Genomic DNA, 127189 nt, shown 5'->3' on the forward strand with positions numbered 1-127189 from the left:
ATGCATTAGTATGTAGATGTGTGTTTTTTTTGTTTTTTTTTTTTTTTTTGCTTAACTTGGCGCTTTAAACATGTTCGGGTGCATTTCCTTACAAATTCAATTTTGTGTAAACCAACGTTTGAGTGCAGCAGCGCAGCTTTTCACGTTTACTATGAGTGGAGTTGGCAAATATACGCGGAGCTGTGATTTTGTCACAGTGATTTAAAGTTGACAGTATCGCCTTGACTGACTGGTTATGGCAGCAACTGTCACTATATGGCAATTGTTAAACCTATAGTTCTTGTAACAACGTGATTTGTGACTTTAGTTTCCCAAGGCATAGCGATTTTTGTAAATCGCTGTGATTTTCCTATATCAAAACATCAATCTGATCTAAACCGCCCTTTACAAATATGCTTATTTATAATCACTACAATATGAATTAATGAGTCGGTGATTTTTGCTGTAATAAAGTAACAGTAATTGGCGCAGTCAGTAGAAGCAATGACGTTTGGTGGATAGACAGTTGAAGTTAAAGTTGACTAGAGATTAACCCTGCCACTTTCGTCGCTTAGGCTGAGATGAGCAGCAAAATTTTATGTTATCGAGCAAAGTGGCAAGGTTAAACTCTTGTCAACTTTAACTTGAGTTTGAACTTGTATTGAAAAACTGGTCACAAGTACCAGAAAACTTCGGCTTCGCCATATATTAGTACATCGTCGCTGCAAAAATCACGGATTCATTAAATTATAATATAATTGTTCTTCTGTGACGAGAGCTGTGATTGCGATTATTGATTAGCATGATTTTAAACTACGATTTAGATCTTTTGCACCAGTTAGTCACCGTCGCGTATACAAATCCTTTCAACTGAAGTCATAGTAAAAAATCACGTTCCTCAAAATTCAGAAATCTATCAACCCCTGATATATGTGCAATTACAAAACGATTAGTTTCTTAAGCATGTGTGTGTACATAGAAGTGTATGCTGTCGCTGTCGTTTACATTTTCAAGGATATGTGAAATAATTTATTTCATTCTTTATTTTGCTTTGGTAATGAAGACATTAAATGAGTCATGACTTGGCAAAATTAAAGGATATTTGGTGCAATTTTAGATCAATGGATGCCATGTAATAATTGTATATGAATGAAGTGTGCCTGCGCAGGGCCGTAGAGAGAAAATCCGGGCCCAAGAATAAATAATTTACGGGCCCGCTATAAAAAATCAACTAATACATTTTAGTAATTTGAATTAATGACGTCTCATTCATGAATCATTATTGATGGATTACATCAAAAAAAAGTTTGCCACATCAACTAAATGATTTTTGGACTAAGAGCTGAAAATAAAATTAACAGAGAATATTTACTATTGTTGTTGTTGTTGTTGTTGTTGTAGCGATAAGGTTGCTCCCCGAAGGCTTTGGGGAGTGTTATCGATGTGACGGTCCTTTGCCGGATACAGATCCGGTACGCTCCAGTACCATAGCACCATTAAGGCGCTAGCCCGACCATCTCTGGAACGATTTATGTGGCCACATTAAACCTTCAGGCCATTCCCCCTCCCCACCTCCAAGTTCCATGAGGAGCTTTGGGTCGCCACAGCCTCATCTGTTGGTGAAACAGGATTCGCCGCGGATAGGTGAGGTTGACAATTGGGTTTGGAGAAGCTATATATTGCGCTGGCAACCTGAAGGGTTGAGCTACACAGCCCCTGTGTATTTTAGTCGCCTCTTACGACAGGCATACCTACCGCGGGTATATTCTGATCCCCTAACCCGCTGGGGGAATATTTACTATTAATACTTTTTATTGTAACGTAGAAATAAAATTCTCTTTTAACAGCCACATATTGTTTAAAATCATATTTTCTAGTTATTTGGTAACATTTTAGTACATATCTGATAAATATAATCAGGGGCGGATCCAGCAAGATTTGGGAGGGGGCGATTTAAGTCAACCTTTTAAGTAAGATAAAGTGACCTTAAAATTTTTCATACAAACACACATACATATCTACACTCATCTACAAAAGTCATCGTCGTTCATATTTTTCCAGTTTTTACTAAGTTTTGCTTCGACCTTCATTATTGTCGATATTTTTATAAAAATATATATTATTATATAACACCAACAATCCAAATATACACTTAAGACTTTTTAGAAAATTCCGCGAATTTTCATGCAAATTTTTAGCTTTCAGTAAGAATTTTTAGAATTATCTCTCAGATGGGGTTTTGCATGAACGTTTGCGGGCAATCAAAGAGAGATTTTTTGAAATATATATGTACATACATACAGTGTTGCCCTTGTGTCTCTTTACGGAGATTTCATCCTTTTTAGAACATTTTGAGCCTTTGAAAACTATTTCAAATATTTTTAGAACTATTTTGGGGCTCAATATTTTACCCTGTCATAAACATCAAAATTAAAAATGCATTTGATATTTTAAGAAGTGTCTATAGAAATATGATTCAGAAATTATATCCTTTCGAATTTGTAAGAAACCCATAACTTAAAAATAAAGGTGCGTATTCAAAGTCGAAATATAGTTACCTATACTTCAAATTTGGTCACAGATTTTTTGACATATTGTCCATAGCAAATTATTTTAAAAAGCCTACCTACATAACATTGATTGTGAATATGACCATAGTTTTTTGGGTATTTGGATCCACCACTGAATATAATGATGATTATAAATTTGAATTATTAAATATAGAATGTTAGGATATTGTAACGAAATTGCTTGCAAATCCTCTTATTTGCAATCCTCTGCTAAGTTCGAATCACTAAACTGTTGAATAAATAACTCCAATATTGAATAATGGAAAAATGGCCTTTATTAAAGTACTTCACAATACACTTATACTTTGCTACTCGCTGGCTTAATAACCAAACTGATTGATAACTCAAATGAAACTCTACTATTGGCCGCCAGATTGCGTGCTTAATCAAACTGATTGATAGCTCAACTCAAACTGAATTACTTCTTACTCGCCTGCCCCGCTTTTATAGTTTACGCTGCATACTTCTAGGCTCTTCGATTTCCAGAAGTTACTAGTTAGTTCGGCTACAAAATCGCCAGCCACAACTACGTGCACAAATTATTGCTCTCTCTTGTGACAACTCAGATAAGATATATGCATGTGTTTGTGCATTGCCGCTCCGCTGCTCGTATACGTACATATGTGTAGACGCAATTATTTATTCGTTTATGTAGATACATAATGATTGAATTATTTATGTGAATGTTTGTAGTTTACAGTCTCTTGCAACTGAATTACTTCTTGCTCGCCTGCCCCGCTTTTATAGTTTACGCTGCATACTTCTAGGCTCTTCGATTTCCAGAAGTTACTAGTTAGTTCGGCTACAAAATCGCCAGCCACAACTACGTGCACAAATTATTGCTCTCTCTTGTGACAACTCAGATAAGATATATGCATGTGTTTGTGCATTGCCGCTCCGCTGCTCGTATACATACATATGTGTAGACGCAATTATTTATTCGTTTATGTAGATACATAAAGATTGAATTATTGATGTGAATGTTTGTAGTTTACAGTCTCTCACGCGCACATAGGCGTATAAGTAAATGCATCTGTGTGTGACATCTTTCGGCTGCCTTATATATGTGTATACATGATTTGATTATTGACGTAAATACTGCTTATCGTGGCCTTGTCATCGCCTTAGTGATGGTATAACTTAGTGATGTTAATATCCGTGACAATATCAATGAGTGGGTTTTCTTGTTTTTTTCGCTGCAAAATTGTTTATAATAATATCAAAATTTAACTGTCTTGCCAAAACGGATTCAACACAAAGCGTGGCAAGACCTGACACTCGCTCTTGAGATGAAGACGATCTATGAAAGTTTTTGATTCTTGTAAGGACACTGAAAGAACGTAGTGCAGAACAGTGACAGGTATAGTGCAATAGATGCGTAAAGAAACACAAATGTTGAGGAAAATTGTATACAGATTTTGAACATATATGGCTTTGTGAGGTGGGTTTTGTCGAAGGCAGAGATAAGCTCAGCCGCTCTAGGGTCAGGCGAAGGTCCCACTAACCTCTACCAATTAATAACACAATCAGTTGTTGTTTTGTTCCGAACACGCACACACACACGATGCGACTTTTGCCTGTCGATGCCGGCAGACTTTGATCCCAGAGAGAGAGAGAGAGAGAGAGATAAATAGGGAGATGCCACGGATGATAGCGCAGGAGCGGCGGAAATTTGACAGTACGGGTCGCGGTTCTCAGGGAACGGTGGTGATAATTCTCAAGTATCTTACCCCAGAGAGAGCTTACGGATTGGTTCAGGCGGGTTGCGGTGGTACTCCTATGGCTAACGATAGGCGGCGGCGGGCAGTATGGGCGCAGTTTCACCTAGGTGAAGTATATCTATTAGTAATACCCAACGTATAGATGTATTTGTGTACATGGGTGCTGGGTAGATTCAGTAATCCTCTCAGGGAGCCTCGGACAAGAGTCCTAGCGACCGTGAGCGGTGTAGTTAAGTCCACCGTTGCATTCGGCTCGGCACCCCAATCAAGGGGCGGGGGAGGGAGCTGCTCCTCGGCCACCCCGAGTGAACTGTCCGCGCCTCATGCCATCCCCATTTATTGCTGGGTAGACCCAGTACTCCTCTCAGAGTCTCTCGAAAAGAGTCCTAGCTACCATGAGTGGTGTAGTAAGGTGCACCGTTGCATATGGCTCTGCACTTCACCCAGGAAGCGTGGGAGCGAGATGATCCTCGGCAACCCTGGGTGAACTGCCCGCGACAAATGCCACCCATATTGATATGTATTGGGCCTAGCATGTCCCTCAAGTGGGGCCCAGGACTGTCCTGGACGCGCCTTGGGGGAACTACCCGTGCCCATCCGTCCTTCAAGGTAGAAGGGGAGCATATCCCCTCCTACCCCGTGGGACGTTGTGCAAAGGTTGGTTTCCCATAGGTGGGGGGAGGGAGATCCATGAGCCCGATGGGTTCGCTGAGAGTCTTCCCCGTCGACCTTGGGACCCCTTTGATACCTACCATTGTAAGTTGGCCTCAGCCTTACTTACCTAAGTGAAGTATGCAGTGAGTGATGGCGTTTGCCATTTCATACTTGGTAGCGTATAAAATTGTTAAGAATTCAGCTCATCAATAACTCCTCGTTATGATAGCGAATGAAAAATGCACGCCAGATAGTCAGTACCACACGTGCTGAGTATGTTTGGTTCTTCACTGTTGGTACTTGGCATACTATGTGCGGGTGGTTGTTCGCTGTGCAAGGCGATCGTAGGGTATGTATATTTTAATGGCATATTATGTGCGGACGGTTGTTCGCTGTTTGTACTTGGCATACCATGTGCGGGTGGTTGTTCGCTGTGCAAGGCGATCGTAGGGTATGTATATTTAATTGGCATATTATGTGCGGATGGTTGTTCGCTGTGCAGGGCTAACGTAGGGTATGTATATATTTAGTGTTAGGGTATATATATATTTAATGTTAGGGCTGTGAGTAGGTTATTGTGAAGTAGCATTTACGTTACAGTCCCCCTCCCACTTCAGGGAAAAAAGCTTTAGCATTCGGGAGTTTGTGGCCTTAAGGCCTGCACTGCCGTGGACCAAGTGGTCCCGGCATATTTTACCGCCTCGGAGGTGGCGCGGCCGACGTACGTGTGTGTGTTTGTTGTCCGGTATTTCCCTTTATTGATATAAGTATTTACTTATATATATTTTTTTTTTTCTTTTCTAAGCTTGTATATAAATCAGCATAAAAAATATTGTACATTGTATTATTTGTTTGGATATGAAAAAAAAAATCTTTTAGCTTAATACTAATTAATTGAAATTCATGTGTAAGTCTCCTTTTTTCCTTTTGTAGGAGTGTTTGTATAATGTTGAACGTTTTGTGTGAAAGGTATTTTGCAGTAAAAAAAATGGGTATATATTTGAACAATATATATTTTTTCTTAGTTTTAGAGGTAAATTTTTATGATATTGTAACGATTTGACTTGCAAATCCTCTTATTTGCAATCCTCTGCTAAGTTCGAATCACTAAACTGTTGAATAAATAACTCCAATATTGGATAATGGAAAAATGGCCTTTATTAAAGTTCTTCACAATAACACTTATACTTTGCTACTCGCTGGCTTAATAACCAAACTGATTGATAACTCAAATTAAACTCTACTATTGGCCGCCAGATCGCGTGCTTAATCAATAACTGATTGATTGCTCAACTCAAACTGAATTACTTCTTACTCGCCTGCCCCGCTTTTATAGTTTACGCTGCATACTTCTAGGCTCTTCGATTTCCAGAACTTACTAGCATTGTCCATGAGCTCTCAAACTTCTCAGCTATATGCATGTGTTTGCGCATTGACTCTCCGCTGCTCGTATTCGTACATGGTACATATGTGTAGACGCAATTATTTATTCGTTTATGTAGATACATAAAGATTGAATTATTGATGTGAATGTTTGTAGTTTACAGTCTCTCACGCGCACATAGGCGTATAAGTAAATGCATCTGTGTGTGACATCTTTCGGCTGCCTTATATATGTGTATACATGATTTGATTATTGACGTAAATACTGCTTATCGTGGCCTTGGCATCGACTTAGTGATGTTAATATCCGTGACAATATATATGTAACCTACAACCATTCATCAAAAAAAAAAATGTTCATCTTATATTTACAATTGTTAATAAAAAAGATTTGTTACAATGATTTGCTCAAGCTAACAATAAAGTCGCAACGGCATATTATGCGGTTTGAGGAATGGTGTGTATTACTAAGAAAATAGATCTCTTTCTCCACGTGTGGTTTTTTTTGGTAGTAACAATTCATATGACAGTATATTTTTTATTCTTACTAGTAGCGTGTATAAAAACATTTTTTATCTGTGTGCATGACTTTGTATAAATAAAAAAGAAATTTAACTCCTTTGTTTTCTAAGGTTGCATGGATTTTTGTTTTTTATTGAATGCTTCGGAGCCTAAGATTACGGTGGTGCCCAGGTTAATCCTTATATTTCATTATTCTCTTGTGCCCCGCGATCTTAACTAAAGCGTGGTCCACGTCCATCTGCGTGCAGTACACATGCTGTTTGCCATATCGAAAGTGCCATTGGGGCGTATTCTTCTTTGGTCGCTTCACGCGGTCTAATTTTTTGAATGTTTTCTCTTTTTGATTTTCGCTTATCTTTACCGGTGCCTCTGCTTCGGTGGGTCGAGCTGTTTCGTCTTCTACCTTTTTACGGTAGACTTTCAGTTGACTTGCGATTTCATTTTGCCTTGACGTAGGCACTGAGCGCTATGCGTAGCTCAGCGACAGTGCTGCCGTTAACGAATATCCGGTATCTCTTGCACTCCTCTATGAGTCTCTCTTTCTTCAGCGAATATATCCAGTTCAAGCTGTCGGTATTCAATAGGTTGGTGTTGTCCTCTGACTGTAGTTGCGTGTTCGGTGGCCCATCTCCCGGCGGGCTGGTGCTTGTTGTTGCTTTTACACTTTCCTCTCCGGAGATGGGTCCCTGCTCGGGCGCCATTTTTGAGGTGGGTTTTGTCGAAAGCTGAGGTAAGCTCAGCCGCTCCAGGGTCCGAAGGTCCTACTAACCTCTACCAATTAATAACACAATTAGTTGTTGTTTGGCTACGAACCAGCATACACACACGATGCGGCTTTTGCCTGTCGATGCCGGCAGCCTTTGATTCGAGAGAGTGGGAGAGAGACAGATGCCACGGATAATAGAGCAGGAGCGGCGGAAATATGACAGTACGGGTCGTGTATCTTACTCCCAGAGAAAGCTTACGGATTGGTTCAGGCGGGTTGCGGTGGTACTCCTATGGCTAACGATTGGCGGCGGTGGGCAGGAAGGGCGCAGTTTGACCTAGGTGGAGTATAGTGCATTTATAACATTTAGCAATTCCAATGGTGACCTTATCAAAATTTGCTTCGTAAATGAGCTTCAAGGGAACTATTTCGCATTCTAAGCTTTGAGAAACGTCTGACTTGTATTTTTCTGCAAATTTTGCTGCGCTCGCCCGAACCGTAGTTTCATCCAGGTCTTCAAATTGCCACAAAAAGGAAAACATCTCGTTCAAATTTATCATAGCTGCAAATCGGTCAGTAATGCCAGTGATTACCGGATCAACGATCACCAAGAATGAATTGTTTTTAAAATAAGACTCTGGATCATCCGTAATTATCTCATTTCCATTATCTTCAAACCGTCTTTTTGTGCAACTCCGAAGAAAGTAATTGCAGCCGTACCAAAGAGGATAGATTTAATAAGAACCGTCACTCGTTATTTTTTAGGCTTTTACTCGATGTAAACTGTGAGGTAGTCGCTACTTTTTTTTTTGAGCTAGATGTTTATAAATGTCTTCTATAAATTTTCATGGTGAATTTGTGTTTATTTTTCCGACTGTATTTAATTAATTATTTAATTCTCTTTTCAAAAATCACGTTTGCATAAAGTGTCAACACCGCATGAATAAATGGGAGGCAATTCCAAAAATGTCCCTCATAAAATAAAAGTAGCGACTACCTCACAGTTTACATCGAGTAAATGCCTAAAAAATAACGAGTGGCGGTTCTTATTATATCTATCCTCTTTGGTTCTGCGGCATCAACACCACATTGTTTGCACAAGGCGAGTAATCAGCATTCGAGTTTTTGTCGAGAATGTGACCAGCGTTGACAGATTGACGACGCCGTCGTCATTTTGACGATTTTCAACTAGAATGACGCTTGGGCGATTATGTAATGAAAAATGATGATTTACGACTGCTTCTAACATTTCCGAACATGAAAAAGTCAAATTTAAACAAGATTGCGTTATTTTTATAGTGAACTGTATGATCAAATTAAAAAGCGTTTTGATTTTAACAATGTTGTACTACAGAACTTAAATTTCATGGATCCCAAAGAAGTTGTTCTTTGCATCTGGTCTTACAACATTCTTCACACACAATAGATCAGAAATTGTTCAGGATGTTGATAGCGAGTATAGGTAATTGAAGTTTTTAGAATTTAAGACATATTTTGAAGACATTTCTAAGGTTCCCCCAGAAGTTTTTGGAAAACTATTTCTACCATGGTATAAATATTACCAGGTAAAACCATTTACTCCTTTTGGCGGCCATAATGGTTTTTTGATTTTTACAAAAATTTTAAATTCACTCTCTTACACTTTGTGGAAATGCCAAACAATCATGATGCCAAACCAAATAAAACGCAAAAAAAATTGTTGGTTTGACATTTTCATTTTTTTTGTTATGCCAAAAAAATAAAATGCTTATGAAATAAGTGAAAAAATATTTTGAAAAGTTTTGAAATCGGTTTTTATGTATATGGCAAAAAATGAGTTACCAATATAAAAGATACCTCAACGCTATTTTTGCAAAGAGATAAAAGAAAATTCCTTACTTCTTAACCTCTTCTAATTAAGAAGCGAATGTTGGAGACCACCCCTATTGATTTTTCATTCATCCTTCTTCACTTGGTTGATACCCTTAAATGTGCAGGAACTTCACTTTATAAGAGATCATCAGTCTCAAGTGTCCTCGCTACTGCGGACAAAAATGATCTTGGAGATATTCTTTGGTTTATTTTGGTCCTTTTCCTCGCGGTTGGAAGATACATTTTTTAATTGGCGCTTAACCGTTTAGGAGATGCTGGTCGTTGCATAACAAGTCACTCCAGCTAACATTGTTTTGCGATAACTGACGCCAACAGGGGCCACCAAGAGAGATCAAAGTCTTCTCCCACCTATTTCTCCGAACCCAGTAACTTGCCCACTGCTCTTCGCAGCTTAGCTAAACATCATCGTCCAGTTGGAGTATTATAGTTAGTGGAGGCTGAATTTACCGGCAGAACGGTCAAAGTCTGCCGCCGTGGTGTAGATCTAGTTTGTTGGCCTATCCATCAAAAATATTTAAGAAAATTTGTATAATTGGTATTGATTGTCCCTCGGCATTTCCTTGGCACCAAAAGTTCGTCCGAATTAGCAGATAAAGTTTTGGGTCGGCACAAAACATGTTCGTAGAAAAACGAATACACGATAATTAGCCTTCGAATTGAATGGAAAGCTAGGCCTTCTTAATCTCCTCAGATATATATCACACCACATTGTTATTATTAGTAGATATGTATCCCTTCCGTACACCTTGGCGGTAAGTCGGGTTTTTATTCTCGTCGCGCAGACGCTGATACATTTCTAAACAATTTGTTGAAGAAAATTCCTCAGAAGAGGATCATGGCCTGATGCGTCCTTTTGCGGGAAACCACAATACAATTCTTGAATTGGAAATTCTGGAATGCGGTTGACCGTTGATACTTCTTATTTTCTGGTTATTTCCACCAATAAAAAATTCGGTTTTGGATAAAATATCATAATATTAATGTTAGAACGCAAAAATATATGGTAATTCTAAACGACAGCATGACACTGGTAATACGCGTCCATAAATACCGAGAGAGGTGTCAAAAGACTCGTATTGACCTCGACAACAATAATCTGAAGGCGGAAAATAAAAATTTTAGATCGTTCAAAAGATATTAACGAAAAACCGAAAAATGACCCCGGAGTGCTCCGAAACCGAGGGCGGGATCCATAGTATTTTAGCGCAGAACACCTTTCTGCATTGGCGGCCTTTGGTCGCGCTTATAAAAAATTACCTTGGATGGGTCCAACACCGGTTTGGAGACCAAAACTATATCCGCGGAAAACACTTATGTTCACATTTTTTTTGTGGGTACCATAAAATCATCAAAATTACAACAACCACATGAAAATTTTCAAAATTTCTTTTGCAAATATCTCTTGGCAGACCCAAAATTTTTTATCTCCGCTTTCGGATTCGCGATCCTGGATCCAAAAGGCGTCTTTTGATACCCCTCTTGATATTTTTGGACGTGTATTGAGAGTGTCATGCTGTCGTATAGAATTACCAAATATATTGCAGTTTGTAATATTTTTGTTATAAAAACAACACCAAGATAAAAAAATAAAATGTGAGAGCAGTGAGAATTTTAAAATTTTTTTAAACGTCATTTCGGCTCACCAGTTTTACCTTGTAATATTTATACCCATGATGTAATAACGACAAGGTTGTCTATGTAGTGACAGCTCATTTTGAAAGCTCGAATGAGGAGAGAAAAGGGAAGGACCGAAGAAGCCGCTTTGTGAAACAGTATTAAATCGAGTACTTTTTTATAGCAAAGCACTTAATCCAAAATAGTAACGAAACTAACATCTTGTCATCTATAATATAAAAATAAGTCCGGTTTTCCTTCCTGACGCTATAACTCCAGAACGTACGAGCAGATTTCCACGGTTTTGCATTCGTTGGAAAGGTCTCGGGCTCCGTGAGGTTTATAGCAAAGAAAATTCAGGATCGACGCACAGGGTCTGGATATATACGCCATAACGTGGACCCGGGTACCCTTAGAATGTATTTGTAGACTATGGATATCAAATGAAAGCTGTTGATGAGTGTTTTAGTAGAGGGTAATTTTCATACCCCTGAGTGACTAGGGTTTCGAGATATAGGCCAAAACGTGGGCCCATGAACGCCTAGATAGTGTTTTTACATTATGGATATCAAATTGAAGCTTTTGATGTGTGCTTTAGTACAGAGTAAATTTTATGCCGCTGGGTGACTAGAGTCTCGAAATATAGACCAAAACATGGACCCGGATACCCCTAGGATGAGTGTGTATTATGGATATCAAATGAAAGCTGTTGCTGAGAGCTTTAAAGTAGCAAAACTGATAAATATGCATGCGAAGCCGAAATAAAGACATGAATTAATATTACCCACATACCTATTTACATACGTCCAATTGGATTTGCCTGAAATTTGGTATATAAGTTTGCCTATATTTGTATTTACGATGCTGTTTTCCGGGAAGTAGACCAGAGACGGACTGGGACTGAGACTCGGAATGGGACAGGAACAAAATACATCCTCTGGGACTGGCAATAAGATATGAAGAAGAATGAGAAAAACTTGAGAGAGGAGAAAAGAGAGGAGAAGGAGACTGAGAAAGAGATATAATGAGACGCAGATGAAGATAGATGAAGCGAAAAATACGGAGGGAGGAGCGAATACAAAGATTAGGAAAGAGTGTAGAGGGGCGAGGGCAGAGTTAGATGGAAAAAGCTTATTAAAATGTATGCAGATAGACCAAATTTAAGGCAGAACAACGTCTGCCAGGTCTGCTAGTTTGTTTATAAAAATAAAAAGTGAATATAGGTCACTGCGACTGCCGCCATATATAGGCTTGTTTACCATAACGAAATTGTCGAAGCCGTTGATGTAGTTTAGGAACAATTTTTTTTACTTAACGGATTGGTTCTCGCGATAAATGAAGACAATACGAAGTTACTGGCTGTCACCCAAGAAAGAATCGGCCCATCTGCACCTTGACAGCCACGTCACTGTTGACGGGTATAATTTCGACACTGTAAAGGATTTCGTCTATTTTGAAACCAGCATTAACAGAAAAAACAATGTGAGATTAGAAATCAATCGGAAAATGCCTTAGGCAAACAAGTGCTACTTTGAACTGAGTAGGCTACTGAAAAGTAAAGTCCCATCCCGACGAACAAAAATCACTCTGTACAAGTCACTCATCATGCCTGTCATGCTCTATGGCTCGGGAATCATTGACGGTGTCGAGAGAGCTCTTGGAGTGTTGAGAGAAGTTTTCCGGAAGATTTATGGTCGGGCACGTGATGCCGACGGCGAGTATCGAAAGGTCCAGCGGGTTAGGGGGTTAGATTATACGCGCGGTACGTATGCCTGTCGTATGAGGCGACTAAGATACCAAATAGATTCAAGGGGTTGTGTAGCGCAACCCTTTCAAGGGGTTGCCAGCGTAATATATAGGTTCTCCAAACCCAATTGTCAACCTCACCTATACGTGGCGAATCCTATTTCATTAACAGCCGAGGGTCTGGCGACCCCGAACTCCTCATAGATCTAGGAGGTGGGATGGCGGAATAGCCTAGAAGGTCCCATGTGGTCATAACAAATCGTTCCCGAGGTGGTACCGGAACGTACCGGATCTGCATCCGGCAAAGGACCATCAACTCGATAACACTCCCCAAGGTCTTCGGGGAGTGTCCTTATCGCTACAACAACATCGAAAGAGGTATAGTGATGACCTGTATGAGCTTTAACACTTTTTCATGCAGAGCGAGTTTTGAGCTGCATAGGCAAATGCTACATAAAAACACATTTATACTGAATTAAAGTATTATTAAAGGATAATATGGAAGCAGTGTGCATGAAAGAAATTGTTCTGGTGCAGATAGTGTGATTCATGGCTATATTTGAATGTTTTGCTATAATGAGGTGAAATGTGTACATTGTTCTTAAATGTTGTGTTCATCTGCGCCGCTAAACATCAGACATATGAAACAACTCTGCCAGATCGACCATGTCGCGACACGCGGAAGGCACATGCTTTAATTCTTTTTGATATGCGCAGGATTCGAGAATCAATATCAAAACAGGTCCCTATCTCAACATAGCCAATGTTAGCCCTTGCTATTGAGCTGCGAAACGTGCATCCTGAAACAGCAGTTAAGCAGAAACATAAAATAGTTAAAACATGTATTAGAATTATTATTAAAAAACATCTTGCCATTATTTTCGACGGAAATATTAAAATTCAAACAATTTCGTTTAATATAAAATGTTTTATATAAAAAATTTTACGCATTTGAGTTATAGAAAAGTTAACTCAAAATAGAATTGGAGAAAAAAGTGATGTCTTTGCATACTTTTCCAGGAAAATTGATTTGAATGGTTTTTACTACAATTTTTCCTCTGAATGAAAAAGTAGTTTCGCAAAGAGGCAAATTGAGTTTCAGAGTGGGAGTTCAAGATGGCGGATTAGAAAGAGAAGCTGCCAACGTCAGTCACCTTGTAATTGCATCATGATTTATACCATGATTTATTCTACCAAAAGAGCTGACTCTACATACGCTGCATTCGTTGCATATGTAATGTGCTTGTCATACTCATCAGCGAATGTAGAACGAATTTTTCTAAAATAAATTTAAACAAAATAAAAATCAGAAACCGTCTGGAAACTGATACATTAAAAGGAATATTGCTGGCTCAAGATTACAATTTTTGTTGTTATATCGGCCTACTGACTTGTAAGATCGCTTGTTCGAATCGTGCTTAAGGCCTAACAATATGTATTTTATCTTATTATTGTTATGATAAATTTTTTCTTAAATGAAAAAAATTTTAAAATTAAATTAGAATAGAAGAAAGAAATTAAAAGATGATAAAAAAATTTTAAGGACTACCGTTATATAAATCGACCAAAAAATAGAAGGCAATTTTTGCTTTAATACAGGAATATTCTTATTGAATTTTGACTAAACAACTTTAGCAATAACTCTTGTAAAACAATTTTGGGATTTAAAATTATAAAGGTAGAGCGCAATCTTTCAATTTAAGCCAAACGATGTACTAGGGATTAACTAATTGATTATTTAAACTTTAAACACGCCCTCTATCTTAATAATTTTAAATCCCAAAATTCTTTTACAAGAGCTATTGTCAAAGTTTTTTAGTAAAAATTCAACAAGACTATGCATGTATTAAAGGAAAAATTGCTTTCTATTTTTGGTCCATTTATATAAAGGTAGTCCTTAAAATTTTTTTATCATCTTTTTATTTTCAATTTTTTAGTACTGCCTATAAAAAGGCAATTCCAACTTTGATTAGGAATTTAAGTAATTCCTAAGTGAAAATTCTTATCTTTATTTATTGTAGTTATCTCAATTAGCGGAACTTTGTTTTCTATAAATTGTATTGTCACCGGGTCTCGAACTATGTGCTAAGTTACAAGTCTCTAGGTAACCGGGAAGTTAGTTAAAAATGGACTGAAAGATTCCCAAATTAAAATTTATTTTGCTAATATCTCGATCCATGCGCCACCTAGCGGAATATTTTTGATAAAATATTGCATTGTCACCGGGTTCTGACTTACGACTCAAGTTTCATATCTCCATCTCACCGGGAAGTTACTCAAAAATCGATTGCAAGATTCCCCCCGTTTTTCAAGGATTTGTAGTTATCTCACTTAGCGCGCCACCTAGCGGAATTTTGTTTTCTGTAAATTGTATTGTCACCAGGTCTCGGACTGTGTGCGAAGTTACAAGTATCTAGGTGACCGGGAAATTTGTTAAAAATGGATTGAAAGATTCCTAAATTAAAATTTATTTTGCTAATATCTCGATCCATGCGCCACCTAGCGGAATTTTTTTGATAAAATATTGCATTGTCACCGGGTTCTGACTTACGGCTCAAGTTTCATATCTCCAGCTCACCGGAAAGTTACTCAAAAATCGATTTCTAGATTCCCCTCGTTTTTCAAGGATTTGTAGTTATCTCACTTAGCGTGCCACCTAGCGGAATTTTGTTTTCTGTAAATTGTATTGTCACCGGGTCTCGAACTGTGTGCTGAGTTACAAGTCTCTAGGTAACCGGGAAGTTAGTTAAAAATGGATTGAAAGATTCCCAAATTAAAATTTATTTTCCTATTATCTCGATCCATGCGCCACCTAGCGGATTTTTCTTTTTTTTCGATAAAATATTGCATTGTCACCGGGTTCTGACTTACGGCTCAAGTTTCATATCTCCAACTTACCGGGAAGTTACTCATAAATCGATTGCAAGATTCCCCCCGTTTTTCAAGGATTTGCAGTTATCTCACTTAGCGCGCCACCTAGCGGAATTTTGTTTTCTGTAAATTGTATTGTCACCAGGTCTCGAACTGTGTGCGAAGTTACAAGTATCTAGGTAACCGGGAAATTTGTTAACAATGGATTGAAAGATTCCCAAATTAAAATTTATTTTGCTAATATCTCGATCCATGCGCCACCTAGCGAAATTTTTTTGATAAAATATTGCATTGTCACCGGGTTCTGACTTACGGCTCAAGTTTCATATCTCCAGCTCACCGGAAAGTTACTCAAAAATCGATTTCTAGATTCCCCTCGTTTTTCAAGGATTTGCAGTTATCTCACTTAGCGTGCCACCTAGCGGAATTTTGTTGTCTGTAAATTGTATTGTCACCGGGTCTCGAACTGTGTGCTGAGTTACAAGTCTCTAGGTAACTGGGAAGTTAGTTAAAAATGGATTGAAAGATTCCCAAATTAAAATTTATTTTCCTATTATCTCGATCCATGCGCCACCTAGCGGATTTTTTTTTTTTTTGATAAAATATTGCATTGTCACCGGGTTCTGACTCACGGCCCAAATTTCAGGTCTCTAGCTCACCAGGAAGTTACTCAAAAATCGATTGCAAAATTCCCCTCGTTTTTCAAGGATTTGTAGTTATCTCACTTAGCGAGCAACCTAGAGGAATTTTGTTTTCTGTATATTGTATTGTCACCAAGCCTGGAACTGTGTGCCAAGTTTCAAGTCTCTAGGTCGCCAGGAAGTTAGTTAAAAATGGATGGAAAAATTCCCAAATCAAAACTAATTTTCTTAGTATATCCATGCGCGACCTAGCGAATTTTTTTTGAACAAATATTGCATTGTCACCGGGTTCTGACTCACGGCCCAAGTTTCAGGTCTCTAGCTCACCAGGAAGTTACTTAAAAATCGATCGCAAGATTCCCTGCGGTTTCCAGGGATTTTCGTTTATCTCGATCCGTCTGCCACCTGGCGGCATTTTGTTTTCCACGAATTGTAGTGCCATCGACTCGCAAACTATGTGCTAAGTTTGAAGTCTCTATATCACCGAGAAGTTAGTTAAAAGTCGATCGCAAAATTTCCATTTTAAAATTAATTTTCTGTATATCTCGGTCCGTGCGCCACCTAGCGAATTTTTTTTTTTTTTTCACTTTCATTGTAATGTCTCCCAGATCTGAACTATGTTCTAAGTATCAAGTGCCTAACTCGACGGGAAGTTACCGAAAAAGAGTTTTCCGTGGGTCAAAAATTCGTATGGAAATGAAGGGACAAACATGAAAGTGACTTAAAATAGAGGTAATAAAAAAATTTATCATAACAATAATAAGACAAAATTGTTATTGTTAGGCCTGGAGCTCAAGATTATTTAAAATTAAATAACTTTTCCTGTCATAATATTGAACCGCAAATAAATATGCTAAAAAAATTAACGCGAAAATTTTTAACTAAGAAATGGAATAGACTGAAAATAAGTACCTTTTACATGTATTACAAAATTTATCTTTTAAGACGTTTTTGTCATTTATATGTGGCAACAAGAAATAACAACCAAAAACAATTTTCAGAAAAGCGCTTTTAAAGATAATATTGTTGAATGAAACCGGCGATCTCGTCGTACGGCACCTGGTAATAACCCAATTTCGTCCTAAATCGACTTTGGTTGAAACAAATATATATGGTAACGCTGAATGAGACGTGCTCCGTTGTAAGCTCCTTTCATATTGGCGCCGTTCTCGTACCCTTGTGTACGACAATCTTTCAATGGGATTTCATGTTTACCTAGAGTATGGCAAATTATATCAGCGATTTCCTGACCAATTTTTTGGTTACAATTAGAGTTTACGATTTCTCGAACTTGTTCGAAACGAGATTTTTCGCGAGTCTCGTCTTCTCGCGAGATTCTCGAATCTCGAAGTATGTACTCGTAGGCTCGCGAGTTTCTTGACATTCAATTTAATCGATTAATTGGCTGTTTTATATAAAGCTTTCTTTTGGAGCACAAGCGAAAATGTCCACAAAACCACAAGTAAAAAACACCGCAATGTATAGAATACTGCCAATGCAGCGACTGAATTTAAAGTCGAGAAGCTCGCGAGACTCATTAAAAAAATAAAATATTGTGAACAAAATTATATGTATAATAAATATGTTTTTTAAGTTAAGTGTCATTGGAAAGCAATAACATCAAGTAAGAAGTCACAAGTAAAAGAAAACAAGTGTGTAAATACTGTCCATACAGCGATTAAGTTTATGTCGAGAAACTCGCGAGATTTATGAGTACTTCGAGACACGAGAATCTCGCGAAAAGTCGAGTTTCCGATTTCTCGGGTCTCAAAAATCTCGCTTGTATTCGAAAAGAAATCGTAAGCTCTAGTTACAATCCACGAAAGCCAAAAACCGTTCTTGAATTGTAAAATTTGTTGCTTTCGAACTGAAATGGAGGTAGCGCAAAATAAGCGTAGTCTGTTCAACGTGACTAGCATCAGGCGTAGCATCAACGATATTAGCAAAATACTTGGCTTTCTTGCGTTGATCTAATATAGTTTTCCTCACGTGTTTTGCACAAATTTATAAACAGCGTTTTGAGCCAGCTGCCAAATGAAATATTTTTTCTTAAATTTTAAGGAAAAGGACTTTTCAGAATGTTTTTCACACTTCACTATAATATTAAAACGAAATGCAGATATTCGTTGCTTTTCAAATGCGGCTTAAAAATTGCACATGGAACAACTAAAGCCTCTCCTAAATTTAGAAAAATGTCTTAGTACCTCTAAATCGCGGGCCCCCTCAGAAACCCCGGGCCCGGAGTGAATCCCCCATTCCCCCTCCCCTCTCGTCGGGCCTGAGCCTGCGTATTACGAAAACGAAAATAGCCTTAAGGAAAACCTTCCGCTGAGCATTGGCGAGACTAGACTAAGGCCTCTACAAGTAGATCAATGCAGGATAACCACCTGTCTCGCCCAACACAGTATAGTCCTTCTCTTCCTCTGCTACCAATTGTTAGGACGATAGGAGTACTTTCTGGGCTGGAGCGTCTTCGTAAATTTACATAACCTTTTGCTACAGTATGTTAGTATGCGTAAGGCCCATCCAGCTGATCATCAAACGTCTCTCGATGCGCTCAAATAGCATGACGGTATGGAGCCATTATATTTTCTCTAGGCACTTGCCGTGATCCCGAGCCATTGTTCAGAACATGATTGAAAAGAGACTTTTATAACCATAACTTTTGTTCTTCAGATAGGACTTTGTATTTTCAACTGGCTACTCAGTCAAAAGTATAATTTGCTGTCAAGAGTGACTCTCTGCTTAGTTTCTAGGCTGATATTATTTTCACTGTAAATGTTGTCTCCCATAAATACGAAGTCTGTCATACTTTTCGCGGCGTAGAAATATGCTTTAGCGTATTGTGAAGATCTGGTCGATGGTATATTAAGCAGGTTTGAAGGCACAATGATAAGATTCAATCAGTTAGTCGACTTTGATCCTCTGCCTAACGGACAATTAACTAAATAGAACCCCTCGACGTGGTTTACGTGATCGCCTTGGTTTTATGTTGGGCAGAGCACATTTAAATTGCAATCTGCTGACATATGCCTATTCGAAAATATTTTACATAGTAGTGCATTTACCAGCTCTTCGCCTCCCTGATTGGACATCGTACTTTATTACTTTAGTCCAAGTCGAATGGCGGAACGACATTCCTCATCGTTGTTTTTTGAGCCGGCGAAAAAGCCATATTGCCAACTTCTGGACGGCTAACTTTCCTTGGACCAATGCGCACACTTTCTTTGCTGCACGAATCGCATGTCTGTCGATGTTTTCTCATAACAGGAGTGCTTATATACGTCGGCGATATCATCTTTTGATACTGATCGCGGCGAGACGCTCGTTCATAGCCGAAAACGACAGTATATGCTGGCCAAGTCTCTTTCCCACCACAAACCCAACACCGATGCTCCCCATTGCGCTTGCCTCCTCATGGCCAATGTGGTAGACGTCGCCTTACGAATGACGGTAAAGACAGCCCTTGCCTTCACGACAACATCAATCATTAGAGAGAATTTTCTCATGTCTCAAAGATTCTTTGGTTGATTAAATAGAGCAGAAAAATTTCTTTCAACATTTTCCTTCTGCTCTTCGAAAAGTACTTGCGTGCCTTTATCCTCTAAACCATCTATGGTCACAAAAAGGATCAGACTAGCATCCTTTCCATGCTATTCAGTTGCATACCCGAAAACTGCCGTTACCGCTTAGTGTTTGATTCCGTGACAGGCAAAACAAGAGTGGGGTGCCTCCTTGCTACACACCTCTTCATACTTATTAAAAATAAAATTCTGAACAAACACTCACCGCACTTTCCCAATGGAATTGTCTGGAATTAGCATCCAACAATCCCATATCAAGTCCCTAATCTCGTCCAATAGAATGTCACTGTGATATTTAGCAAAGGACAATAACGAAGCCAACTCCAAATTGCGGATTTTGTGGCGGAGTACTGTTGCACAAAGTTCTGACTTCGTCGCTTCCTACTCCTGTATCCAGAGCGGAAGATAGTAAATTCTCAACCGAAGAGTGGCTTGTATGTCTCGGCCTGCCTCCTCATTTTCCTTTATATATTTTGTGGTTTGTATTTCCCTTCTGGGATTTTTTAGAAGCACTGTGGAAAGAATTGGTCAGTAATCCTCACAGCCAGCACGTCTGTTGCCCGATCATCGGATTAGGTGTGTTAAGTAACCACCCGCTGACCATTCAACGGCAATATCAACTAAAATGTTTTGTAATGTGACTGTGCAAAAATTAGGTTGATACCATGTTTTTAAAAAGGTTTCCAAGGACATAAAGATAATTCACTTTATATTAATATTGTGACGAATATTAGTGACACTAAGTGATACTCATGATGAGCTGTACGAGATATACGCTGGCATCAACATAGTCCACCGAATTAAAACGCAGCGGCTGCGCTGGCTAGGCCATGTTATGCGAATGAAAGATGATGCTCCGGCCAAGAAAGTGTTTCTATCGGAACCCGCCTGTGGAAGCAGAGGTAGAGGGCGGCCCCACTCCATTGGAAGGACCAGGTGGAAAACGATTTAAACTCCCTTGGTGTGACCAATTGGCGCCGGTTGGCGGAACGAAGGAGCAACTGGCGTGCCTTGTTGGACGGCCATAACCGTTTAGACGGTTAAGCGCCAATTAAGTAAGTAAGTGATACTCACATCACTAGTCTGATGCTAAGTAAATGAAGCCACAACACAACAACAATAAAACAGGCAGTCACTTGTATCTAAATAAACGAATCAATCATTATGTCTACACATATGTACGTACACGCAGCGGAGAGAAAACGCACAAACACATGCATATATCTTATCTGAGATGCGTAAGTACACTCACACATGCACGCGCATATGAGAGCTTTAAACGTAGTTATAGTTGGTAATTTTATAGCTGCTAAAGAGCATTTGAAACAATAAACAGAGGTATTCTAATAAAAAAGCTGTATATGTATGGAATAAGAGGAAAAGAGCTACTTTGGTTTAAGGACTACCTTACAAATCGTAGACAGCAAACAAAAATAAAATCCTCAAAATCAAGTTTTTCAAATGTGAATACAGGGGTGCCCCAAGGATCTCTTCTGGGAGCAATTCTGTTTATAATTTACATAAATGATATAGAAAAAGTGATATCAAAATCCAAAGTGGTAATGTATGCAGACGATACATTAGTATATACAGAAGCAGAAACAGTGGAAGAATGTAAACGAAAGTTAGAATGTGATATAGATGAAATTATGAAATGGCTTAAAATGAATAGGCTCAAATTGAATGAACCGAAAACAAAAGTAATGGTGATGAATACAAATAGCGAAATAAATTTAGTGATAAATAATACTAGTATTGAGCAAGTAACCAATATGAAATACTTAGGTGTAATAATAGACAATCAGCTCAAATTAAACAATCACGTGGACTATTTGTGTAAAAAAGCTGCAAAAAAAATGTACTTCTTTAGAAGAATACGAAATAAATTAGACACTTTAACAGCAATAAAAATATACAATACAATCATAAAGCCACATTTTGAATACTGTTCCACAATTCTGTACACATCTTGTAACCAATCGCAAATAGGAAGAATACAGAAATTACAAAACAAATGTATGAGATCAATAATAAAATGCCACAAATACACCCCAATAAGTCACATGCTTGAAACATTGAAATGGCTAAATATTGAGCAAAAACTGATGCTCAATACACTAATAATGATTTTTAAAATTAAACAGAACAGGGCGCCGATGTATTTAACAAATTGCATTCAGTATGTTAGAGATACACACCAATATGCTGTGCGGAATGCGAATGACTTTCGACTAGGATTACAGCGGACTACTGCCGCCCAAAACACATTATTATATAAGGGCCTTAACATCTTTAACTCGTTACCTGATTATATCAAAGGAGAGAATAATATTGTTACGAATTTACTTGCAAATCCTTTTATTTGCAACCCTCTGCTAAGTTCGTATCGCTAAACTGTTGAATAAATAACTCCAATATTGAATAATTGAAAAGTGGCCTTTATTACAGTACTTCACAATAACACTTATACTTTGCAACGAATAGCAAGCTTAATAACCAAACTGATTGATAGCTCAAATGAAACTCTACTATTCAAAATAATTCTGCTATAGCTCGCTAGATAGCGCTTAATCGAAATCTCAAATCAAACTGAATTACTTCTTACTCGCCTGCCCCGCTTTTATAGTTTACGCTGCATACTTCTAGGCTCTTCGATTTCCAGAACTTACTAGTTAGTTTCGGCTACAAAATCGCCAGCCACAACTACGTGCACAAATTATTGCTCTCTCTTGTGACAACTCAGATAAGATATATGCATGTGTTTGTGCATTGCCGCTCCGCTGCTCGTATACGTACATATGTGTAGACGCAATTATTTATTCGTTTATGTAGATATATAATGATTGAATTATTGATGTGAATGTTTGTAGTTTACAGTCTCTCGCGCATACATAGGCGTATAAGTAAATGCATCTGTGTGTGACATCTTTCGGCTGCCTTATATATGTGTATACATGATTTTTTTATTGACGTAAATACTGCTTATCGTGGCCTTAGCATCGCCTTAGTGATGGTATAACTTAGTGATGTTAATATCCGTGACACTGCCCTCCACCTAAGTCTGATCGTCCCGATCAGACAAATCTCTCGATCTAAACGCTGCTAGCATCACCAAATGTACCACTCTTCTACTCCGTGGTTTCTCAATGCTTTGTATGCGGTAGATGATATCACTGATCTTCTTCACAACCTTGTACGGGCCTTCCCAACTGCACTGAAATTTGGATGGAACACCTTTCCGCCGGTGAGGGTTGTATAACAGTACCAAATCTCCCTCCCGGAAACCTTCCGAATTATTTTCCTTGTCGTACCTGTGTTTCATCTTACTACTCATTATCCTGGATCGTTCCCTCGCACTCTGTTGCTTGGCCAATGAAGAACTACTTCGCAGAGCTTGCGCTGGACGGATTTGCTTTGCATAATCAGTATCGTTCCGACGCTTCACAACAGAAGTGTGCCTTGGCTTGAAACCACCCTTGCATTCTTTCTTCGTTTTAGTACGTCCGTTAGGGCTTTTCAATGCCAGTGTTTCTCTCACAGGTACCTTCGGTTTTGATTTGTTTGGCCCATTTGTTCCATCAACCTTTACCTTTGAATTTCGTGGCCTTCGTCGAGTCTTCTCCACCAGTACCCGATTACTGCTGAACCCTTTTTCCAAACTAAAGTTAAGTGGCACATCTTGGTTCTCATAACGCATCGCCCTTCTCTGCATATCGATCTTGATGTCATGGTCAACCAAGAAATCCACTCCCAATATAACTTCATCAACAATCTCCGCCACAACAAATTTGTGTAGAACCATGACCTTCCTATACAATACTTCACATATCACTTCTCCCTGAACTTGGTTATACTCGGCAGTGACCGTACGCAACTTTGCTCCTGGTAACGGTTTTACTCTCCTGTTGACCAAGTCAGGTCGGATCAAGGAATGAGATGCGCCCGTATCTACAGTCAGTACTCGTTGTTTGCCATCCACATTCCCTCTGACGGTAAGACTGCTCGATTTTCTACCAATTTGCGACACAGATAAAACAGGGCATTCAATAGCTGGATCTAGCTCTCTACCTCTTACTCGCTCTTGCTCATCTCCTCCAGCTTTGCGTTTACGCCCACCCACATTGTTGGAACTATTAAGGCCAAGATCGCCATGACGTGCAATGTGACCGGACTTCCCGCATTTGAAGCATTTGATAACTTTTTCACTCCGCTTTTGCGATCCTTTCAGCGTCTATCCACTCTGGCCTTTCTACTTCCACACGGCGTGCTTTGAAAACTGGCTTACACAGAAGCGACGCTGTTTCCTGAATCAGGGCTTGTGACACCGTTTCTGCGAATGTTGGCTTTGGGTTTGCGTATGTAGCCCGCTTCGTTTCCACATCTCGTATGCCATTTATGAAGCTCTGGATATTTACCCTTTCAGTGTATTCCACGGGTGCGTCCGAATTCGCTAAATGTGCTAGCCTTTCAATATCCGACGCAAACTCTTGCAATGTTTCACCAGGCCTCTGGAAGCGGTTCAGCAACTCCATTTGGTATATCTGTCTCCTATGCTCAGTTCCGTATCGCCTCTCTAGAGCGCCCATCAATGCTCCATAACAGTTCCGTTCACTCTCTGGAATGGTTTGTAAAATCTCAGCTGCAGGCCCTTTCAACGCCATGAACAGTGCAGCAACTTTATCTTCCACATTCCAGTTGTTGATTGCTGCGGTCTTCTCAAACTGTAGCTTGAAGACCTGGAAAGGAACAGAACCGTCAAAAGATGGAGTTTTTACCTTCGTATTACTCGCTGAAGCAGCCGGCCGATTAAGTTGCAATTCCTGTATACGACCTCTCAAAGCATCCACCTCTGCCTCAAATTTTTCTTCAAACTGCGTTATTTTCTCGTCTATACGCGCTTCGAGTTTCGAGTTTCCATCTTTGATGTAATCTATGTCGACATTTCTGATATACGTGTCTCATGTGATTCCAGCTGGGATGCCATATATGTCTTCTGCTCTTCCAGTTGAGATGACATTTGCGATGACATTTCGGATATACGTGTTTCTTGTGCTTCAATCTTTGATGTTATACGTGTCTCTTGGGATTCCATCTGTGATGATAGTTGAGATGTTATTTCTGTCTTTTGTGATTCCAGTTGGGATGCCAATTGTGACGACATGTTGGTAGATATTTGTGATGACATTTCGGACATTTGTGCCGATATTGCAGCCAACATCATGTTCAGGTCTGTGTTCGCCATTGTCTGCGGTGTTTCATTTTTCTCTTCAATTTTTGCTGTTGTCTCGTCCTCATCAGGATAAAAGACATACTCGTCCACATCAATTCCTTCTGCTTCCATCGCCTCTCGTAGCCGTGCCTGAAGTTCGAGTTTAACGCCGCTTGTATCAATCCACGGCTCTCCAACTCCTTCTTTAGTTGCTGGATCTTCAATTCACTGAACTTTGCTATGTCCTTGTTGTCCTCTGAAATTCATTCAACAATTCCTCTTCTGACTGCGGATGCCCTCCGCACCGCGAATGAAAAGATAGGAGCAGTGAAGGATTGGCCAAGACCACAGAATCTGCTGAATTGAAAAGTTTCCTTGGGCTGTGCACATATTACCGGCGATTTGTACCACATTTTGCCAGCGTAGCCCATAGCCTCCACGAGCTAACAAGAAAAATTAAAGCTTTTGAATGGAAGAAGGAGCAAGAAGTAGCTTTCCAAACATTGAAAGAGCGTTTGTGCACTGTCCCAATGTTGGCATATCCGACTCCAGGAGCAACGTTTATTCCAGATACAGATGCGAGCGGATATGCTGTAGGAGGCGTTTTGTCACAACTGGTCGATGGACAGGAAAATGTAGTTGCATATTACAGCCGTTCAATTGGAAAACCAGAAAGGAACTACTGCGTTACACGGAGAGAGCTGTTGGCATTGGTAGAGTGCATTAAACATTTTCACAAATACCTCTACGACCAGCGATTCCGCGTCAGGGCAGATCACGCAGCGTTGAAATGGCTTCTGCAGTTCCGTAATCCAGAAGGACAATTGGCACGGTGGATCGAGCGGCTACAAAGCTATGACTTTTCCATTGAGCATCGGAAAGGTAGTACCCATAGGAATGCCGATGCAAAGTCACGAAGAACATGTAGTTTGGAATGCAAGCACTGTTCAAAGGCCGAGGCTAAAGTAGACATTATAGATGTTCGGCTAATGACTATAATGTGTGCGGATGAATGGGACAAGAAACAACTAAGGAAGTGTCAGCTAGAAGATACAGATCTGTCACATGTTATGCAAGGGCTCGAACGAAACGAAATACCAAATAGAGAGGAGATGTCAGCAGAGAGTCCCATTGCGAAGTCATATTGGGCACAGTGGGTCAGTTTAGAATTGATATCCGGTTGCTTGCATCGAGTATGGGAGAGTGAGGATGGTCAATGCAAGAAGAAACTGATAGTTGTTCCCAGAAAGAGGATTCCTGACGTGTTCAGCGAGCTGCATAATGGTCCAAGCGGGGTCATCTTGGAATCACGAAGACGCTCGAGAAGGTTAAACAGAGATTCTATTGGGTTGGTTGCCGTCAGTCGGTCACTGAGTGGATTGCGAACTGCGAGGTTTGCAGTAGAGCGAAAGGGCCCAAAACCCGAAGTCATGGCCAGATGAAGCAATATAACTCAGGTGCGCCATTTGAAAGGATAGCTATTGATGTCACAGGTCCATTTCCTACTAGCAACTGCGGAAACAAATATGTACTGGTAGTTATGGATTATTTCAGCAAATGGCCAGAGGTATACCCAGTCCCAAATCAAGAAGCGGAGACAGTAGCAGAAGTGTTTATAAACAATTGGGTTGCAAGGTATGGTGTACCAATTGAGTTACATTCTGACCAAGGCAGGAATTTCGAATCAGCTGTGTTCCAGGAAATGTGTAAATCACTGGGCATTCGAAAAACACGGACAACTGCATTGCATCCTCAGTCCGATGATATGGTGGAACGATTCAATAGAACATTGGAGGAGCACTTAAGGAAAGTAGTGGACAAGTTCCATAAAGAGTGGGATACCCGCATACGATTATTCTTGATGGCTTACCGATCAGCAGTGCATGCGAATACGGGCCAAACCCCTGCAAAAGTAATTTTTGGCAATGACCTTAGACTGCCAGCTGATTTGAAGTTTGGGATAGATACCGATTCGGAGAGAAATGTCAAGAAATCCACTGGTGATTTGGAAGAAGAGCTGAGAGAAATACGCGATCTGATAAGGCAACGAACAGAGATTATGAGTGACAAGATGAAAGCCAGATACGATAAGCACTTAATTCGGAAGGTTTTCAGGAAGGAGATTTGGTGCTGTTATACAACCCACAACGAAAAATAGGTTTGTCCCCGAAATTGCAGTGTAACTGAGAAGGCCCATACAAAGTTGTAAAATGGATCAACGATGTAGTGTACCGCATACAAACCATCGGCAAACCACGAACCAAACTGAAAGTGGTTCATTTGGAAAGGCTGGCAGCGTTTAGATCGAGAGATTTGTCTCATCGGGACTATCAGACTTAGGTGGAGGGCAGTGTGACGAATATTAATATTAGTGACACTAAGTGATACTCACATCACTAGTCTGATGCTAAGTAAATGAAGCCACAACAACAATAAAGCAGGCAGTCGCTTGTATCTACGTAAACGAATCAATCGTTATGTCTACACACATGTACGTACACGCAGCGGAGAGAAAACGCACAAACACATGCATATATCTTATCTAAGATGCGTAAGTACACTCACACATGCACGCGCATATGAGAGCTTTAAACATAGTTATAATTGGTATTATAGCTGCTAACTAACTAGTAAATTCTAGAATACAACCGCCTAGCAATATGTCAACGAGGAAACAAAACACTATAAAACAATTGAGGCACGAGAATCAGTTTAATTTAAGCAAGCTATTGGTTGTGAAGTATCAGTGTTATTGTGAAGTACTTTAATGAAGGCCATTTTGCATTATTAAATATTAGGGGGACTCATGATAGCATATAAACTTATAAGGTGTAAAATTATATCCATTTACACACGCTGTTATATGAACGCACCTAGTAATACTCTTGATAAACTTGATTGTTTATCAGCTGTATTATTGCCGAACAACATTTTTTGACTGTTATACAAATTAAAAAATGCCAAGACTAAGTGAAAAATCAAAACTAAAACGCCTTTACTTGCTGATGTTGGAGATTTTTGATGAAAATGCCTGCTGTAATGTCTGCAAGGTTGCATTCCTTTGAGTTTACCGCGTTTACACCAGGCATGCTTAACGAACGAAACGATATCATTTCGTTACGATAATCAACGCTAATAAACGAAACGAAGTCACTTCGTTCCGTTTATTAGCGTTGATTATCGTAACGAAATGATATCGTTTCGTTCATTAAGCATGCCTGGTTTACACAATGAAATGTGCGCGTAAATTTATACAAATTGTGTAAATGATTTTTCATACAAAATTTGACAGCTCGTGCGTAAACTAGATAAATTTATACGTTTACACACTTTATAAGGCATTTATACGGTTACATGAGTCCCCCTATTGGAGTTATTTATTCAACAGTTTAGTGATACGAACGTTAGTAGAAGGTTGCGAATTAGGGGAACTGCAGTAAATTCGTTACAATATTTTCTAGCAATGGCATTGATCTGTCACATCACATCAGTTCAAGGATATATAAAACAAAAAATAAAACGAACAAGTTCGACTGCTAACTGCAAAAATAAATATTTTCATCTAAATAAGTGGAATGAAAAAAAGAGCTGATGAGGATAGGAGGCGTGAGTGAAACTTGTATACCTCTATCAACTAATTTTGGCACGGTTTCAAGTACAATAAAATGTGCTTTTAACTTTTCCTTTTGCAAGCTATTCTGAGAAAGCGAACTATTTGGAACCAAAGTCAATAGGTTACAATTGCTACTACTTAGAATAATAAAATGGAATACGCGATAACCTCCGAAGAGACCGTTATGAAGAAGTAATTCAAGCTGTTGCATGAAGTGTCACTAAGTATTGAATGCGGATAAATACCAAAGGAACAAGGGTAAGTCCTTTATTCGGACGGAAGGCGCCCCTTGAACGAATAGAGAAAGGGAACTACCCTGACAAAATCATGAGGTATAAAAACAGTCTTAGAGCCCAATAACCATTTAAAAAGAACCACGCTCCCACCCAGAATTTATGGACCCCCAAAAACGCATAAAGAGGGAACACCGCTCAGACCTATATGCTCAGCAAAGAATTCACAAACAAACCTCAGAAATTATTTACGGAAATATTACGTTTTTGTATTGAAAGAAAGTCGATATTTTAAATTTAATAACAATGTATATATCCAATTGGAGGGAATGCCGATGGGATCTCCAGCGTCATCAGTAATTGCGGACATTGTTATGGAAGAATTATTGAATAAAGCAATCGAAACTCTATGAATCAAACCACGCGTACTCACAAAATATGTTGATGATACTTTTGCCATTATACGAGAAGATGAAGTACAAAACACATTAAATGCACTCAACTCATTAGAAACATTAAATTCATAACAGAATTGGAAAACGAAGACAAATTACCGTGCCGTCCAGACGAGAAAACTAAATTAAATTAAGGTGGTATTAGAAACCAACGGCGTCAGGACGAATCATCAATTTCCACTCGAAACATCCAAAAACTATGATGATGAATACAGCAACGGGCTGTATAAGACGTATGTTGGAAATATCGGACAAAAGTTACCACAAAGAGACAGATACTGAAATAATATACTTATTAAAACAAAAAGACTTCCCAGAGAAAATTATTAAAACTTTAATCCGAAGAGCAAAGTCTAAAAGCAATCAAGAGAAACAAGAAAAATCCCTCATCTATAAATTAGTTACTTATGTCCCGCAGTTGTCAGAACGATTAACGAGGTCAGACTTCTACAATAAGAAACAAATAAAAATTGCGCCAAAAACCGGCAAATACCTTGAAGAATATTTTTAACAGGACAAAAGATAAAATACATACAATGGAAAAAAGCAATGTTGTTTACGGATCAATTGCAACGGAAATAAACACGAACCATGCAATAAAATATACGTAGGAACCACTAAATCGAAACTTAAAACCAGAATCTCACAACATAAATCAGATTTCAAAACATGTAATCAGTCAACAAACCAAAAAACAACACTTATGGCACACTGTGCAGCAAGTGGTCACTCTCCCAATTCTGAAAAAGCATCTATTTTACAACAACAAAAGAAGTATTCGAAGCGCTTCCCAAGGCAAGTCGGTTCTATGTACCGGTGCGACTCGGGATTTTCCCCGACCAAGGACTGTCATTTCAGTGTAACCCCATTTAATTTGTTGCATCTCTCCCACAAATTGTCATCCTCCCAGCAGCTCCTTGCAGCGGGACTGCTCCATAATCTCTTGCTCCGGGAAGGTATCGAACCCAATCCGGGCCCGTCTCCTTGCCCCGGTCCTGAGAAATGGTTTTGCTGCATCTGCCGGAAAAGAATCTTTTTAGGACGGTCATACTCTCGTCAGTGTGTCTCGTGTAAGGGATGGTTTCATCGGACAGGTTGTTTTGGGCTAGATCACAAAACCAGACGTCCATATAACTTCTATAAATCTTTTGTGGCTCCTTGCTGTTTACGCCCTAGGGCGTCCCGTAGTCTACGCCTTAGCGCCCCCCCCCCCCCCCCCCACTACCTGCCACAGCCCCGCTGCTCAGCAAGCCACAACAAGTACCCGCTGCTGCACGCGCCCCACGGCGGCACCAACTCATACGGCCGCTCCCACTCATACCTACAATCTCCGTAGTAGATTTGGGAGCAATGCCGAGCATCAGCCCGTGCTCCCGTCTTCTCCCTCCCTCTTTTCCGGCAGCAATTTTGTAGGTCAGGGTAACAGACTCTTAGTCCCTACCTCCCTTTGCACCGTTTGCCAGCACAGAATATAAATTAGAGTTGGGTTGTTTCGTTTCGAACTTGTTCAATTGACCATGTCTCTCAACTGAACAGGTTAACTAGATCTTCGATTTCGGTTCTATTTGTTCTTTTAGTTCGTTTTATCTAATGTTATTCTTTCTCTCTTCTCGTTCGCGCACATTGTAAATTCTTACATACATATGTATGTACGTAGAATTTCACAATGAACACTTACACTAAAGATATGTATGTATGTGTGGCACTGCTACAAAAAGATATGTGTGGACTATTTATGAAAAACATCTTTTGTAAGAAACTAATTATTACATTTATTAAACTTGAAAATTTCATATTTACAATTTGTGTCTGTACTCTTTCACCTTCCTGGATCTTCCAAATTTTGTAACTTTTTTTGAAGTTAATTATACATATGTATATATATTAACTTATTTATTCATAACACATTTCAATATACCTACACAAATCATTGCTGCATACACACCCCCGTCAAATGTGATCGAAGAGTAAAGATGTTGCAGGCGCAAACTTCGGTGGAAAGCAGCTAACAAAATCCTAGTAGGTCACTTCCACCACACCAAAAACTTTAACACAAATTTTAACATAATTTAAGCACAGATACACACTGACTGGAGTTTTAGAGAGTAAAAGTTAAAATTCTGAACACATAAGCTAATTCTGAACACATAAATAACAAATACAGACAGTGGTAGTTAAAAAATTCTGCTGTGGTAAGTGGTGAATCTGACCTACTAGAGGTTTTGTGAAGCTTGCTTCCCTGCAACATCTTTACTCTTCAATCAATCTTTGCCGCCATCTAAACATGTTGACTTTTTTCTTCGTGGGTGTGAGCAGCAGTGACAAAATTTGCTTGAAAAAAAAGGAACAGATGAACAAAATGAACAACTTGTTCGTTCATCAGAAAAAGAACGAAAGAACCCAATCTGTGAAATGAGCGAAAAAGCACAACTCTAATATATATTGTCACGAATATTAGCATCACTAAGCTATACCATCACTAGGGCGATGCTCAGGCCATGCTAAGCGATATTTACGTCAATAATCAAATAATGTATACACATATATAAGGCAGCCGAGAGATGTCACACACAGATGCATTTACTTATACGCCTATGTGTGCGCGAGAGACTGTAAACTACAAACATTCACATCAATAATTCAATCATTATGTATCTACATAAACGAATAAATAATTGCGTCTACACATATGTACCATGTACGAATACGAGCAGCGGAGAGTCAATGCACTAATACATGCATATATCTGAGAAGTTTGAGAGCTACTGGACTAGTAGATTCTGGAAGCGCCTAAAAGATGTATAAAATTGTGCAATTTTAGTTATAGCTGAGAGCTCATGGACAATGCTAGTAGATTCTAGAAAAATGCGAACGAGGAAACCAAAGAGTATAAAAGGCAACAGATGTAGAGGCGCTGTAATTCAGTTTGAGTTGAGCTATCAATCAGTTTGATTAAGCACGCGATCTGGCGGCCAATAGTAGAGTTTCATTTGAGTTATCAATCAGTTTGGTTATTAAGCCAGCGAGTAGCAAAGTATAAGTGTTATTGTGAAGTACTTTAATAAAGGCCATTTTTTTCCATTATTCAATATTGGAGTTATTTATTCAACAGTTTAGCGATACGAACCTAGCAAAAGGGCAAATAAGAGGATTTGCAAGTAAAATCGTTACAATTGGTGTCAGAAGAGGAATTGCTGAATAAATTCCGAAGATTGAGAATACAACTTGGACATGGCAAAGTTGAGTGAATTGAGGATCCAGCAACTGAAAAAGTAGTTGGAGAACCGTGGATTGAATACAACCGGCAATAAGATCGAACTTCAAGCACGGCTACGAGAGGTAATGGAGTCGCAAGGAATTGATGTGGACGAGTATGTCTTTAATCCTGACGGGGACGAGACAACAACAAAAATTGAAGAGAAAAACGAAACATCGCATACAGTTACGAGCACAGACTTGAACATGATTTTGGCTGCCATATCTGCACAAACATCGACAGTAACATCAATGTCGTCGCAAATGTCATCTCAACTGGAAGAACAGAAGACACATATTTCAGAAATGTCGTCAGAAATTACATCGAAGATTGAAGCACAAGAAACGCGTATGTCAGAAATGTCGACACAGATAACATCCAAGATGGAAACACAGCTCGAAGAACAGAAGACACATGTGGCATCCCAACTGGAATCGCAGGAGACACGCATAACATCAAAGATGGAAGAACAAGAGGAGCGCTTATCATTGCAGGTGGCACAAATGTCTTCACAGTTAGAAGCACAGGAAGCAAGGGTAACATCAAAGCTGGAAGCGCAGGATGCAAAAATCGCTCAATTTCAGGCAGAAGTCGATGATTTGAAGGGTCGTATGGAGCAGTTACAATTAAATCGGCCATCAGTTTCAGCAAGTAATCCAAAGGTAAAAACACCATCCTTTGACGGTTCTGTTCCTTTCCAGGTCTTTAAGCTACAGTTTGAGAAGACCGCAGCAGTGAACAACTGGAATGTGGAAGATAAAGTTGCCGCACTCTTCGTGGCATTGAAAGGACCAGCTGCCGAAATCTTACAGGCTATTCCAGAGTACGAACGGAACAGTTATGACGCATTGATGGCTACTGTAGAACGGCGATACGGAAGCGAACACAGGAAACAGATATTTCAAATAGCATTGCAAAACCGTTACCAAAAAGCAAACGAGACGTTACAGAAGTTTGCTTCGGATGTTGAAAGATTGGCTCATCTTGCAAATGCGGACGCACCCGTGGAATACACAGAAAGGGTAAAGATTCAGAGCTTTATTAACGGCATACGGGACGTCGAAACGAAGCGAGCCACATACGCGAACCCAAAGTCAACATTTGCTGAAACGGTATCCCATGCACTGACTCAGGAAACAGCGTCACTTTTGAGTAAGCCCGCATACAAAGCTCATCGCGTGGAAGTGGAAAGGCCCGATTGGGTAGACACAATTTTGGAAGCACTGAAGGGATTACAACAAAATAATGCCGGAGTTACGAAGTGTTTTAAGTGCGGTAACCCAAGTCACATTGCACGTCATTGCAGAACCGGTCATAGTAGTTCCAACTTGGCTGGTCGTAAACGCAAAGCTGGAGGAGATAAACAAGAGCGAGTCAAATGTAAAAATCGAAGACTTGCCCCAGCTATGGAATGTCGTGTGATACCTATCTCGCAAACTGGAAGGAAATCGAGCAGTCTTACCGTCGAAGGAAATGTGGATGGCAAGGAGCGTGTACTGACTGTAGATACGGGCGCATCTCATTCATTGATCCGATCTGATTTGGTCAACAGGAAAGTAAAGCCATTACCTGGAGCAAGATCGCGTATGGTTACTGGCGAGTATGACCAAGTCCAGGGAGAAGTGGTATGTGAAGTCTTAATTGGGGAGGTCATGGTTCTACACAAATTCGTTGTGGCGGAGATCGTTGATGAAGTCATATTGGGAGTGGACTTCTTGGTTGACCATGACGTCAGGATCGATATGCGGAGAAAAATTATGCGCTATAAGAACCAGGACATACCACTTAACTCTAGTTTGGAAAAATGGTTCAGCAGTAATCGGGTACTGGTGGAAAAGACTCGACAAAGACCACGAAAGTCAAAGGCAAAGGTTGATAGATCGAATGGGCCAAATAAATCAAAATCAAAAGTACCTGCGAGAGAAACACTGGCATTGACAAAACCTAAAAGACGCAGGAAAACGAAGCAACGAATTTCCGAGAAAGAATGCGAGGGTAGTTTCAAGCCGGAGCGCACTACTGTTGTGAAATGTGGGAACGATACCGATTATGCAAAGCAAATCCGTCCAGCGCAAGCTCTACGAAGTGGTTCATTGACCAAACAACAGAGTGTGAAGGAACGGCCCAGGGTAATGAGTAGTAAGATGAAACACTGGCATGACAAGAACTTTAATTCGGAAGGTTTCTTGGCGGGAGATTTGGTACTGTTAAACAACCCTCACCGGCGGAAAGGATCGAGAGATTTGTCTGATCGGGACGATCAGACTTAGGTGGAGGGCAGTGTCACGGATATTAGCATCACTAAGCTATACCATCACTAGGGCGATGCTCAGGCCATGCTAAGCGATATTTACGTCAATAATCAAATCATGTATACACATATATAAGGCAGCCGAGAGATGTCACACACAGATGCATTTACTTATACGCCTATGTGTGCGCGACTGTAAACTATAAACATTCACATCAATAATTCAATCATTATGTATCTACATAAACGAATAAATAATTGCGTCTACACATATGTACCATGTACGAATACGAGCAGCGGAGAGTCAATGCACTAACACATGCATATATCTGAGAAGTTTGAGAGCTACAGGACTAGTAGATTCTGGAAGCGCCTAAAAGATGTATAAAATTGTGCAATTTTAGTTATAGCTGAGAGCTCATGGACAATGCTAGTAGATTCTAGAAAAATGCGAACGAGGAAACCAAAGAGTATAAAAGGCAACAGATGTAGAGGCGCTGTAATTCAGTTTGAGTTGAGCTATCAATCAGTTTGATCAAGCACGCGATCTGGCGGCCAATAGTAGAGTTTCATTTGAGTTATCAATCAGTTTGGTTATTAAGCCAGCGAGTAGCAAAGTATAAGTGTTATTGTGAAGTACTTTAATAAATGCCATTTTTCCATTATTCAATATTGGAGTTATTTATTCAACAGTTTAGCGATACGAACCTAGCAAAAGGGCAAATAAGAGGATTTGCAAGTAAAATCGTTACAATATGTTTGCGACATCCGCCCAATGCAGCTCCTGCTTTGGACGGTGCCACTTTCCTAGATGTTCTGGTTTCCGCGACGGCAACGCCCCGACGGGTTTCATTGCGCCATGTTGCCAGGCCGCATACCCAAATACACCGGGTACCTCAATGCTTATCCAAGGACGTCCAGTTCCAGAGCCACAACAGCAGTTGCGTCCTAGCCTTCAACAACACAGGCGTAGTCCCCCGTCACTTACTCCCAGAGTGACGACGTCTCGCCCTTGCACTTCAGAATTCTGCAGTTAAACTGTAATGGATAAACTGGGAAGATCACGGAGATAGTCGATTTCATGAAGCGGCACAACATCCGCATTGCTGCGATTCAAGAGACTAAACTCACAGCAAAATTTGCTCTGCAGACCTGTTCTTGGTATAATGTGCTCAGAAAAGATCACGAGAGCGGAAATGGAGGCGGCCTCGCGTTTATCATACATCACTCTATACAATACCATACATTTGATCCTGACATCGGCCGCAGGGACAGTGTCTTAGAACGTCAAAGCCTATCTGTTCGGTCAGGCGATGCAAACCTTTAAATCATCAACATCTACATCCCTCCTGCCACCTGTTGCCGTAGTGGATACCACCCTAATATCAGCGCCTTACTCACTGGCAACAATCGCATTATCTTAGGCGATTTCAATGCCCATCACGTTATATGACATTCAAACTTGCGGGCGGACAGTAGAGGTGAGATGTTCAGATAGAAGAAGCGGCGTTCTGCACAATAAACGCCCCCACACGTATGGTAGGAAACTGTCACAGTTCGCCGGATATATCAATAGTGAGCGCAGGACTCGTAAACTGTGTTAACTGGCAGCCGATGGTAACATTAGCATCTGACCACCTGCCTATACTTATTTCGCTCGAGCGTACCGCCGACTACATCGTCACAGAAAAACGAACTTTCATAAACTTTAAAAAAGGAAAGTGGGACGAATACAAATCCTTTACAGACAGCCGCTTTGCTGCCCTCCATATCCCGACTGATGCCCGCTAAGGTGAGCGTGCTTTCCGCAAGGTCATTGAATCCGCCTCGGCTCGCTTTATTCCCGCCGGTAGAATTCCAAAATTCGGGCTCATTTTCCGGCGGAGACAATACATTTAGCGAGAGAACGTGACTTTATAAGACAGCTCAATCCCTGCGACCCCCAAATAAAGTATATAAACCAACGCATCAGATTGCCTGTGGGTGAACACAAGCGGGCGAAATGGCAGGAGCACCTAAGCGGTTGTAGAGAGGTTGTACCGGTGTAGGTAAACTTTGGTCCACCGTGAAGTCCCTATCGAATCCGTCTAAGCACAATGACAAAGTTTCCATCGTCTTTGGCGATAAAGTGCTGTCAGATGCGAAAAAATGCGCGAGTGCTTTCTGTCGACAATGTATAATGCATTCTACGGTCGACAAAGATAGACGGAGGGCCCACAGACACGCACATAAACATCGGTTATGCTAAACCATCCAAAGCAGCCTGGGGAAAAGGATTTCAAATATTGTCCTCAACCTGTCTCTTTCCACCTTTGTCATTCCCGAAAAATGGAAAATGGCCAGGTTGGTCCCGCTACTAAAGCTCGGGAAACCAGCTAACATAGGAGAGTCATATCGCCCAATATCTCTCCTATCGCCAGTAGCCAAGACGCGTGAAGCCATTTTGCTCCCCTACTTCAAAACAAATTTGCAGCTAGCCTGTCATCAGCATGGCTTCAGAAAACTCCATAGCACCACCACCGCGCTAAATGCCATTAGCACCCAGATAAATTGCGGTTTAAATCAAAAACCTCACCATAGAACAGTACTCGTTGTGCTAGACCTATCAAAAGTTTTGATACGGTCAACCGTGGCACATTAATGCAAGACCTTGGAGGGTCTACCCTTCCCCCATGTCTTAAAAGGTGGACCGCAAATTATCTAGGTGGTCGGCAGGCATCGGTGCAATTTAGAGACGAAACATCAAAACCAAGAAGAATTAAACAAGGGGTGCCACAGGGTGGTGTCCTATCCCCACTTTTGTTTAATTTCTACATATCTAAGCTACCTTCGCCACCAGAAGGAGTTACTATCGTTTCCTACGCCGATGACTGCACAATAATGGCCACAGGCCCAGGCCCACAGATCGATGAGCTTTCGAACAGAATAAACGGCTACCTCCCTGATCTCTCCAGTTTTTCCGCCTCGCGAAACCTGGCATTATCACCGACAAAATCCTCCGCGACCTTATTTACAGCATGGACGTCCCAAATGTCGATCATATTGAACATCCACGTCGATGGCACTACGCTACCGACTGTCCTACACCCCAAAATCTTGGGTGTAACGTTTGATCATGATCTACATTTTGGTGAGCATGCAGCCGCAATTGTACCGAAAATCCAGAGCCGTAATAAAATCCTCAAATCCCTTGCTGGCAGTACTTGGGGAAAAGACAAAGAAACGCTCATTACCACATACAAAGCAAGTGGTCAGCCGATTACATGCTACACGTCCCCAATATGGCCGTCAAGCCTAAAAACTACTCACTGGAAGAGCTACAGGCCTGCCAAAATACTGCTCTCAGAACCGCCACGGGCTGTCTTCTTATGTCCCCAGAATACCATCTACATAATGAGGGAGAGAAATGAGATGCTAACCAAACAGTTCCTGTTGAATACCCAGAAACCTGGGCATCCCAACAGGCATCTAGTTGATGAGCCAACATCGCCTAGGGGCTTCAGGAGTCACCTCGGTAAGCATTATGAGGAAATACGGCACCTGAGAACTCAGCCGTATGAAGCCAAAAAACACAAACAGGTTGCCCGGTGAATCCAGTACTCAAAGAACAGTACCCAAAACTTGCGGAAGAGGAACGAATACTCCCCAGGGAAACGCGAGTCACTCTAGCTCAACTTCGTTCTGGATACTGTAACAGGCTAAACTCTTACCTATCCAGAATCAACCCCGACATACAAAATGTATGCCCCGCTTGCAATGTGTCCCCACATGACACCAACCATCTCGTTAATTATAATGTGGAACCAACGCCTCTAACACCCCTTTCATTATGGTCCACCCCTGTTGAAACAGCAAGTTTCCTTGGACTCTCGTTAGAGGATATTGATGACAATTTGTGATCGGTCGCACCTATTAGGTGGGGCGAAGCACTGCTACAAAAACAACAACAACAAAAATTCTGAACACATTAGCTGAATAAAAAGTGTACAAATAATTATTAAATAACAAATACAGACAGTGGTAGTTAACAAATTCTGCTGTGGAAAGTGGTGAATGTGACCTACTAGAGGTTTTGTGAAGCTTGCTTCCCTGCAACATCTTTACTCTTCAATCAATCTTTGCCCCCATCTAAACATATTTACTTTTTTCGTGGGTGTGAGCAGCAGTGAACAAATTTGCTTGAAAAAAAAGGAACAGATGAACAAAATGAACACCTTGTTCGTTCATCAGAAAAAGAACGAAAGAACCCAATCTCTGAAATGAACGAAAAAGCAGAACTCTAATATATATGGTTGCGACATCCGCCCAATGCAGCTCCTGCCTTGGACGGTGCCACTTTCCTAGATATTCTGGTCTCCGCGACGGCAACCCCCCCCCCCCCCCCCCCCGGGTTTCATTGTGCCATGTTGCCAGGCCGCATACCCAAATACACCGGGTACCCCAATACTTATCCAAGGGCGTCCAGTCCCAGGGCCACAACAGCAGTTGCGTCCTAGCCTTCAACAACACAGGCGTAGTCACCCGTCACTTACTCCCAGAGTGACGACGTCTTCCCTCTTGCACTTCAGAATTCTGCAGTTAAACTGTAATGGATAAACTGGGAAGATCACGGAGATAGTCGATTTCATGAAGCGGCACAACATCCGCATTGCTGCGATTCAAGAGACTAAACTCACAGCAAAATTTGCTCTGCAGACCTGTTCTTGGTATAATGTGCACAGAAAATATCGCGAGAGCGGCCTCGCGTTTATCATACATCACTCTCTGCAATACCATACATTTGATCCTGACATCGGCCGCAGGGACAGTGTCTTAGAACGTCAAGGCCTATCTGACCAGTCAGGCGATGCAAACCTAGAAATCATCAACATCTACATCCCTCCTGCCACCTGTTGCCGTAGTGGATACCGCCCTAATACCAGCGCCTTACTCGCTGGCAACAATCGCATTATCTTAGGCGATTTCAATGCCCATCACGTTCTATGGCATTCAAACTTGCGGGCGGACAGTAGAGGTGAGATGTTCAAATAGAAGAAGCGACGTTCTGCACAATAAACGGAGACGCCCCCACACGTATGGTAGGAAACTGTCACAGTTCGCCGGATATATCAATCGTGAGCGCAGGACTCGTAAACTGCGTTAACTGGCAGCCGATGTTAACATTAGCATCTGACCACCTGCTTATACTTATTTCGCTTGAGCGTACCGCCGACTTCATCATCACAGAAAAACGAACTTTCATAAACTTTAAAAAAGGAAAGTGGGACGAATACAAATCCTTTACAGACAGCCGCTTTGCTGCCCTCCCTATCCCGACTGATGCCCGCTAAGGTGAGCGTGCTTTCCGCAAGGTCATTGAATCCGCCTCGGCTCGCTTTATTCCCGCCGGTAGAATTCCCAAAATTCGGGTCCACTTTCCGGCGGAGGCAATAAATTTAGCGAGAGACCATGACTTTATAAGACAGCTCGATCCCGGCGACCCCCAAATAAAGTATATAAACCAACGCATCAGATTGCTTGTGGATGAACACAAGCGGGCGAAATGGGAGGAGCACCTAAGCGGTTGTAGAGAGGTTGTACCGGTGTAGGTAAACTTTGGTCCACCGTGAAGTCCCTATCGAATCCGTCTAAACACAATGACAAAGTTTCCATCGTCTTTGGCGATAAAGTGCTGTCAGATGCGAAAAAATGCGCGAGCGCTTTCTGTCGACAATATATAATGCATTCTACGGTCGACAAAGATAGGCGGAGGGCCCACAGACACGCACATAAACATAAATCACCGCCAAAGAGGTTGAGGATGCCATCGGTTATGCTAAACCATCCAAAGCAGTGGGCCCAGACGCCATAGCCATGCCGATGATTAAAAGCCTGGGGAAAGAGGGTTTAAAATATTTAGCACATGTCTTCAATCTGTTTCTTTCCACCTTTGTCATTCCCGAAAAATGGAAAATGGCCAGGTTGGTCCCGCTACTAAAGCAAAGCCCGGGAAACCAGCTAACATAGGAGTCATATCGCCCAATATCTCTCCTATCGCCAGTAGCCAAGACGCTTGAAGCCATTTTGCTCCCCTACTTCAAAGCAAATTTGCAGCTAGCCTGTCATCAGCATGGCTTCAGAAAACTCCATAGCACCACCGCCGCGCTAAATGCCATTAGCACCCAGATAAATTGCGGTTCAAATCAAAACCCTCACCGTAGAACAGTACTCGTTGTGCTAGACCTAACAAAAGCTTTTGATAGGGTCAACCATGGCACGTTAATGCAAGACCTTGGAGAGTCTACCCTTCCCTCATGTCTTAAAAGGTGGACCACAAATTATCTAGGTGGTCGGCAGGCATCGGTGCAATTTAGAGACGAAACATCAAAACCAAGAAGAATTAAACAAGGGGTGCCACAGGGTGGTGTCCTATCCCCACTTTTGTTTAATTTCTACATATCTAAGCTACCTTCGCCACCGGAAGGAGTTACTATCGTTTCCTACGCCGATGACTGCACAATAATGGCCACAGGCCCAGGCCCACAGATCGATGAGCTTTGCAACAGAATAAACGGCTGCCTCCCTGATCTCTCCAGTTTTTCCGCCTCGCGAAACCTGGCATTATCACCGACAAAATCCTCCGCGACCTTATTTACAACATGGACGTCCCAAATGTCGATCATTTGAACATCCACGTCGATGGCACTACGCTACCGACTGTCCTACACCCCAAAATCTTGGGTGTAACGTTTGATCAGGATCTACATTTTGGTGAGCATGCAGCCGCAATTGTACCGAAAATACAGAGCCATAATAAAATCCTCAAATCCCTTGCTGGCAGTACTTGGGGAAAAGACAAAGAAACGCTCATTACCACATACAAAGCAAGTGGTCAGCGTTTACATGCTACGCGTCCCCTATATGGTCGCCAAGCCTAAAAACTACTCACTGGAAGAGCTACAGGCCTGCCAAAATACTGCGCTCAGAACCACCACGGGCTGTCTTCTTATGTCCCCAGAATACCATCTACATAATGAGGCGAGAATACCCCCATCAGGGAGAGAAATGAGATGCTAACCAAACAGTTCCTGTTGAATACCCAGAAACCTGGGCATCCCAACAGGCATCTAATTGATGAGCCAACACCGCCTAGGGGCTTAAGGAGTCACCTCCGTAAGCATTATGAGGAAATACGGCACCTGAGAACTCAGCCGTATGAAGCCAAAAACACAAACAGGTCCTCAGTGAACTCCACAAACAGGCGTCGGGCCTTTATGTCAGGAATTGCCCGGTGAATCTAGTACTCAAAGAACAGTACCCAAAACTTGCGGAAGAGGAATGCATACTCCCCTGGGAAACGCGAGTCACTCTAGCTCAACTTCGTTCAGGATACTGTAACAGGCTAAACTCTTACCTATCCAGAATCAACCCCGACATACAACCATCTCTTTAATTGTAATGTGGAACCAACGCCTCTAACACACCTTTCATTATGGTTGTTGAAACAGCAAGTTTCCTTGGACTCCCGTTAGAGGATATTGATGACAATTTGTGATCGGTCGCACCTATTAGGTGGGGCGAAGCACTGCTACAAAAACAACAACAACGTATTCTAAGCGCTTCACTTTGGAAGATTTACATATTGTTACGAATATTAGCAAAACTAAGGAGTGCTGCCATCTCTAAGCCGATGCTAAGCAGTGTCGTGACTTCACATCCATAGATCAATCATTATGTATCTACATAAACGAAACAATAATTGCGTCTACACATATGTACCATGTACGTATACGAGCAGCGGAGAGTCAATGCACAAACACATGCATATATCTGAGATATTCCTATAAGTATGCAATGAGAAAAACTATACAATTGTGCAATTGTAGTTACAGCTGAGAAGTTTGAGAGCTGCTGGACTAGTAGATTCTGGAAGCGCCTAGAAGATGCGAAGGTTGAAATCAAAGAGTATAAAAGTCGGCAATTGTAGAGGCGCTGGAATTCAGTTTGATTTGAGTTGTCAAGCAGTTTCGACTAAGACGCTATCTAGCGAGCACGAGCAGTATTATTTTGAATAGTAGAGTTTCATTTGAGATATCAATCAGTTTGGTTATTAAGCAAGCTATTCGTTGCACAGTTTGAGTGTTATTGTGAAGTACTTTAATAAAGGCCATTTTGCATTATTACAAATTGGAGTTATTTATTCAACAGTTTAGTGATTCGAACTTAGCAGAGGATTGCAAATAAGAGGATTTGCAAGTAAATTCGTTACAATGGGTGTCAGAAGAGGAATTGTTGAATAAATTCCAGAGGACAACAAGGACATAGCAAAGTTCAGTGAATTGAAGATCCAGCAACTGAAAAAGGAGTTGGAGAACCGTGGATTAAATACAACCGGCAATAAGATCGAACTTCAAGCACGGCTACGAGAGGTAATGGAGTCGCAAGGAATTGATGTGGACGGGTTTGTCTTTTATCCTGATGGGGACGAGACAACAACAAAATTGAAGAGAAAAACGAAACATCGCAGACAGTTACGAGCACAGACTTGAACATGATTTTGGCTGCAATATCTGCACAAACATCGACAGTAACACCAATGTCGTCGCAAATGTCAGAAATGTCGACACAGATTACATCCAAGATGGAAACACAGCTCGAAGAACAGAAGACATATATGGCATCCCAACTGGAATCACAGGAGACACGGATTTTAGAAATGTCGTCACAAATGTCATCTCAACTGGAATCGCAGGAGACACGCATAACATCACAGATGGAATCGCAAGAAACACGCATAACATCTAAGATTGAAGCACAGGAGACGCGTATTTCCGAAATGTCGGCACAAATTTCAGCACAGATATCATCTCAGATATCCACACAACTAGAAGAGCAGGAAGTCCGTATATCATCGAAACTGGAAGCGCATATGGAAGAAAAACTAACCCAGTTTCATGAAGGCTTCAGGGGTCGACAGGATAAAATAGAGGCAGAGATGGATGCTTTGAAAGATAGGATCCAGGAATTACAATTAAATCGCCCAGCTGTTTCAGCGAGTAATCCAAAGGTAAAAACACCATCCTTTGACGGTTCTGTGCCTTTCCAGGTCTTTAAGCTACAGTTTGAGAAGACCGCGGCAGTGAACAACTGGAATGCGGAAGATAAAGTTGCCGCACTCTTCGTGGCATTGAAAGGACCAGCTGCCGAAATCTTACAGACTATTCCAGAGTACGAACGGAACAGTTATGACGCATTGATGGCTACTGTAGAACGGCGATATGGAAGCGAGCGTAGAAAACAGATATTCCAAATTGAGTTGCAAACCGCTACCAAAAAGCAAATGAGACATTGCAGGAGTTTGCTTCAGATATTGAAAGATTAGCTCATCTTGCAAATGCGGACGCACCCGTGGAATACACTGAAAGGGTAAAAATCCAGAGCTTCATAAATGGCATACGGGATGTGTAAACGAAGCGGGCTACATATGCGAATCCAAAACTAACATTTGCTGAAACGGTATCCCACGCACTGACTCAGGAAACAGCGTCACTTTTGAGTAAGCCCGCAAACAAAGCTCATCGCGTGGAAGTGGAAGGGCCAGACTGGGTAGACACAATTTTGGAAGCATTGAAGGATACGCAGCAAAAGAATAATGATGCAGTCAAATGCTTTAAGTGTGGAAAGCCAGGGCATATTGCGCGTTATTGCAACATCAACCCTAACAGTTCCACTAATGTGGGTGGTCGTAAACGCAGAGCAGAAGGAGATGAGCAAATCTCCAAGACCACTCAATCGTTAAACTAAATCGAGTCAGCCGCAAGGGGCGGCAGCTGGCTCCCGCAATTGAATGCCCCATAATCTCTATTCGCAGATTGGAAGAAGATCGAACAATCTTACTGTTGGAGGACATGTGGATGGAAAGGAACGTTTACTGACTGTAGATACCGGTGCATCCCATTCCATCATTCGATCAGATTTAGTCAACAAAAAGATAATACCATTGCTTGGAGCAAGATTACGTACAGCCACGGGAGAGGACACCCAGGTAATTGGAGAAGTAGAATGTGAAGTAGCAATTGGGCAACAGGTTCTTAATCAACCAAGGCATCAAAATCGATATGCAAAGCAAGACTATGCGATATAAGAACATGGATGTGCCACTTAATTTCGGCTAAGAGAGAGGCTACAGCAGTAAACGAGTGCTGGTAGAAGAGAGTTAGCAAATACCACCAAAATCAGAAGCAGTCATCTGGGCAAAGGTTGATGGAGATTGTGGGACAAAAAAATTGTGGGTTGTCGAAGCAGCAAACAAATCAGCACCGAACATACTTGTAGGAAAAACCCTGGCTATGACAAAACACGATGGACGTATTCCGGTAAGAGTACTCAATGAGTTCAAGTCACCACTCAAACTGACCAAAGGAGCTATTTTGGGAAGATGCCAAGAGGCTGAAGTAACTGTGAACAGCTCCAGGAACACGTTTCATCTAGTAATACTGATCTTTCAAATGACATCACGGCATGGACGGAGGGGCTAGAGGAAGATTATCATAGTAAGGCAAAGCAACTGCTCCTAAAGTAAGCAAACATATTTGACCAGGATGGTTCCAAACCAGGCCGCACCAATGTTGTGAAACATCATATTGACACTGGAGATGCGAGGCCGATCCGTCAAGCTCCACGTAGTGTTCCACTGGCGAAGCGGGAAGTTGTGAGTCAAATCATACAAGAAATGAGCGACAGCGGCGTGATCGAACCATCAGCTAGTCCATGGAGCTCACCGGTAGTACTTGTAAAAAAGAAGGATGGAAAAATGAGGTTTTGCGTGGACTACAGGAAGTTGAATGACGTTACGAAAAAGGATAGCTACCCATTGCCAAGAATTGACGACACTCTGGACTAGCTATCTGGTACGGAATGGTTTTCCACACTGGACTTGAAAAGCGGCTACTGGAAAACATGCTTGGTGTACCTGGACGACATCATCGTATTGGGCAAGAATTTTAATGAACATCTTAAGAACTTTGAGGAAGTTTTCCAAAGAATAGCTGGCGCTGGTCTGAAGTTAAGTCCCAAAAAGTGTGCGCTGTTTAAAAAGGAAGTAAATTATTTAGGTCACAAGGTAACGACAGAGGGCATCTGCACTGCGAACGAAAAGATAGAGGCTGTAAAGGATTGGCCAAGACCACAGAACCTACATGAATTAAGAAGTTTCCTTGGGCTGTGCACATATTACCGCCGATTTGTACCAAATTTTTCCAGCGTAGCCCATAGCCTCCATGAGCTTACAAGAAAAAATAAAGCTTTTGAATGGAAGAAGGAGCAAGAAGTGGCTTTCCAAACATTGAAGGAGCGTTTGTGTACTGCCCCAATGTTAGCATATCCGATTCCAGGAGCAACATTTATTCTAGATACAGATGCGAGTGGATATGCTATAGGAGGCATTTTATCACAACTGGTCGATGGACAGGAGAAGGTAGTTGCATATTACAGCCGTTCGATTGGAAAACCAGAGAGGATCTACTGCGTTACGCGGAGAGAGCTTTTGGCATTGGTAGAGTGCATTAAACATTTTCACAAATACCTCTACGGCCAGCGATTCCGTGTTAGGACAGATCACGCAGCTTTAAAATGGCTTCTGCAGTTCCGTAATCCGGAAGGACAATTGGCACGGTGGATCGAGCGACTACAGAGCTATGACTTTTCCATTGAGCATCGAAAAGGTAGTACCCATGGAAATGCCGATGCAATGTCACGAAGACCATGTAGTTTGGAATGCAAGCACTGTTCAAAGGCCGAGGCTAAAGAAGACATTATAGATGTCCGGCTAATGACTATAACGTATACGGATGAATGGGACAAGGAACAACTAAGAAAGTGTCAGCTAGAAGATACAGATCTGTCACATGTTATGCAAGGGCTCGAACGAAACGAAAGACCAAGCAGAGAGTCCCATTGCGAAGTCATATTGGGTACAGTGGAACAGTTTAGAATTGATATCCGGTTGCTTGCATAGAGTATGGGAGAGTGAGGATGGGCAATGCAAGAAGAAGCTGATAGTTGTTCCCAGAAAGAGGATTCCTGACGTGTTCAGCGAGCTGCACAATGGTCCAAGTGGAGGTCATCTTGGAATCACGAAGACACTCGAGAAAATTAAGCAGAGATTCTATTGGGTTGGTTGCCGTCAGTCGGTCACCCGAGTGGATTGCCAACTGCGAGGTATGCAACGGAGCGAAAGGGCCCAAAACCCGAAGTCATGGCCAGATGAAGCAGTATATTTCAGGTGCACCATTTGAAAGGATCGCCATGGATGTCGCAGGTCCATTTCCTACTAGCAACCGCGGAAACAAATACGTACTGGTGGTTATGGATTATTTCAGTAAATGGCCAGAGGTATACCCAATACCAAACCAAGAAGCAGAAACAGTAGCAGAAGTGGTTAAAAACGAATGGGTTGCAAGGTATGGTGTACCAATGGAGTTATATTCTGACCAAGGCAGGAATTTTGAATCAACTGTGTTCCAAGAAATGTGCAAGAAGTTGGGCATTCGTAAAACACGGACAACTGCATTGCATCCTCTGTCCGAAGGTATGGTGGAACGTTTCAATAGAACATCGGAGGAGCATTTAAGGAAAGTAGTAGACAAGTACCATAAGGACTGGGATACACACATATCATTATTCTTGATGGCTTACCGATCAGCAGTGCATGAGACAACGGACCAAACCCCTGCAAAAGTAATTTTTGGCAATGACCTTAGACTGCCAGCTGATTTGAAGTTTGGGATAGATGCCAATGCGGAGAGAAATGTCAAGAAATCCACTAGTGATTTGGAAGAAGAGCTAAGAGAAATACATGATCTGGTAAGGCAACGAACAAAGATTATGAGTGACAAGAGGAAAGCCAGATACGATAAAGCAATTAATTCAGAAGGTTTTCAGGAAGGAGATTTGGTGCTGTTATACAACCCACAACGTAAAAACGTTTGTCCCCGAAATTGCAGTGTAATTGGGAAGGCCCATACAAAGTTGTAAAACGGATCAACGATGTAGTGTACCGCATACAAACCATCGGTAAACCACGAACCAAAATGAAAGTGGTCCATTTGGAAAGGCTGGCAACGTTTAGATCGGGAGATTTGTGTAATCGGGACGATCAGACTTAGGCGGAGGGCAGTGTTACGAATATTAGCAAAACTAAGGAGTGCTGCCATCTCTAAGCCGATGGTAAGCAGTGACGTGAATTCACATCCATAGATCAATCATTATGTATCTACATAAACGAAACAATAATTGCGTCTACACATATGTACCATGTACGTATACGAGCAGCGGAGAGTCAATGCACAAACACATGCATATATCTGAGATACTCCTATAAGTATGCAATGAGAAAAACTATAAAATTGTGCAATTGTAGTTACAGCTGAGAAGTTTGAGAGCTGCTGGACTAGTAGATTCTGGAAGCGCCTAGAAGATGCGATGGTTGAAATCAAAGAGTATAAAAGGCGGCAATTGTAGAGGCGCTGGGATTCAGTTTGATTTGAGTTGTCAAGCAGTTTCGACTAAGACGCTATCTAGCGAGCAAGAGCAGTATTATTTTGAATAGTAGAGTTTCATTTAAGATATCAATCAGTTTGGTTATTAAGCAAGCTATTCGTTGCACAGTTTGAGTGTTATTGTGAAGTACTTTAATAAAGGTCATTTTGCATTATTACAAATTGGAGTTATTTATTCAACAGTTTAGTGATTCGAACTTAGCAGAGGATTGCAAATAAGAGGATTTGCAAGTAAATTCTTAATTAACTACTTAATTGGCGCTTAACCGTCTAAACGGTTATGGCCGTCCAACAAGGCGCGCCAGTCGCTCGTTACAATATAATAAACACTCCAAACATAAGGCAAACGGACACAGAGAACATTGCACATATATACAGACATTTACTAACGAACAAACAGACAAAGCACAGCTCCACGTCAAAGCGTACGGACGTGTAAATTTATGTAGGTTTATGATTGTTTTTTAAATCTGAAAAATTATTGTAATTTCAAATTTGTTTATTATAATTTTTTAGTTACCCCTGAAGCCGGTTACCGCAGAGTAGCCGAAATATATTGGTAAAAGATTTTAAACCTGTGTTTTATTGACCTCGAGCCAGCCAACGAACAAATATAAAAAAGAAGACTTAAAATTCTAGGTGAAGCCTTAATGCCAACCTGCAAGATCTGCCTTCATAGTAAATCACGCCCGACGTGTGACGCCAGAAAGCAGTGTCCCCTTACTGTGTGTAAGACTAGTAGGTAATCTTATAAATTTTGCAGCCCCGCTCTTCGATCCACGCCTTCACTGCATGAATGATAATATGCATCTTATGTCTCCCTTTAATTCCTCCTAACGCGGATTGGGACGTCGACCGTATATTCACCCCTAAAACTTCAATTACTTAAGTACCACGACATTTGTCATAAAATTGCTTTCCTTTGTCTCATGTGAGAGTTTGATTTTATTCCACTTCTGAAGTTAAGGTCTTTCTATTCCCCACATGCAAAATCAAAACTAGCAACTTCGTGCTATACACTGCAATAAAAGCTTACGACACATCCGTGCTGGATAACAAGTCCGAAACATCCACAAATGAAAAACATTTAAAAGCGGCAGCAAGCAGTTTAGAGGAGGCACATTAGCAGGAGGATCTATATGGTGAGGGATTTACAGAGCATGGGACCCGGTTGGATCCCCGGCTGGAGTCTTAAGCTGAGGGTGAAAGAACACGAACACAGAGCGTTCATATCAGTTTCTTCCTGCAAACCGCTTTTCACAAATTGGCTGCCTGTAAGTGATTCGACTGTAATCACGCATATCGTGGACGTCAAGTATTGGCCTTTTATAGAAGAAGCTTTTGTAAACCTATCTAGGGATGCAAACGATACATCGATGTTTTTAAAACATCGATAGTATCGGATGAAAATCCGATGTTTAACATCGATGTTTCAAAATTACTCAATATCGAAAAATTGTCGATACATCGATGTTAACTTTGACCATGTTTCGAACATCCACATCTCGCACTTTTATGTATAAGGCCCGATATGTGGCCTTCTTAATGAATTTCAGCATCATCACTCATATAAAAAAAATAGTATTCATTTGCATTAATTAAATGAATTTATTCGAATGTTTTTTTTTATATAATTTTCATATCTCACTAGCGTACATACTGCAGAATTATTTATGTCATTTAGATAATAATATTAATGTAGATTAAAAATACTTATGTTAAACATATTTCGTATGTAGTAATTAATTGTATAGCGATATTTCATTATATGTTTATTTTTTTTCGTTTTTATTTGATATTTATTTGAGACCTAATATAAGAATTATTTATAAATAATCAATTATTTATAGAGTATCTACGCATTTGTATGGTGTTACATGAATAATGGAATACACCAAAAGCAACATCATAATATCGCCATTGAAAGGCGAACATAAAAACAACGAAATCTCTATTGTGTTTATGCTTTTACATATATGGTAAAATTTGTAAGCATTGTTCATGTGTATTGAAATGATGCTTGCAATTCATGTATTTTGCTTGCACTCAAACAAAACTTAAATAAAATTTTTAATTAAAATTAAAAGTTGTTTAGGTTAAATAAAAGTTAAATCCGAGTTTATGAACAATAAATATCTGTGTTGTATGTTTGTATTAGAGCTCTTGGTAATCGACTATTCCAATGATCGATAAGTCGACTAGCAAAAGTTGTCTTGTAAAATAATCGATTATCACCACTACCTTCGATTAATGCGGATATTTTTTTTTTAATTTTGAAATGAGCTCTGCGATTGTAGAGCTTCTATGTGCGCACAGAGACCGAGTTAAGTTCAGGTACACACGCTCTTCCGCCAATGAAGCTGTGCTTTCTTCATTCAAATTAATAAAAAGTTATATTTTTTAATCAGTAATTGAAATGCTCAATATTAGCTAATATATTTATATAATTAAATGAAATTACTTATTTAAACTCAACAATGATAATAACAAAAACAATAAACTGAATGATTTTGTATCAAAAAAGTTTTGGTGCAGATTTTAAAGTAAATTTTAATAAAGAAATTAGATTCATTCAGGGAAAAGGCTTTGTGTCCAAATTTAATTGCTAACTGGAAACAATTTTTAATATTTATTTTTAAATTACAAAAACTTGAATTTATCAAACCCTCAGTATTCGAAAGATAGTCGATCGCATGCTATGATGAAATCGAATATCAGCTAATTGAAAAGTTACTACTCGACTATTCGATTAGCCGAATAATTGATTGTAAACAAGAGCCCTAGTTTGTATGTTTGTATGCATAAGGTAAAACCCCATAACTAATAATATTAAAAAAATACTTAACTCTAATTCGAAAATTATATATGTGTTTTTTAAAATTATATCATTCATGCGAATATGCACAGCTACCCAGTACGATCCCCTACACACTAATTTCCACACAGATAACGCGTTCTTTCAGATTTCTTAGTCTACCACGCAATGCATTTAACTCCACGTTTTAGGTAAACTAAATTGCCCTAAGCGCTTATGTTCATCCACAGCCCGAACAGCAAAATAATAGCGTTGCCCCTCTTGGAATTGTGTCAATGTGACAGCCATTGGTAATAACATTGCCTTAACATCGCCAACATGACGCCATGAATCTACCGCTGGTGGACCTAAAGTCTCTTGGTATGCATAAATTTGATAGGTCACACATTCTGCATAACGTTCCATTGAATCCTCCATAGTCCATGAGATGACAATACCATTTTCAAGGTTACTAATACGTATTGTGGGCCTAGGTGGTGGTAATTTCCAACCGGGGCTAAATGGTTGTGGAGGTGTATTTGGCAATGGTGCAGGATGATTGTATTTACGTACTGGCGGAGTTGACTGCATACTCGTTGAACTGATATGCACACGCGTAATGCTGGTGCCAGGAGGTGTAGAGATATTTGACATAAGTGCACTGTTGCTGGTTTTTTGTACTGTAAAGAAACATAAATCAGTGTTGTTAAAAAAAGCATTTAAAAGAATTAAAAGTTTAGAAGCGAAGCGCCGTAGTTGGCTTTTGCTTATAAGCACACACAGGAAAAATATTCCCCGCTTTACAAATATGAATGTATCACGCACATCTTTTGCACATCAGGCTCTAGCGACCCAAAGTTCCTTACTGGAACAGGGGATGGGATGACCTGAATGATATAAAACCCTTCCCGAGATGGTCAGGCTAATAGCTTAGTGGTGCTAGTTTCCGGAACGGACCAAATCCTTTGGAAAGTGCCCTTATCGCTACACGAAGAAGAACTAGAATACACTCATCTTAGCCATGGCGGGAAAGCTTAGCCGAACTCCATAGTCCCCAGGATATGTGCTTAAGCAATTTAGGTGCTTGCGCCTACACCCTTTTACCTAAAAAAAAAAGGTGATGGGATGTCGGTCATCAACAAGTACCCACATCACTTATCCAAGGTGGTATGCCGAACGTATCAATTGGAATATTTGCAGTCTGATGGCATATTTCCGGTTCCTGACTGCTTCGGAAAGTTACGATGGCTGTTGTTGTTGTTGTTGTTGTAGCAATGTTTCGCCCCACCTAATAGCTGCGACCGATCACAAATTGTCATCAATATCCTCTAACGGGAGTCCAAGGAAACTTGCTGTTTCGACAGGGGTGGACCATAATGAAAGGGGTGTTAGAGGCGTTGGTTCCACATTACAATTAAAGAGATGGTTGGTGTCATGTGGGGACACATTGCAAGCGGGGCATACATTTTGTATGTCGGGGTTGATTCTGGATATGTAAGAGTTTAACCTGTTACAGTATCCAGAACGAAGTTGAGCCAGAGTGACTCGCGTTTCCCTGGGGAGTATGCGTTCCTCTTTCGCAAGTTTTGGGTACTGTTCCCCGAGTACTGGATTCACCGGGCAATTCCCTGCATAAAGGTCCGACGCCTGTATGTGGAGTTCACCAAGGACCTGCTTGTGTTTTTTTGCTTCATACGGCTGAGTTCTCAGGTGCCGTATTTCCTCAAAATGCTTACGGAGATGACTCCTTAAAGCCCTAGGCGGTGGCGGCTCATTAATCAGATGTCTGTGGGGATGCCCAGGTTTCTGGGTATTCAACAGGAACTGTTTGGTTAGCATCTCATTTCTCTCTCTGATGGGGAGTATTCTCTCCTCATTATGTAGATGGTGTTCTGGGGATATAAGAAGACAGCCCGTGGCGGTTCTGAGCGCAGTATTTTGGCAGGCCTGTAGCTCTTCCAGTGAGTAGTTTTTAGGCTTGGCGACCATATAGGGGACGCGTAGCATGTAATCGCTGACCACTTGCTTTGTATGTGGTAATGAGCGTTTCTTTGTCTTTTCCCCAAGTACTGCCAGCAAGGGGTTTGAGGATTTTATTACGGCTCTGGATTTTCGGAACAATTGCGGCTCACCAAAATGTAGATCCTGATCAAACGTCACACCCAAGATTTTGGGATGTAGGACAGTCGGTAGCGTAGTGCCATCGACGTGGATGTTCAAAATGGTCGACATTTGGGACGTCCAAGTTGTAAATAGGGTCGCGGAGGATTTTGTCGGTCATAATGCCAGGTTTCGCGAGGCGAAATCAGGGAGGTAGCCGTTTATTCTGTTGCAAAGCTCATCGATCTTCGGGCCCGGGCCTGTGGCCATTATTGTGCAGTCATCGGCATAAGAAACGATAGTAACTCCTTCTGGTGGCGAAGGTTGTTGTTGTTGTTGTTGTTGTTGTAGTGATAAGGTTACTCCCCGAAGGCTTTGGGGAGTGTTATCGATGTGATGGTCCTTTCCGGATACAGATCCGGTACGCTCCGGTAACACAGCACCATTAAGGTGCTAGCCCGACCATATCGGGAACGATTTATATGGCCACATTAAACCTTCAGGCCATCCCTCCCTCCCCACCCCCAAGTTCCATGAGGAGCTTGGGGTCGCCAGAGCCTCGTCTGTTAGTGAAACGGGATTCGCCGCGGATAGGTAAGGTTGACAATTGGGTTTGGAGAAGCTATATATTGCGCTGGCAACCTGAAGGGTTGCGCTACACAGCCCCTTGAATCTGGTATTTTAGTCGCCTCTTACGACAGGCATACCTACCGCGGTTATATTCTGACCCCCTAACCCGCTGGGGTGGCGAAGGTAGTTTTGATATGTAAAAATTAAGGGCTTTGATATTTCGTTTCTGAATTGCACCGATGCCTGCCGACCACCCAGATAATTTGCGGTCCACCTTTTAAGACATGGGGGAAGGGTAGACCCTTCCAAGTCTTGCAGTAACGTGCCATGGTTGACGGTATCAAAAGCTTTCGATAGGTTTAGCGCTACGAGTACTGTTCTATCGTGGGGCTTCTGATTTAAACCACAGTTTTTCTGGGTGCTAATGGCATTTAGCGCGGTGGTGGTGCTATGGAGTTTTCTAAAGCCATGCTGATGACAGGCTAGCTGAAGACATGCGCTAAGTATTTGAAACCCTCTTTCCCTAGGCCTTTAAGCATCGACATGGCTATGCCGTCTGGGCCCACTGCTTTGGATGGTTTAGCGTGACCAATGGCATCTCCAACCTCTCTGGCGGTGATGGTAATTGGTGACGCGCTGAATTTATGTTTATGTGCGTGTCTGTTGGCCCTCCGTCTATCTTTGTCGACCGTAGAATGCATTACATATTGGCGGCAGAAAGCGCTCGCGCATTTTTTCGAATCCGATAGCACTTTATCGCCGAAGGCGATGTGAACTTTGTCATTGTGCTCAGACGGATTCGATAGGGACTTTACGGTGGACCAAAGTTTACCCACACCGGCAAAGAGGTTACAACCCCTTCCCTCATGCGATCTTTTCTGTGGACATTATACCCAGAACAGGTTTGCAGTGCAGATCTTGCTGTGAGTTTAGTCTCTTGAATCGCAGCAATGCGGATGTTGTGCCATAGATCGTGATGGGCATTAAAGTCGCCTAAGATAATGCGATTGCTGCCAGTGAGTTAGGCGCTAATATTAGGGCGGTATTCACTGGGGCAACAGGTGGCAGGAGGGATGTAGATGTTGATGATTTCTAGGTTTGCATCGCCTGACCGGACACATAGGCCTTGACGTTCTAAGATATTGTCCCTGCGGTCGATGCCAGGATCAAATATATGATATTGCACAGAGTGGTGTATGATAAACGCGAGGCCACCTCCATTTCCGCTCTCGCGATCTTTTCTTTATACCCAGAACAGGTCTGCAATGCAGATCTTGCTGTGAGTTTAGTCTCTTGAATCGCAGCAATGCGGATGTTGTGGCGCTTCATGTAGTCGACTATCTCCGTGATCTTCCCAGTTAATCCATTACAGTTTAACTGCAGAATTCTGAAGTGCATAGGGGGAGACGTCGTCACTTTACGATGGCTCTTCTCCTTTGCTGGGCAAGTCCGATAAGGGAAGACGACCCAAACGAGAGGGAAAGTAAGGGCTCGACATGGGCCGTCTGAGACAATGGGAGAAGGTGCAAGGTTGTTCGCTGAGAAGAACTTCGACACGAGCAATTCTCGATACCATAATCGAGCGCTGATAACGGAAAAGCTCTGGACAAAAGGAAGACCCTTCAGAGGCAGAAGATAGAGGGCAAAGGACGCAGCCCCCCGTTTATGGGAGTGTTGCGGATACGAACAGCCCTCTTCCGGATAGTAATCCGGTACGGCCCCGTACTAGCATTTTCTGATACTAGTCCTCTTGAGTGCCCATATTCCTACAACAAAACAACAGCTTCTGGAACGATTTTTTTGCCGCGAGTATTCTTCATCCCCATAACTTTCTGAGGTCGAATGAGCTCGTGTCCTGCGCTGGCCAAATTATTGCTAAAGCCCTACTCCTTTATAAGAGATTTTAATTTGGTCGAACCAGCTTCTGGTAACACTATCGACCAATTCAACCTATGTGAGGTTCTTACAGATCAGCCAGTATTAACAACGTCCTACCCCATCCCCTTGTACCTTCGTTAAGCAGCTTTACAAAAAAAATTCTAAATTTCAAAAGCTCACCTGCTCCTGGATGTGTTTGCCTGTGCATACCCATTGGCGTTCGTACATTTGTCTGTTGGCTGATGGGCATACGTGTTAGTGGCGGCACATTACGTACTGTGTGCACTGCTTGCGTGTTGCTGTTCAGACTACGCTGGCGTACTTGTTGTTGTGGCGGTGGTGTTGGCGTTGGTGCAGCAGTAGATACATCATCCTCATCTGTTAGATCAATAACAGCTTTCTCTTTCGGTTTAGCTGATGCAATAGTCACAGTTCCAACTGGAGGTGAAGCTTGGTTCAATTGAGTCATATAATGATCTACAGATGTGTTGGGCGATGCATTATTTGGTGACTCTTGAGGACGACGGTATTGTGTTGATTGTGAGGGTAAGGTGCCGACATTTTTCGGAGACAACTTACGTCTGTAATGAGACACATTTTTGATAGTTAATTATTTAATGTAAGACATTTTGCTGATGTAAATAAACAAATCTAGTTGATATTTGCAAGATATATGAAATATATTTTAGTAAACTCAACAATGAGCTGGAAGTAATTCGTTATTGTTTCTGTTGGAAGCAGCCAGCCCCTCGTTTGCTATTAGGTTGGAGGAGTAATAAATTGCCCTACACAACCCCTTCCCAGAACATAGCCTCTACTCCGGCAGCATGAAGACCCCGTAAAACTTTAGCCAGAGAATAGAGGGAGATCCGCAATAAGAACATAATACCGAAATCTTCGTACTGGAGACTCGGTAAAAACATCGTATTTGAGGCCGTGGTTAAGTGAGCTGTGTACTCCGGTAGAAATCTCTGATGTGGACGGTATATATTTTGGTCCTTATGCAATGCCGAGATGATTTGGTCGCACATGGAGTGAGGAAAGCCTATGGATGGTGTCGAAAGTAAGTAAAATTAGAAATAAGGAGATGGCTAATTCATTGAGGTCAATGGCGATGGAAAAGTTAGCTGGCAACAAAGGTGAAACACTCAAGGCAAATGCATTGGGTTCTGTAGCGCAACCCTTACAAGAGTTTGCCACCACTTCTGCAATTCAATTATCAACCTCACCTACTTTTGAGGAATGCCGTTTATTTAGCAGGCGGGGTTCTGGTGACTCCAACGGTGACCTATAAGGTTAAATTAGGTAATACCATTTCGTTGCCGGATGATGCGTCCGGCTATCACCGTAATGGTGCTATTTCTGGAGCGTCCCGGAATACCTGGCTAAGGACACTCAGCATTAACATCCCTGAAACCCTCGAGAGTTCTCCTTATCGCTACAAGAAGAAGAAGGTGCATGTCACAGCACCATGCCAACATACATGCAGGAAAGGTAGATCCACTTATAAACTGATATGGCAAAAATAGTTGCGTTAAACTATTAAATAAAAAAGAAAAAAGAATACTCACAATCCTATATTTTGAGCTTGTTGTCGTGCATATTGTTGTTGTTGTTGTTGTGCAATTTGATGTTGCAGAGGCAAATTATTGGCCCGCTGTTGCTCGCTATTTATGAAGCGTTGTTGTCCAGGACGTTGCTGTGGTTGCTGTGGTTGTTGCGGTTGCTGTTGCGCTAATGCAACACCCTTATTTAATACGCGTGGCAAATTGTTTGATGGCTGAGATGCTGCAGTAACTCCTGTCGGCGAACTCTGTGTTATAGCTGAAGGTATTGGACCACTAACTCCACCAGCCGCACTCGCAGCATTACCTCCACCCGCTGCAGCAGTACCACCAGCACCTAGGCGATATGTCGATGTACCAGACATTGACGGCGTCGACGACATATGATTGGTGCTGTTATCAGTTGTTACTGGACGTTGTGGTGTTACCTTTTGTACACAACCACGACGAGCATTCATTGCCGCAGCGACCGCAGCTGTAGCTAAACCAGAATTAGCAGGACGTTGTACCGTTTCGGTAGTGACGGTAGTGTTGCTGGTATTTAGTTGTCGTGGTGGTGGTGATGGTGGTGGCATTTGACTGCTGCTGTTGCGTTGTGGTGATGTGGTCGATTGTGCATGACTCGAGGAGAGACTGACCACAGATGAACCGTCAGCGCCACGCTTACTCGGTACATAAACTTGTAGGCCAACAGCGCGTGTAATCTTAACGGGCATAATAAATTGTGAATTCTTAGTTTCTATATCTTTTAAAACACGCGTGTGCACCATTTCCAAATCTCGAAATTGTTTAGTAATTTCGGCAATTTTTGCACGATGCGCTGTTATTTGCTTTTCTTGTTTATCGATTAGTTCGCGCATTTCAGCAAATTCACTTTTGTGTACAATCGCTTCGACGACCTTTTGCAATACCAACTCTTCTAAATCATCTTTGGTGAGTTTATTGAAATTCTTGCGAAAACGTTTAAAGAAATCTAAAGTGAGCGTGGGTGGTGTTGAGGTTTGGAATTTGGGAGCTGGATACAATGGTATTGGAATGTCTGAAGCGACTGCGCGCAAATGCGGCAAAACTTTGGCGAAATCAATTTTTTCCAAATCAGTTTCTTGCTTGGTTTCAGGGTTTGCTTTGAGCTTTGTAGCCGCTGTAGTTTCCAATTTTTTTGCTTGAATGTCTGTACTCACTGACTTTTCGTCTGCTTTAACAGCAACGTTTTCAAGAACTTTTACATCCTCCTCCTTCTTTGTTGCTGTCTCCACTATGGCGGCGCTTGCGGTATCTTCTATTTTCGACTTTTTGTTAGCCACTTCTGTTACGCTATCATCTTTCGACACTTCCTGTTCAGTCGCGCTCAATTCTATTGATTCATGTGAACGTTTAACAGCGCTATTCAGCGGTACGTCTCTCATTTTTTTATCCTCTTTAACGGCCTCATTACTATCATCTGTAATTTTTATTACATCAAACACATCCGTTGTTGTAGTCTCCTTTAGCGCTGTCTCGCCTGATTTATTACTACAGCGTGATTCTTCTTCATCGATTTTCATGAGACTATCATCAATTTCAACACTCAAACGTGGACGTTTGGCAGGTGGTGCTGACGCCTCCTTCTCATCTCCAGTTGCAGCTGTATGACTATCTTCCTCTTCTACCAATTCTATAGCGCTTGCAGTTTCTGTATCATCTCCGTCGTCTGCATCCACATCCGCATCATCAACATCATCAGCATCTGGCTCATCAATCGCTTCACCATCCTCCTCGCCAGCAATACTCTCTGCAGGTGTTTTCTCAAGAGCTTGTGTCTCTTGTAATAAACTACTGCTACTACTGCAATTACTATTTGTTTCGGCATCGTTTGCCTCGAATGTTTTAGATTTTGTTTCATCATCTTTGTGTCCGGCAGCCATCGCCGTTTTGTTTTCAAATTTGTCACAAGCATTATCAGAGTTATCAAATTGTAACTTGGTCTGTCCCGCTTTATTTTGCTCATCTGTTGCGGCGCTTTCTTTATGTTGCAAGAGATCACGTGTTGCTTCACAACTGTCTTTAGTTTCTTTTGATTTCCCATCATTAATTGAAGTTTCTATTTTACTGCCTATTGCTGTATTGGCTTTCTCTATTGAATCTTTACTTTTTTGCCCAGGCAGCTTGGAAGATTCTTGCTCTTCATCATCGTCAGATAGCAGTACAACATCATCGCTATCAGCGCGATTATCTCCAGTATCCGTAGTAACTTCCGTTTTGGTTTTAGTTTTCTGTTCGTCGCTATCAAGCAATGGTGCAGTCTTTGCTGACTCATTTAATGCAGCTTCTTTCTTAGCTTCACTGCTTTTTTCGTCTTTATTTTCCTTCTCACTATTTTCTTTGTCTTCTGTTTTGGCGACAAAGAACACGACATCGTCATCAGAGTCAGCAACCTCTTCTGTTTTACCCTTATCAACATCATCTCCTTTTTCTTGCAGTGCTTCAGTCTTTTTTGGTTCAAAAGTAATCTCCGTAGATGGCTTCGCTGAACACTCGGTTTCATTTCCAATTGCTTTATCTGAATTTCTTGTTAAATCCTCCTCCATTGCGTTTAACTTGTGTAAACTATATGTTCGATCTTCTGCACTCGTTTCATTTTCGATATTGCTCACCTCATTTACTTCATCTATCCCAGCACCTTGCGCATTTGCTTCTGCAGCTGCTTTTTTTTTCTTTTCTTCATTCTCTTCAAACTCAATATTTTGTTCTTGCTCTCTCGGTGTATCTACAATGTGATTTTCGCTGCTTTCTATTATATTTTCTTTAAGAGCTTCATCCTCAATCGGTTCCGTTTTTTCTCCTTCAACTCCAGTTTTAATTGCAGCCGCTTCTATGATCTCCTCTTCTGCGTCCTCGGGCGCCTGTTCGCCGTCTTTTTCTGTTTCATCAGCTTGCAGCGCTGAGCACTCCTTTGTATCTTTCGCTTTTCTTTCATCTTCAACATCATCGTCATTATGCACAACTTTTTGCTCTCCAGAATTCGTACTCTTTACATCGGCAATCTCTTCACATTTTTCTTTCTCAGTTTCTTCTATGGCTGCAAGACAATCTTTTTCACTTTCTTCGTCTTCCATTAATTCAGCTCTTTTATCGCTATTAATTTGATCCTTTCCATCAATTTGCTGATCCTCAGCCATTTCTGTATCATCGAAACTCTCTTTATCTTCAACGTTTTCAATATTTTCTGCACTTTTTATATCCTTCGCCTTTTCTATATCCTCTGCGTTTTCGATATCCTCCGCATTTTCTATATCCTTTGCGTTTTCGATATCCTCCGTATTTTCTATATCTTCCGCATTTTTGATATCCTCCGCGTTTTCGATATCCTCCGTATTTTCTATATCTTCCGCATTTTTGATATCCTCCGCGTTTTCGATATCCTCCGCATTTTCCTTATCCTTAGCATTTTCTATATCCTGTGCATTTTCCATACCCTCCGCGTTTTCGATACCCTCCGCATCTTCTATAACTTCATCATTTTCCATGTCTTCATCACTTTCTATATCTTCAGCGCCCTCTATTTTCTGAAAGCTGACACATTCCTTTTTCTCGCCATTTAGTTTTTCGGCGGGTATACTTTCTAATTCTACTTCATGCGCTGGTTTTGTTTCATCATTTAGTGTTTTACTGCCGCCAGCTGATTCATCTTTGTCAGATGAGGTCTCAATACAATCTTCAAGATCATTTATTTTTGAAATAAGTTTATCAAGATCATCGCCGGGATTGTGTAGACTAGACGACGCTGTTGTTACACTGCTCTCAGCGGTTTTACCGTCAATTACATCAACAGCTTTGGGCACCACTTCGGCTAGAAGCTCGTCAACAACATTTGCACCGCTTTCCTCATCTTCGGCTAATAATACATCTTCTAAGTCAGGATTTACTGCATCATTCAAATCGATTAGCTCATCGAGATCTAAACCATCTCCAGCATCGGTGAAACCATTTGAAACATCATTGAGCAGGCCATTTGGTGGCAAATCTGACAATGAAATAAGAAATGAATATTATTACTCTTTTGGTGGTGAAGCCTTAAGCCTTTAATTGATAGAGTCGGGTCTTCAGCAGCCAATAGTTTAAATCTACCAAGAGACAATTCTACTCACCATTTTTACTCAGCAAATCATTTTTAAGTTTATTTGCTCCTTCTAATTCGGACATAATATCCATGTTATCGGGCTTGCCATTGCTTGTGGTTGCCGACAATGAATTGAAATCTGTGGGTGTATTCTGTTTAACTTCCATCATGTTTGGGTGTGCTTTCGAAACTAGTTTACTGTGTGATCGGCATTAAAACTGCAAAAAAAATCGAAAAAAATTGTGTGGTATTACTAGTATTAAAGCAACAATAGTATTGACTTAAAATAAAGAAGTATTTTAATTTGATAAATGAAAATTAAAAAAAAAAATAGCTCGGAAAACTAGAATTTGATACGCGAATAATCCAGACGCTCGTAGAAGCAGACTGGTAAGGCAACTCTAGCACACGGCAGATATAATCGGCGTCAAACCAACACATGATCGGTTTGATCAGTAAGTACAGTTATGTATGAATTTTTACCAGGTATTATTGTTAGGGTTGAATAACAAACATTAGTTATTTCATTGCGTTACGCTGCATCTGACACTATAGGTTTCCAGCTAAGCCGCAGAAATAACCTGTGCAATGAGAAATTTCGGGCTGCCTAGGAAAAAAGGGCGCTGTGTGAGCGCGCGGTATATTGTAGCGTTATCGTGACACAAGAAATGGGCGTTCCATAAAGTGATCCCACAAACAGCGCCAATTACCACGGAATCAGTCTATCTTAGCACGCGTTGGAGTTTCTATCTATCGTACTGTGCTAAACACTACAGTCCAAAGTTAACGAACGGAGTGAATCTTATCAGCGCGGCATCATCATCTTTAATATCATTCGCTGCACTGTCTTCATATTTGCGTGAAGCTCATACAGGTCATCATTAAACCTTCTCACGGACGGGACCCACAGTAGCGTTTTGTCGCTCTCAAAAAAAAAAAAAAAAAAAAAGCAAAGAGAACTGTGAAGTTAACTATTATTTTAACACATTTTGGGTATGACTCCGAAAGTTTACTGGGGTGTTCTGCCTAACAGTATTTCCCTTACAATAATGTTTGTTTATCTACCAACACAACTTTTCTCCTTTAGAACACTCCTCCACGTGTGTTTTGATATACAACATACAGATGTCAATCATCTTTTTTTCTTTTTTTTGTACAATAGATCCTGAGCCAGATAAATATTTTTCATTTGAATCCAACAACAACGATTTGAGCCAGATAAATCCAGATAGGAATCTCGTTCAATTTGTGAGCCAGATAATTTGTTTATTTCTTATCTATAGTTTAGCAAAACTGACTTTAATAAACCTCCTTTTTCAAAAATAGATATCGCTGCTTGGTCCTTAGCCGTATGTGTAAAAAGAAACATAACGGCGACATCTGCCTCTCACAGCGCTCACTGGATGATGGCTGTTGACCTGGATATACTTAAATCTGATTTGTATAAAGTAATTTGCTAGATTTGTGATATACAAAGTAACACGATAGTCACTGAGATAGAATTGACTGGAAAGCAGTTGAATGAGTGGAATGACGAACAGTACGAAGAACTGAGTTGCATTGCATCAATATGCCTTCTATCTTTGTATCTATATTATAGATAACATAAAAATAAACTAACTAAATAATTAATTATAATCAAACATTTTCTCTTAATTACTGCAAATGATATACTCTAAAATTAGCAAGGTTAATATCGGTTTAAATATTTAACTTGAATTTTCTAAAAGATGTTCGTTATATGGCCATTGGCGCTGTTTGTGTGCATGTGCTAATTTTGAGCGATCATTGAATTTGCTGCGTGAAAACCTAATGCGGCAGTTACTCACGAACGTACGTACCAAAAACGTGTCAGCTGACACGACCTATCTTATGAGTGTGCAATGTAAACGAAAACTCACCGACGTACAACGCCCGTACGTACGTAGCCCGGAACGTAGAAATCAAAACAATTTTGATTTTTTCCGTAAGAACGTGTCAGCTGATCGCTCTCTCACTAGACATAGTTGCCTAGTAAATTTGTATACGCTAATTTTTGACCGTTTGCAATTTTATGCAAAAACGCCTAATTAAAGTTTGAAAAATTGTGAAAATAATTCGAAATAATTATGTAAAAGTGCTGATTATAAATATTTAATCTATTTATACTTATTTAATATGTATTCCGGCCTTTTACAATATCAAAAATTAAATTGGAAAAAGTTGATGTTTCCATAAGCATACATGCAAAATGGTCAATGGCAACAGTGCTTATCTGTAAACAATACACACACAAATATGTTATGTACATGTACACAGACGCACACATTGGATTCCTACGGGCTTGAGAGTTCGGTCAAACGTGCTTCGTACGACAAACGTCCTTACGTACGGCACACGTCGGTGGGTAACTGCCGCATAACTCGATTTCCAATTTTTGTTCTGCGTGATATTTCAGTTTGACGTTTGCACAGATGCTTTACATTGTCGCAACGTATCCTTATTTCGGTTGGGGCAAAAACACGTCGGTTGTTTGCGTGCGCTTAAAAACGCAGTGCGGTTTTATTAGGTTGGCTTGTAAGTGCAACCAAGTAAGGGAGGTAAGCTGTCAAAAATTTTCCACAAAAACCCAAATCAACGGAGCCACTCTGTGGACCGGAAATTGATCTAGATAGATATCATTACTTGAGTGCACCGCTGAGTATTTTGGATCCACTCAACGTGTTTATTCGGCTATCTGACAGTTCTTTGGCACACTAAAGGGTTGGTTATGAGCACAATTTTTCATCTTAATATTTTAGTGAAGTGTGAAAAATAGTTTAAAAAGTACTTTTCTTAGAATTTAAGAATCGGTAATTATTTCGTTTATCAACTCGCCGTTCATAGAACAAATTTTTTGTCACTCAACTGTCGGAAACTTTTTTAAAACGTATCAACAAAAATAGTGTTCGCTGAAAGCCAATGAGACTAAATTAAAATTATTTGAAAACTAGTAAGGAAGTCGGGTGAAGCCGAAGATTACATATCCAGCTGTACACTTGAAATGCTGTTGTTGTTTATTTTGTGTGCTTAATAGGCTGCGCAATAATACATATACATACATATGGTTCCATTCTGAACTAATATTCGTTCAGGAGGAGCAAAAAGGATACAGAGGCTAACACCAATGACCTTGGACGGGTAATAATGTAGTTTTCCTTCAGATATGGGGATTTCCATGGCTCCCGAAACATTGAAAATTGCTTAGACAAAAAAGGGGCGGTGCCACACCCATTTTGAAAAATTTTAGTGTTTTCCAATTTAATGTTACAATTCTATTTAGAAAGTAAAATTCTATTGATACAAAGCCCTTTTCGCTAAGATGTAATCCTTTATATAAAAGTGGGCGTTGTCTTTAACCGATCGCGTCAATTTTTTCTAGAAATATTTCCTGCTATAGGGAAAATTTGTGTACTCAATTTTATTACGATCCGTTAATTTTTCTTCGAGTTATGGCTCCCGAAACATAGAAAATTGCTTATTCATAAAAGGGACGGTGCCACGCCCATTTTTTTTTTTTTTTTAATTTGAAGTTTTTCCTATTTATTGTTATAAATCCACTTGGGAAATGAAATACCATATATATGGCTCTTTTTTGCAAAGATATAGCGTATTTTATTCGTCCACGACCCTTTTAAAAATCTTTTATATAAAAGTAGGGGTGGTCCTTAACCGATTTCGTTAATTTTTCTTCAAAGCATTCCTTATAATAAAGGCAACCTCTTTGCCGAAATTTGTTACGATAGGTTTAACGATTTTTGATTTCTGATTAATAATATTTGTAAAATTGATTTTATCACAAAAAAAAAATGTTTTCAAATTTTTATCAAGAGTTTCAATATCAGTCCACACGTCAAATTTCAACATTCTAGGTGTATTATTTACTAAATAATCAGCTTTTTTGTGTTTTCCAAATGTTATATATATAAAAAGTGGGCGTGGTTATCATCCGATTTCGTGTATTTTCAATACCAATCTATTCTGGGTCCAGATAAGCTCGTGTACCATATTTGGTGAAGATATTTCAATATTTACTCAAGTTGTCGTGTTAACGAACAGACGGACGGACGGACGGACATGGTTCAATCAAATTTTTTTTCGATACGGATGATTTTGATATATGCAAGTCTATATCTATCTCGATTCCTTTATACCTGTACAACCAACCGTTATCCAATCAAAGTTACAATACCCTGTGTACAAGTACAGCTGGGTATAAAAATAGCATACCAACAAAAGCAATACGCGTTACCTACTTTAGGAATAAAATGAAAAAAGAACTGAATAAGGCGAAGAACAAAATTAAATTAACAAAGGAGAAAGACTAATAGAGAAAATAAAACAATAAAATTGCATCAAACATGTGAAGCGGCTAACGGAAACGGATCAACGTGAACAAGAGCAAAAAAGAGAGAAAACAAAGCCAATGTGCGCAATAAAAGAGCACAAAAGAGAAATGAGCAAAATAGATAGTATTTTGAAACATCATAAAAAACAATGAAATGTCAAAAATGCAAACAATGAATAAAAAGAAAAGATCTGAAAATATATAAAAAAAATTTAAATAATCAAAGATTTTTTGAACTTACAATTTCGCTTAAGCCTTCGCTTGCGGGTTCAAAACTATCAGCAATGTTGGTGTGAATACCGAACGCTCTATTACAATACAAAAATATATACACACACACCCCTTATAAAACAACCAACACAAATATGGTACAGCAACGAAAATGAAACGAAAACACAACCGGCCAATTTCAAGTGAGGCAAAGAACTAAAAATGTAGCAAGCAGTAAATTTTTAACAGACTGGCTGTTGTCGGCTGTCGCCGATGATTAAACTCGATTGCTCGTTTATAAAAGTTTCTCGTATAACGATGTCGATTTTTCCTGGAAACATAATACGAAGTAATTTTGGATTACGTATGGTTCTAGAAATTGGACTAATATATCGACTATAACCTTTTACTAGCCGTTCGTATCTCAGATATGAAATAAGTAATTAGGTCAGGGCATATGTAAGACTATGTTATGTTGCACACGAGTATGTGGAACGTATGTGGATTGTGTGCGTACGTGCAAATTAATGAATGGCTTTATCCGCAAGCAAGTCGTTTGACAAGTTTTGAGGAGAACTATTACGTTGAGAGTATATGGGTACATATTTACATACATACGTATTTACATGTACTTATGTAAAACATATGTATTTCAACATATATATAATGTCAATAAAAAAAAATATTTTTTTAACAAAATATTACTTTTCCTAAATAAAAGACCTGAAAAGTTTATTTTTTTAAAATAAGAAATACAAATAGTAAATAAATAAAAAACTAATAAAAAGTATAAAAAGTACATATAATGAGTATAGTAACTAATAATAAAAATATATATATATAATATAAGGGAAAAAAATTAGAAAAAAAATGTTGTTAAAAAAATTATAAAATAAAAAAATTACAAAAAAATAAAACAAAATTATAATAAATTAAAAAAAAAACAAGAGGAAAACCTTTTCTATTTCGTTTAATTAGTTTTTGTATTTTTTTTTTTTTTTTATATTCTGTTTTTATAATTTTTTAATTTATTTCTATTTTATTTTTAAATAATTTTTTAGTATATTTTTTTTTTTAATTATTTTTTTTAATATATTTTTTTTAATATATCTTTTCAACATTTTTATTTCAAACCTTTTTATGTATAATTTTAAATTTTTTATTTTATACCACAGCAGTTTCGGACAGCAACTTTATGCTGATCTTCCCCGCAGGTATGGATCGGTTTGGTTTCTTGCGACAGCCAAGCGGTTTCAAATCGCTTAGCTCTTACTCATTCAATTGTGAACTAACACTAAACTTACGCCGATGCCTTCAAGAGGTGACCTAACAGGACCGTGTACACTTCACTTGGGTCCCGGGACACAGGGAAAGTATTGCAGACGAACTTTCTGTGCAGGCCTGGACAAAGTATGTTTTTTCTGACGAAGAACGCTAATGCTAAAAAAGTCAAGCCAAAGGATACATGGCTAAAAACTCCAAAGTGTCTGAGTTCTAACCAAATTTGGGAAAAATGGGATCATAAGAGATCCCAGACGAACTTTATGTGCAGGTCACGACAAAGTAGATTCTTCCTTACAAAGAACGCCAACCGCTAATACTAAACGTCAAGCCAACGATAGATGACTACAAACCCAGTGTCGGACTTCTAATCAAATTTGGCAAAACTGGGATCTTAATAGATCCCGGTACGTTTGCCCTGAGTAGGGATAAAATGTCCACCCTAGTTGGAGTACAAGGCTGTAGAATTGTAAAAATGACGAAGAGTATGAAAAGGTGCATCATCTAAAATGCAACTCTCTGGCGCCTAGTGGTGCCAGACAGCGGTGCCAAGGAGCTCACTTTCTGGATAATCTACGCCAGGTCGTGGATTGCGACATCAAATAATCAGTTACTAGATATGGTTTGAAGACGAAAGGTGTCCTTGTAGTGTTACAACGGGCCTCCTGACATTGACCTATGTATGCTCTCGTAAATATCCAACGAAAAATTACTATGAAAATAATGGAAGAAAGTATATACCGGAACATACAAATTTATCAGAATCGGAATCGATCAATCGGAAGTTTCGACGTATCAAATGAAAAGTGAAGTCCACTCTCGACGAACAAAAATCACACTCAATTAATGCGGCAGTTACCCACCGACGTGTGCCTTACGTAAGGACGTTTGTCGTACGAAGCACGTTTGACCGAACTCTCAAGCCCGTAGGAATCAATGTGTGCGTCTGTGTACATGTACATAACATATTTGTGTGTGTATTGTTTACAGATAAGCACTGTTGCCATTGACCATTTTGCATGTATGCTTATGGAAACATCAACTTTTTCCAATTTAATTTTTGATATTGTAAAAGGCCGGAATACATATTAAATAAGTATAAATAGATTAAATATTTATAATCAGCACTTTTACATAATTATTTCGAATTATTTCCACAATTTTTCAAACTTTAATTAGGCGTTTTTGCATAAAATTGCAAACGGTCAAAAATTAGCGCACAAAAGTTTACTAGGCAACTCTGTCTAGTGAGAGAGCGATCAGCTGACACGTTCTTACGGAAAAAATCAAAATTGTTTTGATTTCTACGTTCCGGGCTACGTACGTACGGGCGTTGCACGTCGGTAAGTTTTCGTTTACATTGCACACTCATAAGATAGGTCGTGTCAGCTGACACGTTTTTTCTACGTACGTTCGTGGGTAACTGCCGCATAAGGTTGACTATGGCATGGTACTTACTTACTTAATTGGCGCTTAACCATTTAAACCATATATCAGGACGGGTACGATAAGTGACTTGTAGAGTATGATTTTCGTTTGCCGAGAGAGGACTTTACTTTTCAATTGCCTACCTAGTTCAAAGTAGCATTTATTGGCAAGAGTGATTCTTCGCCGGATTTCAGAGCTGATTTTGAAGTCTTGATGCTGGTTCCCAAATAAACGAAGTCTTTTACTATTTCGAAATTATGGCTGCCAACAGTAGCGTGGTTACCAAGGCGCATATGCGCTGACTTTTTGCTCGATGACAGCAGGTACTTCGTTTTGTCCTCATTCACCATCAAACCCATGTTTACCGCTTTTTTTCAGTTTGGAGTAAGCAGAACTAACAGCTCGGGTGTTTAGGCCGATGATATCAATGTCACCAGCATACGCCAGTAATTGCACACTTTTATAGAATATTATTCCAGAGCGGTTAAGTTCTACAGCTAGTATAATTTTCTCCAGCATCAAATTAAAGAAATCGCACGATAGGGGGTCACCCTGTCTGAAACCTCATTTAGTTTCGAACGGCTCGAAGAGGTCCTTCCCAATTCTGACTGAGCTGATAGTGTTGCTCAACGTCATTTTGCACAGCCGTATAAGTTCTGCGGGGAAACCAAATTCAGACATAGGGGCATATAGGCAGCTCCTTTACAGCTGTCGAAGGTGGCTTTAAAATCGACGAAGAGGTGATGTGTGTCGATTATTTTTTCGCGGTTTTTTTTTTCTCAAGATTTGGCGCATTGTGAAAATCTGCTCGATGGTAGATTTACCAGGTCTGAAGCCGCACTGATAGGGTCCAATCAGTTGATTCACGGTGGACTCCAATCTTTCGCACAATACACTTGACAGGACCTTATATGCGATATTAAGAAGGCTGATTCCGCGATACTTGGTGAAGTTTGCAGTATCCCCCTTCTTGTGGACTGGACAAAGAACACTTATGATTCCAATCGTCGGGCATGCACTCGTCCGCCCATATTTTGCGAAGAAGCTGATACATGCCCCTTACCAACTCCTCGCCGCCGTATTTGAATAGCTCCGCAGGCATTCCATCAGCGTCCGCGGCCTTGTTGTTTTTCAATCTGGTTATTGTTTTTGTTCCAAGGTCCTTTCAAGTGTATTGTGCGAAAGATTGAAGCCCACCGTGAACCGGCTGATTGGACCTTATCAGTGCGGCTTCAGACCTGGTAAATCTACCATCGACCAGATTTTCACAATGCGCCAAATCTTGGAAAAAAACCGTGAAAAGAGAATCGACACACATCACCCCTTCGTCGACTTTAAAGCCGCCTTCGACAGCACGAAAAGGAGCTGCCTATATGCCGCTATGTCTGAATGTGGTTTCCCCGCAAAACTTATACGGCTGTGCAAAATGACGTTGAGCAACACCATCAGCTTAGTTAGAATTGGGAAGGACCTCTCCGAGCCGCTCGAAACTAAACGAGGTTTCAGACAGGGTGACCCCCTATCGTGCGATTTCTTTAATTTGATGCTGGAGAAAATTATACTAGCTGCAGAACTTAACCGCTCTGGAATAATATTCTATAAAAGCGTGCAATTACTGGCGTATGCTGGTGATATCATCGGCTTAAACACCCGCGCTGTTAGTTCTGCTTACTCCAAACTGGAAAAAAAGCGGTAAAGTTGGGTTTGATGGTGAATGAGGACAAAACGAAGTACCTGCTGTCATCGAGCAAAGAGTCAGCGCATACGCGCCTTGGCAACCACGCTACTGTTGGCAGCCATAATTTCGAAATAGTAAGACTTCGTTTATTTGGGGACCAGCATCAACGCTAGCAACAACATCAGCACTGAAATCCAGCGAAGAATCAATCTTGCCAATAAATGCTACTTTGGACTAGGTAGGCAATTGAAAAGTAAAGTCCTCTCTCGGCTAACGAAAATCATGGCGATGGCGAGTACCGAAGAAGATTTAATGATGAGCTGTACGAGCTATACGCAGACGCCAATTAAGTAAGTAAGTAAGTATTGCTTTTCTTACTTCGTCATAATCAGGTGGGGTGAAATTTATTCCATCATCATCTCTGTGTGGTAAATCATTGTCTCCATTTAGCAGAGCAGAGAAGTGTTCCCTCCTTGATCTAAGTACTCTCTGGACATCAGTTACAAGGCCGTTTTCGTTCTTTCAGGAGTTTGCCCCGGTCTTAAAACCTTCAGTCTGTCGCCGAATTTTATGGTAAAATTTTCGGGCGTTATTCCTGGTCGCTAGTAGCTCAAGCTCCTCGCACTCACGCCGTTCTGCCTCTGCTTTTTTCTTCCTGAAAAGGCACCGTCTTTTCTTTCGGTTGCAACGCGGCTTTCTTCATCGTACTAGTTGTTTTTCCGTGGCCGCCGGTAACCAATTTTTTCCTCGGCGGCAGTACGAAGTGTTTTGGAGATATGCTCCACTGCTCCTGTATTCCTTCAGGCTGAATTTTGCTCTCAGAGAGCAGGTGTGAAAGTCGAGTTGCGAAATCGTTGGCAGTCTGTTGCGATTGCAGCCTTTCGACGTCTAGCTTTCCTTGTGTTTTTTGTTCCTTGGTTTTAGCCGCGCTGAGGCGGGTGCGTATTTTGGCTGCGACGAGATAATGGTCCGAGTAGATGTTAAGTCCTCGGATCGTGCCCACATCTAAAACATTAGAGGCATGCCGTCCGTCTATTACAACGTGATCGATCTGATTGTATTTCGATCAGGGGAAAGCCATGTAGGTTGATGTATATTTTTATGCATGAACCTCGTGCTGGATATGACCAAGTTTCGAGCACCGGCAAAGTCAGTCAGCCTCAACCATTTGGAGAAGTTTCATTGTGTAAGCTGAACTTTCCGACTGAAGGGCCAAAAACAACTTCTTTTCCCACCCTGTCGTTAAAGTCGCCAAGCACGACTTTGATATCATGGCGGAGGCAGCGCTCGTATGTGTGTTCTAATTGTTCGTAAAAAGCGTCTTTCACCTCATCGTCTTTCTCCTCTGTCTGCGCATGGGCGCAGATGAATGATATATTAAAAAATTTTGCTTTTATGCGAATAGCGGCGAGACCACAGGCGTGAACGTCAATACTTTTGCGACAAAGTCTCTCTCCCACCACGAATCCGACGCCGAAATTGCGGTTATTTGTATGGCCACTCCAATAGATGTCACAATTTTTAATCTTCTTTCTTCCTTGCTTCGTACAACGCATTTCTTGATTGGCGGTGATGTCAGATTTTGCTTTGCTGAGGACATCCACCAGCCGGGCATCTGCACCAATCCCATTCAGGGAGCGGACATTCCAGGTGGATGCCCTCAATTCATTGTCCTTCAAACGTTTGCCATGGTCGTCATCAATAGAGAGTGTTCTTTTTATCCGAGGCTTGTTGTTGCTTTTCATTGGAGTATGGTTTGACGTGGCGGGTCCCAAGCCCAGCGCACAACCCGCTCAGCTGGGGTGAAAATATTACTTTCACGTTTATATAGCGAGCCGCTTGCTCCCAGACCAAAGTGAACAGACGCTGCCGATGGAAGATCCCCCGGCTAGCTCTCAAACCGATTATGTCAGAGTGACCTAGCCAGATTGTCGCCGTCTCACATTAGCTCACCACTAAACGGATGTTTAGTGGCTACCCAGAGGATACTTGGCCGCAAGCGACCGGAAGTAGTGAGCTGCTTGAACCGCATGCAAAAGAATCGCACTGGCCATTCCCAGGTGATTGGCGGTCAGAAGCTTTCCCACTTTCGTGGACTTCTACACACGGCTCCCCCTCCCAGCTGTTTTATATGGATATGAATATGCCAAGTTTGCCATACCCTTAAGCCTCTCATCAAACTGCGGTCCTAATAAATATTATGGGTATCTATGTACATTTTTTTCGGAACTAATTAATAATTTCGTTTTGAAAATGAGAATTCAATTATCTCTACACCTCTTTTCCACATAAAGATGAGACGGTCCATGCAGTTTTCCATGGGTCAACTAGCTACATCATCAAAGGTAACAGTGGATGCGGACGCTCTGGCCCCTATTTGACAGCGAAAATAGTTTCCAATAATGCGCTTGCGTCCTTTCGACGTGTTTTGTACAAGTATGCATATTTCATATGAATTGTCAAAGTGAATGCGTATCGCAACGAATAGCACGACTTCGATCTGGCATAGCCTTCGCTATAGCTTTTAGCTCAGTTCACGAAGAAAACGCTTTTCTATTCTACTTAAACTTGGTTATGTAGGTAACTTGAGACCTCGCAATCATAGCCGGTATCTATTGGCTTGTTCACTAAATGAAAATGGTATTTGCATTTTTTTTTTTTTTTGCAGGACATTTTCAGTCATCTCTTCAACGATTGTACTCCGTTCGATATGGCTACGTCAGTGGACGGAGCAAGTAGATGCCATATGATGTTGCAAGTAATTTCCCACCTAATTATATCAGATTTTTTCGGTATAGATTCCAATGCCTGCAACGCAATCCGACTATGGGAAGCATAATAACGGTGTAGATATACTGTATTTTTGCTTAGCGTAGACCTAGAAAAGACTGCATGCATACAGAGGAGTCTTATTCTTCTCCTGCCATTTAATTATTGTACTTCTTTTGTATTTAGTTAATATTGTATTTTTATACCTTTCATGAAAATGAAATGGTATATTAATTTCACGAATCTCAAAATTGTAAGTCCTTAAAGGAAAAGAGATAGACCTATCAATAACAATACCGAAATGATCAGGATGAAGAACAGAGTTGATTTAGCCATGTCCGTCTGTCCGTCTGTATGTTTGCATGCAATATAGTCCCTCAATTTTTGAGATACATATATTGATAAAAATTTTGTGCGCGTTATATTTAGATGTCCGATTGGTATCGGAACCGGCCGGATCGGACTACTATAGCATATATACCCATTACAACCGATTTTTGAGCATTTTTGTCATATCTTGTTCAATTTATCAGATTGAAGCTTCAAACTTCACCATATACTTTCTTATATTGCACATATTGTCTGAGAAAGTGGATGAGATCGGTCGTATGTATAGCACATATCCCCCACAACCGATTGTTCAGATAAGCTTTTCGTAATTACTGGCCCATTTTAAAAGCTAGAGGCTTCAAATTTCACCGAATGCTCACGTATAGAGCTTTCATTGTTGTCTGAAAAAATTGTATAGATCGGTGGTATATATAGTATATATCTCATACAACAGATTGTTCAGAAAAGAAACTTTTCGTAATCACTGCCCCATTTTAACAGTTAGAACCTTCAAATTTCACCATATGCATTCGTATATAGCAGATATTGTTCTCTGAAAAATTCGACGAAATCGGTCGTATATATAGCATATATCCCCTTACAACCGAAGCTTCATCAAATGCTTACATATATAGCATATATTGTTGCCTGAAAAAATCATAGAAATCGGTGGTATATATATTATATACCCCATATAAACTGTCATTTGAAGCTTTGAATCCTCACACAAACTACCTAGCTATTTTTATACTCAGTTGAGCAGAGCTCACAGAGTATATTAAGTTTGATTGGATAACGGTTGGTTGTACAGGTATAAAGGAATCGAGATAGATATAGACTTCCATATATCAAAATCATCAGGATCGAAAAAAAATTTGATTGAGCCATGTCCGTCCGTCCGTCCGTTAACACGATAACTTGAGTAAATTTTGAGATATCTTGATGAAATTTGGTATGTAGATTCCTGAGCATTCATCTCAGATCGCAATTTAAAATGAACGATATCGGACTATAACCACGCCCACTTTTTCGATATCGAAAATTTCGAAAAACCGAAAAAGTGCAATAATTCATTACCAAAGACAGGTAAAGCGATGAAACGTGGTATGTGCGTTGAACTTATGACGCAGAATAGAAAATTAATAAAATTTTGGACAATGGGCGTGGCACCGCCCACTTTTAAAAGAAGGTAATTTAAACCTTTTGCAAGCTGTAATTTGGCAGTCGTTGAAGATATTATGATGAAATTGGGCAGGAACGTTACTCCTATTACTATATGTACGCTTAATAAAAATTAGCAAAAACGGAGAAGGACCACGCCCAGTTTTAAAAAAAAATTTTTTTTAAAGTAAAATTTTTACAAAAAATTTAATATCTTTACAGTATATAAGTAAAATATGTCAAAATTCAACTCCAGTAATGATATGGTGCAACAAAATACAAAAATAAAAGAAAATTTCAAAATGGGCGTAGCTCCGCCCTTTTTCAGTTAATTTGTCTAGGATACTTTTAATGCCATAAGTCGAACAAAAATTTACCAATCCTTTTGAAATTTGATAGGGGCATAGATTTTATGACGCTATTTTATGTGAAAATGGGCAAAGTCGGCTGAAGCCACGCCCAGTTTTTATACACAGTCGTCCGTCTGTCCTTCCGCATGGCGGTTAACACGATAACTTGAGCAAAAATCGAGATATCTTTACTGAACTTAGTTCACGTACTTATCTGAACTCACTTTATCTTGGTATAAAAAATGAACGAAATCCGACTATGACCACGCCCACTTTTTCGATATCGAAAATTACGAAAAATGCCATAATTCTATACCAAATACGAAAAAAGAGATGAAACATGGTAATTGGATTGGTTTATTGACGCGAAATATAACTTTAGAAAAACTCTGTAAAATGGTTGTGACACATACCATATTAAGTAGAAGAAAATGAAAAAGTTCTGCAGGGCGAAATAAAAAACCCTTGAAATCTTGGCAGGTATTACATACATAAATAAATTAGCGGATGTCCTGGGTCATCCTGGTCCACATTTTGGTCGATATCTGAAAAACGCCTTCACATATACAACTACCACCACTCCCTTTTAAAACTTTCATTAATACCTTTAATTTGATACTAATATCGTACAAACAGGTTCTAGAGTCACCCCTGGTCCACCTTTATGGCGATATCTCGAAAAGGCGACCACCTGTACAACTACCACCACTCCCTTTTAAAACCCTCATTAATACTTTTAATTTGATACCCATATCGTACAAACAAATTCTAGGGTCACCCCTGGTCCACCTTTATGGCGATTTCTCGAAACGGCGTCCACCTATGGAACTAAAGATTACTCCCTTTTAAAATACTCATTAACACCTTTCATTTGATACCCATATCGTACAGACAAATTCTAGAGTCAACCCTGATCCACCTTTATGGCGATATCCCTAAATGGCGTCCACCTATAGAACTATGGCCCACTCCGTCATAAAATACTCTTTAATGCCTTTCATTTGATACACATGTTATACAAACACATTCCAGGGTTACCCTCGGTTCATTTTCCTACATGGTTATTTTCCCTTATGTTGTCACCATAGCTCTCAACTGAGTATGTAATGTTCGGTTACACCCGAACTTAACCTTCCTTACTTGTTATTTTTTATTTATCTTAAAAATCGCTTATCGGTATGTAAATCTGTTCAATATATATTTCATATCTTATACAGCCGATTATTTGGATATTACGAATTGGATAAGATTACTGTTCAGCCCCATTCATGGAAGGTATGAAGTCTTGGGCATAGCCGAGGATAGTTCCGTCCTTACTTGTTATAACTTCCTTTAATCATAATTTCTTGAAGAAAACTGTAAGTTCTGTTCAATTAACAATCTAATTATTTTGTTTACAATATTGAACTTTAGGCCTGATATTTAAAATATTTCAAGCAAATTTTTAGTGTTGCGGTTATACATTTCTTTAGTTTTTACAATTTTAATGGAAATATGTAAAGTAGTAGTAGTAGTAGTTTGTTTTATTAAACAGAATCTTTTTACAAAGTTGATTACAATATAAAATTTTATTTTATAACTAAACTTTGGCGTAGTGCCGTCAGTTTATAAGTACTTGTAGTAAGTTTTTCTGTACATTATATAATAAAACTAGCAGACCCGGCAGACGTTGTTCTGCCCTAAATTTGGTCTATATGCATACATTTTAATAAGCTTTTTCCGTCTAACCCTGCCCTCCCCCTCTACACTTTTTCCTTATCTTTGTATTCACTCCGCCCTCCCTATTTTTCGCTTCATCGATCTCCATCTTGGTCTCATTCTATCTCTTTCTCAGACTCCTCTCTTTTCTCTTCTCTAAAGTTTTTCTAATTCTTCTTCATCTCTTATTGCCAGACCTATTTTGTTCCAGTCCCATTCCGAGTCTCAGTCCCAGTCTGTCCCAGTCCTAGTCCTAATCCCAGTCCCATTCCGTCTCTGGTCTACTTCCCGGAAAAAAGCATCGTAAATACTAATATAAGCAAATTTATATACCTAATTTCAGGCAAATCGAATAGGACGCATGTAAATAGGTATGTGGGTATTATTAATTCATGTATATATTTCGGCTTTGCATGCATACTTATCAGTTTTGCCAGGTTGATGCGACTAACGGGCCGATTCTGAGCGTTACCGGTAAAATAGTACCCAGAACATTATGTAACCGAAAATCGTTACCAGTTCTTTTATTCGCGATTCTGGCCAAAGTGGTAACGCTGTCATCATCGAAAAAATCACCAAATGTCTGTGGTGAAATTTAAAAGTTGGTTGTCTTCGCTTTACCCATGGTGGAACGATACAAAGTGGCAGCATGCCACAGCTGAATATAAACTTTTTTATTTGATTTGATAAATCAACATCCGGCGCAGTACGATTTTGACATTCGTCCATCGAATTTACAAAAACAAAGTACATGGAATTTTTATTTATGTTTGTAGGTATGTCACCATGCTGCCACCTTGTATGGTTCCGCCATGGCTTTACCGAAAATGTGTCACTCGTAGATACGAGGCAACGAATAAACGAGACGATGTGTATATACGTACATGCATGCATAAGATTTTATATAGCTATATTGTAATTTATTCTGTGAAAGTACATAATGTAAACAAATATATGATATATAGCAAGAGGCAACACTTTTTTACTATTATCTTTACTTATTTGCGCTTACAATTCTTTTTTTTCAGTTTTGCCTTTTTCTAAACAACAGCTGTTGTGTGGTTATTTCGATGTAACCACCTACTTTTCTGGGTAAAAAATTATCCGGCTACTTTCGCGGATAGAATACTAAAAGGGTGTAGAAGTTTCCACATGATTTCGTTACCGTGGTGAAGAATGTTGTTACCACACTAGAATCGGGGCGTTAATCGAATATCACAATGAAAATTACTTTAAAGCTCTCAGCAACAGCTTTCATTTGATATCCATAATACACACACATTCTAGGCGTATTCGGGTCCATGTTTTGGCCTATATCTCGAGACCCTAGTCACCCAGCGGTGTAAAACTTACTCTGTACTAAAGCACACATCAACCGTCTCAATTTTATACCCGTAATGTAAAAACACATTCTAGGTGTATCCGGGTCCATGTTTCGGCCTATATCTCGAGACCCTAATCACACAGTGGTGTAAAACTTACTCTGTACTAAAGCATACATCAACAGCTTCAATTTGATACCCATAATGTAAAAACATATTCTAGGTGTATTTAGGTCCACTTTTTGGCCTATATCTCGAAACTCTATGTAACCCATAATGTAAAAACACATCCTAGTGTTACCCTAGTCACCAATAGGTATGAAAACTACCCTGTACTAAAGCACTCATCAACAGCTTCAATTTGATACCCATAATGTAAAAACACTATCTAGGCGTTCACGGGCCCACGTTTTGGCCTATATCTCGAGACCCTAGTCACCCAGGGGTATGAAATTTACCCTCTACTAAAGCACTCATCAACAGCTTTCATCTTACATCCATATTCTATAAACACATTCTAGAGGTACTCGTGTCCACGTTTTGGCCTATATCTCGAGACCCTAGTCACCCAAAGGGTATGAAAATTACCCTCTACTAAAGCACTCATCAACAGCTTTCATTCGATATCCATATTCTATAAACACATTATAGTGGTACCTGGGTCCACGTTTTGGCCTATATCTCGAGACCCTGTGCGTAGATCGCAACCAAACCTATGTGCAATCCACCGCGTGAGGTATACGCAACTTATGTGAAAGTTTGAACAAAATCGACCGGATAGTTTTTGATTCTATAAGCCTCACACAAACGGGCATTCATTTTTATATATCTATAAAAAAAATCATAACTCAAGAATGTCTAAACCGATTTGGGATTTCAAAATCAACTAACCATCATCTCTCCTTCCTGTATCTTTCCTAAAAATTTCATGGCAATCTTTCTATCCGTTCTCGAGTTATGGAGTGACAATCAAAATGTACACTTCTTTTTATATATATAAGATATTTCTTAAATATAAGTTTCAAAATTCCTCTTCTAAAATTTGCTTCCTATATTTTAACGCTGATTAAATGTACTGATTCAATGTGATCCAGTTTTTAACATTTAGGTATTCATTAATCTCTTGGTGTGTTAATACACTTCTTTTTAAAAATAATATTCTATATTGCATAAGTACGGGACAACTACCCAGAAAGTGTAAAACGTTTTCTTCGTTTCCTGAGTTGCAAATTGGACAGCGATTATCTGGCTGCTCAAGATGAGGTTCATAATTTAGTTTCAATAGTTCTCTTAGGCGAAACAAATTGCTGATCGCATATATGCTAAATTCATCTCTAAAATAATTAAGCTCACAAAGATTATGTTCGAGGACGGGGTAAGTTCGTCTTACTTCGCTAGCTTAGCTTTTAACAGAAAATGTTCCCTTTTCACTGCATCTACTTTAGCTAATATATTGCGGTGCCAAAGTGTTATCATTTATTAGAATTGGTTCACCGTACTCATTGGCAAGCGCATCCCACTTTTGGAAACATTGACTACACTTCACAGGATCATTTCTGTAGTCAGTCTTCATTTACTTTCATTACAAAATGAAATATGTAAATTTAAGTTAAACTAAAATTATTCACTTTTTTAGTTCACTTTGAATTTTCTAAATTCGTTCTTTTTTATTATTTACAAGCTGGCCCCGGCAAACTTCGTTTTGCCCAAAATATATTGTTTTAGTGAATTAATTTCGAGACTTCGGTTTTAACGAATTAATTTCGAGACTTCGGTTGTACAACGACATCTGTAATTCGGTAATCGAAAGTTGCTCCTAGCAAAGAGAGTAGATTAATAAGAGGGACCAGTGTAGTGTCGTTCATTCGCCACAAACTGCTTTTTACTATAATAAATACCCGAAATTTTTGTTGAATTAATTTTTTTTTAGTATGAATTAATAGACTAAGTGAAAACATTTATTTGAAACAATTTTTTAGATTTAATTTATTTAATAATTTGGGAAAAATTTAAACAAAGTGACATCAGGACGGACAAAGCGCCAGCTGTTTCCATTATACCTTGTTAATCTCTTCAATGCCTTTTCTCCCGGGATTAGGATTTGAACCAGCACTCCTACGATTGAAGTGTAACGAACGCATTCCGCCACGTCATACCTTTTTTAGTTTTTTGCCTTTTTTGCTTCAGTTTTTTTCAATTTTGTTTACATTCTCCGCCCTATTTTTTTAATCCTTGGTATTTTATCGTTTACTTAAATTTTCAGCTTTTTATTTTTTTCTTAATTAGAATTTTTTTTAACTTATTACGTTTTTTGTTGTTTTTCTGAGGCGCCAATTTTTGCAGTGATTTCCGGACTGGATTTTTTTTTGTGGTGTTATTAATTCCCGATATTACGGATGAAAAAAATCCAAAATACTGCCGTTAAATTTTTTGCAATTTAAACTTATTTTAGGATTTTTGTTTATCATTTCTCAATCATTTTTTCAATTTTTTCAACTACCATTGGTTTAAAGATTATTTTCTTATTTTTTTTATAAGACTAACTATTCATGCGCAAATTTGTACACTGATTTGTTTAGATCCTACATTTACACTTTGTTCATTTTTTTGAAGTTATTTATAGTTAGAAAAATTTTCATTTAAAAATTTGTTTCACTTTTTTTCAATTTTCTTAATTTATTATTTCCCATTTACCATTTTTTATATATATTTTTTTTAATAACTTTAACTTTTATGTCTCTTGGTATCTACTGTTTTGCCCGAAACCGTTTTTTATTTGTTTATTGTTTCTGTTGTTTATTATTGCCGACAAAGAAAAACAACCGGAGACGTTAGCCACTTAGTAGAAACTTTGTCTTTGGATTTTTTTGAAAACAATTTCATAATTTTTGATTTTTGATGGCCTTGTTTATTTAAAAAATGTAGGGTTTTGTGAGCTGGAGGCCTTGCTTTAAATAAAACACTGTGTAAGTATTCACACATTTATTTGGTCCATATTTCGACTTCAATCTGAATTCATTTTCAAGATTGATGTGTCGATCAGGCATTTCGATGCAATCTTGAAAATGACTTCAGATTGAAGTCGAAATATCGAAAACAATTTCAAATAAATTTTTTTTTCAATTCCTCAATTTTATTTATTTTTTAAATTTTATTATATATATTATTATATATATTTTTCATTTATTAAATGTTTTTAGTTCACATTTTTTAATACACTTTTTTGTTGGTTCTAATATTTCATCTTTATTCTAAAACTTACTTTATAAATAAAAGTTTTTAGTTTCTTGTTTCACATTTCTTACATTTTTTTTAAACTTTACATTTTTTTTAATTCTTAAACTTTTTGTTTTAAATTTTTTTTAAACCTTTCCTTTCGCGTAAGCAGTCTCTGGAGAGAATCGGGACAGGGAGAAGCATACATCTATATTGGGTCCCAGGGCATATGGGAATAGATGGGAATTAAAAAGCGGACGAATTAGCTAAAAAGGGCGCATCCCTTGAAGCTTGCTCCGTAGACGTCCCAATTAGATTGGGCGAGATTAAGCGAAGGCGAGAGGTGCACATGATCGACCAAGCAGAAAAGGCGTGGGTTCAAGCGCGGGGCTGTAAAGTGTCGAAGATTATGTGTAGGTCTTACAACCTTAGACTAACACAGTTGCTTCTATCATTAAAAAGAGAGGACTGTAGACTCATGACGGGTATTCTGACTGGACACTGCCTTCTGGCGTCACATGCCTTTAAATTAGGCTTGGTCAGTGATAGCAAGTGTAGGAAGTGCGGGTTGGAGGAGGAAACGATCGAGCACGTTCTGTGCTCGTGCCCTGCACTTGCCAGGCTAAGACTCCAGCTATTAGGAGTGATACAGCTGTCAGATCTAGAAGCAGCAAGTGGCTTAAGTCCTAGGAAGCTTCTAGTATTTGCCAAGAGGACGGAGTTATTTTATAACATAGGTCCTGGTTTTTGATAGGGTTTTTCAGTTTGGTCGTTAAAACAAACTTCTGGTAACACTACGGACTCAATCAGTCTATGTGAGGTCCTCATGGACCGGCCAGTTCAACCTACCTACCTTCCTTTCGCGAACTGTTGTACCATAATTTACGGATTATTCTTTTTTTATTTTAGCTGTTGTTATTACCGACGAACAAACTTTGTTTAAGACTTTTATTAAAAAAAAAATGTTTTTTAACATTCTTCAGTTACACTTTCTGTAATTGTTATTTTTTATTTTAATTCACACATTTTTTTTTTTTTTTATTTAATGATGTGAAGAAAAAAACTTTTAATTAAAGACAAATTTATATTTTGGTTTTCTTAGTTTTTAAGTCTTCTCTTTAATTTTTTTATTTATTTTTATTTTTTATTTTTTTTTAATTTTTTTTTTATTTTTTTTTATTTTTTTTTTTTATTTGTTATGAGAATTCGCAATGAAAATTTGACTAAATCGTTTTTTTTTCACTTTCTTTCAATTGTTTGTATTTTCTTTTTTTAACTTTTTTTAATTTTTTTTTTCAGATTTTTTTCAACTTCTTTTAACTTTTTCATTCATATTTTTTCTAGGTCTTTCAAATTTCGCTCAAAGTGTGATTTGTATTTAGATATTTCCAGATTTGTTTCTTTATATTTTCTGTTAAATACGCACAAAATAATTTGTTTACAAATACTCACTCCATTTAAATTTTTTGTTGGTTTTATTTTCATTCTTTGATTGGTTGCAAATATTTATTTGATAGTTTTGTTAAACTAGATTTCGACAAGTTTTTGTTTTAGTGTAATTTTCCTTCCTCTACACCATGTTTCACTTATATTTTATTGGTTTTATTACTTTTTGTTGCTGCTGCCCCGAAAACGGATTTGTTGGAAGAAACGATTGAAAACGGTTGTTCATTGAGAGACGACTTCTTTTTTGATTATTTTGAACTTTTTATAAAAAATTGTTTCAATAACCTTTCAATTTAATATTTCGAAGTAAATATTTGGCACCTAGCCTTATACAAATCTACCTTAAATACACTTATATACGTACATACATACTTAATACTTATTCAGATGCCATACAACTAACTGCAAGTTAAAAGCTTTTTGGCTTAAAAGTTATAACAAATTTAAAGCTTTTACATGAACAGCAAACTTTTTCTTAAATTAAAATTAAAAAATGTGTTTATTTTTATAGTTTTGAATGAATTGGGTTCATATAAGCTTCTAAAAAGTGTTCGTGTCGAGTTTAACCTCAAAAAACAAAAGAACGTTGCATCTAGTTGGTACCCACATACATACTTAAATGCTAATAACTTTATACATGTGTATGTACATATGTATGTAGATATAACTGGTCCATATAGCTGTTAAATTGACATTAACGGCTTTTTTTAACTTCTCCTCGCTTTAGTAGTTGTCGTAGTCAAAGTTACTCTTAGGGTCGTTCTCACGATTGCTAGTTAACTTGCATTCCACAGTTTACATATGTATATGAATTTTTATTTTTTACATTTAATTAAATTTTTACTACTTAAAGCACGCTAGACAGCCTATGATTGGTAAATAGAGTTTAACTAGACAGTATTTAGCGTTAGTTAACTCGACATGAAAATCAGAAATCGATAGAACTGTGGAATGTAGGTTAGCCATTTAAATCAAAAGCCTCCAAACCACTCCGAGAAAAATTAGGAGCATCCCAAGCCATTCTTATTAGAATTTCACAAGCCCCATAAACAAGTGACGCTTAACAGAACAACAACAATATATGTTTCTTCCTTAGCAAGAGATTGTACTTAGCGCTTGTGCACAAATCTATATGCGCCTATATTTTGTACATGCAGAGTCAGCAACTGTATATATTTATGTATGTATATATAAAATACACAGACATAACAGCATGCAAGCAACTAACAGTCCACATATCATCCACATACATTCCACATGCAATCAAGCTATAAAGTGGATATGGAAATTTCGACAAAGTTTAGGACAAGAATTTTTTAATCCCTTCAGATCCTAGAGTTTGATATACTTTTTTTTTTTTGTTAATTTCTTAAGAGGGGACAAAAGAAAATGCGAGTATAGAGAATGATAACCACAGCAGCGAAAGTGTGCAAGACAACGCCTTAATATGCAGATAAGTAAGAGCCTAAAATGATTGAGACGTTCTCTAAAATTGGCTTTAAGTTTTTTATTTAAACTATAGAAAAGTTTATGGAATCATATAGGCAAAAACGAAATAAAATCACGAGATATAAAGTCACGTAACAAGCACATGAACACACATTTATATGTAACAGATACATACACGAACAGCGAGTTAACTTAAACAAAGTGTCGAATGAAAAAAAGAATACGAACATATGAGCGGCTATGAGTTGTATAAGTAAACAAAAGGGAGAGGTCGGAAATAAAGGTCACTTGGAGAGGAGGGCAAAACTAATAGCTTTATACAGATTTTATATATAATACTACATTAGGTATAAAATTACAAGGAAGCATCCAAACAACTAACAAAACCCAACAAAATTCACAGCGAACCGGTCTTATTAAATGAAATGCATAACTAAAGCAGGAGCCGATAGCCTGAATGTATATTAAATAAATGACTTCAGGAAGCATCTTTTTTAACCATTCAATCAATCTATAAAGTCATACAAACTATAGAAAAGTTTTAGTTCCACATTTAAAGAAAAACAATATGGCGTAAAAAATTTATAACATCGGAGGTAAAAAAGATATCAGAAAGAAACAATGAGCACTCACAGAGAGAGAGAAAGAGAGCAAACTCATAAAAGATAACTAAAACGTAGTTGCTACAGATGTATACATATATGTGTATATATATATATGTACATAAACATGTACATCTGGTTGTATAAATGCATAGAATGGTGATGTGGCAAATGGTTCCCAGATAGAGAGGGGGTTTCGCTGATGCAGTGTATATGAGAGCCAAATGGGTAATAAACTGAAATGTGTATACCAACAAGATGTTGGATTTTGTAAAATCGATTGGGTAATACTTTTTGCGTAAAACGTTTAATTTAAGGAAGAATAGTAATTTAAGTTTATCTTTTTGCAAAAATTGTTTGCGATAATGAAATTCTTTCCTTTGATAAAACGACAAAAAAATGTTTTTCTTAGATTCCTTCAGATCCGATCCCACCAAACCGGTTGCAATTATATAACGACTTCCTAACACCTGATACACACCAAAGCTATGTAAAAAAGTATAAAGGTTAAAATACCTACAGAACTTTGAACACCAATAATCTATGTACCTATACATATATCATGGCATGAATTCGCTTGCAAGGAAGTATCCATGAGGTTATACAAGCGAAAATGCTCATTCCACATGGTGAATTCCCTACTCGTAAAGTGACTGATCCCTTGATTGTAATTGAATAAAAACTAACAAGGGAAGGAAGACCTTATAGAACCAAAAAAATCTTTAAATCAAAAAAACTACAAAACTCTGAAGAGCGCAAAATAAAACAGTGCCACGATACAACACTCGTTGCATGTACAAAATATGTACAGTCAGGATAAAAAATATGGTAACAAAAGTTTAATTCAACGATGCAAGCAATTTTTGGAGAGGGAGACACCAGGGACAAGAATTAGAAGAAGGAAGGAGAATGGAATGGATAGAGAAGGGCAGGAACAAAAACAAAAAATTAGAGTAAGAGTGAGTATGAATAAGATTAAGATTAGGAGTGAGATTGATAATGACAGCGAGAGCGAGAAAACAAAAGAACGGGAGAGTAAGAGGGCGAGAGAGAAAAAGCAAGAAATATAGGTAGATAAAAGAACATGAATGGAGGGACAAAGAGAGGGGCCAAAGAAGAGTAAGGAAAGATACAAGAGAGAAAAGGAGATTGAGAGAAAAAATAAAAGGAAAAAGGGGCAAAGAAAGTAAGATACGAGACAAGGATACAGAGATAGGGAAAAGAAGAGAGTGAGAGGCAAGGAGATTGAGAAGGGAAACAAGTGCGAGAGGGGCAAGGAGATGCAGAGAGGAGCAAGCAAAGAAAGATAAGGAGAAAGGGGGAGCAATGAGAGAGATTTGAGCTGTCTAGTGTCTACTCTTCTTCAATGACAATTAAAACCACCCAAGGGAAGGCAATTCACTCTGCACCTCAAATTGGATAGATAAAAAAATGTGAAATGCGATAACTTCCGAAGATATATTAGGCCGAACTTCTCTTCCAAATTGCATCGTGCTCCTTTTAACTTTGCCTAAAATTTGGGCGGGAGCTACTTGTTTTGTGCCAACTCCAAACAGGGACTTGCAGATGAGTTTTCACTGAGAGCTTTTGATGGCATAAATACACTTGAAGTGCTTGCCAAACACTGCATAGGGGCGGCCCCGTTTAGAAAAATTTTCTTCTAATTAAAACAAGTAATGAAGGTTAAGTTCGGGTGTAACCGAACATTACATACTCAGTTGAGAGCTATGGTGACAACATAAGGGAAAATAACCAGGTAGGAAAATGAACCGAGGGTAACCCTGGAATGTGTTTGTATGACATGTGTATCAAATGAAAAGTATTAAAGAGTATTTTATGAGGGAGTGGGCCACAGTTCTATAGGTGGACGCCATTTAGGGATATCGCGATAAAGGTGGACCAGGGGTGACCCTAGAATTTGTTTGTACGATATGTGTATCAAATGAAAGGGGTTAATGAGCATTTTAAAAGGGAGTGGGCCTTAGTTCTATAGGTGGACGCCTTTTCGAGATATCGCCGTCAAGGTGGACCAGGGGTGACTCTAGAATGCGTTTGTACAATATGGGTATCAAACGAAAGGTGTTAATGAGTATTTCAAAAGGGCGTGGGGCTTAGTTCTATATGTGGACGCCTTTTCGAGATATTGCCATAAAAATGGACCAGGGGTGACTCTAGAATGTGTTTGTACGATATGGGTATCACATTAAAGGTATTAATGAGGGTTTTAAAAGGGAGTGGTTGTAGTTGTATAGGCGGTCGCCTTTTCGAGATATTGGCATAAAGGTGGACCAGGTGTGACTCTAGAATGCGTTTGTACAATATGGGTATCAAACCAAAGGTGTTAATGAGTATTTTAAAAGGGCGTGGGGCTTAGTTCTATAGGTGGACGCCTTTTCGAGATATCGCCATAAGGGTGGACCAGAGGTGACTCTAGAATGTGTTTGTACGATATGGGTATCACATTAAAGGTATTAATGAGGGTTTTAAAAGGGAGTGGTGATAGTTGTATAGGCGGTCGCCTTTTCGAGATATCGGCATAAAGGTGGACAAGGTGTGACTCTAGAATGCGTTTGTACAATATGGGTATCAAACCAAAGGCGTTAATGAATATTTTAAAAGAGAGTGGGCCTTAGTTCTATAGGTGGACGCCTTTTCAAGATATCGCCATAAAGGTGGACCAGGTGTGACTCTAGAATGCGTTTGTACAATATGGGTATCAAACCAAAGGCGTTAATGAATATTTTAAAAGAGAGTGGGCCTTAGTTCTATATGTGGACGCCTTTTCGAGATATCGCCATAAGGGTGGACCAGAGGTGACTCTAGAATGTGTTTGTACGATATGGGTATCACATTAAAGGTATTAATGAGGGTTTTAAAAGGGAGTGGTGATAGTTGTATAGGCGGTCGCCTTTTCGAGATATCGGCATAAAGGTGGACAAGGTGTGACTCTAGAATGCGTTTGTACAATATGGGTATCAAACCAAAGGTGGTACGATATGGGTATCAAATGAGAGGGGTTAATGAGCATTTTAAAAGGGAGTGGGCCTTGGTTCTATAGGTGGACGCCTTTTCGAGATATCGCCATAAAGGTGGACCAGGGGTGACTCTAGACTTTGTTTGTACGAAATGGGTATCAAATGAAAGGTGTTAATGAGTATTTTAAAAGGGCATGGGGCTTAGTTCTATAGGTGGACGTCTTTTCGAGATATCGCCATAAAGGTGGACCAGGGGCGACTCTAGAATGTGTTTGTACGATGTGGGTATCAAATTAAAGGTATTAATGAGGCTTTTAAAAGGGAGTGGTGGTAGTTGTATATGTGAAGGCGTTTTCCACATATCGGCCAAAATGTGGACCAGGGTGACCCAGAACATCATCTGTTGGATACCGCTAATTTATTTATATATATGTATAATACCACGAACAGCATTTCTGCCAAGATTTCAAGGGTTTTTTATTTCGCCCTGCAGAACTTTTTCATTTTATTCTACTTAATATGGTAGGTGTCACACCCATTTTACAAAGTTTTTTTCTAAAGGTGTATTTTGCGTCAATAAACCAATCCAATTACCATGTTTAATCCCTTTTTCGTATTTGGTATAGAATTATGGCATTTTTTTCATTTTTCGTAATTTTCGATATCGAAAAAGTGGGCGTGGTCATAGTCGGATTTTAGCCATTTTGTATACCAATACAACGTGAGTTCAGATAAGTACGTGAATTGAGTTTAGTAAAGATATATCGATTTTTGCTCAAGTTATCCTGTTAACGGCCGAGCGGAAGGACAGACGGTCGACTGTGTATAAAAACTGGGCGTGGCTTCAACCGATTTCGCCCTTTTTCACAGAAATAAGTTATCGTCCCAGAATCTAGGTGGGTTGAACTGGCCGGTCCATGAGGACCTCACATAGACTGATTGAGTCCGTAGTGTTACCAGAAGTTTGTTTTAACGACCAAACTGAAAAACCCTATCAAAAACCAGGACCTATGTTATAAAATAACTCCGTCCTCTTGGCAAATACTAGAAGCTTCCTAGGACTTAAGCCACTTGCTGCTTCTAGATCTGACAGCTGTATCACTCCTAATAGCTGGAGTCTTAGCCTGGCAAGTGCAGGGCACGAGCACAGAACGTGCTCGATCGTTTCCTCCTCCAACCCGCACTTCCTACACCTGCTATCACTGACCAAGCCAGAATCTAAGCCCCTACCAAATTTCACAAGGATTGGTAAATGTTTGTTCGACTTATGGCATTAAAAGTATCCTAGACAAATTAAATGAAACAGGGCGGAGCCACGCCCATTTTGAAATTTTCTTATATTTTTGCATTTTGTTGCACCATATCATTAGTGGAGTTGAATGTTGACATAATTTACTTATATACTGTGAAGATATTAAAATTTTTGTTAAAATTTGACTTAAAAAAAAAATTTTTTTAAAGTGGGCGTGGCCGTTCTCCGATATTGCTAATTTTTATTAAGCATAAATATAGTAATAAAAATAGGAGTAACGTTCCTGCAAAATTTCATCATGATATCTTCAACGACTGCCATATTACAGCTTGTAAAAGTTTTAAATTACCTTCTTTTAAAAGTGGGCGGTGCCACACCCATTGTCCAAAATTTTACTAATTTTCTATTCTGCGTCATAAGTTCAACTCACCTACCAAAATTTTGATATATGGAAGTCTATATCTATCTCGATTCCTTTATACCTGTACAACCAACCGTTATCCAATCAAAGTTAATATACTCTGTGAGCTCTGCTGAACTGAGTATAAAAACTTGTTTCTAAAAGTTTGATGTTGCTTTGGCCGGGGCGTGAACACGGGATCTTCGGTGTGGTAGGCGGAGCACGCTACCCTCACACCACGGCAGCCGCAGCTAAAGTTGGATAACTTAGCCCTTAAGGCGTTTGGTCTTCAATTTTCTGCACTTCGCTTACTTTTGCAACTGAGAAGTGTCATAGGATCGAATACTGGGTAACACGAAAAACACTTTACAAAAGGAGCTTACCACAAGTAAAGGTGTCTAAGTTCGGGTGTAACCGAACATTATATACTCAGCGTGAGCTTCAATTGTACATTTCATTTCTGATAAATTACTTTTCTACATAACCCGTGGCACCGCCCCTTTAAAAAAAGTTCTCCCCATTTCCTCTTACAATAAAACTTGATAAGTGAAATATCATTGATTCAAAACTATTTTTTGCTAAGTTATAGCTTATTATTCTAGTCTATGACCCTTTTAAACTTGTTTTATATCTAAGTTGCCGTGGTCTTTAACCGATCCCGTCCATTTTTACTAGAAATATTTTCGGCTATAAGGAAAATATGTCTACACAATTTCATTACGATCCGTTAATTTTTCTTCGAGTTATGGCTCCCGAAACAGAAAATTGCTTAGTCATAAAAGGGGCGGTGCCACGCCCATTTTTTTAATTTGAAGTTTTTCCTATTTATTGTTATAAATCCACTTGGGAAATGAAATACCATTGATATACAGCTCTTTTTTGCAAAGATATAGATTATTTTATTCGTCCACGACCCTTTTAAAAATCTTTTATATAAAAGTGGGTGTGGTCCTTAACCAATTTCGGTAAGCTTTCTACAAAGCATTCCTTATAGTAAAGGCAACCTCTCTGCCGAATTTTGTTACGATAGGTTTAACCATATATGTAATACTTCTATATTGCTACAAAAAGCTAAGTACATTCCCCAACATCAGAGTGCCGATATATTGCTCTTTATATGTTTTTGTTTTTGTATTCAATAATCGAATGTACCAAAATTTAAGTTTTTCCTTGTCACACTTATGCTGCTGCAATCGCAAAAATTTTATAGGCTGTCTTGCTTTGATTTCGCATCAAAAACACATTGCGAGCATTTTCTATTAGCAATATAGGAGTATTACATATATGGGTTTAACGAAGTTTGATTCATGATTAATAATATTGATTTTATCACAAGTGGACGGCGCCACGCCCATTTTAATAAATTTTTCCAAATTTTTATCAAGAGTCTCAATATCAGTCCACATATAAAATTTCAACGTTCAAGGTGTATTACATATTTACTAAATTATCACGTTTTTTGTGTTTTCCAAAATTTTATATAGATATGTATATAAAAAGTGGGCGTGGTTATCATCCGATTTCGCTCATTTTCAATACCAATCTATTCTGGGTCCAGATAAGCTAGTGTACCAATTTGATGAAGATATCTCAATATTTACTCAAGATATCGTGTTAACGGGCGGACGGACGGACGGACGGACATGGCTGAATAAAATTTTTTTTCGATACTGATGATTTTGATATATGGAAGTCTATATCTATCTCGATTTCTTTATACCTGTACAAACAACCGTTATCCAATCAAAGTTAATATACTCTGTGTGCAAAGCACGATGAGTATAAAACGTTTAAGTAGCAGATCGCAAGTTGAAGAAAACTATCGGTCCATATATCCTCAGGAGTATGTCGCGTGAGATGGGAGCGTTTGAAAGAAAAGTTCTGCGAAAGATTTAAGGGATTTCTACGCGTTCGCGGTGGTGTATATCTACAATTATAAGCTGTATGAGCTTTATGCAGACATCAATAAATATTTGTTGGTCATTATTGAAGTTTTGATTTCAAATAGGGTAAATATTCTTCTGTATAGGTTGTTCTTTTTGGTTTTCTAATACCTAGTAATAGTAATAGTTTTTGCTTTTCTTATGTTTTACATTTTTTCTGGTATCCTTGGCGTTTCAAGTTCTCTTGTTTTCTTTTCTTTAGTTGCTCCTGCCTGTGGGTTCACATTTTGTTTTGAGATTTAGTTGCTTGTTTTTATTAATATTGTTATTTTATTATGGTTAAATTGTCTCCAGAATTTATCGATATCTGATTGAAAATATTCTTCACAATCTTTTCTTTAATTTTTTGGGATGTGGTTTTGGTATACATAATGTTACATCTAACTTTTCGGTATTTTGACAGCAGGTTGCCGCAACCTTTACATTAGTTTTGACGGAGATTTCTTGCAAAAAATGAAAGCTACAGATGTGATTTATCGGCGGAGATTATCTTTTTTAGTATTCAAAATTGATTCAAATACTTAGAACATTTTACACGAATTTTGGCGTGCTTTTAGCAAATTACGACTTCAGGATGGTCAGTGTTTTTTTATTCATACTTCTGCGTCGCATAGTAGCCGTTGATTCTTGAATTGTCTTCTTAGATACGTTTTCTTTAGATCAGCAATACTTCTTCTTCTGCATTACACAGGTTCTTCACCTCCATAAAATTAGGACTCGAAAATTGTTCCTTCGCACGCAAAACCATTTGTCAAAAATACAATAAGAAACAGCACAGTAAGCACAAATAATAAATAAATACGACTTGAAGAAGACTAAAAACTGATCAGTAACACTAGTTATAAAATGCTCGTCAAGACAAGTCGAGTGCAGGATACCTTTTTTCTTCCGATAAAATCTTTTATGATCAGAAAAACAGCATATTTATGATCATTTTTAGTCGCTCAGAAGACTCGAATATTCGAACAGTGAATAAAGACAGATATAGATTAAACAAGGATTAAGTTTACAAACGGCAATGGTTAGATGGCATGTTTCTGAATTTCACTTCTTCATCAACTAGCTTCTCGGGAGCTGAGTACTGAACTCGAAATCTCCAACATTCATACTTTATACTAGTGCAAAGGCAGATGCCTTTATCCACTCAGCCAAATGCCCCGCTGCTCGCTTTGCAATTAGTGTCTCAAGTGTTATTTTTTGTTGCTATTCCTTTATTCACTATTTAGGTACATACTAATTCTATATCCTTTTTAATCCTAATTGTGTGGAATAATTATAGGCGCGTTTCAAGAGCTTAGTAACATTGTTTTTTTAACATTGCTTTTATAAGCAGTGCTTGCCTTCAATGTTGAAAGACGACTGTAGACCCATAGTGTTCTCAAATAAAATAGTATATAATTCTCAAATAGAGAAATTTTCATTTCACCTATCGAGCTCCAATGAATTCCTCTATAGTTCCTAATGGTTATCTACTCGATTCCTAGTGTATTTTTCTAGTATTTCTCAGGTGGAGTTTACACTCGATAAGCAATTGAATGCAGAGGTGTATGTAATTTTTTCACCTTTACTGTACGCAGCTCATGTATAGCTGTGAACACGATTATATAGCAGCCAGCAAAAATTATTAACACATTTTATTGGTCATTCTTTTATTATTTTCTTTTTTTGTAAATTTTAGAAAACGTTTGAAATTTTTTGGAAAATTTTAAAACACCTCGATTTTTTAACTTTTTTCGAGGTTTTTGAAAATATTTTGCATAGTTTTCGCCTAGAAATTGATTAAACGAAAATAAGAAATGAAATAAATAATTTAATAAAATTTAACAACACAAACCAACAAAATATGTAGAACAAAAATAATGAAAAAGTAATATAAAATAAAAGAAAATTAAATATAAGATTAACCATAGTGGAATGAAAAAATTGGAGTTATACGACATAAAATTGAATGAAATGAAACGTAATGGAACGAAATGAACCGGAACAAAATGAAATGAAACGGAACGGAACCAAATAAGAAATAGAATAATCTAGAATAAACGTAAAATAAGGAATCTAGAAAGTAATTTACTGATTTAAAAACATAGTTACAGCTACATAAATATATATTACGTATTAATTTACCTATACATATGTATATACTTCTTCCAAACAAGTTTTCATTTCCTTTTTTTCATTCATTCAATATGAAACGAAAGCCAACTTTTGTTGTGCCGATGCTTAGTATATGCGCATATACATATATATGTACCGATGTAAGTTTGCAGAGCACCCCGGTTATAATTTGACGTTTTTGTAGGTTATACTGGGTTTCATTACATGGCAGCTATACTTAAAACAGCCCAATCAAACTTGAAAAGTACACAAATCAATAGGGAAAGTTCAGATTTTTTACTATGCGATAAAGAACTACTGAACAAAACTTTTCAAAATCGCAATGTATACTGAAAAACCTGTTGTATGAAGCAGTCGAAGCAAGCTAATAAATGCGAACAAACTATGGGAGAATCGGGCAAAGAAAAAACGAACAAACCCACACGAACAAATATTACAAAAATTTAAGGAATAATTTAGGTACACTGACTGTATGTTTGTGGTGCTTATTTTACATTTAAATTTTTGATGAAATAATCTTTAAAATACCTTAAAATTATTTTAGTTAATAAATTGATATTTTGTATATTGGATCATTCCACTCAATCGACCGATAGCTAGCAAAATTGGCCAATAGGCACATACAATGTGTGCCAGTTGTGTATGTATACTTTTGAGCGCTCCCAAGAGTGTACAAGAGCGTAACACAGACAGTTGTGCGCTCATGCATGAAAAAAGAACGAACTACTGGTTTAATTCAGGTAAACCGATTATGGTAAGTTAAAAACACAATTTTTTAATTTAAGAAAATAGGTAGGTATCCACATACATATATAAAAATTTTATTTAAATTATCATTTATGTAGGGTAAATAAGGCGATTTTTTTCACTGAAAAACCTTTGTATTAAAGAGTATACCAAGGGAGTTTTTATTTTGTTTGGCTTAAAAATTGAAATTATGCAAAAAATATTAGATTAAAAATAATTTTGAGTTACGTTAAAATATAAATGCCAAAGATATTACACAAATACAAAATTTCGTTAATATTTTACACAAATATGTACATATGTATGCATGTATGTACATTTGTATGTATGTATGAACATTTCGAAGCCACCCTAAAAGTACAGTGCCGCTGAAAAAATATTAACGGTTATGTGACACCTTGCCCAGTTACGTAATTATACGCTACTACTAAGTAGTAATAGCGGCATATATTTATCTTCCCTATTAACACAACTTTTGTTCACAAAAAAAATATGTATATGTATCGGACGGATAAATCTTAAAGCTTACATGAGAAAACGGTCCTTAGATAAAGTACAGTTATAGCTAGCTAATTGTATAATAAACTAGCAGACCCGGCAGACGTTGTTCTGCCCTAAATTTGGCCTATCTGGATACTCTTTAATAAGCTTTTTCCGTCTAACTCTGCCCTACCCCTCTATACATTTTCCTAATCTTTTTATTCACTCCTCCCTCCGTCTTTTTCGCTTCATCTCCATCTTCGTCTCATTCTATCTCTTTATCAGCCTCCATCTCTCTTTTCTTTTCTCTCAAGTTTTTCTCCTTCTTCTTCATCTCTTATTGCCAGTCCCAGAGGGTGGTATGTATTTTGTTCCATTCCCATTCCGAGTCTCAGTCTCAGTCCCAGTCCTAGTCCTAATCCCAGTCCCTGTCCGTCTCTGGTATACTTCCCGGAAAAAAGCATCGTAAATACCAATATAGGCAAATTTATATACCAAATTTCAGTCAAATCGAATAGGACGTGTAAATAGGTATGTGTGGGTATTATTAGTTCATGTCTTTATTTTGCCTTCGCATGCATATTTATCAGTTTTGCCAGGTTGATGCGATTAAATCGAATATCACAATGAAAATTACTTTAAAGCTCTCAGCAACAGCTTTCATTTGATATCCATAATACACACACATTGTATGGGTATCCGGGTCCATGTTTTGGCCTATATCTCGAGAACGTAGTCACTCAGCGGTGTAAAACTTACTCTGTTATAGCACACATCAACAGCTTCAATTTGATACCCATAATATAAAAACACATTCTAGGTGTATCCGGGTCCATGTTTTGGCCTATATCTCGAGACCGTAGTCACCCAGCGGTGTAAAAGTTACTCTGTACTAAAGCATACATCAACAGCTTCAATTTGATACCCATAATGTAAAAACACATTCTATGTGTATCCGGGTCCACGTTTTGGGCTATATCTCGAGACCCTAGCCTCCCAGTTGTATGAAAATTATCCTGAACTATAGCACTCATCAACAGCTTTCATTTAATATCTATATTGTATAAACGCATTCTAGGGGTACCCGGGTCCACGTTTTGGGCTATATCTCGGGACCCTAGCCTCCCAGTTGTATGAAAATTATCCTGTACTATAGCACTCATCAACAGCTTTCATTTGATATCAATATTGTATAAACACATTCTAAGGGTACCCGGGTCCACGTTTTGATCTCAAGACCCTACGCACGTAGCGATAAAAGTAGACGTTGGCCGATTCTCAGACCTACCCAATATGCTCACAAAATTTCATGAGAATCGGTTCGCCGTTTCTGAGGAGTTAAGCCTCTAAAACCGTGACAGAAGAATTTTATATATTAGATTGAATTTTTTCTAAAAAAAAATTATAACTCAAGAATGGCTAAACCAATTTGGGATTTCAAAATCAACTAACCATCATCTCTCCTTCCTGTATCTTTCCTAAAAATTTCATGGCAATCTTTCTATCCGTTCTCGAGTTATGGAGTGACAATCAAAATGTACACTTCTTTTTATATATATAGAAGATTAGCTTCCTGGAGTTCAAACTTTGACAAAAAACTTGCTGCCGCAAATTTTTGATTTGTTCAAAGCGACTTCCGGCTGGTGTTAAGCCTTCAGTTGATTGCTTGTAATTGCGATATTTCCGACAAAATGTGGTACAGCATATATAATATTAGTAACACGAAATCAGCTCTGATTTTGTTTGCATTTGAGATTCGTGCAGGTATGGTTGAGTTTGTCTTGCTACCACCTTGTATGTACTCGCCTTGGATTTGTTAACACTTAAGTACCCAAGACAGCCTGTAGACGGCGTATATATCATCTTTATTGAATTTTCCCAATACCGTTTCTTGTAAAATTTGTTTTTGAATCGGGGAAGTACGAAAGATACTGCTATTCAGCACTGTGGATAAGACATGTGTGATAATTTGTGCATAGACGTCAAAATTACAAATAGAGCCGAGCATCTGATTTTTAATTGACTATCGTGGTCTCATTCTGTATGAACTGCATTTTGTGGTTCCGCTTCCAGAGTTAACGTTTCTTTACCAGTTTGGAAGACCAATTTTTTGAGCGGGTGTTGTAAAATCGTAAATATTTTGAGGTAAACTGAATTTAAATTTTAAAGCCATCGATACTCTTGAGGCTTTTAGAACGTGAACAAATCGATTTCTTCCATCTTGCTTTACCTAAGCTACAAAACAGTTGATTTAATAATGAAAGTTTCCAAAGATAAGTATGCATTTGGACTTTGCAATGGGTTTTCCACATGGATAATTCTCCGGCCAACATTGCGCACCAAATCACGTCGTAAATTTGTTTGCTGGGGCAGCCAAATTCTTTGCTTAGTGAGATGAGTTCCAGATTTGCATAATTGGCTATTTCAGCAGTCTCGAGACATTGTTTCAATCTTGTGGTCTAAGTAATTACAAAAACGATATCGAATCGTATTCATGGATTACATATTTGGATATCAAATCTCGGTTTCCAATTGCCTAGCGTATCATTTTGTCGCCACTTTTTACTGGTTTGAGCTTTCTCGGAAAGTTTAGCAACAGCTTTGCAGATGTAAAAAAATAAGCTTAAAATTCAGTGAACTGTTTGTGAACAGATGTTTTCCGTTTTGTATGTTCCTTACGGCTATCGAATTCCTTTATTTTGTCTCTCTATATGAAGTTCCGCAAGGCCGGTATACAGTCTTGTTTACATGGAATTTTATTGATATTGGTCAATAGTTGAAGAACTATGTATATCTTTTTTTAGTAAAAGCAGTCTTAGCCTTTGTAGTTTTAGTTTTTTCGAAATGAGTCCTTGGCCGCTTGTGACACTCCTTATCGTAAAAATAAAATTTTCGCATATTTCAGAATGACTGATTCTTATGGAGTTCAGTTTAAATCTACATACTTACATTAGCGAGATTTATTAATACCGAAACTGTTTTGGCGTTGGGTTGATATATCCGTTGTGGATAATTTATTGTTTACCATACGGATGATATTCACATGATATTTGACCCAACGTTCTTACATCGCAGACAATATTTTTCTTAGAAGTTCTGAATTCAAAATAATTGTGAACGATAGCGCTCATCTTCAAAGACTTACATTTCTGGTTGTCTCGGGTGAGTATGAAAAGATCGTAAGAACATAGAACAAAGTTCGAACCAATAAAGCTTTTCCAACAGCTCTGGGCTCACAACATCACTTTAGTTTACAGTGGCTCGCTTACAAATTTACAACGCGTCATTTAGAGATCACTAAATGAGTTTCCTCTGAACTATGCTGGCGCCAACTGTTGTCCATTTAACAGCATAGCCGCTGACTAACGTTAGTTCCGTGAAAAGAAAGGGTTTAAATATTGTGCCAAATCTTTAGAAGTTTTATTTTCTTATTATACACCTATAGGCATAGAAATTCGTTTCGTGTCTCATCCTTTTTACTCCATTCTATTTTCTATGAACAATTCTAAATTTCTTCGTTTTTAGACCACTCTAGCATCAATCGTTTTCATAACTTCGGTGTATATCAATTCGTATGTCACTTATAACGTTTTTCGGCCGTCTTTTTATTTACAACGGTACTTTTGTAGATTTGGAGCGCATAATTTTTGCAAATTTCACAGCTTCCACAACCCAATTCTCAATCTCACCTACTCAAGGCGAATTGTGTTAAATATATGAATGCATCATACAAATATTTAACAGGCAAGGCTCTGGCGACCCCAAGCTTCTCAAGTGGTCTCATTAAATCGTTCTCGAGATGGTCGAGCTGGTACCGTAAGGTATAACGTTTATATCCGACAAAGGACTATTAACATCGAGATCATTCCATAAAAAACTTCGAGGAGTGTCTTTATCGCGGTGTCTTTAACGGTAATCCGCAGAAAACAGGGTATTGGTGTTTAGAACATTATTCGCGATTACACTGATTTGAAGCACAGAATTGATATTACCCGATTGAATGATCGATTAGACTAAACTCGCTCACAAATTCTTTATGTTTGGATTTCTCCTTTACTTAAAGCTTTACGTTGTTACGCAATGAACTTTTAAAATAGTATGTACTTCTTTATATTTGTCATCAGTCTGTAAGAAATGTATATTAAATACACCGAATTCGAAAACGGACACGTTAAATTAATTCAGTGACCAAAAAAGGTGAGCAAAATAAGGTATCAAGGGCCGATGATCCGCTTTACCTTTACCTAAAACCTCAATGGGAAGTATAGGCCCACTTTTATACGCACACCAAATATTTTTTATACCCCTGAAAATGACTTTGTTCTTAAAAAAAATAAGTTACAAATTAGACTGGGTCGATTTATTAACCGATATCGCGCCATCGATTTTTCGATAGGATTTGGGCTAGGAAAAGAAAGTTCCACTATGCATACCCAAAAAAATACTTTTCGAGCCTGCGAAAAGAAAAATGGGTCCTAAAAATCACCAAAATGGAATCCGCAGCTCTAGGAAACTCTTAGTTTATGAAATATAAGCTTTTTAATTTCCAAATTTAGTAAAATTTCAACTTCAGTCCTGCACTTAAAATTCGGGTCGCACATGTCGATAGCGGTATTAAAAGACGCGTATTTGCGTCAAGGTTCAGAATCCGAAAGCAGAAACTTTATTTTTTAACTCGTTTAAAAGTTATTCGCGGAAAACCCGTCGGTACTATTGTCGCTTTTTTCGTTGTTGCAATTAAACAAACGAAAACATATGAAGGTGGTGAATAGTGTTGCCAGCTCCGCGACAATGTCTTTTTATCTTGGTAGAACATTATAAGGTAAGGGCACGTCGACATAAATGCAAACATACACTATCAATGTATTTAGTTTTTGTAAAACTGTTTGAATAATTTGTAGTCTAATATTATTTGGGGTTTTGACATTGCTCGGGTTTATAATCAGATTCAGTTGTATGCGTAAAACTGCTTGCAATTAATTGATTCACTCACTGTATTGACCAATGAAATGTCACTAAAAATGAACTTCTCTTCCTTTCTCTTCTCGTATCTTCTCTTCTCTTCTGCAGAAGGGTGTACTACGCAGAAGGACATCACCGTGGCGGTAGCCACGGTTATACCACACACCCGGACTTGGCATGGCGTAGCCCAGGGTTATTTTTTATAAGCGCGGCCGAAGGCCGCCTATGCAGATAGGTGTTCTACGCAGAATTACTGTGCATGGCGCAGCCGGTGTTGGATCGGCTAACATAACAATAAACATAAGAGTTATAAGGTAATATCAGCTCGTTCACGAATGCAAAAAAGAGCTTTTTCAAATTTTTGGTAAATAAAGACTAGAAAAGTTAAAGACATATGTATATACATCAGATGAAAGATATTTTTATAAATTATTTTTTGATTTTTTAATTTTTGAAATCCATCCACTAGTTTCGGAGATATTTTGATTTGAAAGATTCTTAATTTCGCCTTTTGACATGGAATTACCCCCAAACCTTTCATTTGCACCAAAAAAGAAACAAAATATAATTTCTGCTTTCGGATTCTGAATCTTGACGAAAATACGCGTCTTTTGATACTGCTATCGACATGTGTGCTCCGAATTTTAAGTGCAGGACTTAAGTTGAAATTTTACTAAATTTGGAAATTAAAAAGCTTATATTTCATAAACTAAGAGTTTCCTAGAGTTGCGGATGATCATTTTGTGATTTTTAGGACCCCCGCCACCCCTCGAAAAAAAGAAAAGTTGGAAAATCGTGGCACCTTATTCAAAATATTCCCAAAAAAAATAGCGAAAGGGTCACTTTTTCGACCAAAACACCCCTAAACACAAAAAAAAAAAATTTTTTCAAAAAACTGTTAACGCCAATGTTTTTACAACATTGTCCATCCCACCAGCAGTTTTGGAGCACTCTGGGGTAATTTTTCGGTTTTTCGTGAACATCTTTTGATAGACGAAAATTTTTTGTCGATTCGCGATCCTGGACACAAAAAGCGTCTTTTGATACCCCTCTTGATATTTTTGAGCGTGTATTAACAGTGTCATGCTGTCGTATAGAATACCTTTGTTTTCTGTTTTTTTTTATGCAAATTTTCTTTTTTTTTTTTTCAAAGATTTTTGGCATAATATTCGGAGATAAGATTTTCTAACCTGCAATTTTTCTAAACACTACTGTAGATGAGCCAAACTATACAAATAATGTTGCCACCCCGCATTATTATTTTAGTTGATAGGGAGTTTCATAAATGTGTATGTATACCGGCATGAACTGCATGCTAAAGATACAACACAAATAGGTAATAAAGTGTGACGATTCGTCGGATATTTTTTATAACTGAAAATATTTTATTTTAATAATTCTATAAAGATTTATTGTATAAGTACAATTTTCACATATATCACTGATTGTATCTTTTATAAGACATATGTATCTATATATGTATGTACATTCATAGCTTTTATAATTGAAGCACGCACGTACAAATAAACTAGCAGCCAACCAAATAAGAGAGCTAAAGAGAGAAAGAGCGCCAGATAGAGAGAAAACATGATTGGGTATGTGCGGATGACGTAGTTCTTTTATAAAATTAAAAAAAAAATTTTTAACGAAAAATTATATGATGAAAAATACTTTTAAGGGTCTAGCACAAAATGATTTTCTGTGTAATTATTGTTATGTTAAGGCAACCTATGGTAGACAAAACGCACAATTGATGTGTAGACAGCTAAGTAACTACCTAAAGCGTGGATATGAAATCGGTAAGTGGGAAGATTAAACGGCGTAGACAAGAAATTTTGAGCCAGTTCAATCAATGGCTTACAAATCGTGGGAATATGTGTATGTAGTTAATCCATTGCATACCACAACAAGGATTAGTAGACATACCGTATTCCTTAAAGTTAGCGTCAAAAATTTAATTATGGCATTCATCAAACAGTCAGCACTCAAAAGGAATATCATCAAGCAACAAAGACATAGCGCGAAGAGATATTTAGAATGCAAACTGTGTATGACTTTTTAGGGTCGCAGGCAGTGCAAATGAGAATAAGACATTCGAGCATAGCCGTATAAACAAAATTTTAAATAACTTGGTACCATAATTCAAGGTAATAATTACTAATATTTTTCGTCATTGAAAGGAGGAAAAATCTGCAGTCTGTCATGAATTTATTAAGCAAGAAGGGGGAAAACTTAAAATGGTCAACGAGAGATACCTGCAACCAAATAGGTAAAACCATGTCCAACCAAAAATCAAAAGCTTCAAAGTCCACAATAACGCAAACGACACAGTACGAAGAAAAAACTTGATTGTTAAATACACACATACGTTGATAGAGGCACCTCACACAGTGTACGTAGTAGAATCCGGCAAGCGGGCTGGGCCGTGATAGATACTACACTCGTGTAAATGCATAGTAAGAGTAGCGCAGCACTAGCTTCAAACAGTTTTAACAAAAAGCAAGTCAACATGAATAAATACAAAAAACGGATATGTATGAATGAAATAGCATGATTTTACCGAAAGATATTTATAAAATATAGTACATATTTATATGTACTGCAGAGGAAAAATAGCGTTATTTAGGGTAAAAAATAACTATAAATTTCAAAAAAAATTCCGAATCTAACAAATTTGTATTTGAAAAAAATTACGAAAATCTGCAAAAATAACACGTAAGAGTCTACGAACGAGCCAGCGTCACACTGGCATTGGCGGCAAAACTTGTCGACGGAATTGAATAAGTAAAATGAACGAACGCCAGCAAAGCAAGCAAATTAGATGCATGAATAACTTCTAAACGTAAATAGTATAAATTATGATGATAAAATAGAAGTTAGATTTATTTGTTAACTATGTAAATATAAGGACTAGACTAGAACATGTTTAAGAAAATGTAGTAACCATTTAGGAAAATCATTAACTCTGTCCCCAGGGGCGTTATCATCGATTCCAAAGAAATTTTTTTCAGATTTCAAAAAAAAAAAAAATATATGTAATTTGGCAGCTTCCGAATTGTATTTCCTTTCGAATCGAGTTACGGAATAAAACCCCAGTACATATTACTGACCAATGACACCGCAGGCATTTGACATGTACATATGTATGTATATATGCATGTAGGTAAATCGAAACCAATTATTCATTATCGTTTACATACTTCTTATGGAGTAAGTTGGAAGTCATTGAATCCCATTTTAGACACTTCCGATCCATACTATGTTTCTTTCTGGGTAGGTATAGGGCAGGAGACTACCAACAAAGATTTACATATGTATGTACATACATATATCTATTAACTTTACATTACATACATAGCTACATTTTTATAATAAAACTAAAGAAACTAGTAACGAAATTTATCTTAAAGATACAAAAATAGGCCCATATACATATGTAGATATATCAAATACAGTAACGAAAAAATTTTAAGAAGCGTTTTCATATCTAGTAAACACTACTAAATTGCATAGTTATCTTAACTGCTTGAAAAAAGACCAGCACCCTTTACATATATATGTATGTACATATCTTTCTCTTCCTTGTTACATCTCCTCTCTGGCTTCCACTCTCTTTATAACAAACCCAAAATTTTTTATCTTTCCTGCTATATATTTATAGTAACACATTGCTTTCAAAATATGCATATCTTGCAATGAGCTATGCTAGGCGTAAAGTGATATTTGTTTTCATGTTTTACAAGCTGGAAATTTTACTGCCACTCTGTAAACTGAATGACAATTTTTATAATACATATATTGTTCACACCTTTCATTCTTCTTCTTCTTCTTGTAGCAGTTCAAAGTTTCTCGCTTTCACTCCGTCTTCAGCCAAAGTTTTTAGAATTTGTAAATATCTTCAAAGTAGGTCTTTACTCCTGGTTACTAGTCTCCAAAAGTTTAGGAGTAATACCCATAAACCTATAACGGTTAAGACCAAGCCCGTATTCTTCTTTTGTCGAACATTAGGTATACATACACGAAATAAAATTTACAGCAAACAAAATATAGATATGTATGCACGTTGCACCGCCCGACTGGTCGTCTTTAACGTGGCGATATCATACAAAAGTACGACGAACGTATATGCATGCGAAGTGTATATTATAAAAGACGATGCATAGCATTTTGACAGCCATATTGGTTTAGGTCGAAATATTAAGAAATTTTAATAATTTGTATATTTATGTTATTATAATAAGTGTGTATAATTGAAATATAAATAAATTCAATATTCTTAATTTATATTTTTAAATTCCAAAATGATCGTTAAAAAACGCATTCCCTTACCCCTCCAATCCTTTTCGTTGAAACTGTACCTCGCTTTATTTACGTGAAAGCTTATTACAACGGCATTTTTACCGTTCCATATTATCGAAAATCGTTAATATTTTCGATATTTCCAGAAAAATGTCTATATCCATTTGTCATCGTATTTAAAGTTTCTCTTGTTTGCGCTCTTCAAAAACAAACACATCCGCTTCTTCATATGTATGTGTGTGCGTGTGTGTATAAATTATTTTCCCTCGACGACATTGTTTAAGCGTGTGCTTTGGTGTTTTAGAAGAGCTTGTTCACATTTTTCTCCGTTTCTTTTTTTTCATGACTGTGACTTTTTGCTCTGTATAATATTATCGATTGCAAAATTTTTATTTTGAGGTTATGTTTTTCGTAGTCATAGGTTATTACGCATTTGGTAATAAATTTTTGCAAAGGGGCATGTTATCATACCTACATACATATATACATATATATTACTGATATAGTTAGATTCTTACAACGGATCTAGTTGTCGATCACATAATCCCAAATTCGTCTTGGCACGTTTTTTATTTCGACAAGAGCATTTTTTTTTTCTGGCACCACAGATGAATCTGGCACCTTCGAAAGTCACTCGTGCTATAGTTAACATATTCCGGCTTAAATCGGTTGTAAAATATATAATACTCTATCGGGCACACACAAATACCATTTAGTAATCTACATCATCACCGGTAGGGTTGCCATGTTTTTGTAAATTTGTGCACATATGGGATTTGCGGTAGGTGAAGGAAATTTCGAAACGCAATGTGAAATGTTGTAATGTTGATTGAGTTCTAGCTAACTTCGGTGCATTCTTCGACTTGGCCTACAAAGCTTCGCATGATTTTGGCCGAAAAAACGATAAGAAGTTTCGTCGAGTTGTTCTTACGAACAATCCTGACTTTTTTAAGTAACAGCTTTTGGGTACAGTGTACAACTTTAGATCATACAGTTTTCATTGGTCCTTCCAGTGGAGTGGGAGGCTCTCTTTCTTCTTCATTCGAAAAAAATGGTCTACCAAGCGAAGCGGATTTGTTCTAATTCGCTAGATTGTCTGCATAAAGTTTATACAGCTCATAATTAAATATTTCGTATATAAATACATGCATAAGTAATCATTTCTTTCGAAGTCTCTCAGAGCGTCTTATCTGATGCTGTCAATGTGCAGGCTTCTACAACTTATAGCAGGGCAGTCACTTGTGGAGCTGGCTACACAGCCTAAATCATCATTTATTGGCAAGATTAATTAATTCTCCGCTAAATTTCGGAGCCTTCTCGGCCTCAATAATTTGGAGGCTCTCTTTTTACTTGTATAATTGTACTCCACACTGCACATGTTCTTGTTTTTTTTTTTGTTATTGTACACACAAAAACATATATCATAATTTAAGGGAGCTTTATGGATTTTGCGGTCCTTTGCCGAATATCAATTCGGTACACTGGGTACTAGTACCTTCTGATAAATGGCCAATTCCACAGGGGATGATTTGTTGGACCATTGAACACTGGTCTGTGTATTGAAGAAGCTTTTTGCGGGGAAAATCAAGTCTTACTGCGTTAATATTCTATTGATATATCTTTTTCCGAGCTGGCTGAATTCAGGGACTGAATGTTTTTGTTTCAATTTTATCTTAGTGTCTTGCCCCTCGAAAAGCCATATTCAATACTTTGAAAAGATTTCAAGTTCGTTTTCATGTTTATGTATAAAATTTATGTTTGTTTTTTCGCATTTCTTATATTTTCTCCAGTATGTCGAGTCGAATTCATTTACGAATCTTGTAGTGATTTTAATAACTCCAACATCATATCATACTGTCGCTATATTCAGGTATATATTTCTTACTTCAATCAATTTTTTGAAATGTTAAGACAGCAAAAGTAAATAACAAATTTAATTACACACTACTTTGTTGTCCCGAACACCACGGTGTCTGGACCCTTTTATTACGTCATAGGAGCCAGATATTAAATAACCGACCCGAAAAAACCAATTAAAACTTGATTCATTGGCAACCCTTTTATATATAAGTACATATATGTAAAATGTCGCAATTATTAACTGAGATAACTTAAACGCGGGAATTCGCGAAATGAACATCTTAGATTATTAAAATTATTATATTTATTATATTTATTATAATTATTATAACTAAAATGCAATACGACATTAAGATAAGCTTGTACTTACTTTTCAAGATATAGTTGTGTATGCGTCGCTCAAAAATGCATTACAATCTGGCTTTTCGTGGATTTCAAAACACAAACTTAATTACACACTAGGAACAAACTCACAAAATAATGCTAAGGGATGTTTTTTTCACTTGTTTTAGAAGTTTGAAAGTAACTTCACCAACTTTTTTCAAATTAAATATTTCCTTATGAAAAATTCACCGTCCGCCTCAAATTTTCCAACCTTTCACAGACAACAATAACTTTAGCTTTGTTTAATGAGCTTACCACTAATGACAGTACTGACAGTGGGTTCAAAAGCAGAGTTGCATCATTTTGTCAAATAATAGGTACGTTCGCGATGCTGGAAATGTGTACAAATTATTGCAAACTACCACAAAAAGCGTTCGTGATGTCGAAGAATTCGCAAAGAAGAGAACATTGAATGAGTAAAATCACACTGAATTTTGAGAGCAGTTGCAGGCAAGGCGAATTTAGTACCAGGTGTTGTTATCCCATTAGCTGATTGCTTCTTCTTAATAATTTTCCATACAAAGCCTTGTACAACAAAATAGATAGGTTTAGATTCGCCTTGAGTTGCAGGTTAGTGCTTGAGAATTTTTGGCAACAGACTTTTTGGACTTGTTATCAACAAAACACATGTGCCCCAAGAAATATTTTATTCACAAGTATATATATCAGTTATATGGGTTAATAAAACATTAAGTGCGTTCATACATAATTTAATAAACTTGCAGGTTACTGCTGTTTTTGCAGTCGCGTAAAAGTTTGCAAATATCGCGAGTTTGAATCGAGCTCAAGGCCTAACAATAAATATTTTATCATTATTATTGTTATTTTATCGTTATTATTGTTATGATATATTTTTTTTTAATTGAAAATATTTTAAATTAGAATATAAGAATAGAAGAAAAAAAATTGTTCAATTTAAAAAAAATATATCATAACAATAATAATGATAAAATAACAATAATAATGATAAAATAATTATTGTTCGGCCTTGAACTCGATTCAAACTCGCGATCTTACAAATCAGTAGGCCGATGTAACAACAAAAATTGTTTGGAAATATCTCTCATTGAAATAGACACATAAAAATTGCAGGAGTTTGCTGCTGGATATTATCCGTGTTTTTTTTACAGGCGTATCCGTTTACATTTGCTGGTAAAAAAACGCCTATCTTCGCTTACATAATGCTTAGGAGACCCATCTATCGGCAGTAGTTAAATAACTAACTACAGAACAGTATGTACCTAAAACCGGAGACAAAAACCTCTGGTGGCCATAACGTATAACATATAGCTGAATCAGTTGCGATGAATAGTGGGCACGCATAGAATACATAGAATTAGTGTAGAGGGTGAAACATAGACACAGTTTGACGCTTAGCAGTCCATATAAAGTTTAAGCGTAAACACCTATAGATGTAAAAAAACACAGCTATTATTGCAGGATTCTTAAAGGAATGCAGCTAAAAGCCCTGGCAAAGTTGACGCATCCATATCCATATCAACCGCCCTAGCCATAACCATACCATGGCCAACAAATTGGTTTTTCGCCATATCCCTAACCTAAAGGGCCAATTAAACTTCCTTAACCCTAACGCTATAGTCGTAACCATACCATAACCATCTCCAATGTGATCGATTAATGGTGCCTTAACCTAAAAATCGTGAAAATTTCATAAAAATGAACAAAACGCAAAAAATTACAAACATATTCCACAAAAAATCTACAAAAAGTTTTTAAATACACCAGAAACCAATTTGTTGGCTATGGTATGGTTATGGCGTTAGTGTTATGGTATGGCACCATTAATGTTGTTGTTGTAGCGATAAGGTTGCTCCCCGAAGGTTTTGGGGAGTGTTATCGATGTGATGGTCCTTTGCCGGATACAGATCCGGCACGCTCCGGTACCACAGCACCATTAAGGTGCTAGACCGACCATCTCGGGAACGATTTATGTGGCCACATTAAATCTTCAGGCCATCCCCTCCCTTCCCACCCCCAAGTTCCATGAGAGCCTCGTCTGTTAGTGAAACAGGATTCGCCGCGGATAGGTGAGGTTGACAATTGGGTTTGGAGAAGCTATATATTTCGCTGGCAACCTGAAGGGTTGCGCTACACACCCCTTGAATCTGGTATTTTAGTCGCCTCTTGCGACAAGCATACCTACCGCGCGTATATTCTTACCCCCTTACCCGCTGGGTACCATTAATCTTAGATTGATTTCCATAAGGTAGGTTCGATCTGGTTATGGTTTTACGGTTATAAGTCATCATTAAATGGCCCTTAAAAAATATTTGAGTTGGTGATACCTATATGACACTACTTTATTTTCGTGTAAACATATATGAAACTACTTTATTTTTGCTTGGACTCCAAGCAAAAAAAAATTGACGAAACTTTATCGGAACTTCAAAACGCAAAAACAATTTCTATCGTGAAAAAGCGAGATAACTATTCCCCCAAAATTAATGAGTTTGACATGTTTTTGTTTATGTTTTACATTTATTTTTACATTAACATTTTTAACAATAAGAACAATGCAAATAACACGCGAAAATTATTTCGGTCTCTAATGGTTCACTTTTTTCATAAGAAAGTTAATTTTAATTGTGTTTTTATGCACCAGCTATACAAACTAAAACAAAATTTTCATTTGTCAGAAAAAAATAAAGAAAAAACGGCCGAATGTCTAAAAAAAACCTCTCGAATACAAACTGGCTCGTTTGTTTTTAAAGAACTTGTTTGTATTTTTCTTGTATTTCGTTAGTTTTTTTAAATATAGTTTACGGACTTACACCAGTACTGAATCCATATTAGGAGGGAGTGCGACAAAAAAATTAAGATAAAATACAAGCAAAAATAAAGTAGTGTCATTTATGCTTGAGTCTATTAAATTTTTGTATATTTTATTTACTGTTTTTGATACGTTTTAACTAAGAGACTTTTTGTTTGTGGAATATGTTTGTAGTTCTTTGCGTTTTCTTCATTTTTATAAAAATTTTAGGGTTTTTAGGTTAAGGCACCAATAACTGATGCCAATTGATATGGATAAGTAAATATATGGTTATGAATATATCAACTTTGCCAGGCCATTAATATGTTCGTTACTGGAGCAAATTTACAGTGGAAATTAAAACTTAGCTTTGATCTTAGTTTCGATCATGAATCGTTTAATTTCTAACGGATCTAGGCGATGGTGTTTTGAAGTCGCACATGTTGTTACTGCAGCGGGCTATAAAAAAGAATTTTTAATCACACTGAAGCGCTGTAATGCATGAAAACAATAACAGCTGATTAGTGTTTTTTTTTTATTAAATTATTTAAGAAGTAATGTTAAGTTTATCGTTGTTCCATAGTATTTTGTTTAATTAAACTGATAATAATGAGTAATATATTAAATATCTCCATAAGCGCTGCCACAAATATGGTTAGAAAAAGCACATACCATTTGCTACAACGTACACCAATTCTCACACAAGCACTCAAAAAAGCAGTCATACCAAAGGGCATATCATACTTCAATAAGCCGCGAGGAATATTGAGAATACCGGTGCCGGTGCGAAATCAGTCTTATCCAACTCATGAAGTCAATACTAATGTTGCAAAGGATGTAATACTTTTTAAATACGAGAATCCTAAATACTTTAATGTACTCAACATCTTTGCTTTGAGCCAATTTGTATTTTGGACTTATCTGTCGCATTACGCTTTCACATCACTTAAGGATGCGCCAGTGCAGCAAATACCAGGTGAAGAGTTGGCATGGTATGACCGAATAAATTTAGGTGAAAATAAATATAGGAATGGCATAACCACGCTTTGCTTTCTTATCGGTTTGTATAAAGCTAATTGTTTCATTTTCACCTTTTAAGCTTATTAATTTTTTAGGCTATGGAATATTGTGTGGCGCTTGGCTTTTCACATTAAGATCCGTGCGCTATCTCATTTTGAGAAAAGGTGGAAATGATATAACCTTCGTTACATATGGCCCATTTAATAAAAATCGCATTATGACAGTACCATTGAGATGTATTTCAGCACAACAGTCACGCGATACTGCACGCACTTTCCTACCTATCAAAGTTAAAAATCGTTCTCTATTTTATGTATTGGATATGCGTGGAGAATTTCGTAATACACAATTATTTGATTACACTGCGGGCTTGAAACGACGCATCGTTGAATAAATAACAAAGGGTTACACTGATATAGGTAGGGTTTATTTAATAAAACTGCCGTTTATTTAGTTATTACATTTTTTTGGCTTTATTTACTTAAGACAAACTTATTGATACACTGCCATAATAGTAAGAATCTATGTTAAAAAATTAGTAAACTGGCTCTGGTTGTTGAGTGATTAATAGGCCAAAGCGTTTCTTAATAGTCAAACGTTGGCGTGAATATTTATCCTCTGGTGAAAAGCGTGCTGGATGCGCAGAAATTGTTGGTTGTCCATCTTCGGTACGTTTCTATATAAAAGCAAAATATAGCAAAACAATTAACTTGTGGTCGTATATTAATAACAAATAAAATACCTTCAAAGTATAAACTCGCTCCCCTTTTTCGTTTAATGTGTACATGAGATACATATTGCCTAAAATTATTATTATTATTATTTTTTTGTTAAAACTGGTGATCGCACGTGCAAAACAGTGTTTTGTACGAAAAAATACGAAGATTGCGAATGTCAGCTTAGAAAAAAACTTCAAAAGATAGGCTGGTTTCATTGTGAATGGCAAAACGCGATGCCATACCAATCGAAACTTCCTGTGTTCGCGTGTTCGCAGTTTGTATATTTACGAATGGCCCATAGTGGCACCAGAAATGGGTGACCGCCAGAAATCAGCTGATTGGTACTTTTATATATGATACAAAAAAGAAGGTACCACTCAACATTTTTTGACGTATTTGTGGATTTTTGAAGTTTGATAATGTTTGTTGTTTCGCCAAAAGCGTTCCCATACCGTTACTGTTTAAGGCGAAATTGTGGTTTTTCGAGATGGAAATTTCTTTTAAGGGTCAATTAATGGTGACTTATGACCATAAAGCCATAACCAGATAAAACAGCTGATCCAACCTACCTTATGGAAATCAATGTAATCGATTAATGGTGCCATATCATAGCCAACCAATTGGTTTTTTGCCATATCCATAACCCAAAAATATTTGAGTTGGTGAATGTATTAACTTTTCGTATATTTTATTTATTGTTTGGATACGTTTTGACTGAGAGACTTATTTTTTGTAGAATATGTTTGTAATTTTTTGCGTTTTCTTCATTTTTATGAAATTTTCACGATTTTTAAGTTAAGGATCCATTAATCGATCACATTGGTGATGGATATGGGTATGGTTACGACTATGGCGTTAGAGTTAAGGAAGTTTAATTTGGCGTTTAGGATGAAAACGCAATGGTTATCTGAGACAGTAATAATATGCTTTAGCACGATTTATGTGCATACATATCGATTGAGAATAAACAAAAAAGTAAAACTAGAAATTTTATTGAAAAGTAGTGGATAATGACTCATACATTGGTTAATGACTCATATCTTTATGCCACTTTGACCCCTAGACAGAATGAAAAATCCTGTTGTTCTAGCATGGCCCTAATATCATGCCCCTGTAGGGAATATTTCTCAAGATATGCTGATCTATGTCAATGCTAAAAAGGCACATAATGTGTACAGGCGGGGCTGCCTCAAGGTGACCCCTGGTACAACGGGGCAAAAACACTCTCATAACTAGTGGCTAACCTTCAGAGCCTAAAAAATGGTTTGAAAATTCCCTCCTAAAGCGCAACGCCTGAATTATACAATAAATAAAAACATAAAAATGTGGACTTGTAGCCAATTTATCAAGAAATTGCGGTGTCGGTTTATAAGAACTCCGAGCAATCAATTGACAAACGTGTATGTTTTGTCAAAATGTTCTGAGCAAACGTGGGGACACTTAAGAAGGCTATATTCTCTTGCCTTGCATACTTGATCCTTGTTTATTCCACCAAAACAATTTTCAGGAGCTTGAGAAACTTATTAAAAACCTTCTTTTCTGGGTTGATATTTCGTATTAAAATAATTCCAAGGCATGTGGCAAATTTTTTTTTCGTTTTTATTTAAAATAACTAAGAAAGTAATTTAGTCGTATGCGGTAAATACATAAAAGTACAAAAATTCGTAACATTTTTTAATCTGGTAGCTTGTTTTTCGTTGTCATTGTCCCCGCAAAAGTTAACGTCACACTAAATGGAAGTAACTTCATTTTTTGTATCATATTTTTACTTATGATTGACACTTTAAATTCCGGCGCATTATGGATTTTTTATTAATGTCACCGCGCTGCCACGGTATGTTTTCGTCATGTAATGGTCAGAAATCCCCATCTTTACAATATTTACAGTAGCCCCATTCGCCTCTTGGGTTAGCTTTCCATTAGCGAACTTCTTTTGATTTAGGGCAAAATAGTGCCTTGAATATCACTTTGAATAACGGCAAGGAGTCTTAACATTAACTGTTAATAGCGTAGCTGGTGTTGGATCGGTTCAGGGACCGACCGTATTAAACGATTCCTGATCAAATATTGTTATTTAAATTATAAAAGCTATGGACATTGCATACTCAGGATTTATATTTTGTTATAATTTTTGTAAATAGTGTAACCGCCTCATATCTATTGTTTTAGTAAAATAATATCTTATCCGTGATCTTAAGTGGCGATATGGCCCCAGGCTCGACCAAAGGCCACTCACGCAAAAAGGTATTTTTTTTTTTGTTCAGAAATACTGTTAACCCATTTTTAAATTCGATTTCTTGTATATTTGCTGTAAGGCCTACAAAAACTTTAACATTGTGAGATATTTGGATGGTAGTTTTGGAATCTGTAAACTCACCTTCACCCTGCAAAGTTTTCAAAATATTCGAAATCCTGATTTTTTAAATGAAAAAAAAAAACAATACGGGCAATCCCCGATTATTAAATCATACAAAGTCTGTCCCGTTTCTCGTTCAAAATTTTTTCAAAACTCAATGGGTAACTTCTCACCCAGTGTTGTTTTATGCTCAGAAACACGTATAACTTCAGATATTCTTGATTCTGAAATTAATATTGCACCGTATACATTAATTCGCTGCGACTCTCATAGTAGACATACGGGAGGGGTCGTTATATTACTGAAAAAGGAAATCAAGTACAAAGTCAAGTTTAATCGATCAATTGATAGAAATGTATGGTGTGCTATAGTAAAATTAAAGCAAGTGGACATTAAGTGGCAAATAGGTGTCTTGTACCATTCCCCAAGTTCTAGTGACAGTGAATTTTTAAATCGCGTAGAGAGTATTTTATCAGAAGTATTAGAATCACGTACGAATTCCCTTCTAGTTGGAGATTTCAATATAAACTTAAATATTAACTCTTCGAGTAGCTACAAACTGAATGAAATTTGTGCACGTAGCGCAATGAAACAAAAAATAAATTTCAATACAAGAGTCGCGGAAACTTCTCAAACAAAAATAGATTTATTAGGAATGTCTTCTTACGTGCATTTATGCACCAATACACACGCATACGCTTTAATTAAATAACACACACATACACGTATATTTTGTAACTATTTATATTAATATTTTATTTAATAATTAAAATATATTTTTTAAAATTTGGTTATTAATTTGCATATCAGATGAACACGATTCTTTTACATTCGATCACATCCAAATCAAATTCCCAAACCCAACAAATTATTTTTTCACCTCGCCTACTATGTATTTGAAAAATCCAAATATTTTCAATTGCATACTAAGCTCAATACACACAAATGCGCAAGGTGGAAGTGTATTATATCACCCTCCTTTCGAAAAGAAGGATGTGACAAAATGATCAGTTTTGTCACGTCCTTCTTGCTTATTCAGCTGCAAGATTAATTGTTTTGAATGAACGAATATGCATTATTTAGGGGTACCTTCCCTTCCTAAAATTCGATCATTCAGAACAATTTGTATTAAAACAAAAAAAAAAAAACCAGACTAACGTATTTGTTAATTATTATTATTACTACTATGTTAATACTATATTAGGTTAATACTACATTAAGTAATTTACAAATAATTACTAACTTATATTCTAAACATTATGTTAATAATTCAAATATTAAATTCAATTTGTATTAGTAAACAATTTATTTATTTATTTTTTTTTTTTGAGTTTTTTAATTTTTATTAATCCAACAACTAAATTTTAGTCTATGCTAAAACTAAAATATAAAAATATTTATTTTATCTTATGTATTCTATTTTTATGTACTAATTTTTTCTTTTTAATTTTGTTATCAAAAATTGTTACATTAACTCCATCAATTTTTGTTATAGTGTAGGGGCCCTGATATATGTTTGCATGTTTATCTCTAGGTTCTTTTTTGATTAGAACTCGATCATTTATATTAATAGTCAAAGGTTTTGTTGTTTTATCGTAAACATTTTTATTTCTAATTTTATGTTTATTAATTAATTCTTTTGCAAGTAGATGTGACTTTTGCATACGATATTTTACCTCTTTTGCATAATTTTCAACATTATAAATTGGATCTATATTTTCCTTCTTTAACTCATTTGGCAAAGTAACTTTTCTACCAAATACTAATTCAAAAGGTGTAAATAGATTATCAAAAACAGTACTTGTTGTTGTATTATGCAAAAATGTAAAATATTTTAAATAAACGTCCCATTCGGGAAATGAATCGTCAAGGTAAGCTCTTAAATATTCGTTAAATACACGATGATTCCTTTCAATAGTACCAACAGTTTCATGATGATAAGGTGTTGAAAAATTATGCTCAATTTTCAAAAGTTTAGTCAATTCCGCAAAAATTTCATTTTTAAATTCTGTACCTAAATCTGATTTAATAGATTTCATTATTCCATAAATTAAAATAAAACTTTCAAAAATTGCAGATGCAACTGTTTTTGCACTCTTATCTGGAAAAGCTATTGTAACTAAATATTTGCTCAAATCGCACATAATGGTAACTGCGAACTTATTCCCATTATTCGACTCAGGCAAAGGTCCTATCGTGTCTATAACTACTATATCAAAAGGCTTGCAAGGTGTTGGTGTAAGCACCATATTTTCTTTTGTTTTGGGCTTAACTTTGTTTAACAGGCATTTTCACAATTTTTCACAAATTTAGCAATATCGCGCGTCATATTTTTCCAAAAATATTTTGTACGTATTTTCGCGTATAACTTCTTATATCCACAATGATCACCTGATATTGGATCATTATGATAAACTGTCATAAGTTTTAATTTCGTGTCTTCATCAGTTACCGTCTCTACTGGCTCTGTCAATATAATTATTAAATGTTTTAAAATTTTATTCCCGGTTTCTTTAAAATTTGCAATAGTAAAATGATGAAAAATATTATCATCTTTCTGCCATTCAATATTCTTAATATTGTGATTGCCGGCATTATGTTCCAGCCTCAAAAGTAGCTCATCTAAATTCACTATTTTGTTAACAATCTCAAAATTAAGTAGCTCGAGCTTTTTATGTTTTAAGTGCGCACATATTTCTATATTACTAATATCACCATTCTTATCATAATTTATATTCGACTTTATTCTCGGGATTTTATTTGAAAAATTATAAGCAAATTTGTCGTAAACTTGTAATGTTTCTGTCTGTATTTGTCGGTTATCGTTTTGTATCTGTATTTCCTCTTTTTGCTTTGTGATTGACCTTGTTTGTACTGGCAATATATGTTTAGTCGAATTTTTTAACTCATCTATAGTTATACGAGAAAGAGCATCTGCACCTACATTCGCTTTACCTTTTATATACTCTATAGTAAAATTATACTCAGATAACTCTAAACGTATTCTAGACAGTTTTGACGTAGCATCTTTCATATTAAATAAATAAACTAACGGCCGATGATCTGATCTCACTATAAAGTGTGTACCATAAACGTATGGCCGAAACTGCTTAACTGCAAAATATATTGCTAAAAGTTCTAATTCGATAATTGCTTTATTTTGTTCAGACTTGCTAAATGCTTTTGAAGCGAAACAAATTGGTAAATCGTTACCATTATGATCTTGACTCAATATCGCACCACACCCAATTTTCGAAGCATCAACTGTTATTATAAATTCTTTAGTGAAATCTGGATATTGCAAAAGTTTTGGAGACATTAAACTTTTTCTTAGTTTCTCAAGAGTCGCGGAAACTTCTCAAACAAAAATAGATTTATTAGGAATGTCTTCTTACGTGCATTTATGCACCAATACACACGCATACGCTTTAATTAAATAACACACACATACACGTATATTTTGTAACTATTTATATTAATATTTTATTTAATAATTAAAATATATTTTTTAAAATTTGGTTATTAATTTGCATATCAGATGAACACGATTCTTTTACATTCGATCACATCCAAATCAAATTCCCAAACCCAACAAATTATTTTTTCACCTCGCCTACTATGTATTTGAAAAATCCAAATATTTTCAATTGCATACTAAGCTCAATACGCACAAATGCGCAAGGTGGAAGTGTATTATATCACCCTCCTTTCGAAAAGAAGGATGTGACAAAATGATCAGTTTTGTCACGTCCTTCTTGCTTATTCAGCTGCAAGATTAATTGTTTTGAATGAACGAATATGCATTATTTAGGGGTACCTTCCCTTCCTAAAATTCGATCATTCAGAACAATTTGTATTAAAACAAAAAAAAAAACCAGACTAACGTATTTGTTAATTATTATTATTACTACTATGTTAATACTATATTAGGTTAATACTACATTAAGTAATTTACAAATAATTACTAACTTATATTCTAAACATTATGTTAATAATTCAAATATTAAATTCAATTTGTATTAGTAAACAATTTATTTATTTTTTTTTTTTTTTTGAGTTTTTTAATTTTTATTAATCCAACAACTAAATTTTAGTCTATGCTAAAACTAAAATATAAAAATATTTATTTTATCTTATGTATTCTATTTTTATGTACTAATTTTTTCTTTTTAATTTTGTTATCAAAAATTGTTACATTAACTCCATCAATTTTTGTTATAGTGTAGGGGCCCTGATATATGTTTGCATGTTTATCTCTAGGTTCTTTTTTGATTAGAACTCGATCATTTATATTAATAGTCAAAGGTTTTGTTGTTTTATCGTAAACATTTTTATTTCTAATTTTACGTTTATTAATTAATTCTTTTGCAAGTAGATGTGACTTTTGCATACGATATTTTACCTCTTTTGCATAATTTTCAACATTATAAATTGGATCTATATTTTCCTTCTTTAACTCATTTGGCAAAGTAACTTTTCTACCAAATACTAATTCAAAAGGTGTAAATAGATTATCAAAAACAGTACTTGTTGTTGTATTATGCAAAAATGTAAAATATTTTAAATAAACGTCCCATTCGGGAAATGAATCGTCAAGGTAAGCTCTTAAATATTCGTTAAATACACGATGATTCCTTTCAATAGTACCAACAGTTTCATGATGATAAGGTGTTGAAAAATTATGCTCAATTTTCAAAAGTTTAGTCAATTCCGCAAAAATTTCATTTTTAAATTCTGTACCTAAATCTGATTTAATAGATTTCATTATTCCATAAATTAAAATAAAACTTTCAAAAATTGCAGATGCAACTGTTTTTGCACTCTTATCTGGAATAGCTATTGTAACTAAATATTTGCTCAAATCGCACATAATGGTAACTGCGAACTTATTCCCATTATTCGACTCAGGCAAAGGTCCTATCGTGTCTATAACTACTATATCAAAAGGCTTGCAAGGTGTTGGTGTAAGCACCATATTTTCTTTTGTTTTGGGCTTAACTTTGTTTAACAGGCATTTTCACAATTTTTCACAAATTTAGCAATATCGCGCGTCATATTTTTCCAAAAATATTTTGTACGTATTTTCGCGTATAACTTCTTATATCCACAATGATCACCTGATATTGGATCATTATGATAAACTGTCATAAGTTTTAATTTCGTGTCTTCATCAGTTACCGTCTCTACTGGCTCTGTCAATATAATTATTAAATGTTTTAAAATTTTATTCCCGGTTTCTTTAAAATTTGCAATAGTAAAATGATGAAAAATATTATCATCTTTCTGCCATTCAATATTCTTAATATTGTGATTGCCGGCATTATGTTCCAGCCTCAAAAGTAGCTCATCTAAATTCACTATTTTGTTAACAATCTCAAAATTAAGTAGCTCGAGCTTTTTATGTTTTAAGTGCGCACATATTTCTATATTACTAATATCACCATTCTTATCATAATTTATATTCGACTTTATTCTCGGGATTTTATTTGAAAAATTATAAGCAAATTTGTCGTAAACTTGTAATGTTTCTGTCTGTATTTGTCGGTTATCGTTTTGTATCTGTATTTCCTCTTTTTGCTTTGTGATTGACCTTGTTTGTACTGGCAATATATGTTTAGTCGAATTTTTTAACTCATCTATAGTTATACGAGAAAGAGCATCTGCACCTACATTCGCTTTACCTTTTATATACTCTATAGTAAAATTATACTCAGATAACTCTAAACGTATTCTAGACAGTTTTGACGTAGGATCTTTCATATTAAATAAATAAACTAACGGCCGATGATCTGATCTCACTATAAAGTGTGTACCATAAACGTATGGCCGAAACTGCTTAACTGCAAAATATATTGCCAAAAGTTCTAATTCGATAATTGCTTTATTTTGTTCAGACTTGCTAAATGCTTTTGAAGCGAAACAAATTGGTAAATCGTTACCATTATGATCTTGACTCAATATCGCACCACACCCAATTTTCGAAGCATCAACTGTTATTAGAAATTCTTTAGTGAAATCTGGATATTGCAAAAGTTTTGGAGACATTAAACTTTTTCTTAGTTTCTCAAATGCCAGCTCGCACGAGGTATCCCAATTAAATTCAACATTTTTCCGACTCAGACGATTCAAAGGTGCCGCTAAACAAGCAAAATTAGGTATAAATCTCCTATAATAGTTTGCAAATGCAACAAATCTTCTAACTGCGTCTTTGTCACGCGGCTTAGGATACTTTTTAATTGCCTCTATTTTTGAATCATCAGGTAACAAACCCTTTGCTGAATATTTATGCCCCAAAAATGTTACCTCAGATCTAAGAAAATTACATTTATTAGGATTAAGCCGCAAATTAAACTTTCTGCATGTCTCAAAAACTTTCTCCAAATTTTTTAAATGATGGGTCTCACTACATCCAATGACTATAATATCGTCTATATACATAAAGGCTTGATTAGGTGCAATACCGGAAAATGCTATTGACATCATTCTTGAAAATGAGTTAGGAGCAACATTTAGTCCAAATGGTAAAACTTTCCAACGAAAATATCCACGATCTGTACTAAATGATGTTATATCTCTCGAATCTTTATGTAAAGGAATTTGATGGAAACCCGAAAAAAGATCCAAAGTCGAAAAATATTTAGCTCGACCAAGGTTATCCAAAATATCATCAACACGTGCCAAAGGAAATTTATCTGCAACAAGTTTTTTATTGACTGCTCTAAAGTCTACACACATTCGATATGCTTTTTGTCCAGTTGGGTCGTTTTTCGGTACTAAAATCAATGGGCTGTTATAATTTGAACAACTTCCTTCAATTAAATCATTTTTTAACAAATTATCAACCTGTTTATTTATTTCAGCACGCTGTGAATATGGCAATCTATAATTTTTTATGTACACTGGTGTCTTGTCCGTTAGTCTTAATTTTTGTTCGTAAAAATTATTAATCGTCATTAAGTCTGTTTTTAGAGCAAAAATATCTGAATATTTCAAACATAAGTCAAGTAATTTATCTTTTGCATACGAAGGTATTTGTTTTTCTAAAACTGACTTAAGCTCTTCTATGCGTTTTGAATCAACAGATGTTTCATTTATGCGATAGATATCAAAATTTTCTATGTCCTCAGTTTGAATATTGAAGTTTTTAACATACTTCACTTCATCAGTAGTATTAATAATTTTTAAAATAGGATGTTCCGTATCAATGACACATTTTGCGGTAAAAACACCACTACAAAGTTCATGGGAATCGACAAAAACTGGATTTTCCGATTTATTCAAACTAAAAACACGAAAAACTTCACATCTTGGTGGAATTACAAGAGTATCTGTTGAAGTCCTATGCAAAATTGAAATATTAACTCTTTCTCTCCCTAGTCCTATCGTTATTGTATCATTCGAATAATTGATTATACATTTGTTTGCTTTCAAAAAGTCTTTTCCTATTATACCATCCGAAGGAATATTAAAGTTGTCATCAACAACATGAATAGTTAGAGGAAATAATATATTTGAAACTACTATGTTCGTACTAACTGTGCCTAAAGTTGTTACTGTGTCTGTTGTTACACCTGTTATATTTATTACATTACTGTTATCTACTATTACGTCACTTGCTACACTAGAAATTTTTATAAGTGAAATATCTGCCTGAGAATCTACAAGAAAAGAACATATTTTATAAGAATCACTACAGTTGACTTCGATGAAGTCAGAATAATTTAAATTTAGACAATATATTGATTTAAAAGAATTTAACCCAATAGCACCTGCTCCCTCAGTGTTCGCTCCTGAGGGGCTTCGGCATTTAAAGAACGAACATTGACTGAATTCCTGTTATTTAAACGTTGATTATTTGAATTACTGTTATTTACAGACCGATTGTTATTTCTATTGTAATTGTTGTTGTAATTATTATACCTATTGTTACCTCCATTGTAATTAGTATTTCGAAAATGTAAATTATTGTTAGGTCTAGTTGCATTACCATTGAATCTAAAATTGTTATTGTATCCGAAATTATTATTACCTCTAAAATTCCCGCGAAAACTATTAGATCTTATCGGACGTGAGCGATACGCTAACACCTGCCGCTCTTTTACCTCCTGTTCACGCTCAATAATCATTTTAGCAACAACATCCTTTGAATCCTTAAAAGTTGTTGATGCAAGGATAGACTTCACCATATCTGAACGACTGTTCAACCTACAAACAGTAACAGTTTGCTCAACCGCCATCTCATGAGCTTTTGCCTGTGTCATACCTTCGATGATCAAAGAGCGTTCTAGCGAATCAGAAAGATCTTCTACTTGTTTTGAAAAATCAGTAAAATTATTATTGTTTACCCTTAAGGCCGCAATTTTACCCGCAACAACCTTCGAGTTATCAGGCCTAATTCTGCTACGTAAAGCATCTTTAATCTGACTAATAGAATCTATTTGCGTTGGTAGAGCTTCGCGAGCTTTGCCTTCGAGTTTCGACTTTAAAAATGATATAAATGTAGTAGTTAAAGATACATCAGTTAAATCTTCTATTAAATCAATTTTATCTATAAACGAGGCAAGTGATAACGGATCACCGCTATAGTTTTCTCTAATAATCGAGGCACAAGTACTAATGAATGACCTCTTTTGCTCAAGAGTAGCCATGTTTAAATCGTTAAAATTTGAAATAGTATCAGAAGTAAAATAAGAATTAGAATTTGAAGTTAGGTCAAAATTAGAAATCGAACTAGAAGATGAAGTTTGCGTAGAATGATTTGTGTTATCAAACCCTAAAAGAAAAATTAAATAATTTGAATTCAATTATTTATTTCAATTATTTTGTTTTAATTTTGTCTTCAAAAACAAATAAAAACAAAAAGAAATATTTTAAAATTTTCATCAACACCAGCCCACTGTCATTAACACGTATACTTGTACATACATATGTTAATATATTTTAATATATTTAAAATAAAGTTTAGTAAAATGTTAATTATTATTATTATTATTTAAATTTTATTTCTTTTTATACTCAGTTGAGCAGAGCTCACAGAGTATATTAAGTTTGATTGGATAACGGTTGGTTGTACATATATAAAGGAATCGAGATAGATATAGACTTCCATATATCAAAATAATCAGGATCGAAAAAAAATTTGATTGAGCCATGTCCGTCCGTCCGTCCGTCCGTCCGTTAACACGATAACTTGAGTAAATTTTGAGGTATCTTGATGAAATTTGGTATGTAGGTTCCTGAGCACTCATCTCAGATCGCTATTTAAAATGAACGATATCGGACTATAACCACGCCCACTTTTTCGATATCGAAAATTTCGAAAAACCGAAAAAATGCGATAATTCATTGCCAAAGGCGGTTAAAGCGATGAAACTTGGTAGATGGGTTGAAGTTATGACGCAGAATAGAAAACTAGTAAGATTTTGGACAATGGGCGTGGCACCGCCCACTTTTACAAGAAGGTAATTTAAAAGTTTTGCAAGCTGTAATTTGGCAGTCGTTGAAGATATCATGATGAAATTTGGCAGGAACGTTACTACTATTACTATATATGTGCTAAATAAAAATTAGCAAAATTGGATGAAGAACACGCCCACTTTTTAAAAAAAAATTTTTTTAAATTCTAATTTTAACAAAAAAGTTAATATCTTTACTGTATATAAGTAAATTAAGCCAAAATTCAACTCCAGTAATGATATGATGCAACAAAATCCAAAAATAAAAGAAAATTTCAAAATGGGCGTGGCTCCGCCCATTTTCATTTAGTTTGTCTAGAATACTTTTAATGCCATAAGTCGAACAAAAATTTACCAATCTTTCTCAAATTTGGTAGGAGCATAGATTCTGTGACGCTAACTGTTCTCTGTGAAAATGGGCGAAATCGGTGGAAGCCACGCCCAGTTTTTATACACAGTCCACCGTCTGTCCTTCCGCTCGGCCGTTAACACAATAACTTGAGCAAAAACCGATATATCTTTACTAAACTTAGCCCACGTACTTATCTGAACTCACTTTATCTTGGTATAAAAAATGGCCGAAATCCGACCATAACCACGCCCACTTTATCGATATCGAAAATTACGAAAAATGAAAAAAATGCCATAATTCTATACCAACTACGAAAAAAGGGATGAAACATGGTAACTGGATTGGTTTATTGACGCAAAATATAACTTTGGAAAAAACTTTGTAAAATGGGTGTGACACCTACCATATTAAGTAGAAGAAAATGAAAAAGTTCTACAAGGCGAAATCAACAGCCCTTGGAATCTTGGCAGGAATACTGTTAGTGGTATTGCATATATAAATAAATTAGCAGTACCCGACAGATGATTTTCTGGATCACCTGGTCCACATTTTGGTCGATATCGCGAGAACGCCTTCACATATACATCTAAGGGCCACTCGCTTTTAAAACCCTCATTAATACTTTTAATTTGATATCCATATCGTACAAACACATTCTAGAATCACCCTGGCCCACCCTAATGGCGATATCTCGAAAAGGCGTCCACCTATAGACCTAATGCCCACTCCCTCTTAAAATGCTCAGAACACCTTTCGTTTGATACCCATATCGTACAAACATTCTAGAGTCACCCCTGGCCCACCCTAATGGCGATATCTCGAAAAGGCGACCACCTATATACCTAATGTCCACTCCCTCTTAAAATGCTCAGTAACACCTTTCGTTTGATACCCATATCGTACAAACATTCTAGAGTCACCCCTGGCCCACCCTAATGGCGATATCTCGAAAAGGCGTCCACCTATAGACCTAATGCCCACTCCCTCTTAAAATGCTCAGTAACACCTTTCGTTTGATACCCATATCGTACAAACATTCTAGAGTCACCCCTGGCCCACCCTAATGGCGATATCTCGAAAAGGCGTCCACATATAGACCTAATGCCCACTCCCTCTTAAAATGCTCAGTAACACCTTTCGTTTGATACCCATATCGTACAAACATTGTAGAGTCACCCTTGGTCCACCTTTATGGCGATATCTCGAAAAGGCGTCCACCTATAGAACTAAGGATTACTCCCTTTTAAAATACTCATTACCACCTTTCATTTGATACCCATATCGTACAAACACATTCTAGAGTCACCCTGGCCCACCCTAATGGCGATATCTCGAAAAGGCGTCCACCTATAGACCTAATGCCCACTCCCTCTTAAAATGCTCAGTAACACCTTTCGTTTGATACCCATATCGTATATAGTGTTAAACTATATATTTAAATAAATTTATTCTATGTATTATTTATTATTTTCACTTTTTACAAATTTTAAAAATATCTAACTAGAACATTTTCATTTTTAAATAAGATTAAAAGTATTATAACATAAAAAATAATTTACAAAATTAAAGTATATTTTACAAAGTAGATAACCCTACATATACTCCCTCTCCAGTGAAACGAAAAATTAATTTTTTAAATGTTAATTTACAGTGTATATTGATTACTGTAAGAATTTTGTGTTGTAGTTTGAAAAATGTTTGAATTTTGTGTTGTAGATATATTGTATTTTTATTTTTAATTGTCAGAATTTTGAGAAATGTATTTTTCTGTTAATTGCGTTAAAAGTTTATGTTGGTATTGATATAAGTACTCAATCTTTTGATGATTCGGTGTACTTGATAGTTTATTTTATTTTTTAATTTTCGGTAGGTGTTGTTATTGTTTACTAATTGTAATAACATTTTATGCATATTAATATTAGGTTGTGTTATTGCTATGTTGTTGAGACTAAAAATAACTTAATAGCTGTTTGTAAACTATTGTCAATTATAATTATGTTTTTGAAGAAATTAAAATGAGGTTGAATGATAGTAGATGGCAAGTTTGTGTGCACAATCATTCAAAAATTAAAATCTTGTATTATGCAGAATATATGTTCAATATATAATTGTACTCTGCATAATGTATGTCCAAGTTGTTGATAAGGAATGAAAAGTTGATTCCTTAATTCGTTTGAGGGTGATATGAAATTGTCCATGATTCGTGTCATGTTAATGAGTTTAATATTGAGTTTTTATATGATTTTAATTTCAATATGAAATAATTGATATATACAAAATATGTCGATAAAATTATTTTAAGAAATCTTTAGAGATTTTTTAAAATTGTAAAAAATTTTTTTTTTTATTTTATTGTAAAAATCAAAGTTATTGCTTTGTTTTGTAGTGTTTTGTGTAATTTTCGATTGAAAATGAGGTTATTATTTAGATATGAATCTATTTGTATTGTGGAGTTTGTATGTCGTTGTTGTAAAATGATAATGATTGTATATAAATATTTTTGAAAATAAACTGGAGAAGGAGTGTACATAATTAAAATGTACTTAACGAAACTATAATTTAGAAAAATTAATTACATTTTTGTATATATTTAACAATTTTATCAATAATTTGTATTAAAATATATATTGAATATTTTGTTTATAAATTGGTTCAACGAAAGATTTAACAACGAAATTTATTAAAAAAGAATATTTTGAACAAAATAGCTCACCAAATGTTGAGGGCAGGTAGATGTTGGAGTTAAAATCATAAATTGATATTGAGATTGAATGTAAAATCCAAATATAACGTGATAATATCGTTGTCCATACATTAGGAGATAAAATTGTAACAGCTAATATAATTAATACAAAGTAAAGGATAAGGTTTTCTTTAGCGATTTCAGTAGTTGTGAGCAATAAAGCACAATAAGCACACGTGAAACAAATAAGTATTCCAAAAAAGTTGATTAATTGATTTGAACGCAAGCGAGTCATATACATATATGTGTTAAAATAAATGTGTTACATCATCGAATATTGTATAGGCGGTGTTAATGGCACAACCAAGCGTCCCGCATCGATTCGACTCGATGGCCACACATTCCAATTCAGGCGCACATCACCGCGATCTTTATTTTGATAAAATGAATTCCTCGTATGTTGTCGTCACGGATGGATGGGTTTTTAGGAAAATTTGTTAATAAATAACACGAAAAATAGCTTTAATAAAATTCCTTTGGTTCGATGGAAGGATCGCCATAAATATATAGTGTTAAACTATATATTTAAATAAATTTATTCTATGTATTATTTATTATTTTCACTTTTTACAAATTTTAAAAATATCTAACTAGAACATTTTCATTTTTAAATAAGATTAAAAGTATTATAACATAAAAAATAATTTACAAAATTAAAGTATATTTTACAAAGTAGATAACCCTACATCGTACAAACATTCTAGAGTCACCCCTGGCCCACCCTAATGGCGATATCTCGAAAAGGCGTCCACCTATAGACCTAATGCCCACTCCCTCTTAAAATGCTCAGTAACACCTTTCGTTTGATATCCATATCGTACAAACATTCTAGAGTCACCCTTGGTCCACCTTTATGGCGATATCTCGAAAAGGCGTCCACCTATAGAACTAAGGATTACTCCCTTTTAAAATACTCATTACCACCTTTCATTTGATACCCATATCGTACAAAAACATTCTAGAGTCACCCCTTTCCCACCCTAATGGCGATATCTCGAAAAGGCGTCCGCCTATAGACCTAATGTCCACTCCCTCTTAAAATGATCAGTAACACCTTTCGTTTGATACCCATATCGTACAAACATTCTAGAGTCACCCCTGGCTCACCCTAATGGCGATATCTCGAAAAGGCGTCCACCTATAGACCTAATGCCCACTCCATCTTAAAATGATCATGGCCCACCCTAATGACGATACCTCGAAAAGGCGTCCACCTATAGACCTCATGCCCACTTCCTCTTAAAATGCTCAGTAGCACCTTTCGTTTGATACCCATATCGTACAAACATTCTAGAGTCACCATTGGTCCACCTTTATGGCGATATCTCGAAAAGGCGTCCACCTATAGAACTAAGGATTACTCCCTTTTAAAATACTCATTACCATCTTTCATTTGATACCCATATCATACAAACACATTCTAGAGTCACCCCTGGCCCACCCTAATGGCGACATTTAGAAAAGGCGTGCACCTATAGACCTAATGCCCACTCCCTCTTAAAATGCTCAGTAACACCTTTCATTTGATTCCCATATCGTACAACTAGAGACACCCCTGGTCCACCTTTATGGCGATATCTCGAAACGGCGTCCACCTATGGAACTAAGGATCACTGCTTTTCAAAAT

At 37.6% G+C, this 127189-nt stretch overlaps 3 protein-coding genes and 1 non-coding gene across 7 annotated transcripts; 2 read left to right on the forward strand and 2 right to left on the reverse strand.

Moving 5' to 3' along the window:
* Positions 1-50002: 50002 nt before the first annotated feature.
* wde (windei) lies at positions 50003-106384 on the reverse strand. Of its 4 annotated transcripts, XM_067774771.1 has the most exons (6): positions 106134-106384; positions 66032-66331; positions 61453-61642; positions 57332-61328; positions 55941-56341; positions 50003-51892 (listed from the first exon to the last, which is right to left on the reverse strand). In XM_067774771.1, the coding sequence occupies exons 3-6, from the start codon at positions 61592-61594 to the stop codon at positions 51408-51410; spliced, it is 5025 nt and encodes a 1674-aa protein (XP_067630872.1). In that variant the 5' UTR covers positions 61595-61642; positions 66032-66331; positions 106134-106384; the 3' UTR covers positions 50003-51407. The 4 variants fall into 4 exon arrangements, with proteins under 4 accessions (XP_067630872.1, XP_067630871.1, XP_067630873.1 ...); XM_067774770.1 differs by lacking the exon at positions 66032-66331; XM_067774772.1 differs by lacking the exons at positions 66032-66331; positions 106134-106384 and adding an exon at positions 93425-93702.
* Positions 79549-79631, forward strand: LOC137247332 (small nucleolar RNA U3). The gene has a single exon (XR_010951805.1). It is a non-coding gene; the product is annotated as a small nucleolar RNA U3 (small nucleolar RNA).
* Positions 106385-109451: 3067 nt separating the features above from the next.
* On the forward strand, positions 109452-110399 carry LOC137246917 (transmembrane protein 223). The gene is made up of 2 exons (XM_067777942.1): positions 109452-109977; positions 110033-110399. The coding sequence occupies exons 1-2, from the start codon at positions 109527-109529 to the stop codon at positions 110329-110331; spliced, it is 750 nt and encodes a 249-aa protein (XP_067634043.1). The 5' UTR covers positions 109452-109526; the 3' UTR covers positions 110332-110399.
* On the reverse strand, positions 110383-110823 carry Nop10 (Nop10 ribonucleoprotein). The gene is made up of 2 exons (XM_067777943.1): positions 110680-110823; positions 110383-110613 (listed from the first exon to the last, which is right to left on the reverse strand). The coding sequence occupies exons 1-2, from the start codon at positions 110731-110733 to the stop codon at positions 110473-110475; spliced, it is 195 nt and encodes a 64-aa protein (XP_067634044.1). The 5' UTR covers positions 110734-110823; the 3' UTR covers positions 110383-110472.
* Between the last annotated feature and the right edge of the window lie 16366 nt (positions 110824-127189).

Source organism: Eurosta solidaginis, chromosome 3 (assembly GCF_040869045.1).
Source record: "Eurosta solidaginis isolate ZX-2024a chromosome 3, ASM4086904v1, whole genome shotgun sequence".
Classification (NCBI taxonomy): Eukaryota; Metazoa; Arthropoda; class Insecta; order Diptera; family Tephritidae; genus Eurosta; species Eurosta solidaginis.

Bases quoted from the DNA above. Each gene is read 5' to 3' on its own strand.
- wde (XM_067774770.1), bottom strand. From the start codon at position 61,594: ATGATGGAAGTTAAACAGAATACACCCACAGATTTCAATTCATTGTCG. The intron at 61,329-61,452 runs GTGAGTAGAATT...TTTCATTGTCAG, and splicing joins TGATTTGCTGAGTAAAAATG to ATTTGCCACCAAATGGCCTG. The intron at 51,893-55,940 runs GTGAGCTTTTGA...GTTTCTTTACAG, and splicing joins GCAAACACATCCAGGAGCAG to TACAAAAAACCAGCAACAGT.
- LOC137246917 (XM_067777942.1), top strand. From the start codon at position 109,527: ATGAGTAATATATTAAATATCTCCATAAGCGCTGCCACAAATATGGTT. The intron at 109,978-110,032 runs GTTTGTATAAAG...TTAATTTTTTAG, and splicing joins CACGCTTTGCTTTCTTATCG to GCTATGGAATATTGTGTGGC.
- Nop10 (XM_067777943.1), bottom strand. From the start codon at position 110,733: ATGTATCTCATGTACACATTAAACGAAAAAGGGGAGCGAGTTTATACT. The intron at 110,614-110,679 runs GTATTTTATTTG...GCTTTTATATAG, and splicing joins AGCGAGTTTATACTTTGAAG to AAACGTACCGAAGATGGACA.